Source organism: Vitis vinifera, chromosome 7 (genome assembly GCF_030704535.1).
Source record: "Vitis vinifera cultivar Pinot Noir 40024 chromosome 7, ASM3070453v1".
Classification (NCBI taxonomy): Eukaryota; Viridiplantae; Streptophyta; class Magnoliopsida; order Vitales; family Vitaceae; genus Vitis; species Vitis vinifera.
Genome location: NC_081811.1, coordinates 22,472,968 through 22,606,586, shown reverse-complemented (window position 1 = coordinate 22,606,586; position 133,619 = coordinate 22,472,968). Strand labels below are relative to the sequence as shown.

General features: G+C 34.7%; 14 protein-coding genes, 1 long non-coding RNA gene and 1 other non-coding gene across 25 annotated transcripts in view; 9 read left to right on the top strand and 7 right to left on the bottom strand.

The window, feature by feature from the left end:
* The first annotated feature begins 10,478 nt into the window (after positions 1-10,478).
* Positions 10,479-17,255, top strand: LOC100265795 (autophagy-related protein 101). Of its 2 annotated transcripts, none has more exons than XM_002270363.5 (8): positions 10,479-10,589; positions 10,936-11,016; positions 11,106-11,142; positions 11,490-11,575; positions 12,531-12,626; positions 14,869-15,034; positions 15,122-15,284; positions 16,817-17,255. In XM_002270363.5, the coding sequence occupies exons 2-8, from the start codon at positions 10,984-10,986 to the stop codon at positions 16,890-16,892; spliced, it is 657 nt and encodes a 218-aa protein (XP_002270399.3). In that variant the 5' UTR covers positions 10,479-10,589; positions 10,936-10,983; the 3' UTR covers positions 16,893-17,255. The 2 variants fall into 2 exon arrangements, with proteins under 2 accessions (XP_002270399.3, XP_059594414.1); XM_059738431.1 differs by having other exon boundaries at positions 10,488-10,589; positions 10,976-11,016.
* Positions 17,256-25,119: 7,864 nt separating this feature from the next.
* On the top strand, positions 25,120-26,530 carry LOC100255711 (methyl jasmonate esterase 1-like). The gene is made up of 3 exons (XM_002262990.5): positions 25,120-25,646; positions 25,755-25,895; positions 26,015-26,530. The coding sequence occupies exons 1-3, from the start codon at positions 25,149-25,151 to the stop codon at positions 26,291-26,293; spliced, it is 918 nt and encodes a 305-aa protein (XP_002263026.5). The 5' UTR covers positions 25,120-25,148; the 3' UTR covers positions 26,294-26,530.
* Positions 26,531-27,219: 689 nt separating this feature from the next.
* LOC100852648 (methyl jasmonate esterase 1-like) lies at positions 27,220-28,485 on the top strand. The gene is made up of 3 exons (XM_003635095.4): positions 27,220-27,686; positions 27,795-27,935; positions 28,054-28,485. The coding sequence occupies exons 1-3, from the start codon at positions 27,324-27,326 to the stop codon at positions 28,333-28,335; spliced, it is 786 nt and encodes a 261-aa protein (XP_003635143.4). The 5' UTR covers positions 27,220-27,323; the 3' UTR covers positions 28,336-28,485.
* Positions 28,474-32,451, top strand: LOC100852692 (methyl jasmonate esterase 1-like). Of its 2 annotated transcripts, none has more exons than XM_059738430.1 (3): positions 28,474-28,916; positions 29,025-29,165; positions 31,881-32,451. In XM_059738430.1, exons 1-3 carry the CDS (start codon positions 28,584-28,586, stop codon positions 32,160-32,162), a joined length of 756 nt encoding a protein of 251 aa, XP_059594413.1. In that variant the 5' UTR covers positions 28,474-28,583; the 3' UTR covers positions 32,163-32,451. The 2 variants fall into 2 exon arrangements, with proteins under 2 accessions (XP_059594413.1, XP_003635144.2); XM_003635096.4 differs by lacking the exons at positions 28,474-28,916; positions 29,025-29,165 and adding exons at positions 30,700-31,513; positions 31,622-31,762.
* A 21,078-nt stretch (positions 32,452-53,529) lies between these two features.
* Positions 53,530-55,075, top strand: LOC100267788 (salicylic acid-binding protein 2). Its single transcript, XM_002270007.5, has 3 exons — positions 53,530-53,999; positions 54,361-54,498; positions 54,612-55,075. Exons 1-3 carry the CDS (start codon positions 53,625-53,627, stop codon positions 54,894-54,896), a joined length of 798 nt encoding a protein of 265 aa, XP_002270043.2. The 5' UTR covers positions 53,530-53,624; the 3' UTR covers positions 54,897-55,075.
* Positions 55,076-61,316: 6,241 nt separating this feature from the next.
* On the bottom strand, positions 61,317-64,060 carry LOC100253882 (methyl jasmonate esterase 1-like). Its single transcript, XM_010648292.2, has 3 exons — positions 63,639-64,060; positions 62,018-62,152; positions 61,317-61,724 (listed from the first exon to the last, which is right to left on the bottom strand). The coding sequence occupies exons 1-3, from the start codon at positions 64,002-64,004 to the stop codon at positions 61,440-61,442; spliced, it is 786 nt and encodes a 261-aa protein (XP_010646594.2). The 5' UTR covers positions 64,005-64,060; the 3' UTR covers positions 61,317-61,439.
* A 2,148-nt stretch (positions 64,061-66,208) lies between these two features.
* Positions 66,209-68,981, bottom strand: LOC100240926 (methyl jasmonate esterase 1). The gene is made up of 3 exons (XM_059738429.1): positions 68,175-68,981; positions 66,853-66,948; positions 66,209-66,484 (listed from the first exon to the last, which is right to left on the bottom strand). The coding sequence occupies exons 1-3, from the start codon at positions 68,538-68,540 to the stop codon at positions 66,209-66,211; spliced, it is 738 nt and encodes a 245-aa protein (XP_059594412.1). The 5' UTR covers positions 68,541-68,981.
* A 3,430-nt stretch (positions 68,982-72,411) lies between these two features.
* Positions 72,412-74,780, bottom strand: LOC100852870 (methyl jasmonate esterase 1-like). The gene is made up of 3 exons (XM_059737726.1): positions 74,415-74,780; positions 73,066-73,200; positions 72,412-72,696 (listed from the first exon to the last, which is right to left on the bottom strand). Exons 1-3 carry the CDS (start codon positions 74,778-74,780, stop codon positions 72,412-72,414), a joined length of 786 nt encoding a protein of 261 aa, XP_059593709.1.
* A 1,363-nt stretch (positions 74,781-76,143) lies between these two features.
* On the bottom strand, positions 76,144-101,739 carry LOC104878533 (uncharacterized). 8 transcript variants are annotated; one of them, XR_009466205.1, is made up of 14 exons: positions 101,637-101,739; positions 101,492-101,554; positions 101,361-101,414; positions 101,185-101,268; positions 100,681-100,767; positions 99,993-100,589; positions 98,415-98,897; positions 97,363-97,424; positions 97,167-97,272; positions 96,958-97,037; positions 87,856-88,191; positions 82,822-83,230; positions 82,224-82,286; positions 76,144-76,776 (listed from the first exon to the last, which is right to left on the bottom strand). XR_009466205.1 is itself a non-coding variant. In XM_059738426.1 (12 exons), the coding sequence occupies exons 1-12, from the start codon at positions 101,700-101,702 to the stop codon at positions 83,185-83,187; spliced, it is 2,064 nt and encodes a 687-aa protein (XP_059594409.1). In that variant the 5' UTR covers positions 101,703-101,739; the 3' UTR covers positions 82,301-83,184. The 8 variants fall into 8 exon arrangements, 3 of the variants coding, with proteins under 3 accessions (XP_059594409.1, XP_059594411.1, XP_059594410.1); XR_009466204.1 differs by lacking the exon at positions 82,224-82,286; XR_009466207.1 differs by lacking the exons at positions 82,224-82,286; positions 87,856-88,191.
* A 261-nt stretch (positions 101,740-102,000) lies between these two features.
* LOC132254087 (uncharacterized LOC116803646) lies at positions 102,001-104,336 on the top strand. Its single transcript, XM_059738425.1, has one exon. It carries the CDS (start codon positions 102,001-102,003, stop codon positions 104,122-104,124), a length of 2,124 nt encoding a protein of 707 aa, XP_059594408.1. The 3' UTR covers positions 104,125-104,336.
* Positions 104,337-105,919: 1,583 nt separating this feature from the next.
* LOC100855059 (nuclear pore complex protein NUP58) lies at positions 105,920-111,741 on the bottom strand. The gene is made up of 6 exons (XM_059738424.1): positions 110,833-111,741; positions 110,368-110,482; positions 108,914-109,384; positions 107,625-108,204; positions 106,785-106,825; positions 105,920-106,402 (listed from the first exon to the last, which is right to left on the bottom strand). Exons 1-6 carry the CDS (start codon positions 111,126-111,128, stop codon positions 106,364-106,366), a joined length of 1,542 nt encoding a protein of 513 aa, XP_059594407.1. The 5' UTR covers positions 111,129-111,741; the 3' UTR covers positions 105,920-106,363.
* Positions 111,742-112,448: 707 nt separating this feature from the next.
* On the top strand, positions 112,449-113,619 carry LOC132254086 (uncharacterized). Its single transcript, XR_009466203.1, has 2 exons — positions 112,449-112,916; positions 112,995-113,619. It is a non-coding gene; the product is annotated as an uncharacterized LOC132254086 (long non-coding RNA).
* On the top strand, positions 112,632-112,738 carry MIR2950 (microRNA MIR2950). The gene has a single exon (NR_127869.1). It is a non-coding gene; the product is annotated as a microRNA MIR2950 (primary transcript).
* A 5,260-nt stretch (positions 113,620-118,879) lies between the features above and the next one.
* LOC100855283 (dof zinc finger protein DOF3.4) lies at positions 118,880-119,964 on the bottom strand. The gene has a single exon (XM_003632407.4). It carries the CDS (start codon positions 119,710-119,712, stop codon positions 119,050-119,052), a length of 663 nt encoding a protein of 220 aa, XP_003632455.1. The 5' UTR covers positions 119,713-119,964; the 3' UTR covers positions 118,880-119,049.
* Positions 119,965-121,792: 1,828 nt separating this feature from the next.
* Positions 121,793-123,781, bottom strand: LOC100855319 (GDSL esterase/lipase At2g23540). Its single transcript, XM_003632408.4, has 5 exons — positions 123,396-123,781; positions 123,173-123,303; positions 122,834-123,082; positions 122,490-122,745; positions 121,793-122,405 (listed from the first exon to the last, which is right to left on the bottom strand). The coding sequence occupies exons 1-5, from the start codon at positions 123,640-123,642 to the stop codon at positions 122,182-122,184; spliced, it is 1,107 nt and encodes a 368-aa protein (XP_003632456.1). The 5' UTR covers positions 123,643-123,781; the 3' UTR covers positions 121,793-122,181.
* An 800-nt stretch (positions 123,782-124,581) lies between these two features.
* The window catches only part of LOC100250982 (uncharacterized), a 9,758-nt gene continuing 720 nt past the window's right edge, over positions 124,582-133,619 (top strand). The window contains exons 1-5 of the mRNA XM_002267624.4: positions 124,582-125,020; positions 125,310-125,546; positions 127,066-127,149; positions 133,397-133,526; positions 133,614-133,619. The exon at positions 133,614-133,619 is cut by the window's right edge and continues 720 nt beyond it. Coding sequence (XP_002267660.1) covers positions 124,734-125,020; positions 125,310-125,546; positions 127,066-127,149; positions 133,397-133,526; positions 133,614-133,619 — 744 coding nt within the window. The 5' untranslated portion in view covers positions 124,582-124,733. The remainder of the gene's footprint in view (positions 125,021-125,309; positions 125,547-127,065; positions 127,150-133,396; positions 133,527-133,613) is intronic.

Sequence of the window (133,619 nt, the reverse complement as noted above, 5' to 3'; positions counted from 1 at the left end):
ACAAGATCCTTCCTGCAGGACTACCATAGATCATGTCTCTGGACAAAGGTGGCATGTGGGTTGGTTCTGATTGGGGGGGAGGAACTTACAAAAGGTTGAGTGATGATGAGCCTGGCAGAGAGAATTTCTCACTGACATCCACAGGGACCCCCCACACCCATGCCCACCCTCTAATTCTGTTACCAAGATTAGATTTGGTTCACTATAGGAGTTTGCATTTGATGCAGGCTTTAGCAATAAACTAATCTTTGTATTCCTGTTCTATAATTCCACTGAGATTCAGTTACCATGTGATTCTACCCCTCTAGTGATCTGCATTGAGGATCCCAATTAATATGTGAAGTTCGAAAATTGAAACAAATGAAGTTGTACTTTTCTAGGGTTGTTCAGTGACTATAACGTAAAACCATTCAGAAGCCCTGGTTGAATCACAAACACCAAGATAACAATTCTGAAAATCAAGAGCTTTTTCTTCATTTAAAGCTATCCATCTTAATTCCTACGAGTTAATGTCTTTTATCATATAGTTTAAAGTCTTCATTCACTTTCCAGTGCTATTCCTGTCCCAAAGAACTGGTCCAGCTTCAGGTTTGGAACCAGTTACATATCACTTTCCCATGCATGATTCATAATATGTTTAGTAAAAGAAAATGCAAATGTGAAAGATCTTCACTTTGTGAAAATTAAGGTTATGTTTGTCAGGGAAATTTGAGGAAAAAAACATATAAGTAAAAAAAAAAAAATTAAAAATAGATTTAAAGTCACAAGCTAAATGAAGTAGCACTTTCCAATATCATCTATCTATCTATCTGTTTGAAGCACATTGGGAAGACCTACCTGCCACAAATCACTTACATGGCCACATTAGTCCTACACTGTGGAATATAATTGCCCAATTGATATAAGTGAAATATATGCCTATGAATCTGCAACCAAGCACTGTTCTTAGAATTCAAGGTTTTAATTTGATGCTACAAAAAACCAATAATTTGAAGCTCATGACAATGGTATACATCAACTGCCTGATGCATGCAAATAAAACAAAGTGAAGAGCTTAGCTCTATGCTTAAAACTGTAGGTAACAATGTACCTTGTCTAGGAACTGCCACCCTATTTTGGCTCCAACCATCTTTCACATCTGTGTTTGTGACTTGGTTCTACTATCTATTTATGGAATGAAATTAGAACTACCCAATGTGAAATAAGCTCCTAGCCACATGTCCTGGTTATATAGAATGCTACCAATAACAACTGTAACCAAATTGAAGTCAAAAGAAGTCCACAAGACAGGTCAACAGTTGAAGTGGAGAAAAAAAAAGGGGGGGTCTTGTGTGCTACCCAAAAGTATGTACATGTCATATCCACTTCTTTTATACCTGCCATGATATGAACATAAGCATGTGCATGAGGACATTGATGCGATCTAAATTTACACGTGTCAACTTTATGAAAGAATACATCAATTAAGTTTTTTGGCAAACAAACCTCTAAGTCATGGTAAGCCATGACATTCCTCTCCAATAGAGTGACAGATGGAGCCCACATTTCCTTTTGATGGGACAAGATGACCGAATCCCATGAAGGACTGATTGTCCTTTACCAGAATAATACAAAATTAAAAGGGTTTTGATTGCGTGATTAACTTGGATTGCTCCAAGTTTTTCCACCCATGATTACATACACTCCAACAACTTCCACAGCTGACAAAATTGAATTTTCCAAATTCTATTTTCATCCCATAAATCATTGAAATTGTAAGCAATCAATTGTATCATCATCATCACTATCGTCATCATCATCCTGTGTAGGAATAGTACTGATATTATTGAGGCAAATGCTGTGAAAATTGATTAGAAGGCCCTAGCTCGGTCACATTCGGAGGGCGAAACATATATTCAACAAAGGATTAACAAAACTCATGCAACAAACAGTTGGTTTCAAGTCAGACAAAGGAGGGTGTTGGTATTCACCTAACCTGCCTGCCAACCATCACACCTGGATCAGAAGCACAGGCAGATTCAAAGTTGAACAGTTCTGAAAAGATCAGCCAGAAAATTTCAATTGGAAATCAGACTTTGGCCCCTACTCCTCTCCAGATCCAACCTGAATTTCAGTTATCAGAACTTTCATGATCTTTAATGGAAAGGTCCGGTGGGTGAGATGAAAAGGAGTGTTGATGCCAAATACAAGAAACCAACATAGTGTGACTACTCGTAGCAGGTACTGAATTTTACTGAGGGAATACTTCTTTCATTGACAATCAGCTACCCTTCCCTTGTCACATCACCTACTGCAACAATTGGGAGGATTTCCAAATGTGCTAATTTTGTATAAACTCATCTCCTATCATTTTATTCACCCATTTCACATCACCACCCCTCTTTCTAAGCAATCTGCAATTATAGTCCACAAAACATAACCGGCTAATCGATGCTTTATGAGTTTCTCGTTTTAGATAGAATGATACCAGCTTTCTTGGCTGATGGCGTCCACTACATGTTGTATATCATACTTGGGTTAAGTCTTAAAATCTTGAAAAGACTTTCATCTCCCTCTCTCATCATCAAAATCATAGTCGAACCACCCAATATTTCTCTCTCAATCCCTCCTAGTGAATGATGGAGACAGTGAAATAGAATAATGGAAATAACATATTATATATCCATTACAATCATGACGCCTCGCTTTGCTTGTTATTTTATTAAAGGTTTTTTTTTATATATTTTATTACGACTTGACTTATTCTAAGATTTTTATGTCTGAAGGCAATAGAAGTTCTACTATTTGTGATTTCCATTTCTCAACTAACTCCATGACAATATATACACCCAACTCAAGTTGAACAGAAGCATCTAAATCAATATATACAATAATTGAAAGAAATACAAATGGTTTAATGCCAACCCATTTCATAACCCTTCAACAAGCTTATGTTTGGCCTGTCAAGTTGTGCAGCAGTTGCTGCTACTGCTTAATTTGTTATTATTCTTAATACTGTTATTGTTGTTGATATTTCAGATTACTAATATTGTTGTTATTAATGTTATTCCTATTGTTGCTGTTTTGTTGGAGGGTCTACTTGGTACAGTGCCCTCTCTAACCATAGGGACTTTGTGTGGTTTTGAAATTTGAATTCCCCCATCCCAAAACAAGGCATTTGGCTCCATGAAGAATTGCCTTCTCATCAATTGTTTTTCTGACTGATAACCTAGCAATTCCAGTTACTTCTTGACTTGGGAAGGTAACATTGAGGCACTGCCCCACAGCTGCAGGCAGCCATAATGCATCAAGAATAGCGAGAATCTGATTCGGGCCCCTCTTGATACACCAATCTGGAGATTATCAAACAATTTACTATTATTTTTCTTCTGACATTGTCCTAATGGGAAGATTATGTAAAGAAAGTGGATTAGTGTTAAGAGGGTAGTGGTTGTTGATGGTAAAAGCTACATTCCCATTCCCCACACAAGTGAATTATTTTATTCCAACGTTATAATAGCTATGATTTTGAAAAGGTTTTGTCGTTTTATGTTTTTTTCTTGCTTGGAAGGCCTTGCTGTGGATAATGGGACGGAAGTTGCATCACTTTCATACAAACTGAAAGAAAAAAGAATTGAAGTGAGAATCTATTTTTTCATCCTCTTCTCTCCTTCTTTTGTCCCTTTCCTTTCCTTTATTCTTTAAATAATAATAATAATAATAATAATTTTGATGTTGATGTTACTTCCTATGATCTCTTATTGTCAATGGGAAAGAGATCAAGACCAACACATTGGACCATCTGCCTCTGGAAGACAGTCAAGCTAGAGCTCATAATGCCCCCTACCTCTCAAGCCTCAACCATTGGATCAGTTCTTTCGAGAAGTGCATTATTCGCATAGCCAGCTTAGCTACCTATTTCCACCCAAAAAAAAAAAGGGTCCTAACTACCTATGATTTATCTTTTCTGTATATCTTGGTGATTTCCAGTAAAGCTTTCTGGTGACCACTACCTCCATGAAAAGGATTATCAATCCTAACTTCAAGCTCAAAATAGAGTATCTACACAGCCAGGTTATCTCCAACATGGGAAACATCTGTGCCAGAATCATAGACTTCTAGGTTGAGTGATATTGCATCATGACTAGGCTTGCTCCATAACCATGCAAATTGCAGGAAAATAAAGAAATTATGTTTTATAGTAATTTGAATCTCACTATCTTTAATGCTGCCTGAGTGTTATGCCCAGGCCAAAAAGGAGTATCGTATCATGTTTGGCTACTTTTTGAATTTCGAGGTACCTGCTTGTCTATTTAAGGAGTCACACTATTCACATCTCCAGTTGGAGTTCCAACAACAGACATGCTAATATTAATTGTGTTGCCAATTTTAAAAGTAATAAATTGGGATTACATATTCCTAATCCTATGGAGAATTATTTCACTACCTGAGATTTGGTTTCTCCTAGCATCACTTGTTGACTCTTCAACCCCGACCTCATTTCTAGTTAATAACCAAACCGAATTATTTTGTGATGCTCAGGTCAAGGACAGCATTTTACCTGTTGAGAAATGTTAATTAAGTCATTACCCATAAACAAGCAAACCTTTTGTTTGGCCCCACTGATAAGAAGTAGACGATCAGACTTCTTTTCTGACTCATAAACAAGCAAATGAGCCTCTTTGATTTCATTTCATATCCTCTGCTGGAATATGCAACATTGGTTTCCTGTTTATATACCTGTCCTGATAAACTTTTCTTCACCATTGATTCCTGGAAAAAAAATTGGTATGAATCAAGAGGTGAAGTGTTTGGAAACTGAGATGTCCCAATTGTTATAAGACATGTTAGGAGGCTTATGTTGCACTTGAACTTGCTTGGTCGTTGCATTAATTATAACATATTCACCTGACAGGGTAATCCTAGCCATTAGTTCAATCCAGAAAAGCTCTTCAAATTATTAGAAAATGCTGACGAAATATGAAACCGATTCTAGTTTTTGTGCTCCTCATATCATCACAACTTCATAGGTAGACCCTATTTGTCATCTGCCCGAATAACAATCCTTTCAGGTTTTGTCCAAACATAAGTTGCTGATCAAACTCATGAGAGTATCTTACATTCTTGAATACCGGAGATCATTCTAAAGCAGTGCTCCTTAAGCATTAGAGACAGCAACCCCCATGAGTGGTGGAAAGGAGAGTATGGAAAAATTTCCTTCACAGAGTAGAACATCATCCTTCATGATAAAACCACCTATAAAAAGATTTCCTCCATGTATAAGACCTAAAGGAACTAAAATTTTCAGATGCTCCAGCAAGCCAAGGAAAACTCTGTAGCGACTGTAAAATGGTTTCCATAATTTTTTTGTCCCGTCTATTTTAAGGTCCCAAATTAGTTTCCAGGTTTTATCAGACTGCCTTCTAGCCAAAGTGAAGTTCATATTGTATGATGAGACTCTGGATCTCGCATTGAGACAGCCCATGTTCTCTAAAACTGAAGATGCAGTTGCACATCAAACAATAGGGTGACCACCCCTGCTAGATCAGACAGAAATCAGTGACTGATAGAATGAATATCACAAAACGAGTACAATGACCAAGGTTTTGAAGCCCAACTTTTTGTCATCCACATAAGTAGAAAAAGCAAGAATAAATTGATTGCCTCAAGATGAAATGTACTATATATTCCCTATCCCAGCTATTCAAATTCAGAAACACCATTCATTCCCTCCTGTTAAAATCCAGTCCTGGTCTGAAAACGTGATATCTTCTAAAGTTTTTTACTGTCCATGTCCTTGATGACCTCCCTCCCCATTTTTTTACTTCCAATATTTCTCCCATTTTCCGATGGGGCACTGTTGCAGTTCTTCTTCCACATGCCAGAATACTCAGAACCATCTCATTAATCAGGACTTCATATAACATGCATGATTCATCAATGATAGCTTATCAAAGTTTATCTTTCCAGTCATACCATGCCATCTCAGCTTCCATGTCAACTTGTCTCTGCTCCAAATTCGGTAGATCCCAAAAATAGAAGTATGGAAATGCACTGTCAACTAATGTGCTATAAGTGATTGAGGTAACGAAATTTCAATCTAACCCCTCCATGAAGGAAATTCTTGAATAAATTAGCAACCAAAAGACAACATGGTCTGTTTTTGTTTGTGAGATTTGGGTTAAGAGATCCCTTGTATTCTTTTTTCTTGATGAAAAGTGATGAATCTTAAAAATGAGAGATAGAGATAGAGAGAGTTGAGAAAGCAATGGATTGAAATAAAAAAAATTTATGCAGTCTTTTCATATGAGCAACATACTGTGTTATGGCTTTATACGCAAGAATTCAAGAGAAAAAATAAGTCAAATACAATGCTGACAAATCAATCAACTCCAAAGAATTTGTTTTGTTCATTTTACAAATAGGAAAGCCTTTAGCTATGGTACAAATTTCTATTTGTTTTCAACAGTTTGCCATGAATTGTGGGATCTCCGGACCGTTTGAAATCAAATGGTACTATGCTGTTAACTTTTTATTTTTGTTTTCTACCGTGATCTTCATCAGTAATGCCATGATCTCCATTATTTTTTGTAAGTGAATCATAGACTTTGTCAGATCCCCTCAAGCTGGGTACGGGAACATCCCAACTTGGTCTCATGGAACTCCTGGAAGGTTTGCTTGGGAAGTTGTTTAATTAAGATATTTACAATCTACAATGAGGAGGGAACATATTTGGTAACTAGATTGCCAAGAGTAGCTTTTTCTAAAAAGAAAATGGTAATATGTTTGGTGTGAGCATGAAAAATAATTTTTTACTTATTTATATTTTTTCATGTAAAGTGCATTAATCCATGTTATTTAGACGTATTGAAAGCAAGTGCATAATATCTTGATTTGACATTATATTAGGTACCATTGAGTTTGAAAAAAATTCTAAAAAATAGTTTTTGAAAATTATTTTATAATGTTTTATAAAATAAATGTTTATTTAAAAATCTAAAATGTTTTTAACTTATTTTTTATATTTTAACCTATGTTTGAAAAATAATTTTTATGTGTAATGTTTTATTTTAAATCATTTTTTATATTTGTATAAATCTTTTTTAAAACAACCCTTATAAAATAAGTGAAAATAACTAAAAATGTTATTTGAAAACATCATATTTTCTAATTTTAAGAACAAAAAAATTGTTTTTTGTTTTCTCGTTGTCAAACATATTATCCCATTATTTTTTTTAGAGAACATAAAATTGTTTTTGAAATTAAACAATTACATTACCAAACAAATCCTAAGACACATAATTGGAACCAAAGAAGATACCATAGCATGTGGTGCTACGACAAATGAGTGAGTAGCCAACCTAATTTACATTACAAAAACCATTTAAGGTTAGAGAACATTGAGACAAAATTTGAATGTCATAATTAAGAGTGCTTTGAGATATCGAAGGATACATTTAATGGCTCTAAAGTTTGCAAGGTTAGGTTGATGGAAATGTTGGTAGACTTTATTTATGACATAAATATATTAAGATGAGTAAAGATGAGGTATTGAAGGATGCCTCCAAAATTCAGTTTCAATGACGAGAATGTGATCTTCAAGTTTGTTTTGGTGGTTTAATGGCAATTAGAATCCATAGGTGAGAGGATTCAAACTTGTGGGTGTGTGAGAGAAGGTCTTTGGTATATGTGTTTGGGAGAGGAAGATTTCATTGGTCATGCTTGAATTCAATTCCAAGGAAGTAGCATATGATGCCAAGATCTTTGAGAGTGAATTCATAGCCAAGTTTATGCATAATTTGTTGAAAGAAGAAGTGACATATATTGTTTCCTTTTATAATAACATCATCAACATAGATAAGTACCAGAATTATGTCATTATTGCTTGTAAATAAACAAGGAGGAATTGACTTTCCAACAACCAAAGGCAAAGGTGAACAAACATTGAGATAAACATTAAAACCAAGCGTGAGGTGTTTGTTTTAAACCATAGAAAGAATTGCTCAATAAATAAATATAATTAGAAAGAAATGGATTGACAAAACCTAGGGCTTGTTCCATCTACGTAGTTTCTTTGAGGAAACCATGTAAAAATGCATTAATGATGGTGATACCTTAGGTGGATAGAGAAGGAATGGATCATCTAGTATAGATAGGATAAGGTCAATGTGGTCTAACGAGCATTAATCCTCTTTATGCATGACTTGCATGTTTTTCTCTTAACATCAAGTTTCCTGATAGTTCAATGAGAGACAATAACTATGGAAAGGATATTGTGAATGGTTATGGGCTTGATCATGGACCTAAAAGTTTCATCATAATCTAGCCTAAGAACTTGAGTGAAACCCCTTGCAACAAGCATGCCTTATAGTGATCTATTGAACCATCTTTCTTGTATTTGATGTGATAAGCCCATTTAGAACCTCTAATATCGATGTTGAAAGGTTGAGAAGCAAGACACTTAGTGTTGTTAAAGCAAAGGGTTATGAGCTCTTCTTGAGTGGCAACATATCAATGAGGTGTTTTAGAGTGATTTTGAAAGACTTGGGCTCTTGGTTAAGTGTGGTAATGAGAGTCATGTCTTGGTAGGAAGAAGAGCTAGTGGTTTGACATATATACTTCACATAGGTGGGTGATTGACGGGTATGAGCTGAATGAGAAATTGAAATCAATTGATCTAAATGAGGGTTTGTTAAATGAGTTACTTTGCAACCCTTAGGGATCAAAGACTTGTTAGGAACATTGATATGTTTCTTCTTGGGGAAGTTTAAGATATATATCATTGAGGTCTTGATGATCAAGATTTTGATCATCTTGATTAATTTTAGAGTTGTAATCTTGCTCTATGCGAAAATCCATTAGGCAAACCCGTGAGTTGACAGATTGTGTGTCTTATTTAACTATGTTATGAGTGGGATAATGTTGTTTAACTTGATAAACAACTCTTTTTGACAAAACAAATTGTCATATTTGATTTCATTTAGTTTGTCATGAACTGTACGATCTCTATAGTATTTGAAATCAAATGATATTAGAATACTAACAACTTCAACATTTCATAAGAATGATTTACAAAACTAAGAGACAAAATACCTTCATATTTCTTGTAAAATTGTAATGAAAAGAATGTTGAATGAAATGTATTACAAAGTCATCTATGGATAAATCTTAGAGAACAGCGAACATGAGAGAGAAGACACTACTTCTCATTCTTTGAACTCCAATTTGACATTGGAAGATCAACATACCCTTTCAATTGATATATGACGGGTTTTCTCCTCATCATCTAAACGTCGTCGTTTCCTATTGGGACTTTTAAGTGTGTTTTGGTGGATTTTATCATGGCCCAACTGAATGAAGTGAAGCCCAATAACTAGACTGCCCCACCACTACTCATTAGGGTCCAGCCCAATCTGACCCTCTACTTCGTAGGAATTAGGACTCTAGACCACGAGGGAATGAAACTTTGTTTAACTTGATCCCAACCCTCTACTACATTTTCACCTTTTAAGGCTCCATTTTCTCTACCGTTAGTGAGACCAAATACTTAAAATTTGTAATTATAAGAGGTCAACATGTCTATCTATAGAATTTAAAAGTCTTATAATTAATGAGTATTTGATAAAACTTAATACATATTTATTTATTGACTTAAGTTGACTTTAAATTAAATTATTCTTAAGTTATTAATTCAAAACTTATTATTTATTTTTTACTATAAGTATTAAGGTTGTTCAATAAAATTAACTTAAAAGTTATTTTTAGTTACTAAATTGATATATTTACTCTTATTAGTTGTAATTAATGTTTATTTTTAAAATTTTAACTAATATTTATTTTTATTAATTTTAAGAAATAAATTTGATTATTAAACAATTATACTTAAAAAAAATTATAAAAAACATTAAAAATGTAAATTATTGGAACTAAAAATAAATTTTCAAATTTATAGAATTAAGGGAAATAAATATTAGCATTCACATAATTTAATCAGTCCAGCAAAACCAAAAATGACTCAAATTCAATAACATCGTCGATAACTTCAACCCAATCATGAGTCATGGATTGAAAGATATATCGATACTTGGATTTTACGGATATATTGAAAATATCGGTGAATATTTTTCTACAAATATTGATAATATAAAAATTATTCAAAATTGATGGGAATGCTTTAAAAAATCCAAATAATGATAAAATAAACAAAAATATACATGTTAAAGTTATTTTATAATTGTAATTAACATAAATATGGTTAAATAAAAAAATATCAATAAATAGTTTATGATACTTTAATTTTAATAATATAAAATATGAATTTTGTAATTATATACTTAGAAAGTTAGAATTGAGTTAAGAAATATTTGATTTTATTGAATAAAAATAATTTATGTATAAATATAATACATATGACATTATAATAGTATTTAGTAAAATCAAATAACAATATATTTCAACAGTATTTTTTATTTTTTAATTTCTACTCAATCTAAAAATCAAAAGGCCACCCACTTCTCACTTGGGCATCAAGAAGCCCTTTTCTGAAGTTGCCTCCAGACGAGAATCCCTAAAAAGGCCCTGTTTTCCTCTGCCACTCTCAATCCTCGCAGGTACTAATCTAATCATATTATTTTTTTTTGCAACCCCCGTTTGATTCCCAAGAAAATCCATCCCCCATTCGATTTCCGGAAAATTCATCCTCGTTTGATTTCCGAGAAAATCCATGCAAAACCCCCAAGGAAAACCAAAAAAATTGCTTTTCTTTTGCACCCTGTGTTTTCTGGATCTGTTTTAGGGGTCTCTTTGCTGTTGTGCCATTGGATTTAAATTTCACGAACCCTAAATCCACCTCCTACCTCACCACTCCTAAATCTCGAGTTTTATTTTCCCTCTATTTCAAAATTCTAGGGTTTTATCTCACACGCAATCTCCATCAATCTTAATCAACCATTATAGCTTGGTGCCCCAATCCAACCTCTTTACTTCTCTCTGCCAGCCATCACCATGAACTGCGAAGCTTGCGATCTTAAAGAACTGGTACAAGTTTCTGATCCCATGTATGTCTTTTTGTATATATGTATTAGATGTTTTCTAATTGTAAAATTCCTAATCTTACATGTATGTAGGAATTGGAGCACTTCCAGATACGCGAAGTTCTACGCTGTGAGTTATTCTGCAAATTTGGCTTGTCTCACTTGTAGTTTTCAAGCTTTGGTGTTCGTAGTAGAGTTTTATCTGTGTGAGCTTCAAAAGTTTTGATCCAATTATGATGCGAAGTTTTGAAGTGGAGTTTTTCTTTCCTTGTTAGGGCTTTATTGTTTATTACTGTTATGACAATGTTAGATGTTATGTGCGTACCTATTTGGATAAACGTTCTAATGGATGTATATTGATGTCACAGTCGGGCCAATGTATTGATAGATTTGCTTATCTCATGTCTGCAGTTTGATTACTGAGATTTTATTATTATTATTGTACATTGATTGATAAAAAGAATGAAATGGGTGCAGGTATACTTCACACGATTGTGTTTCATAGAGCCTTAGGGCTGGTGCGGCCCAAAGACATTGATTTAGAACTGTTTGAAATTACATATGTAAGTGATCCTCAATTACTTAGCTTGGTAGACATTGTTGTAGGCACAACATTTTCTCATGCTGATATTTGTGATAGCTAAAAGTCATTGGAGGTTCAGGTGGGCTTTTTTAATGGAGGATGTTATTTCTGGTCACTTAATTAACTCAGAACAAGTTTATTAAGGCTGAGCATATGGGTCTGGTCCCTTTATTTCTGCATTTGAAATTGGGTGGTTATTTGCAAAATCCCTTGTGTGCATATTTATCTTGTGGATGAATATTAGTATGGGGAATATGATTCCCCTTAGTTTAATATGTGGGTGTTTGTGTCCCCCTCCAGAACCAAATCACCCTTGAATTCTCTCCAACTAATCTCTTCCAATTCTGTTGATCAACCAAACTTTGTCTTTGTATCAAATAGATGGAGCCTTTGCTCTACAAAGGTCCATATTGACACCTATCATAGTCTTGCTTTTAATATTTTTTCCAGTAATTTTTAGGTCTTTCCATATCTTCTGAAATTCTAGTTAACTTTTTCATGACTGTTTGTTAACATAATCATGATGTATTTTATGTTTTAGGTTTATTAAACTTATCTGGCCAATGCTTCTGATTCCTTAGAAATGTAATTTCACTTTTGTATCTTTATTTTCAAGTTCTTCATTTTGTTGAACATGGTGCTATGGTCACTATTCAATTTGAACCACATTTGACATTATTCAGATCAACCCTTTTTTGCCCCTTTGTTTCCCTTTAACTTAGTGCGGTTTGATTTGATTTGATTTGACCTTTTTCCTTTTTAATTGTCTTTCTATATATGAAGCTACATTGTGATCAATATCCAAAGTTGCTATGGCTAACAGTGTCATATGCTATATCATACCTCACCTATTTGGAATGATTAAGGGATATGTTCTAGTCTCTTGGCAGCTTTTGATCTTTGTCTTCATTACCACATCCTTGCTTATCGTACAGGTACAATGTGGAGATGCAGAAGTTGAAAGGAAGATCAATGAGAAGATTGACCAGTTCATCAGTTGGGTAGAGAAACACCCAAACAAGAAAAGTCAGGTTCATGATTTTCCTTTGGATTTTCATTTGCCTGGAATTGGTTTGTGGATATAATTTTAATCCATCTTAGAGCTCCTAGATGTTAATTTACATTTATATAGTATTGTTCTGTAAAGATAGTGAATATTAATTCTTGACTCAAATGTGCTAAGACTACATTGCAAAATCTATGTTGTTGACATTGTGTGTGCATGTCTAAATAATTTTTCAAAGGTGCAAGGTGTGCATAAGGTGCAACAGTCTCCTAAGGCTTAGGCAGAGGCGCGATACAAGGTGCATGCTTGAGTAAAGTGAAACGCAACCTATGATGTATATTAATTTTATTACATAGGATCCAAATCCAATCCAAGCAACAAAAAGTTCAAGATTCCAAATATTTAAAAGAAACCATTTGACAAATAGGTAATGAAATTAAATGAATTTCAACATACAGTTAGAAATCTCTAACAAGGCTTCCGCCTTAGCAAGCAAAGCTCTATAACCAGGGAGTGATTGAGCCTTGGGAAAGCTCTTCTTTAACAACTATGTGTCTAATATTCTCTTCGTTAAAATTTGTCATCTGGCAGTTATTAGTTCTTATTGATGGACCTTGTGGTCCAAACTAAGATAATGGCTAAACAACCCATTTACAATATTTCCTTATCAATCCAAGGACCTTATTTTTTCTTCCTTGGAACAATATTTTCATCATTCTTAGTCATGTTTCATTGTCCCAATAATTTGATTGAATGAACCATGCACATTATTCTATTATTACATGTATCATAGTTGATGATTTACTATCATAGCATTGATGGTGTTTCAAACAAGACTCTTGCATTACATTGCTAGTTGGTTAATTAAAATTTATGCTCGCTTTCTTTTGCATTTGTTAATGCATTATTAGGGTATCAAGAAGGATTAGAGAAGGGGAGAAAAAGAATGGAAAGTCATCTAGATTCTCTTGTTTGATTTTCCATGGAAAATAAAACATAATAAAAATCATTTAATAACTTATTCATTCTAATTCTTCAGTCTATGTTAGAGAAAAAAGAGGGAATTAAATTGTGAAAAGATTGGAGAAAAATTTATTAAACTTAATTTGTTTTTTATTTTATTCCAATTCTTCTTTCTTCTCTTCTTTCCTTTCTCTCATATTTCCCCTCATATTTTAAGTCTAAGTTTGGTTGTAGGGAAATTTGAAGGAAAATGTAAAAGAAAGAAAACAAAGAGGAAAAGTTGAGGGAAAATAAAAAACATATTTAAAGTTAATAAATTATTTTTGTGTGCTTCTTTAAACCTGTTTTACATGGGTTCAGGTTTGGGCATCTTAGTATGGGTACGTGTCTAGGTGGTTGGATCCTTTGCATTCCAAAATCTTAGGACATGTGGATTCGGCTAGAAAGGATCTCAACTATAGGTGTAAGTACTTGGATACAAGATCAATCAAAAACAAAATAAATCTAAACATTACTAAATATAAGCAAAGTAAAATGAGTATAAATTATTTGTAATATTACATGGTTAATTATAGTTGGAAAATATATTTAGTTGTATCCAATTTAGGCCTTGTTTCGATTGACTTATGAGAAGTAAAAAACTCTTTTTTTAAGCTCAATAAATTTTTTTTTGCTTGTTGACTAATTTTGTTTAAAAAGTTTAGACTTATAAAAAAAAATCTTAATATAGAAGTGAGGAGAATATTGTATCTTATAAAGGTTCTATTTTGGCTTATATAACAAGTTTTTCGTGTTTAATAAAATTTTAAAGTACCAATATTACCTTTTAAATAGAGTAACTTTGGCTTTGGTTTCAATTTCCAATTAAAGTGAAAAATAGGAAGTTATCTCAAATGGACTCATAATATAGCTATGTCTAACACGGATCTCGCACTTGTAGTCGTGTTATATTGTGTTGACATCGGTATTTTGGCTGAAATTAATGTGTTCGTGTGTTACAACTTCAAACTCATTTCACTTATTTTTCCTCTTCTATATAAAGATTAAGTGATTTGAAAATGCATAAGGTTTTAATTAACTTTAATTAAATTTGATTTTCCTTTGTATTTTTCATGATAAACATAAGAAAATAATTTTCCTTAAATTTTGTTTTTTTTTGGTTTTCTTAGTATTCTACCAGAACCAAACGTAGTATAAATGATTCAAACAAAGCCTACCTTCTCAGTTTTATTTATTTATATTTATTTTTTCCTTCCTTTGAGGAGAAAAAAAATCCCAAAATGACTTCTGCAGTGGTAATGCAGATATGCCTATCTTTCTATGAAGTGAAAAATAAACAAGCATCTTGGTTTACTAACAAAATTGAGCGCCGATCTTGGGAATACTGGTATATCAACTTGAATGTGGCACAACACCCAAAAGCGCATTCTAGCAAGTCTCACCATTCCAAAGCGGTAGTTGACCCAGGAGGTATAGTCACCACTGTGAACTGTGTTTGTGATCTAAGAATGTTTCAGCTGCTCAGATGTAACTCTTTGTTCCCTTGTATTTATTCAGAAAGTGCGTCAGAGGACAGAAGTCTTCGCAGGGCAGCACTCGAAGCATCTCTACGTGAGGTTTTATTTCAAATCATAAAATTTGTTAATGAGAAAAAGGATCATATCCCTTCTATACCAAGTGCAGAGGGTGTCTCATTTCCCTATGAGATCACTATCCCAAGGTGAGCCTATCCTTTTCTTTTCATCTCTCCCACTTGATATTTATTGTAATTTGTTTTGATTTGTTCAGTTATTTATTTTCAGTGTTTTTTAAACTGTAACATCTATTATTTGTTTTTGTTTCTAGAATTGCAGCCTTCTTGGCCTTTGTTTCCTTTATTTTGTTTACCTCGTTTTTTGTGGGCATGGACTTTGTCTTGTATGAATTATATTGTAGAATGTAGCAAATTGTGCCTTTTGAAATGCTGAATTGTGAGGCAAGTTTAGGAATTTTAGATGATGAATTGGTTTGACATCTTATTGTTTTAATTTCCTTCTGGATATCTCAGCAGAAGAGAAGTAGATGAGGGAAATTTAGGAGTTTTAGATGTTGAATTGGTTTCACATCTTATTCCCTTAATTTTCTTAGATATATCTTAGCAGAAGAGATCACATAAAATCTTTTTGGTGGAAGCAAAAAATATATAATCTGCAAGTGTGTTTCAAATGAGGCAAACAAACTCGGTTTTGAAGGAAATGTCATTCATTGGAAATTCATGTGAATTCTGTATAAAGAAAAGATCTCTTTGCTGTTTTCTGGTAGAGATGGCAAATAGGGCCCTGGCATGTGACAGTGCTATGCATATTTGAAAGCATGCTTGTAGCAAAAGTTAAGTTTGTGGTTTATGTCTTAATGAAATAACAAAATGCAGGCCATGAACTGGATAATACTGTTAAAGAGCTCATCATGCGGTCCTTTTCTATGCATGTGCTTTCTTTTCTATTGTTATGTAGCTGTGCTTTTGCATGTCAAGGGAATTAATTTGTTATCACCTGTGAGTGTCCATTTGGGACCTCTTTCTATATCCCTTGAATTGTATGACCTATTGTTTCCCTATCACATGTTATCTGAGCCATAGATTCTGCTTCAGGCAATTCTATGCTCTGATGGGAGTAAGGTATTAGGTAAGAGATTCACAGGCGTTTGCCATTCTGTGTGGTCTCTTTTGATGAATGTGTCCTCTCTTGGTTATGCCATATTTCTTCCTTTTCTATGAATCTGGCCGAAGTGAGATTTTCATCTTGACTTGTGCTCGAATTTGCAAACTACTAGTTAAGTGGCTGGGGGCAACATTTTATGTTCCTGTTTTCGAGCACCAATCATCATCAAAGTTTCACGCAAATTAGAGCAATGTATTGTATTCCAACCCATTGGAGTAGATGAGGCCAGTGTGTTGTTATATTACATCCAATGCAAATGGCATTTCACACCCCACCTACCAAAATGATGCACATTCCAGGCTAGCAAAACCAGTGTTTGACTGATGAAGTGGTCAAGTTGTTCTCTGGTATCAATACTTGATTATTCAGGCACAGCATGAATGAAGTGTCTGCTGTTTTAGTGCACCAGGTGTTGAAATTTATGTATAATTATAATATTATTGTGGTTGTTTCCCCATTTTGCTTGATTAAAAACGCTGTCTAAATGTTAAAAAATTTATTTGCAAAGTTTATGATTAGACTGCTGAGTAAATATTTGTGTTGCTTGGTTCAGTTCATCCGATTCTGCATTTGGGATGGACATGTTCAAGAGGATGCTCCAAAGTGGGCATCCAACCATGCTCAGCTAATTATCCGAGCTCAAAAGCTGAATCACTTCTTCCTAATCTCCTGCTCAGGTGAAATAATTCCCCTTCTGTTGGTGGGGTAGTCAGAATGTGCATCTGATAACTTGTTACCCCCTATACAGAAGAAAGCTGCAGAGAAGAGCCGGTTCGATTTTCTGAAAAGGAAGTGCTTGTTAGGTACATAATTAATTGTTTTTATCTTCGTAGATATTCTCTTTTTTGTTTATCTAGTTCCTTCATTTTCGTCTCTGGTATGGTGCTTATACCTCCTGTACAGACCATTTTGCTAGCAGTCCAATTACCAGGATCATAAACTATGATGTGAAATACCATGTTTAAATTATGAATGTGAATCATGTTTAAGTATCCGGGTATATCGTGGATATATCTGATATCCGTGGATCCCAATACGAAATTCAGGAAGATATCATCAACCAATATTTTTGGATACTTTACCAATATTTTACCAATTTTTCATTTTTTTGCTTTTCAACTGATATTTCACTAATATTTTACCTATATTTCATCTTTGTTTTTTCAATTATTAAATAAATTAATTTTAATTAGTTTATTTTTATATTTGATTTAATTTATTACCAAAAATATAAAAACATAATTTTCTTAAAGGGAGAATTGAGTTTTACAGGCTTGAAAATTGGCCCAGTACTCATATCCCTTGTATTTAAGCCCAAAACCTAATGGATGAGTAAAAATTGAGATGAAGGATATTACTTGTTAAAATTTCTTGAAATGTCCTTGACTATTAAAAAAAAAGAAAAACAACTAATTTCCCACTCTCTCTTTCTCTCTTTCATCAATTATTTTTCTTCCAAAAAACCATGTCTAATAAATTGAATATTAGAAATTAATGTTTAAAAATAATTATTACTTCATTTTTAAAGTAAATATTTTTTAAACACCTCATAAAATATTTTTTTTTTAAACTTACAAAATATATAACAAATATTTTTTAAACACCTTACAAAAATATTATTATTCTTTTTAATCCAACATATAAATATATAAATATCTTTAAGGTTATAGACAATTATTTGAATATTTTCTCATTTTTAAGGATAATACATAGATATTATATTAATATATTATTTTGTAACATGATCATCTTTTAACTAATACTGATAATTAATTTTTAATTGAATAATGTATTATAACTTAATAATTTGAAAAATATTCAAATACCCTTTTAAATCTAAAATAGATGTGGATTTGATATGATTTAAATTATTAAAACACGAAGTCATTAAGTCAAACCATATTAAGATATGTGTATGTAATTATATCATAATTTTGTCTTCTTTTTATTTTTATTTTTTTCCTCGTATATGATATCTTTTGTATTAAGTTTTGTAAATGAAAAATAACAAAATCTTTTGTTATGTAAAAAGGCATAACAACAGTTACAACACATTAAAATCGAAAAGAGAATATAATGGAACACAAATTAGATGAAAATCACTTTAAATAGGGATATAATAGAAAACAAGTAAATGCAAGAAAAAACAAATTTAGATAAAATTTAAAATAAAAAAATCAAAGAAAATAAATTAAAAGTAATAATATAAAAATCTTAGAATCTTCAAAACTATAATTACAACAAAAAAATTATTTTAAATTAACTTGATGATTAAATTAATGATTTTTTTTATAAAAAAAATACAAATGTTACAAAGATAATTTTTTTTTTATCATTTTTAATTCTATTTAAATATGATTTTTTTAATCTCTGCTGACATTATGTTTATAAAGGTAAAATAGTAAAAATATAAATTTTATTCGGTTTACTTGTAATAAACACTTTAAATGTGATTAATTTTAATTTTATTTCCTATGTTTTAATTTTGGTAAGGAAGATTTAAATGATATAGTTTGGTAAAAAAATATTGATAATTTTTTCTCAACAGTTATTATATGTTGTTTATATTGTCTTTAAGTCATTTGAAACAATGACACTAATGTTATCTATTTATATTAATTTGATTTCACAAAAAAATGTAATACCTAAATATTATGGTTAATTTTCCTTTATATAGGATGTAAATGTAGTAAGAAAAAAATATTGTTAAAACTACTTAAACGAAATATGCAATTACAAATTTTGGATGATGAAATTTAAAATTTCAAATTAAGACAATTTTTAGGTGAAGGAATGTGTGGGGAAAAATGTTCAATCCTTAGGAGACAAGAAAAAAAAATTTCAAAATTGATTAAAATCTTGCATAATGGGTAGCCTTGTACACTCTTATATAATTAGTACATTTGTCTCATACAGTTAGTACATTTATTTTGTACAGTGAGTGTAACACCCTTATATAGTTAGTGTAACACCCTTATACAATAGTGCAAATTTCATATACAATTTGTGGGTGACAAAGAAAATAAAAAAATGATTCAAAATCGATTAAAATATTTCACAAATGATAGCCTTGTACATTTAGTTCATTTTCCTTGGATAGTTAGTGTAACACCATTGTGCAATGGTGCAATATATCCCTCTTAAGTTGTGTGTTCACGTATATATATTAAACCTTATTTCTAATGGTTTGGCTGACAAAATGGTGGATGAATTAGGATTAATTTTTTTTTCCCCAAACATTATTACTGAGGAAAGTATCGGAATTTCCATGTGGAAGTTAAATAAATTGTATGACATGGGTATGCAATCTGTGGGTGACAAGGAAAATGAAAAAGTGATTCAAAATCGATTAAAATCTTTCATAGATGGTAGTCTTGTACACCTTTGTACACTTAATACATTCCCCTTGTACAATTAGTGTAATACGATTGTACAATGGTGCAATATATCTCTCCTAAGTAATGTGTTCACGTAAGTGTGTTAACCATATTTCTAATGGTTTAACTGAGAAAAAGGTGGATGAATTAGGGTTAATTTTTTTTCCCCAAACATCATTACTAGGAAAGTATTGGAATTTCCATATTGGAATTAAATAAAGTGCATGACATGAGTATGCAATTTGTGGGTGACAAGAAAAATAAAGGAGTGGTTCAAAATAGATTGAAATATTTTATGAATGATAATCTTATAGACTGTTTGTACACTTAGTACATTTCTCTTATACAGTTAGTAAGTATCCTTATACAATGACACAAATTTCATATCCCTATAGTGCATGTATGTCTATATATGTATTAAATATGATTCTAGTAGTTTGATTAAAAAAATGACGGAAAACTTAAATCTAATTTTTTTATGAACATATTACATTTTTGTGAAAAAAAAAAAATACAATTGACCAATTCCTTTATTTAATTGTGAATATATTATATTTTAAAAATAAAAAATAATATTCAATAAATGAAATTTAATTCTTTTTATTATTTTCATATAAAAAAAATATATAGTATTAAACAAGGTCTTCAATTTTCATTTTTAAAAATAGTTTTCATTTTTTTTAATTAAATGTATTTTCAAAAAAAGACAATATAAAAAATAAAATTATTTTTAAAAATAAAAAAATAAAAACTAGAAAAAATATTTTAAAACCAAACTCAAACATAATCTATATAATTTTTAACTACTTGTTTTTATTTAAAATGAGTAAATATATCATTTAACCATTTCTAAATATGAAAACATTTTAGTTGGATATTTAAAATAAAAACTCTTCATCTATCCTCTTTCTCTCTTTTTCTTTTTTCTTATTTCAATAAATTTTCAATTAATTCAAATCATTAAAAAAATTCCTTAATAAATAAATTTGGAACATTCATATAACTTATTACCAAAAGCCTATGTTCAAAAAAATATTAAAATATGGAAGGAAAAAGATTAATTTTTTTTTAAACTTTTTATTTTATAATAGTAAAAAAAGTAAACTTTAAAATACTTTTTAGTATAAAAGAAAAAAAATAGTAAATATATTTATTTTAAATAGTGTTTTAATCATTAAATTATTTACTTCTAAAATGTAAAAAATAATATTTATTCATTTAAATTAATATTTTTTGGAAAGTATTTTCCAAAATAATTTTTGAATCATTAATGTAATTTTTGTTTATTTATAATTTAAAAATAGAAAATAATGCTGATTTTTCAATTATTTTTAAAAGAGTTTAAAAAATAATGAAAAATAAAAAAATGATTAAATAAAGAAGAATTTTATGTAAGGGGCATATAAAGAGTGGTGGTTTAAAGACAAAAATGATGGGTTAAGTCAAAGGGGTATTTTTGTTTATTCCAACCTTATATCTTTGTAATCAATTATGCGTGTTTCAAGGACCTTTTATTATTTATCAAGCCCAAGTAGGCCCAAGTAGATGTAAAACACAATTCTCCCTTTTCTTAATAGGTTTTTTATTTTATTTTATATAATCTATATATTTATTAAATATAAAAATATAAATATTAAAAAATTTATACATATATTATTATTTAGAATACATTTAAATTAAAATAGATTATAATTTTAATATTAAAGATATTTTAAAATTAGACAGATTATCATAATATAATTATAAAATAATATATCATGTAATATTTATAAAATTTATACTTTTTTTATCAAATATGATAAGTTATATATAATTTTTTTTTAATTTTTTTTTAAAATAAAATATTTATTTTTATTTTTTATATAGTTTTTAAAATCTTTTTTTAAATATTTTTATTAATTTTTAGGTCATTGATATTTTATGTTAAAATATGTATTTATGATATATTCGTGTGATTATTAATATTTGATATTTTCATCGTTGATGTGATCACATAGTTACATGATAGAACCCGCCACGCCCAGGGTGTTGACACACTCAGGAAGTGGTGGATGCTAAGATACTATTATAAGCTTTATTTTTCTCATGCTGGATATATAGCTAATAGCCTACAGGAATATTTTGTCATGGCAAATGCATCATAATGAGCATTTATGTGAAAATGTTCAATCGGTCATCTTCCTTGTGATTTCTCTTTCACCATAAGAACACAGAGGCAACTGTTCTGATTGGAAGTGTTTTCGAAAAACAATTCTTAAAAACAAAATTTGAAAACTATTTTATAAAGTTTTATAGAATAAAAGTTTGTACAGAAATTCAAAACATTTTTAACCCCTTTTTTATATTTTTAAGTATATTTTAAAAATAATTTTTATTTATAGAACTTTATTTTTAATTATTTTATATATAATCCTTTTTTAAAACAATCCTAAAAAATAAGTAAAAATAATAAAAAATAAGTAAAAGATGTTTTATGAAAATATCTTCTTTGGTATTTGTTTTTTAAAATAATTTTCTATTTTCTAGAATAAAAAAATATGTTTGAGAATTAAAAAATTAAAAAATAGTTTTATGTTCTTAAATAGAGAAAATAAGGTATTATCAAAAAGCATTTTTTTTAGTTATTTTACTTTATTTAAAATGTAATTATATAAATATGAAGAATGATTAAAAATAAAATATTATAAATAATTTTTGTTTTTTAAAACATGTTTGAAAATATGAAAAATAAGTTATGAATATTTCAAGTTTATAAGCAAACTTTTATTTTATTAAACACTCGAGGATAATTTTTAAAAATTGTTCTTAAAAAATAATTTTGAAAATATTTTCCAAACAAAGTTTATGTTTTATGCTTTTAAAAATAGAAAATTGTTTTACAATTGCTAAATATATTTTCTTGTTTTATTTTGAAGAACAAAAACTATTTTAAAAAAATAATTATGAAACATAGCCTATATTTTCTATTTTTAAAAATAAAAAGTTATCTTTTGGTTGTTAAGTATATTTTATTGTTTTTGGTTTTGGAGGACAAAAAATTATTTTAAAAAACAATTGTAAAAGAGTTGCTTGTCAAGAAAATGAAGATATGAGTGGAGGGCATGGAAGCCGGGAAGGCGATGGAAATCTCATTGGAAATTGGTTGTATTCTATTACAGGGTTTTAGTTAAGGCATTGGAATGACATTTTTTTTTGGGTATTATAAAGGGAGAATTATCTTTTGGGGGTAGATGGACCCCTAAATTAACAAAAGATTCATATAACTCTTTAAATTGAGTTGAAGGATATGAAATAGTAACGAACAAATATACCATTTAAGAACACATATAAAATATTTTATAAAATTAAGTTAAATAATTTTTTTTTCAAAAATACTAAATTAAATAAAAGTAGTTTTCAAAAATCTTAAATTAAATATAGTTTTTTCAAAAATATTAAATTAATTTTTTTTTTCAAAAATATTAAATTAAATATTTTTTTAAAATATTAAATTAAATAAATTTATTTTTTAAAAATATTAAATTAAATAATTTTATTTTTATAAATATTAAATTAAATAAAAGTATTTTAAAAAATATTAAATTAAATAAAAGTATTTTAAAAAATATTAAATTACATAAAAGTATTTTTAAAAATATTAAATTAAATAAAAAATATTAAATTAAATAAAAGTATTTTTCAAAAATACTTTTTTTTTTCTCAAAATCAACAAAGGGCATTTTTGAAAATATTGAAGGATGATATCCTTCAACTCAATTTCCATACTTTCATTAGGTCTTGAACTCAATTTAAAGAGTTACATAGACCTTTTGTTAATTTAGGGGCCCATCTACCCCCAAAACATAATTTTCCCTATTATAAAAATCTATCATCAATCATGTCACACGACATTTAAGGTCTTATTTATTTATACCCTATTTGAGGAAAGTAATTGGAAAATTTTTCAGAGGTTAGAAGAGGAATTGGAAGGTAAACAAATTAGAAAAGAAAGACAAATTTTGTATAGAAAATAAGTGTGATGTGATGGAAGGTAAACAAATTAGAAGAGGGATTGGAAGTGCAAAGTGACATCTGACCAAGAATAAGTTGTTTTCAAATGTTTAAACAAGTATTAATCCTTTTAAAATCCGCTATCAAATAAGCTCTAATTAAATGTAGTCTAAAAATCATTTAAGTATTCCATAAAAAATACAGGAAAATGAATACACGTAATATGATAATGGATATGAAAAGAAAATATTTTTAAAAGTTTTGTTTTCACTCTTTCTTCTTTATGGATCTTTCAAAACTTTTATTGATTAAAGTTTCACGATGAGGATTTATGATATTTATTGAATTTGAAGGTACTCATAAAATGTTGAGAAATGAAGATTCAAGTTTTAGAGATGATAATTGTCTACTTAAAGAGATTTTTCAATAAATATAAAACTCTAACTTTTAATTATGAAGAGTTTCCGATTTTTATAACACTTTAAAGACAAGTTTTTTTTTTAATTAAAAAGGGAATTGGAAATGGGAAAAAAATCATGAATGTTTGAATCTTCGTGAGGGTGTTTGGATGCCTCCTTAGTGTGGTTGAACACTTCCTTTTGATTCTATCAAATTTTGTACTTTTTTTATATACCTTTTCAATTCATTTTCATGTCATCCTAGAAGTTTTATCAAATCATAAATCATATCTATGTTTTTGTTTTCCCTTTTTAGAAAATGGATTTTACTTTTCTTAAGAAAATTTTGAAAACATTAGATTGATTTTTCCATTTTTTGATCTCGAATTTTTGAAAAAGGAAAATAGAAAACCACCGTGCAAACCTGTTTTCAAATCTAATTTTTTATTTTTTAAATTTAAAAAAATAATCTAAACAAATAGGGTCTAACTTTTTTCCATTCTAAATTCAACTTTTCATAAAATGAAAATGTATCAAAAATAGAATTTAAACATATATATGAGAGAGAGAGAAATAGGGTCTAACTTTTTTTCCACTCTAAATTCAACTTTTCATAAAATGAAAATGTATCAAAAATAGAATTTAAACATATATATGAGAGAGAGAAAGAGAAATAGGGTCTAACTTTTTTCCATTCTAAATTCAACTTTTCCATAAAATAAAAATGTATTAAAAATAGAATTTAAACATATATATGAGAGAGAGAGAGAGAGAACTCTTAATTCCATTTTTGAGAAGATAAAAGTTATTTTTTAAGTTGAATAAGAGTTTTTATGTTAATTTGACTAATTTTAGCTAATTTCATTCAAATGACTTATTTCTTAAAAAAGAAGTTTAATATAAAAGTAAAAAAAAAAATAATGTTATTATAGAAACTTCATTTTAAGTTATACAATAAATTCTTTTCTATTTAATAAAACTTTTATAATACAAATATTTTTTAAAAAAAAATTATGATAATCAAGGAGGATAAGAGTGTCTTTTAAATGGCGCTTGTTAAAGATTATATATGGAAAAATCAAAACGCCATACATACGCAAGTCACTAACAAAGCACATGCATGGTATATTTGGAAACAGAGCGCCTACGGGTCTGGCTGGCGCCATCATTGCATTTTGGCTTGATTGGCATTGTGGTCTCTTTCATTTGTGGTATAAGATCCCTCCTCTCCCCCCACGAGACACACCATCAAGACATGGACAGTGTGAAACACTTCGTTCTAGTTCACGGGGCTTGCCATGGAGCTTGGTGCTGGTACAAGCTTGTCCCACTGCTCAAATCCTTTGGTCACCGCGTCACCGCTCTGGACTTGGGCGCTTCTGGGGTTAACCCCAAGCGCCTCGACGAGCTTGCTTCTGTGTACGATTATGTGCAGCCACTGATGGAGTTCGTGGCCTCCCTTCCTCAAGATGAGAAGGTGGTGTTGGTGGGTCATAGCTATGGAGGCCTCGCTATTTCTCTAGCTATGGAGAGCTTCCCTGAGAAGATCCTAGTTGGGGTCTTCGTATCAGCTTATATGCCAAATTATATATCCCCACCTGTAACTCTCGCAGAAGAAGTGAGCACAATCAATCTTTGATCAAACCCTAATCTGCTCAACATACACATCATTGAAATTCTATTTTTTATACTGATTTTGTGCTATATATGATTTTGGACAAACCAGTTCTTCATCAATAGAAGCAAGCCTGAGTCACTACTGGATACCCAGCTTTCGTTTGGCCAAGGACTGGAGAGCCCTCCAACAGCACTGACCTTTGGTCCAGATCACTTATCAGTGGCACTTTATCAAAACTGCCAACCGGAGGTGAGTGTTTAATTTAATCGAATTTGCTTGAACTAAATGGATGGAAAATGATGTCATGTAAGTTGTTTGATTCCAACCATTTGGAACAGAGGTGTGTAATGGGGTTTGTTGTGTTGCAGGATTTGGAACTGGCAAAAAGTTTGATAAGGCCTCACGGGTTGTTCCTGGAAGACTACGCCAAGGAATCTTTACTAAGCGAAGAGAAGTTTGGATCCGTGGATCGGGTGTATGTGGTGTTGGAAGAAGATGAAATAATGAAGGGCTTCCAGCAATGGGTGATCGACAACAGCCCACCAAAAGAAGTGAAGTTCATTGCCGGAGCTGATCATATGGGGATGATGTCCAAGCCCAAAGAGCTCTGCCTCTGTTTCCAGGAGATAGTTCAGCAGTATAATTGAATTTGCAGTCCTCCTTCAATAAACAACTGCAATAAGAAGAGTAGTAACCTACTAGATCGTTGCAATATCCCAGTAGTTCAAACATTTTCGTGCATTTTCTCAGATCTGGGTTTGCTTTTTCATGATGAATCTAAATTGATTTTCTCATCAGTAATTAGTAGATGATAATCAGCAGACTCAGTGATCACCATGTGTCCTCTTTGCCAAAAATAGAAGCTAAATTAATTTTCTCATCAATAATTAGTAGCTGATAACTAGCAGACTCAGTGGTCATCATTTCTTTTAAAGGATAACTTGGTAGACAATAAATTTATTGACATTAAAATTCGTTCTACACTTGGCAACAGAGCAAATCAAATATTTAAGGCCTTTCCTTCTATGACATGGTAATGGGCCAATGGCAAAAAGAAGAGAAAAAAATTAAAATTTTCACATTGATGAATCTCATTGTGAACTCCTCCAGTAAGAATTTGAAAACGCAAGGGATTAAGGGCCCCAAAACGGTGCATTTATGGCCCGGCCCACTGCCCGTTCTGGGCCATACATAAGCCCGGCCCACATGAAGCTACGCTATCCCACATAATAGGGATCAAATCATGAATTATTGATGGATCAAAGTTTCACAATGAAAATTTCAGCTTTGTTGATATATGCAATGCAATACACATTGGAACAAAGTCAAAATAATTAAATATTCATGAACGACGCAACAAGACAATAGTGAGAGCAAATGAGCATTGACAATCAAAAGGTATCTACAGTAATACAGAGAATCTGAAAGGAAGGACGTCACTGTCTTTGAAAAGGCTGTATACCAAACATTATATATGGCACTTATAAAGTCATAACGCCCATGATAATATATATATATATATGCACGCCTGTGACGAACGACATGATTAGTATTTGGAAACAAAGGCTACGTTTCTGGCCGGCACCGTCATCTCACTGTGCCTTTATTGCCGTTGTGGTCTTTTTCATTTATGGTATAAGATTCGCCCTCGCCCCACGCGATTCAAAGCATCAAGATATGGACAGAGGGAAACACTTCGTTCTAGTTCATGGAGCTGGCCATGGAGCTTGGTGCTGGTACAAGCTTGTCCCACTGCTCAAATCCTTTGGTCACAGCGTCACCGCGCTGGACTTGGGCTCTTCTGGGGTCAACCCCAAGAGCCTAGACGAGCTTGCTTCTGCATACGATTATGTGCAACCGCTGATGGAGTTCGTGGCCTCCCTTCCTCAAGATGAGAAGGTGGTTTTGGTGGGTCATAGCTATGGCGGCCTCCCTATTTCTCTGGCTATGGAGAGCTTCCCTCAGAAGATCCTAGTTGCGGTCTTCGTATCAGCTTATATGCCAAATTATATATCCCCACCTATAACTCAAGCACAAGAAGTGAGCACAATAAATCTTTGATCAAACTCTAATCTGCTATACATACATATCATTGAAATTCTATTTGTTGCACTGATTTTGTGCAAAATATGATTCTGGACAAACCAGTTCCTCATCAATAGAATCAAGCCAGAGTCGTTATTGGATTCCCAGCTTTCGTTTGGTCTAGGACTGGAAAGCCTTCCAACAGCAGTGACGTTTGGTCCAGATTACGTATCAGTGGCACTTTATCAACACTGCCAACCGGAGGTGAGTATTTAATTTAATCGAATTTGCTTGAACTAAATGGATGGAAAATGCTGTTATATAAGTTGTTTGATTCCGACCATTTGGAGCAAAGTGTGAAATGGGATTTGTTGTGTTGCAGGATCTGGAACTGGCCAAAAGTTTGGTAAGGCCTCATGGGTTGTTCCTGGAAGACTTGGCCAAGGAATCTTTACTAAGCAAAGAGAAATTTGGATCCGTAGATCGGGTGTATGTGGTGTTGGAAAAAGATGAAGTAATGAAGGAGGATTTCCAGCGATGGGTGATTGACGACAGCCCACCAAAAGAAGTGAAGTTCATTGCCGGAGCTGACCATATGGTGATGATGTCGAGGCCCAAAGAACTCTGTCTCTGTTTCCAAGAGATAGTTCAGCAGTATAATTGAAATTGCAGGCCTCCTTCAATAAACAACAATAATTGTAAACTGAAATATATAAGAAGAGTACGTTTATATACTGGATCCCTGCAATCCCATAGTAGGTTAAATTTAGTGAATTAATTGTCTCAGAGCTGGGTTTGCTTTTCTCTCGATGAATCTAAATTTTCTCATCAGTAATTAGTTGATGATAATCAGCAGACTCACTGCTCATCATTTGTCAAATTTGCCAACAATAAAAAAGCATGTGAGCAGCTATGGGATTGCAGGTACAAGCTTGGTGCTGGTACAAGCTTGTCCCACTGCTCAAATCCTTTGGTCACCGCGTCACCGCTCTGGACTTGGGCGCTTCCGGGGTTAACCCCAAGCGCCTCGACGAGCTTGCTTCTGTGTACGATAATGTGCAGCCACTGATGGAGTTCGTGGCCTCCCTTCCTCAAGATGAGAAGGTGGTGTTGGTGGGTCATAGCTATGGAGGCCTCGCTATTTCTCTGGCTATGGAGAGCTTCCCTGAGAAGATCCTAGTTGGGGTCTTCGTATCAGCTTATATGCCAAATTATATATCCCCACCTGTAACTCTCGCACAAGAAGTGAGCACAATCAATCTTTGATCAAACCCTAATCTGCTCAACATACACGTCATTGAAATTCTATTTGTTATACTGATTTTGTTTTATATATGATTTTGGACAAACCAGTTCTTCATCAATAGAAGCAAGCCTGAGTCACTACTGGATACCCAGCTTTCGTTTGGCCAAGGACTGGAGAGCCCTCCAACAGCACTGACCTTTGGTCCAGATCACTTATCAGTGGCACTTTATCAAAACTGCCAACCGGAGGTGAGTGTTTAATTTAATCGAATTTGCTTGAACTAAATGGATGGAAAATGATGTCATGTAAGTTGTTTGATTCCAACCATTTGGAACAAAGGTGTGTAATGGGGTTTGTTGTGTTGATAAGGCCTCACGGGTTGTTCCTGGAAGACTACGCCAAGGAACTGACCATATGGTGATGATATCGAGGCCCAAAGAACTGTGTCTCTGTTTCCAGGAGATAGTTCAGCAGTATAATTGAAATTGCAGTCCTCCTTCAATAAACAACAATAATTGTAAACTGAAATATATAAGAAGAGTACAAACATATATACTGGATCCCTGCAATCCCATAGTAGGCTAAATGTATTGAATTAATTGTCTCAGAGCTGGGTTTGCTTTTCTCTTGATGAATCTATATTTTCTCATCAGTAATTAGTTGGTGATAATCAGCAGACTCACTGCTCATCATTTGTCAAATTTGCCAACAATAAAAAAGCATGTGAGCAGCTATGTGGCCACTAATGTTGGTTCCTTTTTTATCTTTGTATGATCCAAAAATTTAGAGTTTCTCACACTCAAGGGAAAACTCTTTGGTGTTAAGAAAACCAGAAAGACTTATGTAAAGGTAAGGAAATTAGGAGGATTCACAATCTTGGCTATTATATAGCCTTACAGAATAATCTAAAACAAGAAATAACAACCCAAGTCTAACAATGGTACGACTAAATCAATCAAACAACCATCCCTTAACAATAGGGACTTATTGACTGAGTGGTAATAAGCCAAAACAACCTAACATCTAAAATAACAAAACTTAACAATTGGGGTACGTACTCATCGCCTTCTTCATTCCTTTAAAAATATTCTAATGCTCCTTTTGTAAAAAGATCATTAATAGGCATCCTATCATCACTATGTTGTTGGTTATATAGGATCGGTTTCAAACCTCACAAGGCAAAATTTGTAAGTCTTCCATGCAACGATCTTTGTTCATATATGGAAATCATATTTAATTGAACATCAAATTGTCATTGTACAAAGCCATTTTGTCGTCATAGTACCAAGCAACTCCAAGGGGTACGTGCACTTTGTCATTTTTGGATAATCATGCTCCATCGTCATACCCACGAAATTTTTATTTTTTATTTTTTTGAAAAAGTTTATAACTTGAAAAGAGCTTAATTCTTATAAAAACTCTATTTTAGTTTATGTAAGGAATTTTTTTTGTCTTATTTAATAAAAATTTTATAATATCATTATTACCCTTAAATTTTGTGATTTTGACTTTAATTTTATCTTTTAAATATGCTAAAAATAGAAAACTATTTTAAAGAAGGGCTTTACTTTTTTCTCTTTCCAAATATTTTTCCCTAATAGTTTCTTTCCTTTAAAATTTTCATTATCCTGCCCTCTCCTTAATCTTTTGTCCCATATGAGTCCTAAATCCATCAATCCAAGGGCCTAAAGACCCCTGCACTAATTCAGTTTGCATCAAGTTGCTTATTCAAATTTTAAATAAAAAGCCTATTTTCCATTAAAGTAAAAATAATTAAATAATTAAACATCACGCAAGACAAGAGTGAGTAAATGAGCATTGACAATCAAAAGATATCTAGGCTGAAACTGAGAATCTGAAACGAAGGATGTCACCACTGTCTTTGAAATGGCAGACATTATGTGGTAGTTTTGTAGTCATAACGCCCATGTATTAGATCTTGCCCGTCCATTTTAACTGGTTGTTCCTATAACCGGTCATCTGGTCTTCTTCTTCTTATTTTTTATTTTTATTTTAAATGGATGGGCAAGATCCAATCTTGCACATCGAACGGCCAAAATAAAATTGGGTGCGCTACAAGGGCGGAACTGGAGAATTTTCCCATAGGAAAACAGAGGCTACGTTTCTGTAAACCAAACCGCATGTTTAGCATATTTGGGAACAAAGGCTACGTTTCTGGGCAACGCCGTGTATAAGATCCGCCCTCACCCCACGCGATTCACAGCATCAAGACATGGACAGAGGGAAACACTTCGTTCTAGTTCATGGCGCTGGCAATGGAGCTTGGTGCTGGTACAAGCTTGTCCCACTGCTCAAATTATTGGGTCACCGCGTCACCGCTCTGGACTTAGGCTCTTCTGGGGTCAACCCCAAGCGCCTGGACGAGCTTGCTTCTGTATACGATTATGTGCAACCACTGATGGAGCTCGTGGCCTCCCTTCCTCAAGATGAGAAGGTGATTTTGGTGGGTCATAGCTATGGAGGCCTCCCTATTTCTCTGGCTATGGAGAGCTTCCCTGAGAAGATCCTAGTTGCGGTCTTCGTATCAGCTTATATGCCAAATTATATATCCCCACCTATAACTCAAGCACAAGAAGTGAGCACAATAAATCTTTGATCAAACTCTAATTTGCTATATATATATATCATTGAAATTCAATTTGTTGCACTGATTTTGTGCAAAATATGATTTTGGACAAACCAGTTCTTCATCAATAGAAGCAAGCCTGAGTCGTTATTGGATTCCCAGCTTTCGTTTGGTCTAGGACTGGAAAGCCTTCCAACTGCAGTGACGTTTGGTCCAGATTACTTATCAGTGGCATTTTATCAACACTGCCAACCTGAGGTGAGAGTTTAATTTAATCGAATTTGCTCCAACTAAATGGATGGAAAATGATGTTATATAAGTTGTTTGATTCCGACCATTTGGAGCAAAGTGTGAAATGGGATTTGTTGTGTTGCAGGATCTGGAACTGGCCAAAAGTTTGGTAAGGCCTCATGGGTTGTTCCTGGAAGACTTGGCCAAGGAATCTTTACTAAGCAAAGAGAAATTTGGATCCGTAGATCGGGTGTATGTGGTGTTGGAAAAAGATGAAGTAATGAAGGAGGACTTCCAGCGATGGGTGATTGACGACAGCCCACCAAAAGAAGTGAAGTTCATTGCCGGAGCTGACCATATGGTGATGATGTCGAGGCCCAAAGAACTTTGTCTCTGTTTCCAGGAGATAGTTCAGCAGTATAATTGAATTTGCAGTTCTTCGATAAACAATTGCAATAAGAAGAGTACTAACCTACTAGATCGTTGCAATATCCTAGTAGTTCAAATATTTTCGTGAATTTTCTCAGAGCTGGGCTTGCTTTCTCATGATGAATCTAAATTGATTTTCTCATCAGTAATTAGTAGATAGTCAGCAGACTCAGTGGTCATCATTGTCCCCTTTGTTAGATATTTTTCTAATGTCCACATGACACGTGTATGGCTTTTATGGCTTTAGTATTTTATTAAAATGGAGTTATCTAATCTAATCTCTAAAATATTGGTTATACAATTATAGAAGTAGTTTCCTATTTTTTACTCATTACTTTGATGGGAAGTAGAGTGACAGCTACTAAACCGTTGGCAGTTACTAAAAGGAAATAGGTCATCTCTCTACCCCTTTAAGTAGCATTGTACGGTTTTCATCATTTTTTTTTTAATGTGGAATGTAATTTTTCATTTAAGAGAAAGGGCTAAGAGAGAGAAACCTATCTTCTAGAGAATTCTACATTTTCAGATCAAGAATTGATTGAAGAAATTGCCATGGATTCCAGTATGTTATTTATGTTTGTGAAAATCATGATAGTCAAGATCTTGGAATTTGTAAAGCATTAAGTTTACGTTTAAAGTTTCTTTAGCATGTGGTATCAGAGCACTTGTTAAGACTTTCATGATTTTCCATTATGATCTATTTGCTGGAATCAATTATTTGGGGAAGATTTCATTTAGATTTGCTCGGTTATATTTGATATGATTTAGTTTTGATTTCATTTTTTTCCACTACGACTATTAAAGTTTTTCACAAAAATAAATTAAATCTTTTTTTATTTACATTATTTATTACTTATTATTCGGTGACTAACTAATTCCTAGATGAGTGGGATTCTATTTTGCTGGGTGATTCGTATACGATAATACGACGGTTTGACCATTTCCATGAGAATTTCTAGTAATGCCGTTGGCTTTTATTGAACAAATAACATATTTTCGTGCATTTTCTTTTCCGCGTGATGCTGTATGCCTATCTTTTAGTAAATTGTTTTGCGAAGTGATTATTTTAACTCAAAATCCTGTTTTATGAAATAGTTTGGTGATCACCAAAGTGAACCAACTAGAAAGTCATAGGTTTTAAGTTGTATTTTGGATCTTAATACTCATATCCCAAGTATTAAGAAAATGGCTTTGCAAATTTTTGAATAGGTATTTATATGTATCTTTGATCATGAGAATATTTTGGCTTGGCCCAAAGGTGCACCACTTTTCTTGTGATTAATATACTGAGGTAAAATAATTAATGTGTACCCTTAATTGAGAGTTGGAATCGGATACCTAAAGGTAACGGACCTATCGGATTATGGATACATTATTAATTATTTTTTATAGGTGAAAGGGAATCACCATAATAGTCAAAAGTTTAATTTGTATGCTGTAATTTTCATCCAAAGATGTGTTACAGTAGTATTATTTATTATTTATTATTTAACTCAAAGCATTAATGTGTGAGCATATATTTAATTGTAGTTTCAGTTCCTGTTTCGCTTCATTCGCACGCTTCATATGTTCCGATCCTTAATGGAACAAATTTCTTAGACTGGTCTGAGCAAGTCCAGTTTCACTTAGGTGTACTGGATCTTGATTTGGCACTTCGGATTGAGAAACCGCCTGCTATCATTGAGGAAAGTAGCGCGGAAGAAAAAACTTTAAGTCATTCTTGGGAAAGATCGAACAGATTGAGCATTATGTTTATGCGAATGAGTATAGCGAACAACATTAAGTTAACACTTCCTGAACGTGACACTGTTAAGGAATTTTTTAAGACTGTGGAAGAACGTTTTCGTTCAATTGACAAGTCTCTTGTTGGGACATTAATGGATGAACTCACTACCATGAAGTTTGATGGTACTCGTGGGATGCATGAGCACATCCTTGAGATGTCAAATTTAGCTGCTAAACTGAAAGCTCTTGGGATGAATGTGGATGAGTCTTTTCTTGTTCAATTTATTTTGAACTTCTTGCCTCTTCAGTATGGGCTATTTCAAATTCATTACAACACTATTAAGAACAAGTGGAATGTAAATGAATTGGCCAGTATGCTTGTTCAAGAAGAGACAAGACTTAAGCAACAAGGACATCATTTAATTCACCTTATAAGTAAAGGAGCTAGTAAGAAATGGAAGAAACCTAAGAAGGGTAAAATGGTAGAACCACCTAAGATCAATAAGGCCTCCTTAAGGAATAAAGACTCATGAAAGGAGACAAAACAGTATCAAGTGCTGTTTCTATAAGAAGTTTGGGCATGTTCAGAGAGATTGCCCCAAACGTAAGGCATGGTTTGAGAAGAAAGGTAAGCCTTGGGTTGACATATGTTCCGAATCAAATCTTACTGAAGTTTCTTCTAATACTTGGTGGATTGACTCAGGTTCCACTGTTCATGTTTCTAATTCGATGCAGGGCTTTCTTACAATCCAAACTTTAAACCAAAATGAAAGTTCCATAGTTGTGGGAAATGAAGTCAAAGTTCTAGTGGTTGCTACTAGGACATTTCGTTTATTTCTAGACACTGATTGTTATCTAGATTTGTTTCAGACTCTTTATGTTCCTTCTATTTCTCGTAATTTGGTTTCTATGTCTAAACTCGACCTTGAAGGTTATTCATTTTCATTTCATAATAGGCAATTCAGTTTGTTTAAAAATTCTTCTTTTGTTGGTTCCAGTAGTTATGTGATGGTTTGTATAAATTGAATCTTAATAGTCGTTTTACTGAAAGCCTTCTAACCCTGCATCATAATGTTGGAACTAAACATAACCTGATCAATGAAAGTTCTTCTTACTTGTGGCATAGACGTTAGGATCATATATCCAAAGAAAGAATGAAGAGATTAGTGAAAGATGGGATTTTGCCTAATCTAGATTTTACTGATCTCGATGTGTGTGTGGATTTTATTAAGGGAAAACAAACCAAACATACAAAGAAGGGTGCTACAAGAAGTGGATAACTTCTTGAAATCGTCCATACAGACATTTGTGGGCTGTTTGGCTCTCCACCTTTTGGTAAAGAAAAATTTCTTATCACTTTCATTGATGATTTTTCACGTTATTGTTATATTTATTTATTGCATGAAAAATCTTAAGAAGTGGATGCCTTAGAGGTGTACATTATTGAGGTTGAAAGACAATTAAATAAAATGGTGAAAATTATCAAATCAGATAGATGTGGTGAATATTATGGTAGATATGATGGATTGGGTCAACGCCCTAGCCTATTTGCTAAACTACTAGAAAAGCATGGTATATGTGCACAATACACTATGCCAGGTATGCCTCAACAGAATGGAGTGGCTGAAAGGCGTAATCGTACATCGATGGATATGGTTAGGAATATGTTAAGTAATTCCTCTTTACCCATTTCATTATGGATGGAAGCCCTTAAGACCTCTATTTATTTATTGAATAAGGTTCCTACTAAAACAGTTCCAAAGACTCCTTTTGAAATATGGATAGGAAGGAAACCAAGTTTAAGGCACTTACACATTTGAGGTTGCCCAGTGGAGGCTAGGATTTATAATCCACATGAAAAGAAATTGGATTTCAAAACCACTAGTGGTTACTTTATTGGCTATCCAATGAAATCCAAAGGGTATAGGTTTTATTGTCCTAATCATAGTACGAAAATTGTTGAAACGGGTAATGCTAGATTCATTGAGAATGGTGAAATCAGTGGGAGTGATCAATTACAAAAAACAAATATTCAAGAAGTTAGGGTGCAAGTCCCACTACCCATAACTTCTAAAGAAATTGTTGTTCCTACAATTGTAGAATCTTTTGACAATGTTGAACAACAAATTAATGATCAATCACTTTCCAATGAGATTATCACTAATGAACCAATTATGGAAGAACCACAACAATCAACATTAAGAAGGTCTCAAAGAAAATGTAAACCTGCTGTAGACCCTCAATTTTGTCCTCCTAGCACATGTCTTATTAGATACTTATTCGATACTTTACAGTAGCTCCTTGGTGGCCCATATCTACTCACATTACTTACCTTTCTTGAACCACCTCAGAGACTCTGATTGAGGGATTGCCTAACCCCTTATTATGACCTCGGCAACCCTAATTTAGACTTAGACACTTTCCTAAACGCCTTAGGCCCACTTAGATACTTCATTGGGCTTAGTTCACTTAGGTCCACTTTAGCACTTTTAAACCCACTTTTTATATGACTTGCATGATTACATGACCTACATGATTTGTGTGGCTTATATGGATTTCTTTATTATTTTTATTTTATTTTATTTTATTTTATCTTATTACAAGTTTTTTAAATCATATTTCTTGGCTTTTGGGCATGAGGAAACGGGCCGCCATCTATTTGGAAGGAGAGTCAACAAAATTTTGAAAAAAAAATAATTTTTGTTTTTTAGAAGGATAGCACATATATTATTTCTATGGGGGAATGGGTTATAAAAGGGAAGAAAATATGAAAGGAAATTAGATTTCAAAAAAGAAGAAATGAGGGGATTTTCCTCCAGCGGATTTGGAGGGTCTCTTTTGGGAAGGCTGGTATATATATGTGAGAGAAGAAAGGGAAAAAAGAGGTTTCTTAGATTGTCAAGGGCAGAAAAGCGCATGAGGGTGAAAGAAGAGCGATTGCAACCGACTTTGTCCAGGTATGCTTTTGGTCACTCTGGATGTCTTGACTCATATTTGATTTCTCCATTTTGGTCATTTAGAAGTATTCAATGTCTTGTTGTTTGGTGTGGACGAAAAGAGCCACAAGTTGTTCTGCTGGGATTGGTCATTCACTACTCCACCTTGATTCGATTTTGATTATTTTGTATGTCATTGATGTCTTTGAAAATATATAACTCCATGCTTGAATGTTATCACGCTCGGCTTTTCGTTTAAATCCTATTCTGCATAGTTCCCTCCACTCTTAACCCATGGATTAATACTTGAAGTGGGGTTATTTATGCTTATTGATTCAACATCTTCTACTCTTTCCTTCTCCGGATATCTCACGTCTGGAATTTTGTCCGCCAACGTTCCACTTTCTCCGGATATCTCATATCCGGAATTTTATCCGGCCAACGTTCCACCTTCTCCGGATATCTCACATCCGGAATTCTGTCCGGCCAAGGTTCCGTCTTCTCCGGATATCTCACATCTGGAATTTGTCCCGGCCAACATTCCACTTTCTCCGGATATCTCACATCCGAAATTCTGTCCGCTGACGTTCCACTTTCTCCGGATATTTCACATCCGGAAATTTTGTTCGCCGACGTTCCACCTTCTCCGGATATCTCACATCCGAAATTCTGTCCGCCGACGTTCCACCTTCTCCGAATATCTCACATCCGGAATTCTATCCGCCAATGTTCCACTTTCTCTGGATATCTCACATCCGGAAATTCTATCCGCCGACGTTCCACCTTCTTCAAATATCTCACATCCGGAAATTCTGTCCGCCGACGTTCCACCTTCTCCGGATATCTCATATCCGGAATTCTGTCCGTCGACGTTCCACCTTCTCCGGATATCTCACATCCGGAATCCTGTCCGGCCAAAGTTCCACCTTCTCCGGATATCTCACATCCGGAATTCTGTCCGCCGACGTTCTACCTTCTCCGGATATTTCACATCTGGCGCCTGACGCCGGATGGGAGAGAAGGGCGATTCAACTTCCCTGGTCAGACATGTTTAGATCCTCTGATAGCGCTTACCCAAAGAGCATCCGCAGCCGACAATTCAAATTCCCCGGACAGCTTGGCTCATCAGACACTCGCGATTCGCCAGATCCATTTCCGCCTGCAATCTTCTACTCCTCCTAATGCTTCATTTTCTTCTTTGCGTGATCTTATACATCTTAAATATGGATTTCAAAACCTTTTTTCCATTAAATAACTCTTCTTTTCTTCAAATTCCATCCTTGAGGATTTCTAGGCATAAAATTTAGATTTCAATAATCATTTGCTGCCATTTTCCCTTCCAGCATGCGTTTTCATCACTTTCAAGTAATTTTCATGGTTTTCTCGATTTTTTTTAACAAGCATGAACAAAATTCATGGTTCCAAATAATGGAATTCACTGAATCGATTCATGCAAAAGCAATTAGGGCTTTGGTGGGGACCCGACATTCATGATATTCTCATCAATATTGTTTGCTTGATATTTGATTGATTGTGATTCCTCTTTGTGGCATTGAGATTATTTCGCACTTGTTACTAAACAAACTTGTTTCCCATAGAGGAGTATTAGCTTGCTATCCGGGTACGCTCTTCCTGCCCTCAAACTCTAAAATTCTATGAATGTGTATGTTATCATGAGCCATATCCATGTTTGATGTCATAATTGATTGCCTTGATGCTTGTTTGATTATCTTTGATAAAAATGTATATTATGCGTCATATTTTCAAACTAATCTTTGATGTCTTGTGATAACGCTTAAGAAGCAGTCCAGGTACGTACCCTAAATCTTCTTCATGACTGTGATTGGTTTTCCTATTAAGCCATGCTATTTTTTTTTTCTTTTCGAAATCACCTAGCCTACTTAGGTACCTATAATTAACTGATTAATGACCACATTTCCCTTAACTTTTTCAATAGAGACCTTTTTAGGGCTTAGAGGGGTGCTACCTCCTAGAGGTACCTTCCCAATAAGTAACTTGATCCCCGAACTTAGACTCAGGTTTCCCAAAGACATGTTTTTTTTTCCAAAACTATGGAGTCACTTTATAGGGTTTTTCTTTCTTGTTTTATTTTCCCTTCAAAATAAAAATAAAATAGGTGGCGACTCCAATTTTTCTAAAATTAATTTTTCACAAATAAAAAGTGAGTCTCGTCGATCGAGTGGGGGCGCACGTGAAAAATGTGAGTCCACACTTGCTATTTCTGATTATTATGTGGTTTATTTACAAGAACCTGATTATGATATTGGGACAAGTAAAGACCCGATTTCATTTTCACAAGCCATTGTCTATAGTGATTATGATAAATGGATTGATGTCATGAATGATGAGTTGAAATCAGTGGATCAAAACAAAGTCTGGGGACTTGTTGAATTGCCTGAAAAATATAAAGCAGCTGGTTGTAAATGGGTATTTAAGACCAAATGTGACTCAAAAGGCAATATCGAACGACATAAAACCAGACTTGTGGCCAAAGGTTTCACTCAGAAATGGGGTATTGATTATAAGGAGACCTTCTCTCATGTATCCAAGAAAGACTCACTTAGAATCATTATGGCTTTAGTTGCTCATTTTGATTTAGAGCTACACCAAATGGATGTGAAAACTGTTTTTCTTAATGGGAGTTAAGAAGAAAAAGTTTATATGGATCAACATGAAGGTTTCTCCATAAAAAGAAAGGAACAGATGATTTGAAAATTAAATAAGTCAATATATGGACTTAAACAAGCTTCTAGACAATGGTATCTTAAATTCAATGATACTATTACTTCCTTTGGATTTAAGGAAAACATTGTTGATCGGTGTATATACCTAAAGGTTAGTGGGAGCAAGTTTATATTTCTAATTTTATATGTTGATGATATATTGCTTGTTAGTAGTGATCTTGTTTTATTGCACACAACCAAGAAATTCCTCTCTGAGAATTTTGAAATGAAAGATATGGGTGAGGCAACTTACGTGATTGGAATAGAAATATTTCGTGATTGCTCACGTTGTTTATTGGGGTTATCTCAAAACCGATATATTGAAACAAATCTTAGAGAGATTTGGTATGGAGAACTATTCAGCTAGTGTAGCCCTAATTTAGAAAGGGGATAAATTTAGTCTCATGCAATGTCCACAAAATGAATGGGAACGTAAATAGATGGAAAAAAATTCCTTATGCTTCTGTTGTAGGAAGTTTGATGTATGCACAAACTTGCACCAGGCCAGACATCAGTTTTGTAGTTGGTTTGTTGGGCAGATACCAAAGTAATCCTGGAATGGATCATTAGAAAGCTGTGAAGAAAGTGATGAGGTACTTGAGGGGAACAAAAGATTATATGCTTACTTTTAAGAGGTCTTATAATTTGGAGGTGATTGGCTACACTGATTCAGACTTTTCTAGATGTGTTGATAGTAGAAAATCAACTTTTGGTTATGTATATCTGTTGGCTGGGGCAGCAATTTCATGGAAAAATGTTAAACAAACTATTATTGTTGCATCCACAATGGAAACTGAATTTGTGGCATGCTTTGAGGCCAAGATTCATGGTTTATGGCTATGAAATTTTATCTCAAGGCTTGCTATTGTCGACACTATTGAGAATCTGTTGAGGATTTATTGTGATAATTCTACAGTCATATTTTTCTCCAAGAACAACAAATACTCTAATGGTGCTAAACACATGGAGTTAAAGTATTTTGTCGTTAAGGAGGAAGTTTAGAAACAACAGGTGTCTATTGAACATATTAATATTGAGCTCATGGTTGCAGATCCACTAACTAAAGGGTTATCACTAAAGACATTTAAAGAACATGTTAAAAATATGGGTCTTGATTGTAACCCTTGATGCCTATTATGTTTGGATTGCAAATGTTTGTTTATGTAATTAGACATTTTGTCATGTTTCTGATTTTTCCTGTTTTCCATTTTGTACGTACATCTATGAGATTGGATAAATGATAACAGGAAGTCTTTTACAAAGGCAATTTTTGTTGGACCAATTTTGGATACTTCTCATTTATGAACCATGGTTGATTGGATTGCTAGTGTTGTAGTACATGGAAGAGACTATGTCGCCTTATTGATGTACAACCGCCATGACTCATACTAGTGATTCATTTGACCATAGTATTTATGATGACCAATTTGAGTTAGAAATGAATTAGTGTTTTATGCGCATAATGTTGACTTCATTGGGGCTAAAATAAAGTTAGTCATATGGGACAAGTGGGAAAATGTTAGATATTTTTCTAATGTCCCACATGACACGTGTATGGCTTTAGTATTTTATTAAAATGGAGCTATCTAATCTAATCTCTAAAATATTGGTTATACAATTAGAGAAGTAGTTTCCTATTTTTTACTCATTACTTTGATGGGAAGTGGAGTGGCGATTACTAAACCGTTGGCAGTTACCAAAAGGAAATAGGTCATCTCTCCACCCATTTAAGTAGCATTGTATGGTTTCCATAATTTTTTTTAATGTGGAATGTAATTTTTCATTTAAGAGAAATGGCTAAGAGAGAGAAACCTATCTTCTGGAGAATTCTACATTTTCAGATCAAGAATTGATTGAAGAAATTGTTATGGATTCCGGTATGTTATTTATGTTTGTGAAAATCATGATAGTCAAGATCTTGGAATTTGTAAAACATTAAGTTTACATTTAAATTTTCTTTAACACCCTTTGCCAAAAACAAAGCATGTGAACCGTTGTATTCTTTTTATCTACGTCTGTTCCTTGCTTGGACAGATTCTTAACCCTTAAAAGCATTTTTCAAACTCAAACGCAAGAGAAGACTTTAGATGGCTCTCTTACTTTCCACATGATTTATTTACATTTTAGAAGGCTTGTAATTTTCTTCTAATGTGAACCATCTCCTTATTTAATTTCGATAATTATTTACCTTTAATACAAACATTTCCAAATAAGATTCCTAATTTAAAATTTAACCACATTAATTACGTACAATTAACTATTTCTTCTAAATATAGGTTGTGATTTGTGTATGAATTTCATAATTACTTCCTTAATTTTTCCTTCATGCAAGAATATAAATCATGGTCAAGGTTTTGCAAAATTTTTCTTTTAAAGGATATAACTTGGTAGACAATAAATTTATTGGCATTAAAATTCATTTTACACTAAAAGTTTGTGACTATACCTTATATTTCTTATAGTGAAGTCACAATGGAAAACACATCATACCTGTGTTATTATGATTTCCATCATATTAATTAAACTTCCACAGTCACTATAATTTTTATATGAAATAACATTATGATTAAGATATTTTTATAATTTTGATGAGCACTTTGGAGTATTACTCATTTGCCTTCTTCATTCTACTAAAATTTTCTAAGAAAAATTACCCAATAGGGTAGGCTTGATGGAATAATTACTAAGAAGGTTCACTTATCTCAAAGATTTTTAGAGGACAATTTTATCCTTGAATATTGTTAGCCCAAGGGTTCTCCTAATCAGGTTTTGATGATAACAAGTCATGGTTAAGTGACTAATTGGTTTGAATGGTAAAGAATCTCAGGTATAAATTCAGAAATTCATCAAATGACCAAATGGATACAAGATCGAGACTTTCGGAAGACTTTTAATCATAGGAAACAAATGTAAGATGAATGCATGGGTGTACTTAGGGTTTTCATATCTTTTCATGCATCTTTGAAAACTCGATTTATTCTTTAAAATTATGATTTCATTAAAACCCGAGTTTTATCAAATGTACCTTAGGCAAAACGTTTCAAAATTGGCATATTAATTTACCTAAAGACCTTGCCTAAGTGTTAGAAAAGAAAAGAAGTGAAAAAGATAGGTTTTCGGGGCCAAAAGGCTGAACCGGTCGAGGCTCTGGCCAACCGGCTCAACTGGTTAGGGAACCGGTCAACCGGTTGCCCTTTTCTGGTCGAGGTCCGATCGAGGAGTGTCAAAAACACTCTCTCTCATCCAGTAACCTTCCCTTCCCGGTTGGGGTTCCCTCATTCCCGGTCGACCTCCGATTAAGGTCCGGTCGAGGCAACAATAACCTACCAAAGCATTAAATGCTCCAGCGACTAGTGAACCAGTCGACCCCCAACTCGACCGATTGAGGCTGCCTTTTGCTTTTCTTGGCTCTCGAGCTTAGAAACCTATAAATTGAGAGCTCCACTTCATTTATGATATAAAGAACACTTGCAATCAATTGTCTACCTACTTGTTCTTGCCTTAAAAGCTCTCATTTCCTTCTTAGTGCATTAAACCCTCACTTGCATATCTTTTAGTGCACCTTTGTGAGTCATCCTAGCTTTGTTTTGTATTTGAGCTATCATTAAGCTAGGTTGAAGGATTCATTATTGTAAAAACTGAGTGTTAAAGCCTTCAAGAGGTTTGAATCTTGAAGAGATTGTGTAAGAGCCCATTGAGCCGGAATCCAAGTGTAAGAAGATTGGAAGCTTGGTTGAAGTTTCAAGTTAGTGAAACCCTCACTCGGTTAGAAGATTGAGGAGAGTGGACGTAGGTAAAGAAGTGTCGAACCACTATAAAATCCGAGTTTGAATTCTCTAACTCTATCTCTTTATTTTTTATTATATTGTGCTTGAATTTGTTGTGTTGAAAAAGTTTTTGAAAAACTCAATTCACCTCCCTCTTGTGTGTTTTTCTCATTTAAGCATAACCTTTATTTTTTCAAATATGTTTTCTATATTATTTATAAATAATTTTGAGATTGTCAATGATGTGGGGTGGGGCTCATACATGATGATAAGTATAGACAATCAATAGTACATTTCTTAGGCCTAAAAATATTGTTGTTTACTTTTGAACATTCAAGTGACTGTTTTAAAATTTGTTATTTTTTCTTCTTTTTTTTTTCAAAAAAAATTGAGATTTTTTAAAGAACCTTGTAAAAAAAAAAAAAAAATCAATATCTCATAAATAAAAACCATATCCTAAGGTTATTATATCGTTTTATATATGGAACATATAATTAAAAACTTTGTTACCATAATAAAATGAATAATTATTTTTTACAAGCACTCATCAATTGAATAATATATAAATATTCAATTGACTAACACACAACTATTAAATGAAATAACTCACAATTATTCATTGGGTAATATGGCACGTGAAAAAATTAAACAAAAATAAATGAAATTATGTTGTAATATATTGTAAAAATAGTGTATTTATATTGCAAGTATAATGCATTTATGTCGTACCTATATTTCACTACAAAAGTAATAATTCTAAAAATGCTTATTCATACCCTATTTGTATTAATACATTGTATCAATATATTAACAACACTCATCTAGTGCATTGAAATTACTTAATAATTTTTGTATACAAAAAATTAAAAAAAAAAAAAAAAACTACGAGTCTCGTGAATTCAAATTAGTATTTTATTTGATTTCAGAAATTATTTATGATATAAGTATGTTGTGAAATATGGTATGATCATACAAAATTATCATTTTTATAAAAAAAAAATCAAAATTTTCCTAATTAGGTTTTATTATAATATAAGTGTATTTATATTGTAATTATAACATATTTTTTTGTGTACCTATATTTTATAATAAAAGTAATAATCTTGAAGATCACTTTTTATACCTCATTAATATTCAACATATCAAATGTATTAACATCATCCACTTGATGCATTGAAAATATATATATATATATATATATATATATATATATATATATATATATATATGAAAATTAAGAAGAAGAAAAAACACTACGCAAAGGAAAAAAAATCATAAATTTTTTTTTAAATTATTTTATTATAAAAAATAAAAAATGATTAAACATTCTGTAGACCCCTTTTTGGGCTACTTGGGAACTGCCTGATTTTCATTTTTGGAGTAAGGGCCGATTTTCGAAATAGCAAGCCGCATGGGACGCATGGCAAAGGACCACCAACTTCCCATGCTGGTGGTTGACACGGGACCTTTTTCCAAACAAAAAAATAGAGAGCAGGTGAAGCTGGATGACGGGGGGTCTTCACTTTTTTGGAGAGAGAGAGCTGAGGGACAAGAGAGAGCACCGGGAGGAGAGTTGGAGAAAAAAAAAAAAAAAAAAAAACTACATAGAGGTGGTCTTGAAGCTTTTCCAGGTATGGTTGCCATGAATCCTATTTCTTTTCATTAACATTTAGTTCCGTCTCATTTTTTTTAGGTATTTTTTCGGTTTTCATTTGTTGTTTGGATGTGATTATAAGAGATTATATGTTATCTTACTGATCTTAGATTGATTGTAAACTTTAAACTAGTTTGTTCTCTTATTGCTTTCGCTTTAAATCTGATGTTGAATTCGAATATGGACTTACACTTGATGCTCGGTGCTTAGAAGTTTTTTTTTTAGTGGGACAGAAGACTTAGTGGGAGAAAGTTGAGTCTTTGATCATTTTGAAGGGGCGAATTTTTTATGGGTTTGTGCAGAGTCTTAGTGAGAGAAAGACGTGAGGTGAAACTTTAGTGAGAGAAAGTTATCTTTTTTTTAAGAATCAAAAACCAGAAATCGTTGAAGAGGAAAAAAAAATTGAAAATTGTTGATCAAAGATATAAACAGCAAGAATGAACGGAAGCAACTTGCACGAGGAAATGAAGACCGGTGCTACCCATTTTTCTCAAAGATCATAACGCGAGCTGGTGATATGCAGCATTTGTTGTATTGCAGTTCACTTATTTTGAGGATGAAAGCATAGGCTATAATAATAAATAAATAAAAATGCTCTGCTAGTTGCTAACCGATTAAAGAAAGAAAATAATGGGCTTGATAGCTTCCACCCATTTCACCATCAAACCAACTTTTTATTTATTTATTCATTCTTTCTCTCTCCCACTATTTTCTCCACTCTTCCTATCCACTTTCATTCACGTTAATTCTTCATTTTATTATTATTATTATCATTATTTTGTTATATCAAAGTTTAATTTTCCAAAACAAATTTTCATCTCCAAATAACTTTCAAAATTTAATTTTTCGAAATTCCATTCTCAATTTTTTTATTAAAGATTCCAATTTCCAAACTAAAATTTTAAAATTCCCATTTTCTAATAATTTTTCAAAATTCCAATCTTTACCTTTATTCATTTAATCATTATTATTTTATTTTATTTATGTATTTATTTTTAAAATTCCATTTTTAAATACTTCTTCAAAAATTTTGATTTCCAAATTTAATTCCAAATTTTTGAAATTCCAATTTTCACATTTATTTTTAATTATCATTATCATTATTATTATTATTATTATTTTATTTATTTAAAAAAAAATTCAATTTTCAAATAATTTTCGAGTCTCCAATTTTCAAATAATTTCAAAAAACAAATTTTTTCTCAAATAGTTTTAATTCTACTTTGGTTTTCAAATGATATTCTATTTCTCTTGATTTTACATAAGCAAGAATGAATTTTCATAATTCCAAAACAATGGAATTTATGGGATTAATTCATGCAAGATAAACCGGGCTTTGGTGGGGGCCCAACATGAAATAAAATTTTCTTTAAAATAAGAATGAATTTTGAATGAAGTGTCATACGTGCTATTGGTAATTCCTCATCTTGTTTGGTGATATGAGTGACATATTTCATGTTCATTACTATGCGTTAACCCTATTTGTTGATAGCACATTTGTGGCTTGTCGTCCAGGTACGCATCCACTCCCTTTCTGGTCTTTCTATATGCATGTTTAGATTATCACATGTGTATGATCACTCGAGTATTCATTGTTTTCCTTATTAGATGTCATGATTGCTTCATTTTATTAGTAGAGACCCATTTCTAGGGACTTAGAGGGGTGCTACGGTTTTTACCGTACCTTCCCGATAAGTAACCTAACCCCCGAACCCGTTCCGTTTTTTCACAGACCACCTTTTCCAAATAAGGAGTCATACTTAGGGTTTTCTTTCTTATTTTGTTTACCCTTTAAAAATAAAACAAAAATAAGTGGCGACTCCAAGTCTTTTCAAAAAATCAAATTTTCACAAAATGAATAAAAAGCGAGTTTCACCATCGAATGGAAACCGCATGAGCCGAAATGCGGGTTCCACACATTCTCTATCATTTTCTTATTCTTTTTAGATAATCTCAATGAAAAATTAAACATTTTATCTCCCTTGAATTTAATACAAAAACATAATTTATCAATTTAAAATTAATATATATATATATATATATATATATATATATATATATATATATATATATATATATATATATATATATATATATTTGAAAAATCATCATTTTTATTATATAATTATAAAACTTATTTTTTTCTTAATAAAATTAAAAATTAGAATAAAAATAAAAAATATAAAGAAAACAATAAATGATATTTTGAAAATATTTTTTAGAAATATTTTTGTTTTAAATAGTAAATTTAAATAACAAATTATACTATCATTATATATAATAATTGTAAAGGTTAAACCCAAAATTTTGATTTAAAATTTAAATATCAATAATTACAATAAATGTGAGGCCCATACACCATAAATGTCTTGACAAATTAAGTGAAGTGCTTTAAATGCTTTGAATTTTAAAAGTTTTAGTTGAAAAACAATTTTGGTATTTAAGACTATTAAAATTCTTCCCAAAAATTATTAGAAGAGACCACCATTTCCAGTAATTATTCCAACTCAGCCTATCCTATTGGGTAATTCTCCCAATTTTATAATGCTCCTGTAAAAATATCATTGTAGGTAGTTTAATAGGCGTCCTATCATCACTATACTTTGGGTTACATAGGGTCGGTTTCAAACCTCACGAGGCAAAATTTGTTTTTATGTGGATATGCAATTTCCGCCACAAAGCAAGTCTTCCATGCAATGGTTTTTTTTCTTATATGGAAATCATGTTTAATTGAACATAGAATTGTCACTGTACAAGCCATTGTGTCGTCATATTATACCAAACAACTCCAAGGGGTGCACTTTTGTCATTTTTGGAGAATCATGCTCCATTGAAGGTGTCGATTGTCATACCCACGGATTTTTACTTAATTTTTCTATAATGTGCCATGGTTAGAAACCCTCTAAGTCAACTTATTTTTACCCACATGAGATTGCACAAAGAACTAACAAGAAAAAACGAGTCAGGGTAACAAATTAAGATTGTATGGCAACTCTTTCCCCCCAACTTTTTTTACTTTACACTAAGAACACTTGTCTATTCTCTCGAGCAAGACTCTCACATTTATTTGGTGAGTTCAATATCTTAAATGGCTAGTGGCCCCTCCATTTATAAGCTTCAATCAACCGACCATATAGCGCATTTATAGGAACAACTTATTTTGAATTAAATGTCTTCAACCAACTCATTGCCTCATCATTTGCCATGTGTCCCATGATTGATTCAAAATCCCTTTGCTGCCACCTCTTGCAACATGCATCTTATGCTTCCTAATCAATGCCATCTACCCACAATCTTAACAGCCCATATCTCCATGCTAGGAACAAATTTCTTAACCCTTGCTTGTCACATGGTGCTTGACTTGGTTCATGCTATGTGTTTTCCCACTTCAACCCCCACTTATTGGCCCATGTCTATTGTCCAGACCATATCAACAGCCCCTTACTTAGGCTTGCCCCAATACCAAGGTGCCTTCCTTGCTTGTGTTGGGCCTAATGTCAAGGACTACTTGTGCCATCCTTGTGTCAGCCCACGCCTTGTTGAGATTACAAGTATCAGCCCACTCACGTGTTTGATCAGCCCCTTGTGAGTGTCAATCTGTTGAGTGTTTGTCTAAGTAGTCCATGTACATGTCAAGCCCTTTCATGACTCATACGCTTGCAACATGCCATAGGACTAGGCTTTCTCTTAGCTCACAACCATGTGTTGCTATGTTGGCTCACATGTGTGCCCACTTGATCAAGCCACCACAGTTCAACTATACTCATATCTGTGTCACAACCATGCCCTTTGTTGTTGTGCCCATGAGTGTATGCTAGCAAAGCTCATCTGTGTGCTTTGCTCGTATTCGAGACACCTCATAATGTGCCCTAGGTGTTGTTAAGCTCGAGCCTTATTGCTACCTTTAATTGAGTCACGGCTCTTCCTTCCCCTCCCTCGTAAAAAGCATAAGTCATTTCCAAAATGTTTGGAGGAAACATCATAAATGCTTAAGGAGTCATAATAATTTTTCGTTAATTATAAAAAATATATTTATGAAAAAACCAAAATTTCACTTGAAGACCCCATCTTAAGGCTTCCCTTTGAATGAGAAAATACCAGTATACCAAAATCCCAAACTTGAATTTTGGCTTAATCGAACTGAGTTGAACTAGGTCACATGCTGCCCATGCGTGTCCAGACACCACACATAATGCTGCAAGCCTCGAATCCACTTGTCTTGCTCATTAAGCACTCATGGGTCCAAGGTGTCATCCTATAAGGCCTTGGTGCCACATTGTCTCAGACATGGTACTAACAGAACGCTACAAACTTGGCAGCCTTGGCACCATTGTTTGAACCCTTATACGAGCTGCTTGCACGACCCTTTAACAAGCCTTCACAAAAAGGTTCATTTCGATTGCAATTGTGTGTTGTTCAAAGCATCATGTGATCTGGTCGCTATTTGGACATTGGCAACATGTTGTGCGGTTTTCTTTGAAGACTTATTTCAATTCTGAATGGCTTTACAAATGATTTACGAAAAAGGAAACTGGAATTTTGGGTACCGTTGGAACGACTGTGTGCAATATCGAACAACCATGTGAAGTGCAAATGACATGCAGTACATCCAAAATGCAAGCTGCTACCTCATTTTAAAACGCATGTGTGGAAGTCTCTCATTCTTGTGCAAGAAGACATCCATATTCCATAGCAGTAGAAAAAAGGTTTGTTTCTGTCGTGGTTTGAACCAGGGGTCGAAACCTTTGAAGAGAAAACTGAACTTTAGAGCTATTAATGTAAGTTGAATCTTGCATCCTTATTTGAGCCCCTCCATGCATATAGGAACATGTAAGCACAATTTTGGTTGTTTTTTCTATGACTTCTTCGTATCACCATGCGAGATATTGGCATGCCCACGCAAGATTTGAGACCCTGCGCGAACATGTTGAATCTTGGCCCCAATCCTCTGTATATCACATTTCTCCGACAGCCTTTGATTGTGGGTGAAGGCAGTGCATATATGATATCTAAGATGATTCCAAGCAACCAGTTCACCTTGGCCTATAAATTGGGGTTTGAGTTTTTAATAAACTTTTTGGCCACTTTTGTCGTGGACAGAGTTTTGTAATTCTTCTCTCAAGGAATACAAACATGATTCAATTTCTCTCATTTTCTCACCAGCCAAAAATGTTGTCTGGTGTTGATCTTAGGACCATGAGTGGCTAATTTTATTTTATTTTTTTAACTTGGAAGAAGAAAAATTTAGAGTTAGGATCTATGATTAAACATCTAAAGCTAAAATTGAAAAGTAATCTTGTTTGAATGGATTGATCAATGAATCCGAGAAAATATTTTCTTTCAAATATCTTGAATAAGAAATATACTTTGATCTTAATTGATTGAATAAGATCATATTGTTGCAATATAAGATCTAACGAAAGATAATTAAGAATAAATTGAGTTTAATTTTAAATGATTAATCAATGTAATTAGGATTCCTGATTTAAGAATTTAATTAATTTAAACATTAATTGAATTGAATATTGGTTTAGGTTAGATTTTTAGGTCTTCAATTGAATTTGATGAATGATAGATCTTGACTACCTATTTACCATAAAGGTTCATTTCTAATAAATTCCAAATTTGAGAGTTTTTTTTATTATCATTTTAGTCGACTTTAACTTTTTAATTAGCAATCTATTTTCCCAACTTTCATCTATGTTTTTATACTATTATGAGGTCGAGGTTCATGGGTTGGCCTTGCTTGTCACGTTTTAGTCACCCAATTGAACTAAATAACTTTCTTTTGTTCCTTACAACTTTTTTATTAAGTGGTGGTATACAAAGCGGTAGTCACCCTCATCATTTTTATTCTCATTGCTAACCAAGTTTGTGTGGTCAAGATTTATTAAGTGGTGGTATACAAAGCGGTAGTCACCCTCATCATTTTTATTCTCATTGCTAACCAAGTTTGTGTGGTCAAGATTGTTGTTAGATAAAGTAGAGACCATTCAAACATTATGGAATAAGGTTTGGTCAAACGGAAAGAGTGTAAATTGTGGAGAAAATTCTACAATCAACTTTGTTGGAAAAGTGGGGAAATTTGTATTATAGCCCGCGACCTTGACCAACTTGATTGCTTGATGCATTTGTACTTTGTTTGGAAAGTGGGAAAATTTGTATTCCGGAATATTTGACTTAGTAAGAATGAAAAAGTTGGAAAGCTACTTGAAGTTATTTAATTCCGCTGAAAATATCTCAAATGGATCTGCTAGAATATAAATAGTTGGAATTCAAATATGAGAAGGAAGGGCAATCAAATTCTTAAACATGCCAAGCAGATAAGTTGTGCTTGATTGGGAGCCATTGTCAAATCAGCAACTTGTCTCCAAATTCTCAACCAATTTTGCTTACTTGTAATGGAAAAGCTGATGATAGTTGAGAGAGATCGCGTGGAGATTGGAGAAGAGCAGACTCCATGTTACGTGAAAGATTCGACCACGGCCACGAATTCTCAATTTCCTTGTTTAATGGGCTTTGAGGTTTTCTGTCTGAAAGAAGCGATTCACACATAGTTTGAATTCATGCATGAGCCTAATCTATACGACTATAACCAGTAGGATGGTGTAGAGACACCAAGAGAGACCTGGTATGTCCTGATGAGATGAATATCTACTTAAATTATTAGTCTACCCCAAATTCTCCTTTGCACTTATTCCATCCAAATGGCATACGCCACCCAAGAAATATAGAAAGTGACATATTAAGCCTATTAGGTTGTAGAGCTTTAATTTAGTAACATTTTTACAAAGAATTAATTAAAAAAATACTTTTAAAACATTGATACACTCATAAATTATTAGGAGTCAAATGATGTACTAAATTTCAAAAGAAATTTTCATCCTCATATTGAAGGACAAAAGTTGGGTGCTTTCCTCGTCATGGTAGGGGTTGGAAATCCATAGAAGAACGTAGAGAAAACCATCACCCGGTTCCAACTTTCAACCAATAGTCTCTAAACTGCTCTTCTCATGGAATCCACAAGAAAATAGTAAAATACACGACACATCAATCACACACAGACGAACAACAGTGTTTCATATGTCCGCTCCTTCCTTTTTGTGGAGTCAATGTCGATGAAGTTGAAGAATCTTTTGACCATGCTTGCCCAGAATAGGAAACAGGTTGATCATGCACATGACACGTGTCATCATCATCTTCACTGTATATTTCCAGATATGGTTGATTAATTTTAAAATAAATGTTAAAAATATGTGTTGAAATTAGATATAATTAATGTTTTATTTGTTGAGAGGTTGAAATAAAGGATGTAAAGGTCATGGTAAATAATTGTAATTTATTATAAAAGAAAGATAAGCCAACGTGGCTCAAATCAAACTAGCATAGGATCCTTCATGTTACTTTAGTCCACAAAAATCAAGTTTTGTCCATCAAATTTTGGTATGAAATTAATTGAGTTTTAAATCATTTTTAAAAATTATTAGACTAATTTAATATATTACATCTTACTTATTTAGAGTTTATTTGTCTGGCCAAAAAAAAATATATATACCATTAAAAAGAAATTAATAAAGTTATTTAAATGAATTTTGGTATGTGACTTTTTTATATTAATTGGATTGGTTTTATGTTTGTAATTTTTTAATATCAATTGATCAGATTTTGAGTTTTAAAAATAGGAAATTCAATATATCTTGTGTGTGATTTTAAATTTCCATATAATAAGTTGTGAACAAGCGCTAATAATTTATTTGAGGAATCAAATGTTAGACAAAAGATACCGATGAGATTCGTCAAAACTGAACTTGTGGAATCCAATCAATTGTTTTGTTGGCCACGGCTTTGGAACTCAGAGGTAGACACGTGTTATGTTCAACCAAAATTTGTATATGATTTTTTTACTTGCAGGACCATAGCTAATTCAATGGTGAATTAAAATCAGATACCATGCTTGACAAGTTCATTTCCCTTACTTAAGCAAGACATTTCACACGTACCTGCCGGCATGGCCCATACATGTTGAATCCCTTTTTGAAACCAAGACAGAGGGTAGGCCAGGGGCCGAGCCGTGTCAAATGTTTCAGTCTTGGGCGTGCGTAAGTCGATTGAAAGGATTAGAATGGTTACTTCTATAAAAGGGTAAGCAACCAGTGTATAAATATAAAAGTATTTACAGTTCAAAAATAGAAAAGAACAGAGAAGACCTTCCACCATTATTGATTCTGATACTCTCAATGAGAACAATAGAAGTGTGTTAGCTAAAAAAGGATAGGACCCTCTACCTACCACCATTGCCTCTTGTGTTATCTTTTCATTAATAAAGTCTGTTAGCAGAGATTCCATGCTTTGGACACGATATTCGTTTTAAACAATGAAATCAAATCAAATCCTCATCAATTTATGAACACTTAAGTCAAATAATTGAAAGGGGCAATGGATTATGGCCGAGTGCCCCACTTAGGCAGCCTTTTGTGGAGGGAATCTTTCTAATATTCAACTTGACCACGTTTTATATCTGGGAACAGAACATGCGAGTCACACAATTATTTGGACTTTTCGACTGTTGAGAGTCTTGAGACTTGAGAGTTGATCTTTCCGCATCGTTCAGCAACAAGCGCCCACAAAAAATACATGGAGGTAGATCGGAAGCAAGGAAGGCATTTCGTGCTGGTTCACGGAGCTTGCCATGGAGCTTGGAGTTGGTACAAGGTCAAGCCACGGCTGGAGGCCGCCGGCCACCGAGTGACGGCGCTGGACATGGCCGCTTCCGGCATTAACAGGAAGCAAATCCAGGAGGTTCACTCAATGCATGAGTACAGCCAGCCGTTGCTGGAGATGATGGCGACGCTTCCTCCGAATGAGAAGGTGATACTGGTGGGTCACAGCCTTGGGGGCTTGAATTTGGCGGTTGCCATGGAAAAATTTCCTGAAAAAGTATCAGTCGCCGTCTTCCTCACCGCCTTCATGCCCGACACGCTGCACAGGCCCTCTTATGTCTTGGATCAGGTATGCTATAACCTTTAATATCAACTTAAGTCTTAAGAGTCTCATCATTCTATTCATAAATTTCTCAAAATAACATGAATCTTTATTCGATTTATTCACACTTTCTCCATCTTCTCCATAGTACATCAACGAAAAAGAAAAAAAGAAAAAAAAAAACAGTTCTTTAATATATGGTGGGTGTTGATAGCTTCTCCTAAATGAAAAACTGCTGTGTCCTTTTCCCCCTGTCCAAAGCAAAGCTTGCCTTCAATGGCGCGCACTAAGATGAAATCCCTCAAATTGCCACAGAAATATATGGACTTGGATTCTTCCCCTGTTTTTATGGTTGAATAGTAACTGTAAATTCTTCCCTTTTTTTTAGTATGTGGAAAGGACTCCAAACGACGCATGGTTGGATACTCAATTTTCACCTTATGGTAGTTCAGAAAAGCCTCAAAATTCAATGTTCTTTGGCCCCGAGTTCATCTCTACCAAACTCTATCAACTATCCCCCATTGAGGTAAATGAGTAAATCTCTCTCTTCAAATTTAATTTAATTACATTATGCATTTTTAAATAAAGGGTTTGAAAAAAAAAACTCATTTTAATCATATTGTATAATTTTTAATGAAGGATTTGGAACTAGTACTTGCTTTGGCAAGACCAGCTTCATTGTTCTTGGAAGATTTGGCGGAATTAAAGAAATTCTCGAACGAAGGATATGGTTCCGTTACTAGTGTTTTTATCAGGTGTGATAAGGATGAAGCTATAAGAAAGGAATTTCAACAGTGGATGATTGAGAACAGTGGAGGAGTGAAGGAGGTGATGAACATAAAGGATGCAGATCATATGGCAATGTTTTCCAAACCAGAAGAACTGTGTGCTTGTCTCCTTGAAGTGGCACATAAATACGGTTAAACTTCTTCTTTACTAGACATTGAGTTATCATATTAATGGTGGTCTTATGATAATTGAATTGTATCTTTTGGCTTGATTGAGTAATGGGATTGAATCGTGTTGGTCTTTATATGTATCAAAAATAAAATATGCAAATGTTGATTTTGGTAATGTTAGTAATTTTATTGAATTATCAATTATCTCTATCTCATGCTCTTTTTTTTTTATGTTTATTAATATTTAATTTGGAGAATTAAATATAATATCAGAATATTATAATTGGGAGGAGTAAGTGTGAGCCAAGAGTTGGAGTTGACATTTATGTCGCATACGGAATGAAGAAAAAAGAGGATGGGTGGATTTTGACATGAGAACTAACATCATTTTGTTTCATTTTACTTAATATTCTAAATTAAGTGTTTTATTTTAATTTGCCATTAAAGAAAAATATGGGAGGCATTTTATGTTTCCTTTTTGGGAAAGAACGAGTTTACAGGGAAAAAAACCAAACAAGACAAATGTGTTGGTATTTGGATTTAACACTTATACAAAATATATATTTTTGGACTGCCGGAGCTCTAATTTTATTGATGAAGAGTGCTGAATTTATACATGAACTTGTAACTTAAATGACATTAGAATAGCAGAAAATCAAGCTACTAGATGATGAACAACTACTTCCTATAAAATAGAAACCAAATCTTGACCAAATAAAAATAAGAAAATATCTAGATGTTGCAGATTTTGTGCAAGACTCCAGCTGCAATATTCAAAATTCAAATTCCAGCAAATACTAAGTCAAAATTCAACACTCCTCCTTGACTTCGTAGATGCAAACTCCAAGTCTTGCACGTAGACACTCAAACCAAACTTCGAAAGGGGTCTGCTTCTTTAACACTTTTGTTGGCAATATGTTCAGAAAATATACTGCTCTACTTGCAGTTTTAGCCCAAAATTGTTTGCATTCCATTTCAAGGATGGCATTTTTTGAGATCCACCAAACATTGTTTGCATTCCATTTCAAGGATGGCATTTTTTGAGATCCACCAACATCAGTATGCACCAGTTGCAGTTTTTGGGTTGCTCTCCAGGATATTTTCTTTGGAAAGGGAAGTTTAGTTTGCTTCCCATATTGACAAGTAGCACATATAGGAAGATCTTTTTCTAAGTCAGGAAGTCCTTCAGCTATTTGATTTTTCTTCATGTAGAGCACATCATCATGATGAAAGTGCTCGACCCTTCTGTCCCAAATTGTTGTGCTATCCTGTTGTAAAATAGCAGTATGCTCATCTTCCAGTAAATTCAAGGCAAAACTCTTGCCCTTCATTTTTATGTTGAACACCTCTTTGCCTTCAGCATCCTTGATAATGCAATTCCTATCTTCAAAATAAACTTTAAATTCTTTCTCAACGAGCTGTCCAACACTGAGTAAGTTTTGGTCAATGTCAGGCACAAACAAAACATCATAAATGAGTTTCAAACCTGTTTGGCTTTCGATAGCAACCGTTCCTTTGCCCTTCACTGGAATATACTCACCATTTCCAATTCTGACTTTGGAAATAGTTGTTCTATCAAGTTCTCTAAAGAGATCTTGATTATTTGTCATGTGGTTTGTACAACCACTATCCACAAGCCAGCTTTTAGAAGTGCTTTTATTAGCAAAACACGTTGCTGCAAACAATTGCTCCTCCTGGCAATAGTCAACTGCTGCACTAGTTTCTTCCTGCTGTTGATTTTTGCAAATCCTCTCCACATGTCCTTGTTTACCACACTTGTTGCATTTCACATCTGGTCTCCACCAACATTTTTGTGGAGAATGATTTGTCTTCTTGCAATGAGGACAAGGTGGAAAAACTCCATTTTTCTGGTTGTTGCCACACGACTTGTTGTTGTTCACCTTTCCATTTTTATGGCCTGCATTTTTCTGCATTCTTGCTTGAAATGCTCCTTCTGCAGTATCTTCTTGTCTCATGAGTCTTCTTTGTTCCACAGCCTCCAAGGAATGTAATAATTCTGTCAAGCTAATAGTTGACAGATCTTTTGAATTCTCCAAAGAGGAAATTGTAGCTTCATATTTCTCAGGAAGTGTAACCAATATCTTTTGAACAATCTTCTCATTGGAAAATTCTTTTCCAAGCAGCCTAACTTTGTCTGCTATTGAAAGAAGTTGTGCAGCATAGTCTTTAACAGCATCAGACTCCCTCATTTTCTTCATTTCAAATTCTCGAATCAAGTTCATCACCTGCATGTTTTTTATTCTTTCATCTCCTTTGTATTCCTCTTCGAGATACTCCCAAATTTCTGCAGCTGAATCAATTTTCATGATTTTGATGAAAATTGATGGTGAAACTGCAGCAAACAAGCAAGCTTTCGCTTTAGCCTTTCTTGTCCTTCTTTCTTTATGCAACTTCATTTGAGCCACAGTTGGATTGGCTCCCAGGGGAGGAACTTCATAATTTTCTTCCACTGCTTCCCAAACATCAAGTGCTTGTAGATGAACTGTCATTCTAACAGCCCAAGTTTCATAATTGTCTCCATCAAGAATTGATGGTGCAATTGTGAGACTTGACTCTTCCATTGCTAAATGATTTTAGAAGGTGTTTGGATTCACTCACCTCACTGGCCCCTCAAGATAACTATGGCTCTGATACCACTTTGTTGGTATTTGGATTTAACACTTATACAAAATATATATTTTTGGGCTGCCGGAGCTCTAATTTTATTGATGAAGAGTGCTGAATTTATACATGAACTTGTAACTTAAATGACATTAGAATAGCAGAAAATCAAGCTACTAGATGATGAACAACTACTTCCTATAAAATAGAAACCAAATCTTGACCAAATAAAAATAAGAAAATATCTAGATATTGCAGATTTTGTGCAAGACTCCAGCTGCAATATTCAAAATTCAAATTCCAGCAAATACTAAGTCAAAATTCAACAAAATGAAATTAGTCTTTGACTGTACATGAAACCTAATTGATTTTCTTCTTATAACATTTGAAATCAATTGACCTAATCTTGATGGGCTCAAGGTTCCTCCATTAAATCCTTTTCTAAGGAGAAAGAGTTTAATTTGAATGGGAGTAGTGGTGGTTTTCGGGGAGCAGCAGGTTGGTTAGGACAGGGGAAGATTCTATACCATGGTGACACGTAGCAGAGGGGCAGGAGGCCGTTTTTTTTTTGGTTTATTTTAGAGGGAGCGAGCTCTGGAGAGAAGGGGGCGACCTTTTTTCTGGGACGGCTGTTCTTGAGAGGGTGAATCAGGGGAGCTAGCGGTGAAAACAGAGAGAGGTGGCCGGAGATGAGAAGAGGAAAAGAAAGCTGTGGGAGAGCTGAGTATGGTGAGCGGGGTGAGAGTGCGGTTTTTTTTGAGAGAGTGAGCAAGCTGTGAGTGGGTCTTGAGAGACATCTGAAAGTGTGTCTTAGAACAAAGAGGAGAGAACAGGGGAGCTGAAAAACCTGTGGGAGAAGGGTCGGAGAAAGGCAACGAAGGAGGACGAAAACCTACTGATCTTGGGAGGACCAGAGGAGCACTTTCAGGTATGGTTTGTTTGCAGATTTCTTATTGATTCTTCCTCATTATTACTACTCTTCCTCTACTCTTCTTGTTGCTAGGGCACTATTTATTTGTTTGATTTGGGATAACAGAGAACTCATGTTGATCTTTGTTGGCTTCTTTTTTCTTTGCTTGATTATTGTTGTTAGTATATTCACTGCTTTATATGGTATTGTTTGGACTCGGCTTGACTCTGTTTTATTTTCACTCTGTAACAGAACTCATTTCCATTTTTGAATCCACCTCAAAATTATCCTCGATTGTTGAAGCCCATGGATTGGTTTTTGTTGGTTCATTTAATTTCCTTCTTCCATGCCTGTTTTTGGTTGTTTTCCTCTATTTCTGGTTCACTTCCCGTTTAGCTCCTTTTCCGGCCTTCACATTTCGCCCTCTGTTCTGGAACTGAAAACTGGGAGGAGCTCTTCAGGAAGCCATTCATTTTCCGTATATGAAGAATATATTTGGAGCTCCTATAGCAATTGTGTTGGAATCATCAGGTGACATCACCAGAAGGCTTTTTGATCAGTAAATGGGTTTCATTGTTTTTACCAATATGGTTCTTTTAATCTCTTGAGGAAAGTAAAAGATTGAAGGGGATGGCGATCATGAGATTAGTAAGAATGGGATTTTCTCTGTGCTAGAACATACCCTTCATATCAGTCAAACTAATGTTGGCAAGCTTTCGGAATGTGATTTTGGGAAGAGGGAGTGACATTCACCAAGCTTTGTAATGCAGATGTTCCAAAACTCTCTTTTCTGCCTACGACCCTAGGGTGATTCATGTATGGAACATATGCTGATCCTAGCTCTAAACTAGAGACCCTTAAGGATGCCTTTGATGTAGCCGTGCAAGCAGTCATCGGGAATCAGAAGCTGAGGTGGTCTTTCTGTAAGGAAAATAGAGACAGCTTGCATTAGAAAAAGGAACTTCAAGGCATGCAAATTCTGTTGAAAAGAGTGATTGGTAATTGGGTGATGATCTCTCTAGCAGAGCTGTACCTCGGACTCTTCGACGAATATTCGAATTTCTTCATGGTTCAACAATAGACGCACCTATGATTACTCCTGCAAACTGTGAGCAGGTCATCACAGCTTTGATTTTGAGCATGAAGGATGTTCTGAATGCCGCTGAAATGGCCAGATGGTGCTACCCAAGGGCCTCTCAGCTGAATAGAGCCTGCAAAATTATCTCAGACTGTAAATCCAGAAGTCACCTCAGTGTCTTACTTTAGTGGTAATCGGTGCTCTCACGGATGAAAGTTTTGGCTGAGGAAATCACCAAGATGATGTCTCCACGGCAACACTTTGTTCCAGATGCTTCTGGCGATCAGCATCATTCAAAGACATTTAAAAGCTTTAGGTGGCAGCTCCTTTTTTTCTTTCACATTCAGACCACTGCAGAAGCCCTTGCTCTCTCCAAATCAAGGTCTCCAGTTTGCATGCATTCCCATCAACTTCTTTCCATTACTCACCTCTCCTATCCACGTGCATGTGATCCATGCATGCATGACCACCCGAAACTTTTGAAAAACCCTGCATCAAAATCCTCCCTCCATTAAGTCCAAATCCCAAGCCAAATAACTCTGTGCCTAAAACCTTAGGACCAGTTCGCCATATCCCCAACCTTCATACCCACCAAACTTATCACCATACCCACCATCTTCAGTTTATCTCCAACACCATACCCAGCACCATCAGCTTATCCAAATCATCATGCCCACCAATAACTCTTCATACCTACACGACATCGATCATATTCGGAGATGGAAATCTCTCACTGGAAAATCTACCCAGCTCTACACTGGTGATATCGGTGACTTTGTATTCTTTTTCGAAAGCTTCGAGTCATTTGAGTCTAACGCAGGCAAATCCAATGCTATTTTTTTTATTAATTCTTTGAGTATTAAATAATAATAAAATTTAGAGTAAATAACTTAACGCAGGCAAATCTTATTAATTTCCTAAATAAATTTCTTAATGGAAGTCGAAAGAAAATTAAAAATAAATATTGTTTTGTTGATAAATTTTCTAAATAAGTTAAATTCTTTGAATTAAATAATAAAATCTTAGGAAATCCAAATTTAATCTCTTAACCCACTTATAAATAATGATAACTTTTTTTAATAGAGAGGATCCAAAAAAACAACGGTATAAGATAAAAAAGGTTTTGCAAGAAAAAAAAAAAAAGTAATATGTGAAATTCGTGCAATGTTTTAAATTAACTCTTCTTTGCATTTAGCAAATTTAGTTTATTTGTTGGTATTATTGCGATAAGGTATGGTGATTGATTGTTGAAACTGACAAGATTATAAAGGAAACATTGGTTAGCTTTGGAGTGTGATATGAGAGAATTGGAAAAAGAAAATATTGATATAACTTTGAATTATGACACGAGAGAATTCCAAAAGTGAACATTAATACAGCTTTGGATTGTGACAAAAGAATTAACCACATGAAATGAGCAAAACAATTCGACTTGGAAGTGTGTAATAAGAATTAACTTTGCTTTATTTATCTAAGATTTTAAGTTTCTATTGAAGGGCATGTGGTCCATGCCCAAGATCAACTTTCACATCATTTGATATATTATTATTTATCCTTCATAACTGAAAATCCTCTATTATTATAAGGGTATAATTTCAGCATAATGGCTCAATCCAATCCAATTTTAGAAGGTTTAGTGCAATTATTTCTAATATTTGAATTAAATTTGGATTAAGATTTTTAATCCAAATTTAATTTGGATTAGATTCAAATCATTTGCTATAGAAATAAAAATAATAAAAAAAGTATTCGTCATTCTACTAATATTGTTGTCGTTTAATTAGTGGATAATGCTTTTCTTTTTGTGAAAAAAAAATCATAAAATAAAACTCAAATTTATAAAATACAAGTTTTAAGTAGTTATTTAAAAATAATTAGCATTTTACATACTTTTTAATCAAATGTCTTACATTGTCTATTTAAATACTATTTTTTAATGATATAAGTGCTACACATGACTAAGAATAACTCTCAACTATTTCATACAAATAAGCACATAAGTCCAGTGGCTTACAAAACATGGGCATGTGATCTGAACCCATAATCACCTTCACCTCATCCGATGGATTATTCTTTATCATCCATCGTTGAAAATCCTCCTTCAGTATATTGTCCTTATCACACACGATGTAAACTCGACGAATTGTTCCATACTTTTCCTTAGTCACTGTTGTTTCCTTAAGCAAATTTTCTCCTCTAAAGAGCTTGGTGGGCCTCATCAACGTGGTTGCAAGCGTCAAATCCTATAAAAAAATATAAGAAATAAAAAAACATATTTAACAAATATTTTCTAGAAATATATTTTAATTGTTTTTATTTGTTTGGAAATGATTATTTAAAAAAAAATAAAAATAAAATATTATAGATAAAAATTATATATATTGAGTTCTCAAATAGATTTTATTTTATAAAAAATAAAAAATAAATAAATAAACAGTCCATGTGTCTTCGCAAAATTAAATTGAAGATACAACAATACTTAGTCATCATGTGATTTTGATATACAAGTGAGAAAAGACACGACTGAATCTGATACCTCAGGTGGGGAGAGCTGATAAAGCTTGGCTGCCAAGTCCTCCGGGCTAAATATGATGGAGGTTGGAGGATTGTTGGACCCTCTATCGAACGTGTACTGCGTATCCATGGAAGCACCCTGACGTCTCTGGTGAAGCTGTAATCCCATATGAATATTAAGTCATTTTTTTGAACTCAAACTGATTATCAATTACATAATCAGTTAAGGATGAAATTCTCTATACTCTGAATTTCACTGTCAACTCAGAGATAGCCTCCGGATCACTCAAGCATGGCATAGTGCCATTTAAGTCTTTTAAGTTTAATATATTTGTGCAAAAGAGATGTTTAAAAAATAATAATAACTCACTTATTATAAATTTTAAATATAATTAAAATACTTAACTCTTATATTTTTTACAACATGGGAGATGGGTATAAAAGAAATTCATAAAACATGTTTTTATTGGAAAAATAATTTTTCTTATTTTAAAGGATGAAGGTTTATTTTGAATTTAGAAATTATTTTAATCTCCTAAAACAATCCTTGAGTTTAATTGATTTGTAATTAATATTTAAATTTTTTTTTAAATGTTTGAATTCAAAGGTAAAAATGACCAAGAAAAATGTTAAAATTATCTAATCATAGGATAGAGGGATCTCATTAATATTATTCTATGTAAGAGTGTAACTTGAATGGGTTGACTTGACCCAACACAAACATTTTCAATTGTCGGGTTGAGCTTGAGTTAAGTTTTATAAACCCAAATTTAATTCGGTTTTGGCTCATACTAAAGTTCAAACAACCTAAGCCTAATCAAAACTCAATTTAATGTTTTTATAATGTTTGTTATCATATATAATAATATTCATTTTTTTATTTTTTTTAACATCAAAATTATAATTATATTATGTACTTTTTCATTTTTTTAAAAGATATATAAATTTATTTTTATTTTGATTTTTTTTTCTTGTTTACTATTTAAATTTTGGTATAAATATGTAAAAAAAATGTTTTTTTTTTAAATTATTATAGATGAATTTTGAATCATGCAATACAATTAATCCGAGTCCATCCTTATCAACTTGAGTTCAATCTAACCAATTTAAGTTTAACCCGACTAACTTGAATCAACTCAAATTCAACTTAAATTAACTTAAATTCAACTCGAATTGAGAAAAAAATGAAATTAAGTTGGCCTAGAGTTAAGATTTATCAATATTAATTTTCAATTGGTAGGAATTTGAGTGATTTCAATCCATTCCAATCCAATTTGATTTTTTTTCTTCTTTTTTTTTATGGACTTGGACAACTAAATTTGTTATTTATGTAATTTGCAAATTATTTTTTTTTTATTTCAATCCAATAAAAAAACAAGTCATTTTTTAGGTGTTTTGAGTAATAATTGAAAATATATATAAAAAAAAAATGTTTTGGAACTTTTACATTGAGTACAAGTGTTTGAGAAGAATTAAAAAAAAAAAACAATTTTTCATATTTGAGTTCTCAAATACAATTTTGAAACTTAGCAAACAGATGTAAAAATTTTCATAATTCTAGGCCCTCTTCAGCTGTCTACTCGAGAAAGGCTGAAATGGAAACATCCTTTTTGTCCATGAAAAGAGTTTAAGAGAGAGCATACCTCTTGATAAACAGTGGAAAGATTGAAATCAGGACCCGGCATATAAGCAGAAACGAAAACTGCGACAGAAATTTTCTGAGGGAACCTCTCCATAGCAACCGATACGCTGACCCCACCCAAGCTGTGAGCCACCAGGATCACCTTCTCCCCGGCTACGAGTGAGGTCATGAATTTCATTAATGGTTCATGGTAGTCTGAAATTGAATTAAGCTCGTCTAATCGCTTTCCATTGGCACCGGCAGCGGCTAGGTCCAAGGCAGTGACCTTGTGACCAGCAGATCTTAGAAAAGTTGTCACCTTATACCAACACCATGCTCCATGACAGGCTCCATGAACCAGCACAAAATGCCTCTCTCTTTTCTCCATCCTCTCCTATTGTTGCTTGTACTACTTGGTTTTTTCTTACTTTTATGGTATGGACCAGTTTCATTCAGGTCCCACAAGCCTTAGATATTATACGGTATGTGGTTTAGATTGTTTTGTTCTTGGTTCCTTGTTTAGCAAGTAGGCCTTGTGCAAGTTTGTATTGTACGGAACAGTTTTATTGTAAAATTAGATTTTTTTATAAAATATAAAAAAGTTATTGAAATACGTATATAAGTATTTTAAGTCATAAGAAACAAAAGTCATGAGATGTAGATAAGTTTGCAAATAGTATATGAGGTGGATAAAGATACAAAGAAAAACATGAGGCACCCGATGGAGTGAAAGAGCTTGTGGTATGGTATGGATACAAAGAGTTGAAAAATATGGGATGTTTCGATAATCCGATAATTGTATTTAGTTCACTCCTTTGTAATATTCTTTGTTGTATAGTGGAATAATTCTCAGTCATCTGTGTACGTAAACATGGTTGGTCGAACCACGTTAAAACCTTGTATACTATATGTGTGATTGTTTTATTTTTGTGTTTTTTATACGATTACTTTTATTAGTTATTTTCAAATAATGATAACTTGAAAATTTATCATAAATAATTATTTTCATTTAACTAAATATTGGATTATTTCTTCTTCCGTTCAATTTTTAAGTATAAACTATGTCATGTTAAGAAATTTAAAATGGATCTAATTTTGTTTACAAGTTAAGACATCTTGATTAAGGGGTAAATAATGAATTATAATATTTCAACTTTAATTAAGTTGGTTTATCAATATTTAAACAAAGTTGGAGAAAAAAAAAAGGGCGATACCTATATTTTTGTCTTTCAATAAATTAACATATAGTTTTAGTCATTACACCTAGTTATTTCTTTTTTTTCTTCTTCTTCTTTTCTTTTCCTTTTGACACGCAATGACATACCTTTCAAGACTTTAAGCTCACAAAATTTTTCAAGTCTTCTCATCATATCTTTTAAAATTCTAGTCACTCAAAGTATTTAATACTTTTAGCTATAACTTATAAGAGTTTTGACCTATTAAAAAAATGAACCAAAAATACTTTGCAAAATATTAAAAGTTCATAATTATATCTTTTAGCTTAAATGTGAGTGTTATGTGTTCGCTAGTTCACATATTTGCAATATAACCTAGGATGGTTGAGCTTCGTAACATGCTTATCACAATCAATTCATCCTTCTATAATTTTTCTTTTCCCTTTTGGTTCTACTCATTTTAATGCAAAAAAGAACCAAAGCATATTTATTAGTTGATTTTACCCATGGTAACACACCTGACTATATGGAGTCTAGACTTGAAAATTTTATGCATTTTCGGTCTAACAAGCTATGATACTTAGACCTAGCATTACATGTGAAAGAAAACAAAAAGTAATAATAAAAATATAATTTTTGTGGGAAAATTAAAATTGCTATGAAATATTTTATTTTCTTATATGTTATTTAGATATTGACATATTGACTTGTTAATTAAAGTTGAAATACTATAATATTTTTTTGTCATTTCTTTTATCAAAATGTCTTAGTTCAGAAATACTTGAAATTTAAATTCCTTTTAAGCTTCTATTTCTATAAACTCCAATTGGCTTAAGTAATATGAAAGTTTACAAATGAATTGCCTAATTTTCTTTCCCATGTAATGAAGTTAAAATATATATATATATATATATATATATATATATATATATATATAGATATATAAAATGTTGTTGATTCTGGTAATGCAAGTTGTTTTAGAAAATTTACCTCTTTTTTCTAACTTGACTCAATTTTAACCATTTGACTCAGTGATTAAAGTATATATCACTTTGATACAATCATTGGTTACCGGTTGAAACCCCATTTTTTGCCAACATGACAACAAGAACACAGATCCTTAAAAAATAAATAAGTATCAAATTTTAGTAAATCATTCTAATACATAATATTAAATGTAATGTTGAGGCAAATGCTATATTTTGATAAGAACTTGACGAGTGTATAGATGAATGAATTGGAAAAAGTAAACATTGGTACAACTTTGGATTATAAGAGAATTAGGAAAAGAAAACATTGATATAACTTTGGATTGTGACACAAGAAATGCAAAAAGCTCTAGAATGTGACAAAAGAACTAGCCAAATGAAACGGGTAAAACAATTCGACTTAGAATTATATGCTTGTGATACAATAACTAAGAATAACTTTCAACTATTTCTTGCAAATAAGCACATAGCTCCAATGGCTTACAGAACATGGGCATGTGATCTGAACCCAAAATCACTTTCACCTCATCCGTTAGATTATTTTTTATCATCCATCGTTGAAAATCCTCATCTAGCACATTATCTTTATCACACACGATATAAACTCGACGAATCGTTCCATACTTTTCCTTAGTCACCGTTATTTTCTTCAGCAAATTTTCTCCATTGATGGGCCTCATCAACATGGTTGCAAGCATCAAATCCTATGCTCAAATTCATCATGGTTACAACTTACAATAGTGTTTTTAAAAATAAAAAATAGAAAAACATATTCAATAGGTACTTTTTGAAAATATATTTTAATTGCTTTTATTTGTTTTTAAGGATTATTTTAAAAAATAATTATATAAATATACAAATTAATCAAAAATAAAATACCACTTGTAAAAATTATTCTTAAAAATATTTTAAATTCTCAAATAAACTTTGATCTTATAAAAGATTGAAAAACAGTTCATGTGTCCACAAAAAATTAAATCGAAAAATCTGTTTTGAAAGGTACAGCAATACTTAGTCATCATGTCGTTTTGATATATATACAAGTGAGAAAAGACACGACTGAATATGATACCTCAGGTGGGGAGAGCTGATAAAGCTTGGCTGCCAAGTACTCCGGGCCAAATATCACGGAGGTTGGAGGATTGTTGGGCCCTCTATCGAACGTGTACTGCGTATCCATGGAAGCACCCGGACTTCTCTGGTGAAGCTGTAATTCCATATGAATATTAAGTCGTTTTTTTGAACTCAAATTGATTATCAATTACATAATCAGTTAAGGATGAAATTCTCTATACTCTCAAATTTAAAAAAAAAAAAAACCAAATTATAATTGTATTATGTATTTTTTTATTTTAATATATATAAATTTATTGTTATTTTGAAATTTTTGTATAAATGTTTAAAAAAAAGTTTTTTCAAAATCATTATAAGTTAATTTTAAATCATGCAATCCAATCAATCTAATCAACCCAAGTCCATCTCAATCAATTCGAATTCAATCTAATCAATCTAAGTTTAAAAAAATTGAAGTTGTATCGAAATTAGTTTAAATACTTCAGGTTAAAGATTTAGTTAAGTTGAATTTGCATTAATTAATTTTTAAATTCGAATCAAGTTGAAGTAAGGATCAATCCCACCCATGTTGCACACTGAATTCCATGCCACACTGAATGCCACGCGACTGGATATGGAGAAAGAAAAGAGGATAAGCAACTTCACCTTCGGGAGAAACAACTCTAGAATCCCCCAAATTTGCGTGGGGACAGCATGTGCCCTTCTACCAACGTTATTAAAATCATTTCTTGAATGAATACGAGTCCCTAGTTTTACAATCGTGTAAACTTTGGTACAAATATCATACTACATTTTATATATTTAAAATTAAAAATAGTTATAAAATGACTTTTAAAAATGAATATAAATTTAATTTCTTTAATTATTTTTAACCTCTACCATATCAATTACAAATTAACTAAATATACGATTAATTTTATTTTCCAATAAAATTTTTACCAATATTAATTTTCAATAGGGGAGGGATTTGAGTGACTTCAATCAAATCCAATCCAATTTGAAATTTTTTTCATGGACTTGGACAACTAAATTTGTAATTTATGTAATTTACAATTTTTTTTTTTTTAGTCCAATCAACAACGGGTTGTTTCTTAGCTGTTTTGAGTAATAATTGAAAATATAAAAGATACTGTAAAACTTTTACATTGTAAGTGTTGAAAAGAATATTTTTGATATTTGAGTTTTCAAATAGAATTCTAAAACTTCACGAACAGATGTAAAAATTTTCATAATTCTAGGCCCTCTTCAGCTGTCTACTATTGAAAGACTGAAATGGAAACATCCTTTTTGTCCATGGAAAGAGTTTAAGAGAGAGTGTACCTCTTGAAGAACAGTGGGAAGATTTAAATCAGGACCCGGCATTAGAGCTGCTACGAAAACTCCCACAGAAATTTTCTGAGGGAACCTCTCCATTGCAACCGATACGCTGACCCCACCCAAGCTGTGAGCTACCAGGATCACCTTTTCCCCGGTTACGAGTGAGGTCATGAACTCAATCAATGGTTCATAGTAGTCTGAAATTGAATTAAGCTCGTCTAGTCGCTTTCTATTGGCACCGGCAGCCGCGAGGTCCAAGGCAGTGACTCTGTGACCAGCAGATCTCAGCAAAGTTGCCACCTTATACCAACACCATGCCCCATGACAGGCTCCATGAACTAATACAAAGTGCCTCTCCCTTTTCTCCATCCTCCCCTGTTGTTGCTTTTACTAGTGGGTTTTTTCTTACTTTTATAGTATGGAACAGTTTCATTCAGGTCCCATAAGCCTTGAATATTTTATGGTTTGGTGATTGAGATTGTTTTGTTCTTGGTTCCTTGTTTCGCAAGTGTGGCCTTGTGCAAGTTTGAGTCCTGTCGTTGGCTTGTGTCTTTACACTCAGATATATATGTTGAACCCTCCATCGCTTTTGTTTGTTTTCAGATAAGAGTTCTCTGTTGCCCAACCCCGCGCTCTTCATATATCTAAGCAATTTTATGGATCATTTTGTGTTTGATGAACTCCCCTCGCCTAAAAGAAGTACAAAAGAAAAACAATTTCTAATTTGTTTCCTAGACTAAACGCTGCTCAAATGTTCAATTGAAAGATGAAGACTACGTGGCCAATATGGAGTAATTCAATTTACGGCCACAAGAGAATGGATCTGTCACACCGGGAACTGACATTACAACAGAACAAAGATATAATGATATTGGTTGGAGCTGAAGGTATTGAAGGTGAGGCAAGTCCCTATCTCATAACTGAGTTTCCAAAGACGGCTTTCTTTCAACTTTGTTTTTTTCAATATCGCAGGCAAACCTGGAATCTTCCCTCCCACTTAGACACTTGATTCTAACCAATCAAGACAAGCGGACTCTACAAAGTTTATTTAAATATATTTGTCCTTCGTAGTATATAGCATATTCCTTATCATAATAATAATGCCACAACTTTCCATGAAGCAATGAATGGCGGAAGAACCCCCAAAAATTAAAATCTTGGAAATACCACTCTAGAATCCTCGAGAAATCCAGCTAACAGGTTGAGAAACATTATAGCAAGGTTTCTCCACCTCTCCTAGTAATAATTGAACTAGAAGCCACAGCTTGAGAAGGACCATTGTGGGGGGCAACCGTGAAAGATTTGGGCAGTCAAAGTGCTGATGCACAGGTTCCGACTATTGACCATTCCAAAAGTGGCAGAAGCTAGACTGTATTCAACTCACCCACCCAGAGCAGGAAGCCTTGGTTGAGTGGAGTATCCTGCTAGGATCAGTATTAGGCTGGTATTGTTTTTGATATTCTGTATTACTAGGGAATTACAAGATAGAAGTGATAAAGAAAGAAAGAAAGAAAGAAAGAAGAAAGAAGAAAAAATAAATAAAATAAAATAAAAGAGTTGAATTTTCAATCATGAGGATATGGCTTCTCTTCCATTCTCCCAAGTACCATAGTGTGAGTGTGTGACAGATAAAACATTGCATAAGCAAAATTTTGACATGGCAAAGTTTTAATAAAAATTACCCACTAAATTAAAAGGTGCACCTCATCATATAAATGACGCAATTTTGAGACTTCAAGTGTAGCTTTTCTTGATTTAGTTAACTTTAATAATTTAATTTCCATAAAATCTAATATGAGAAAGTCTCCAGAAAAATGAGTGCATAATAAGATGGTCAAACACATAATCCAGCTAATTTCTATGAGCGAAATTTACTTAATAGTACTCTCATAAAAATAAAAAATTACTTCATGGTACATAGTATAGTTCCATCAGTCACTAGGGGATACTTTGACTTTTCATTTTTTTTATTTTTATAATCGTGGATGTCCGGATCAGTTTACACGCACCTCGACTAATCCCATGGGGCCCTGAAATTAACGATCGGGTAAACCTCCAATGGCCCTAAGGGGCCTCAAACTGGTGACCCTCAGGTCCCACAAGCCTTAGATATTTTATGGTATGTGGTTTAGATTGTTTTGTTCTTGGTTCCTTGTTTCGTAAGTGGGGCCTTGTGCAAGTCTGAATTGTATGGAACAGTTTCACTGTAAAATTAGATTTTATTATAAAATATAAAAAAGTTATTGAAAATATGTCTATAAATATTCTAAGTCACGAGGGAAAAAAGCCATGAGATGTAGATGAATCTATAAATACTATATGAGGTAGATAGAGATATAAGGAAGAATATGAGGTACCCAATGGAGTGAAAAGGCTTGTGATATGGTATGGATACAAAGAGTGAAAAAATATGGGATGTTGCGATAATCCAATAGTTGTATTTGGTTCACTCCTCTGTAATATTCTCTGTTATATAGTGGAATAATTCTCAGTCATCCGTGTACGTAAGCATGGTTGGTCGAACCACGTTAAAACCTTGTGTACCATATGTGTGATTGTTTTATCTTTGTGTTTTTTATGCGATTACTTTTATTAGTTATTTTTAAATAATGATAACTTGAAAATTTATCATAAATAATTATTTTCATTTAACTAAATATTGGATTATTTCTTCTTCCGTTCAATTTTTAAGTATAAACTATGTCATGTTAAGAAATTTAAAATGGATCTAACTTTGTTTACAAGTTAAGACATTTTGATTAAGGGATAAATAATGAATTATAATATTTCAACTTTAATTAAGTTGATTTATCAATATTTAAGCAAAGTTGGAGAAAAAAAAAAGGATGATACCTATATTTTTGTCTTTCAATAAATTAACATATAGTTTTAGTCATTACACCTAGTTATTTCTTTTTTCTCTTCTTCTTCTTCTTTTTTCCTTTATTTCTTTGACACACAATGGCATACCTTTCAAGACTTTAAGCTCATAAAATTTTTCAAGTCTTCTCGTCTTATCTTTTAAAATTCTAGTCACTCAAAGTATTTAATACTTTTAGCTATAACTTATAAGAGTTTTGACCTATTAAAAAAATGAACCAAAAATACTTTGCAAAATATTAAAAGTTCGTAATTATCTCTTTTAACTTAAATGTGAGTGTTATGTGTTCACTAATTCGCATATTTGCAATATAACCTAGGATGGTTGAGCTTTGTAACATGCTTATCACAATCAATTCATCCTTCTATAATTTTTCTTTTCCCTTTTGGTTCTACTCATTTTAATGTAAAGAAGAACCAAAGCATATTTATTAGTTGATTTTACCCAAGGTTACACACCTGACTATATGGAGTCTAGACTTGAAAATTTTATGCATTTTTGGTCTAACAAGCTATGATACTTAGACCTAGCATTACATGTGAAAGAAAACAAAAAGTAAAAATAAAAATATAATTTTTGTGGGAAAATTAAAATTGCTATGAAATATTTTATTTTCTTAAATGTTGTTTAGATATTGACATATTGGCTCGTTAATTAAAGTTAAAATACTCTTAACATTTTTTTTTTCATTTCTTTTATCAAAATGTCTTGGTTGGGAAATACTTGAAATTTAAATTCCTCTTAAGCTTCTATTTCTATAAACTCCAACGGGCTTAAGTATTATGAAAGTTTATGAATGAATTGCCTAATTTTCTTTCCCATGCAATGAAGTTATAAAAAATAAAAATAAAAATAAACTTGTTGATTTTGGTAATGCAAGTTGTTTTAGAAAGTTTAACTCTTTTTTCTAACCTGACTCAGTTTTACCCATTTGTCTCAGTGATTAAAGTATCACTTTGATACAATGAGTCATTGGTTATTGAGTGAAACCCCTTATTTTGCCAACATAACAACAAGCACACAAATCCTTAAAAAATAAACAAGTATAAAATTTTAGTAAATCATTCTAATACATAATACTAAATGTAATGTTGAGGCAAATGCTATATTTTGATAACAGCATTCCTCACCAGGTCATGTCGTGTATAAGAAATTGACGAGTGTATAGATGAATGAATTGGAAAAAGTAAACATTGGTACAACTTTGGACTATAAGAGAATTAGGAAAATAAAGCATTGATATAGCTTTGGATTGTGACACAAGAGAATTGCAAAAAGCTTTGGAATTTGACAAAAGAACTAGTCAAATGACATGGGGAAAACAATTCGACTTAGAATTGTATGCCTATGATACAATAATTAAGAATAACTTTCAACCATTTCTTGCAAATAAACACATAGATCCAATGGCTTACAGAACATGGGCATGTGATCTGAACCCAAAATCACTTTCACCTCATCCGTTAGATTATTTTTTATCATCCATCGCTGAAAATCCTCTTCTAGCATCTTATCCTTATCACATATAATATAAACTCGACGAACCGTTCCATACTTTTCCTTAGTCACTGTTGTTTCCGTCAGCAAATTTTCTCCATTAAAGACATTGATGGGCCTCATCAACGTGGTTGCAAGCATCAAATCCTATGCTCAAATTCATCATGGTTACAACTTACAATAGTGTTTTTAAAAATAAAAAATAGAAAAACATATTCAATAGGTACTTTTTGAAAATATATTTTAATTGCTTTTATTTATTTTTAAGGATTATTTTTTAAAAATAATTATATAAATATACAAATTAATCAAAAATAAAATACCACATATAAAAAATATTCTTAAAAATATTTTAAATTCTCAAATAAACTTTGATCATATAAAAGATTGAAAAACAGTCCATGTGTCTTCAAAAAATTAAATCGAAAAATCTGTTTTGAAAGATACAGCAATACTTAGTCATCATGTCATTTTGATATATGTACAAGCGAGAAAAGACACGACTGAATATGATACCTCAGGTGGGGAGAGCTGATAAAGCTTGGCTGCCAAGTACTCCGGGCCAAATATCAGGGAGGTTGGAGGATTGTTGGGCCCTCTGTCGAACGTGTACTGCGTATCCAAGGAAGCACCCACACTACTCTGATGAAGCTGTAATTCCATATGAATATTAAGTCATTTTTTTGAACTCAAACTGATTATCGATTACATAATTAGTTAAGGATGAAATTCTCTATAGTCTCAAATTTATAAAAAAAAAAATATCAAATTATAATTATATTTTTTTTTAATATATATATATATGAAATTTTTGTATAAATGCTTAAAAAAAATTTTTTAAAAATTATTATAAATTGATTTTAAATCATGCAATTCAATCAATCTGATCACTCAGATTTATCCCAATCAATTCGAATTCAATCTAATCAATCTAAGTTTAAAAAAATAAAAAAATAATAAAAAAAAGATTGGATTAAACTTAATTTAAATACCGGTTAAAGATTTAGTTAAGTTGAGTTTGCATTAATTATTTTTAAAATTCGAATCAAGTTGAAGTAAGGATCAATCCTCCCACCCATGTTGCACACTGAATTCCACGCCACACTGAATGCCACGCGGCTGGATATGGAGAAAGAAAAGAGGATAAGCAACATCACCTTTGGGAGAAACAACATCCATTATCAACTTCTTGTAGTTCTCTAGAATCCCCCAAATTTGCGTGGGGGTACCAACGTTATTAAAATCATTTCTTGAATGAATACGAGTCCCTAGTTTTACAATCGAGTGAACTTTGGTACAAATATCATACTATATTTTATATATATTTAAAATTAAAAATAGTTATAAAATGACTTTTAAAAATGAATATAAATTTAATTCCTTTAATTATTTTTAACCTCTGCCATATCAATTACAAATCAACTAAATACACGATTAATTTTATTTTCCAATAAAAATTTTACCGATATTAATTTTCAATAGCGGAGGGATTTGAGTGACTTTAATCAAATCCAATCCAATTTAATTTTTTTTTCATGGACTTGGACAACTAAATTTGTAATTTATGTAATTTACAAAATTTTTTTTTTTTTCAATCCAATCAACAACGGGTCGTTTTTTAGTTGTTTTGAGTAATAATTGAAAATATAAAAGATATTGTAGAACTTTTACGTTGTATGTAAGTGTTGAAAAGAATAATCCAAAAAAATTATTTTTGATATTTGAGTTTTCAAATAGAATTCTAAAACTTCACGAACAGATGTAAAAATTTTCATAATTCTAGGCCCTCTTCAGCTGTCTACTATTGAAAGACTGAAATGGAAACATCCTTTTTGTCCATGGAAAGAGTTTAAGAGAGAGTGTACCTCTTGAAGAACAGTGGGAAGATTTAAATCAGGACCCGGCATTAGAGCTGCTACGAAAACTCCCACAGAAATTTTCTGAGGGAACCTCTCCATTGCAACCGATACGCTGACCCCACCCAAGCTGTGAGCTACCAGGATCACCTTTTCCCCGGTTACGAGTGAGGTCATGAACTCAATCAATGGTTCATAGTAGTCTGAAATTGAATTAAGCTCGTCTAATCGCTTTCCATTGGCACCGGCAGCCGCGAGGTCCAAGGCAGTGACTCTGTGACCAGCAGATCTCAGCAAAGTTGCCACCTTATACCAACACCATGCCCCATGACAGGCTCCATGAACTAATACAAAGTGCCTCTCCCTTTTCTCCATCCTCCCCTGTTGTTGCTTTTACTAGTGGGTTTTTTCTTACTTTTATAGTATGGAACAGTTTCATTCAGGTCCCATAAGCCTTGAATATTTTATGGTTTGGTGATTGAGATTGTTTTGTTCTTGGTTCCTTGTTTCGCAAGTGTGGCCTTGTGCAAGTTTGAGTCCTGTCGTTGGCTTGTGTCTTTACACTCAGATATGTTGAACCCTCCATCGCTTTTGTTTGTTTTCAGATAAAAGTTCTCTGTTGCCCAACCCCGCGCTCTTCATATATCTAAGCAATTTTATGGATCATTTTGTGTTTGATGAACTCCCCTCGCCTAAAAGAAGTACAAAAGAAAAACAATTTCTAATTTGTTTCCTAGACTAAACGCTGCTCAAATGTTCAATTGAAAGATGAAGACTACGTGGCCAATATGGAGTAATTCAATTAACGGCCACAAGAGAATGGATCTGTCACACCGGGTACTGACATTACAACAGAACAAAGATATAATGATATTGGTTGGAGCTGAAGCTATTGAAGGTGAGGCAAGTCCCTATCTCATAACTGAGTTTCCAAAGACGGATTTCTTTCAACTTTGTTTTTTTCAATATCGCAGGCAAACCTGGAATCTTCCCTCCCACTTAGACACTTGATTCTAACCAATCAAGACAAGCGGACTCTACAAAGTTTATTTAAATATATTTTCTCTTCGTAGTATATAGCATATTCCTTATCATAATAATAATGCTACAACTTTCCATGAAGCAATAAATGGCAAAAGAACCCCCAAAAATTAAAATCTTGGAAATACCACTCTAGAATCCTCGAGAAATCCAGCTAACAGGTTGAGAAACATTATAGCAAGGTTTCTCCACCTCTCCTAGTAATAATTGAACTAGAAGCCACAGCTTGAGAGGGACCATTGTGGGGGGCAACCGTGAAAGATTTGGGCAGTCAAAGTGCTGATGCACAGGTTCCGACTATTGCCCATTCCAAAAGTGGCAGAAGCTAGACTGTATTCAACTCACCCACCCAGAGCAGGAAGCCTTGGTTGAGTGGAGTATCCTGCTAGGATCAGTATTAGGCTAGTATTGTTTTCGATATTCTGTATTACTAGGGAATTACAAGATAGAAGTGATAAAGAAAGAAAGAAAGAAGAAAAAAGAAATAAAATAAAAGAGTTGAATTTTCAATTATATGAGGATATGGCTTCTCTTCCATTCTCCCAAGTACCATAGTGTGAGTGTGTGACAGATAAAACATTGCATAAGCAAAATTTTGACATGGCAAAGTTTTAATAAAAATTACCCACTAAATTAAAAGGTGCACCTCATCATATAAATGACACAATTTTGAGACTTCAAGTGTAGCTTATCTTGATTTAGTTAACTTTAATGATTTAATTTCCATAAAATCTAATATGAGAAAGTCTCCAGAAAAATGAGTGCATAATAAGATGGTCAAACACATAATCCAGCTAATTTCTGTGAGCTAAATTTACTTAATAGTACTCTCATAAAAATAAAAAATTACTTCCTGGTACATGGTATAGTTCTATCAGTCACTTGGGGATACTTTTGACTTTTCATGGAGATGAGATGACTCCAAATTATATGAAAAGACGGACACTGCCACAAGATTTGTGCAATGAACGGTAACTTTGACTTCTTAATCTCTTTGGCTAAGATGCCTTGGTCCAATATATATATATAATCTGTATCTTATCATGTCTCATCAGTTATAGATTTTGAATCCATGAACATAGCAACCAAGAATAACTTAAACATTAACATTGCAAGCCAGTAGGATAATATAATGGCATCTAGAGAGAGAGAAAGACCTGGTCTATCAGTCCAAGTACCCAGACTCTCTTGGCATGTTATTCCAACCAATTGCTAAAGACAATGGAAGAAATGCAAGTACCACATAAAGTGTGTGCTTTCCTCCTACTGATCCGTAGGAAATACATTCATTTTCCAACTGCCTCAAAAAACCAGGGGCAAGTTGCATAGCCTGAAAAAAGGAAACAGAACAATCACGACCAAGTTCCCAATAAGTAGAAAAGTGGGATAACACGAGTAGTTTTGTGTGTCTAGTTTTCCAAATAGCGCATTGCATAGGTTGCTCCTAAACTGCTCATCTTATGAAATCCTTGAAGATAAATACATCAGGTATCAATCAAAAATACACCCAAAAGAGTCTGGTATTCATTTCTTTGTTTTAGGATGAAAGTAATAATAAGGAAATTGGTGAATCTTTTAACAATACTCCCCCAGAAATACGCTCATCATGCATATCCCATCATCTTTAATGAATATTTCATTATATAGCAGGCAAACATTACAACCACAATGATAATGGCATTTTCATGTTTTCCAACAAACGGGAGGAGCTCAATGAAGGGAATAAAGGGAAGATTATGAAGTCTCTCATTCTTTCTCATAGGATGGACCTGGTTTATCTTCATGAAACAAAAGTGGAACCTACATCAGTGGATCTTACCAGAAGCTGAGGGGTAGGGAGGTTTCGGGGATGGGGAGCTATTGATTCTGGAGGGGCTGCTGGTGGGTTAGTGGTGTTTTGGTACTGCAGGATTTTGGAGTCGTTGGACATGGAAATTGGAGCTTTCTCTCTTTCCAGTAAATTTGGAAATTGTGAAGATGGGTTTCTGCTGGACCTTTTCAGGGGTATAAGGTCCCATCTTGGGTTTATAAAGAAGGGATTTTTGGGAGGAGTTAGGAGCTATCACAGGCCTTTAGAAGGATCGATGGTGCACTAGTGGTGATTTTAATGTGGTATGGTTCCCTGGTTAGCATTAAAAGTTCACGCATTTCTCATCAACTATGAGAGGCTTCTCTGAATTTATCCTTGCTAATCTTCCTTTTGGCAAGTGGTGCATTCACTTGGTGTGGGACGCATGGGGGTTGTTCTCTGTCTAGGCTGGACCATTTTTTAGTTTTGGCAAATTGGGAAGATCACTTTACCAATGTCAGATCACATTACCAATATCACTTGGAGCATTCTTCCTAGACCAGTTCCAACAGTGGAGGCTTAAGAAGTGGGAAATGCCCTTTCAGATTTGAAAATATGTGGCTTAAGGAGGGTGGGTTTAAAGACCTTGTTTCAAGGTGATGGGGTAACTATGGATTCAGGGGTTCGTCTAGTCATAGGCTTGGTTTTAATATTAAGGCCTTTAAAGAGGACCTAAAAAGATGGAACAGAGAAGCTCTATGGAAATATAACTGCTTAAAAAGCTAATGCACTTGAGCAAATTAAAAGGTGTGACACAAAAAAGAAAGGGATTGAGGTCTATCCACTGAGGAGAAAGCAGACTGAACACCACTCAATAGTATGGCAGGCTGGCTGCTATGGAGGAAACATCTTGGAGACACAAATCCCATGTTTTATGGCTCAAGGGGATAGGATGGCCAAGAGAGCCAATTTTATCAGCAGTTTACAGGTAGAGGGATCTTGGCTGCATGAGGAAGCAACTCTAAGAAGGGGAATGTCTTTTCTTTTCTTTTTTTGTCAGCAGCCTTATTCTGATCCTTTGGTTCATTGTCGTGGGATTGAGAGTGAGATCTCCAAACAAATCTGTTATAGTGATAAAGAGAGTTTAGACAAGTTTTCTATTGAGGAGAGTTTAGACAGATCATACTCTTCTATTTTGTGAGGCTGACAAGGAGTAACTGCTATACATAAGTTGGGTGGTGTTGTGGTAAGCAAATTTCTAGTAGGGAATGTGGGGGAAGTGGAGTTTTTGGCCTGTCTCTAGAATGAAAAGTCAGTAGTTGCCTTCTAAATATCCAGGATTGCCTCTTGGAACAAAATTCAAGTCTTCCTCAGTTCAGACCCAGTTGAGGAAAGGTAAGAAATGTGTGACAACTTGGAAATGACAAGTTCCATCTAAAGGTGATAGGGACCTTATGGAAGAGCACCCTCTCTAGCTTCCCAACATACAACTAGCAACATTAGCCATCCCAAGAAAGGTGAAATACCAGTTCGAAAATATTCAGGGAGATGTTCTTTGGGGAGGAAGCAACTTGAACGGATCAACTTAGTAAGGTGGGAGATCATTTGCTCTGAGAAAAGTTCTAGAGATTTGGCCATAAAAAATTTTGGGTCCTTAACAAAGCGTTGCCAAGATAGTGGCTTTGGAGATTCATGGTTGATTAAGATAGTTCGAGGAGAAAGATCACATTAGGGAAGTATGGAGTATTGGAAGGAAAGTAGTGTTCTTGAGAGGGTAGAGAAGCAATTGCACAAACTTATAGAAAGTGATTAGGAAGGGATGGGATGATTTCTATTCAAGGACAAACATTTTGGTGGGGCATGTTGGGATTGATTTTTGTGTGGAGGGGCCCTCTTAAAGATCATTTTCTGGTGTTGTTTCGCTTAATGGTATACAAGGATGCTTGGGTGGCAGATTGTTCAAAGGGGATGACAACAAGGTTTCATGGAAGTTAGAGCCACAACTTTAAGAGGCAGTATAGTAATTGAGAGCTGGTTTGGGTGGAGCATTGCATTATTTTGTCTGACTCTTGTTTCCATGAATGTCTAAGTGACAGATAAGCTAGTATGGAAGCTTCCAAAGAACAGGACAATCTCAGCTAAGGCTAATTACAAGTCCTTGTCACATCATGTGATGACTTCCTTCCTGACTTAGGAGATTTGGATTCCAAGAGCACCTTTCAAGGTCAATTTTTTTGTGTTAAGCAACTTGGGAGAGAATTCTTATCATAGATAACTCATGAACAGAGGTTGAATTATGGTTAAGAATCAGTAAAGCACATCCTCATCTAGGATAGCAATCTTGTTTAGAGTTTAGTACTGTTATATTTATTTTGGACCATTTAGAAAGAGCTTAATAGGAGAATTTTTGAAGGAATGAAGTGGTCGATCTTGGTTGCAAAGATCTTTTTTCCCTAAATCTTTGTTTTTTTGGTGCAAAAGGGCAGATGGAAGTCACTAACCACAATGCTCTTGAATTTGAAAAATAAAGTGTTCAGTTTGGTCTATACATGCATTGCATGTTCGTTGTGTACATGGATTGCATCCCCCTTCTGTTAGGTGCAATCAATCTTTTTTTTTTCCTTGTTTTCCTAAAACTAAAAAAAAATGGTAGCTAGATTTTGTTTTTTGCAGGGGGCAGATATATTTTCCCAGAGTAATTATTTTGTCTCTTCTGTAGTACTACTGTTAAGAAGCTATTTTGAAAGATTCTTAGGGAAAAAAAAGGTGGGGGGGTGAACAAACCAGAAAATGTACAAAAAACCACTGTGTCTTATGGCAATGTAAGCATAGAATAGCACCAAATAATGTTCATCATGATTTGTTTAAACCCATAATAGTATCCATTTAAAGGAAAAGGTTATTCTCTCTCAACCACTAGAATAGTAATGGAACAATTAAAGTAACATGAAAATGTAGTGATCTTAATTACAGTTAATGCCCAAATTCACCATTTGGAATAGATACATTTTTTTCTGATACCTACCATTTAGAATGGCTAAATTATATACTCAACTCAATATAGACTATGGGAAGACATTAGAAAAGATCAGAAGGAATTCGATCACCGAAAAGCTATCTAGGTTAAAAATGGTAGACATACAAAATTGTGATGGGACAGGTGAGGGAGGAGATAACTGTCTGAAAGAAGCATCTCCTCTATTGTTCATACTAGTTTCTCATGAGAATGCTACTATTGCAGACATGTGAGAAGCAAAAGGAAGCGGAGGCCAGTTGCTGGAGCAATTCAGAAGACCCTTCCAAGATTGGGAAATGAAGGGGGCATCACAATTTTGTTGGATCTTATTTAAACTGGGAAGATATCTCAGTTTGGAAGGAGGATAGGAAAGGAAACTTCAGTGTAAAATGGGACTACAGCTCATTGTGTGCTGAATCGAGAGTGGACTTCCCAACCAAAGACATCTGGGGCTCCCAAGCTCCTATGAGATTAGATTTCTTCACTTGGGAAGCACCTTGAGGGAAGATCTTAACTATAGAGTTGTTAGTGAAGACGTGGGAGGGGGGTGGATGTTGGTTAATACATGCAGTAGATGTCAAGAGAGTGAAGAATCTGCTGACCTTATTTTGATTCACTGTGAGAGCACGAAAGTGTTATGGATGTTACTTCTATAATTTTTTGGTCAGAAATGGGTGTTTCTAGCTACAGTGAAGAATCTGCTCCTCGAGTGGAAGTTTAAGGGATTGGATAAGAAGAGTCGCCATGTTAAGGAATGGTGCCCCTATGGTTGTTCTGGTGCATATGGAAAGAGTGAAACACAGAATCTTCAATGGAGAAGAGCTTGCAAATCAGAGGTAAAAGGAGAGCTTCATTAAATCCTTCTTTGATTTATCCAAAGTTCAGTTAGAAATGGGAAATTTCTCAATCATGACCTTCATACATAGCCTTAGTTGCAGATAGTTTGGATTTTGAGGTTGTTTTTTGTAGATACCTACTGGTGTTCTTTGTTTTGTTTTTTTGTGTATACTTCTGGTATACATAAGGTGCACCCCCTTTCATAGATTCTCTGTTTGCATATCAACATATATATATATATATATATATATATATATATATAGAGAGAGAGAGAGAGAGAGAGAGAGAGAGAGAGTGCCTCTTCCCCTATTACAATTACTTAAATCTACAAAAATTCTTTTCCCCATAGAGCTCCATGACCACACACCTCCTTATATCATAGGTTATCAATTGATATCTAGTACTAGATAATGTATTGTAAATTATACTTTGAGTGTCATTTAAACTAAAATAACAATGGTACTAATATCCAATTGGTTCACAACCCCTTAATAGGCTTAGAAGCCAATAAATTTTTATTTTGGCATACAACTTTGGCAGCAAAACAAGTCAAATTCATACATACTTCTAGTGCTTAAGAAACAATATTTGGCAAGAAAAAAATGAAAATCAGCCTACCGACTAAAATACAGATCTGATGCTATAAAGCTGAGCCTTACACAATCTTCATCAAACACAAAACAGAAAAATTAAAAAGTTTATTAAGCCACTTTTGTCTCCTATTCACCTATTGGTCTTAATTTGCAAGTTGAATGATATCTGGGTCCACCAAAACCATACCTAGTTTCTTTTGACCTTTTTCTTTACCTCTTTTGCTTCATTTTGTTTTAGTAAAGAGAGAAGAAAGGAAAAAAAAATCCTCAAGCTCCAGCATTCTGATATTTGATATCACTGGGTGTAGTAAAGAGGATCAACATCAAATTTCATTGCTTCTTGATATAAACTTCAGACTCCACTCTACTCAGAACTAGAAAGGAATATTGAAACTCCAGAAGAAAAAAGACAGTAGAAGAGTGCTATTGTTTAGCCATGTCAAGTGCTTTTCCACTTAAGCAAAGGAATAAGCTTAGGTAGATAAGATACTTAGATCAATGGATCACAGAAAATAGGAAAAGAGTTGTCAAACATTGAATACCAGAGCTATAAAGCACAATTGCCTCCAACTCTGAACCATCCTCAAGAACACAAACTGTTGGGACTGGAAAAATGATGGAAAAAAAAAACATACAAGAAAGGTTTATAAGCATAATGCATTCATACAGAAGGCTTTATATCAAAGGCACAACAATAGCTAGTCCACAAATAACAAACTAGAGAAATTCCATATGCAAGAATATTGCACTCTTTTTTAAAACAATAGAAAACATAAATGCAAAATGACTAAAAGAAAAAACTCAACCCCATCCCTATACAAATAAGCACACAACATATGTGGCTTAACATCAAGCCTCATTGAAGCAAAACCCTTAAATTATAGAGCCTCCTCTTTTCCAAGGAGAAATCTTTCTATTATTTCACTTCCAGTAACCACTTGCATTATTTCACACAATCAGCATTACTTTGATGCACACAGCATGCACCTAGGCACATACACTAGTCCACCTGGACATGCAAGTAAAAATTTCTATATATTTTACAACACATTTTCCTCTGTTCTCCTTCTTGAGAAAAATATCAGCTATGGTGTATAAGAACCAGAAGTTGAAATAAAAACAGAATCAGAAATAAATTACCTAAATTACATGTGGTAGGCAGGTTGCTGCTTTTTGTATCGATCAGCTCTTCAACAATCAAATAGATGATCAATCAATCCGAATAACTTGCATAAGAAAATTGCTTCAGAGACTGTAAAGGAACACTCCTTCTGTGTCCTGTCTCTCCCCATTGAACCTATACCCATTTCTATGTACTTGTAGCCAATCAAATATGGTTTCTGGAATTGTCATCCTCTCCGCACATTCAAATCTCATTTACTTCGCCGATCTTCCACTGGGAAAAAGGTTTAAGGCATCCAGAGGTCCAATCGTGAAAATAAACAGATGACAGTCTGTGAGATGGGTCTCAACATCCTCAATAGTTCTGTCATTATTTGGAAGTTAACATTCCTCATGTTCAATGCAAAGCTGATGAAATCTCGTTAAACTACAAGAAAGATTAAGAAATTCAGCAAAATAAAATTGAAGAACATTTGCAACATCTTAAAGAATTGAAGAACATGATAAAATTGAAAGCTAATAGTAAAGATGTAGAATATAACATTCTTATAGTTTGTATAATTTGAAATGTTTCATCAGTATGACTTCAGTATTGTTGCTAAATGAAAATAAGAAAATGTCAGGTAACTACACCTTAGTTGGCTGGTGATTCCTTCATTTTATAAGAAAATTTTAGTTATCAGATTACATCAAGAAAACTTCCTTTCTATTCGGATAACTAAGAGAACAAAGGTAAACGTGTAAGTATAACCTTATTTATATAATACCAAGAACATGCTATCTGTATCTTTAACACTCTTCTCAAGCTAGTGTATAAATATCAATCAATGTCAACTGGAACAAAGTAATACATGTAAGGAAGTTTTGGAAAGAGATTTTGTAAAGACATCAAAAAAGTGAGCTGAAGAGCAAACAAAAGGAGTAAAAATCTCTTGGACTAGGACTTTAACACAAACAAAATGGCAGTTAATTGTATATGCTTGTTCAATTATGAAAAACAGGAATACATGCAATATGAATGGTTGACTGATTGTCACAATGCAAGGGTAGGAGATAAAACTGGAAAATCTAACTCAACTACCAATCTTCAAAGCAAAATCAATTTGCTAAATGTTTGAGCCACAGCTCTATGGCCATGAGCAAATACGCATTGCTCCTGGATACACCATGATACCTAGTTACCTCCAAAAAATGTACAAAACCCTGCAGTAGACCTTTGGCTATTTGGTGAACTAGATCAATCTGCATCTGAATAGCAAACAATATTCAGGTGGCATTCATTTTGAAACAGAAGTTCCTTTCCCTAGAGAATTTCTTATATAATAAAGAATCCAGTAATTCCTAACGTTCAATAAATGATGTATGCTTTAACTGGCTGTGAGATAAATAAGTTAATCCACCAAACTCCAATATAAATGTTAGATAGTGTATAGTTATTTCAGTTATTTACTTTTCCTTTTCTTTCCTTATTGTATTGTGGGTCCCACTAACATGTATATATATACTCAAGTCCAATGTGTATTATTAACAGTTTTTCAATAACAAAAATTAGGGATTCTCCCTTTTCTCTCTTCACATGGTATCAGAGCCTAGGGAGAAAAAAAAACCTAATTATTTCCAGTTTACCCGTGAATCAATTCTGGGAAACCTTTCAGTGACCGTGTTTCATTCCGATCACCTTTCCCATCTCCTAAAGCTTTCCGATCAACCGTATCGCCGTCAGAAAACTCTCACCGCCGTCAGAAAACCCTCACCCCCAGCGACTTTTCCCGCGAAGTCCTTTTCCGACACCGACCATACCATCAGGTGCGCAAGGAGGAGATCTTCAAGTTTTGTCAAAGCACCGGAGGGAGATTCTCATCCAGGCGCCGGCGCGTGAGGGCACGTAGAGCACTTTCCGGCCACGCACTTCCACCTCCAACCTCCCCTGACGCCGTCTAACCACCCTCCATCTGTGCATGTGCCATCCGAGCCCTGCAAGTGCTTTTTTGGGTTTTTTTTTGTCTCCGCCAGCCCTCTAAACAGCCTTTCCGGTGACTTCCTCTCCACCCCGAGCCCTGCATGTGTCTTAGGAAGTGTTCTTCTACCCTTCCAGGAGTGCCACATTTGTTTTTCTTTACTATTTGGTCTCTCACAGCCGCGGATCCTCGGTTTTTCTTCTTTCAGTCGCAATCTGAAGCCGTATTAGGGTTCTCTTCAATCCAAACATATTTCGTTATAAAATTTCTGGAAAATAGAGAATAACTCAACTCGATTTTTTATTAAAAATAACCAAGTACATCGAGAATAGTCATCAATGAAAGTGGCAAAATACTGAAATCCTAAAGTAGACGCGGTCCGACAAGGACCCCAAACATCAGTGTGGACAAGTTCAAAAGGAGACTTTGCCCGATTATTCAAACGCTTTGGGAACGAGACACGAATATGTTTCCCAAGCTAACAGGACTCACACGCAAGCGACAACAAAAATGAAAAACAAGGGACCATTTTCTGGAACTTAGATAGACTAGAATGGCCCAGGCGACTGTAAATGAGGAGGGGAGCATCAGTGGAAATGCAAACTACAGGAATTGAAGGCGAGGTGAGGTGACAGAGGCCTTGAGACTCACGTCCTATGCCAATCGGCTTCTCCTGCCCCGGTTCTGCCTCCTTCTACTGACTTACCCATTGCTCTTCGGAAAGGTAATCGATCTACTCGTAATCCTCATCCCATTCACAATTTTTTTAGTTACCATCGATTATCTTCACCCTATTCTGCATTTGTTTCTGCTATATCTTCTGTTTCTCTTCCCAAAAGCACCCTTGAGGCTCTTTCCCATCCAGGCTAGCGACAGGCAATGGTAGATGAAATGGCTGCTTTGCACTCCAATGGCACTTGGGATCTTGTTGTTTTACCCTCTGGTAAATCTACAGTTGGTTGTCGTTGGGTCTACACAGTTAAGGTTGGCCCTGATGGTCAGGTTGGTCGCCTTAAGGCCCGCTTAGTTGCTAAAGGCTATACTCAGGTTTATGGTTCTGATTATGGTGACACTTTATCTCCTGTTGCCAAGATAGCTTTTGTTCGTCTATTGCTCTCCATGGCTGCTATGCGTTCTTGGCCTCTTTATCAGTTAGATATTAAAAATGTTTTCCTTCATGGGGATCTTACTGAGGAAGTTTATATGGAGCAACCACCTGGTTTTGTTGCTCAGGGGGAGTCTGGTTTAGTGTGCAAGTTACGCCATTCTCTATATGACTTGAAACAATCTCCTCGAGTATGGTTTAGCCGTTTTAGTTCTGTTGTTCAGGAGTTTGGCATGTTCCGCAGTACAGCAGACCATTCCGTTTTCTATCATCATAACTCTTCAGAGCAGTGTATTTATCTGGTAGTTTATGTGGACGACATTGTCATTACAGGCAATGATCAGAATGGTATTCAGAAACTAAAGCAACACTTTTTCACCCACTTTCAGACTAAAGACTTGGGGAAACTCAAGTATTTCTTAGGTATTGAGATAGCTCAATCCAGTTCCGATGTGGTTCTTTCCCAAAGGAAGTATGCTTTAGACATCTCGGAAGAAACCGATATGTTAGACTGTAAACCGGTAGACACTCCTATGGATCCAAATGTCAAACTTATATCAAGACAGGGGGAGCCTTTAGGAGATCCTGGGAGATATCGGCGACTTGTAGGTAAACTGAACTACCTCACCATTACTCGTCCAGACATTTCTTTTCCTGTAAGTGTTGTTAGTCAATTCCTACAGTCACCATGTAATAACCATTGGGATGCTGTAATCCGCATTCTTCGATATATCAAAAGCACACCAGGCCAAGGTGTGTTGTACGAGAATAGAGGTCATACCCAGGTTGTTGGTTACACAGATGCAGATTGGGCTAGCTCACCCACAGATAGACGTTCCACTTCCGGGTATTGTGTTTTTATTGGAGGTAACCTAATATCCTGGAAGAGTAAGAAACAAAATGTAGTGGCCAGATCTAGTGCTGAAGCCGAGTATCGAGCTATGGCTCTGGTAACATGTGAACTCATATGGCTGAAACATCTTCTTTGGGAGTTGAGATTTGGAAAGGATGAACAGATGGAGCTCGTCTATGACAACCAAGCCGCTTTGCATATTGCATCCAATCCAGTCTTCCATGAAAGGACCAAACGCATTGAAGTTGACTGTCACTTCATTAGAGAGAAGATCGCATCAAGATATGTGGCGACTAGTTTTGTCAATTCAAATGATCAACTAGCAGATATTTTAACTAAATCTCTCAGAGGTCCTAGAATTAAATACATTTGTAACAAACTTGGTGCATATAACATATATGCTCCAGCTTGAGGGGGAGTGTTAGATAGTGTACAGTTATTTCAGTTATTTACTTTTCCTTTTCTTTCTTTATTGTATTGTGAGTCCCACTAACATGTATATATATACTCAAGTCTAATGTGTATTATTAACAGTTTTTCAATAACAAAAATTAGGGATTCTCCTTTTTCTCTCTTCATAATAAACAATATAAAGGAGCATCACTACATGCTGAAAAATTTTTGTTCATATCAATAGGAGTATCACAAGGCTTGCATTTAAGAAAACCTATAGTTTTTAACAGATCTAAGATATACTTCCTTTAACAAAGGAAAATTTCTTTGTTAGAGTAAGAAATCTCCATCCTCAAGAAGGTTAAGTAGATCTTCGCCTAAAAAGTACTCTTTCAAGGAATTTTCAAGGGCAAGAATGCCATGAGAATGCCTCAAAAGATGATCCTGTTGATGTTAGTAAAAGTGTCATCAATAAAGGAATAATTATGTTTTCTCTGTAAGACCATATACTAGTTAACACCTTTTCTGGAACCACCATCAATTTCCTGGAAAGGATGTCAAGGCAATACAGGGACAGATTTTATGGAATGAAAAGATCTTAGTTACAGAACACTTCCATCCTTTCAAGAATAAGATAAGAGAATTACCTAAGAAGTAAAATTAAACCCCATTACAGTAAGAATAAAAAACAGTTACAGGGAACAAAATGGAATTTGGAATAGTAATGGAAAATAGAAACAGACCGTCTCAGAAGCACTTGTGGATTATATGGAAACAAGCTCTTTTGATGAAGATTTTCCACAGAATTTTTCAAGGAAAGTAAACATTCCTTTGCTTCCTTAAATGGTTGTTCTCTAGATCCACGTTCCTTGTGGCCATAGTTGTGTTTTCTCATACATTCCTTCTCAAGTGACATAGGAATGCCAACATCTATAATTGGTGAAGATGATGGTTCTACCTGAGAATCTGGGCCATTCTGAAAGACTTTTCTTTTCTTGCGAAATGATTGACTCATAAATTTCCCAGTCACTGAAAATTCCACGAATAAGTCCCACGATTCACATATTTTACGCAAACACCTAATATTAAAACAAGTCCAAGAGAGAAGCACATCAAATCACCATAGGGATAGGATAGACGTTATAAGAAACAAAGCTTTCTTCAAGTGCCACTCTCATAATGCTTAAGTATGATAAAATGCATCATTATATCATGTAATGAATAAAATCAGCAAAGTGCAAGGACATAGTCGAACAAATACATGGCCCATTTGTAGAGCATAGTAAATGAACATGGAAACCTACTATGATACCTGGATCCTTCAATTTCACCCAATGTACCCATGTCAACACAACATGACATGGGTGTGGCTATGGAATCCTGGTTGAACACTCCTATTTTACAAGTCTAGTTGTTTGATTTTTTTCATCAATATCCTCTTATTCTTTCAACATTTTTAGTAACAATTACATTCGAAAAAAATAAGAGTTAGTTGAAAAATTATTTTTTGTAAGAATATTTAGGGATAAGAGGGAAAAAAAATTAGAGTGAAAAGATTGGAACTTTTAAAAAGGATATCTTCACTTTCAATTTATTTTAATTAATTTTTCTTTTATTATGTCATATCCTAGTACTCATATTCATTTTTTGAATGTTTTTTAGTCTAGTCCCCGTATCCTGAAATTTGAGTTGTAAAGGACCAAACACCTAGACACATAACCACATCCGATACTCATACCTAAACCCATGCAACATAGGAAACTTGTAAAACTATATTAGGAAACAAGTTTCTTGTAAATAAATATGTGAGTCTTTGTGCGTTTCAAATTGAACATTCTTAGTTGTTCGAAATTCCAACCCAAATTAGTGGGTTAAATAATAGGCTAGCTTCTAAGCTGGACCACTTTCTTGTGTCTGAAGACTAGGAGAATCATTTCAGCCTATTTCAAAGCATTCTTCTAAGACTAGTCTCAAATCATGCCCCTATCCTGCTTGATGGTGGTGGGATAAGGACAGGAAAAACTCCTTTCCATTTTGAAAACATGTGACTGAAAACATGTGATTGAAAGTGGAAGGTTTCAAAGATTTGATTAGGAGCTAGTAAGAAGTTTATAGCACACAAGGGTCCTTTTGCCACCTTCTAGCAATTGAACTTAAAGCTTTGAAGTAGGATCTTAAAATCTAGAATAGGGAGGTTTTCAATAACGTCTATACCAAGAAGTTTTTTGTCTTATCTCAATTAGGTTTTTAAGGTGCAAAGAAAAAGAAAAGGTCTCCCATTTTGGATGAAAATGACATTATGAGGGAAGTGGTGGAGGACTTTAAAAAATGGTTGGCTTTGGAGGAAATCTCTTGAGACAAAAGTCGAGAGAACTTTGGCCAAAAGAAGGGGATAAGAACACTAATTTATTTTTTTCACAAAGTGGCCTATGCTCGAAGAAGAAGAAATTTTATGGCAAGTTAAAGGTGAATGGTGAATTGTTAACTAAGGAAGTTGAGATTAAAGAAGGTACGACAAATGTTTTTAGCTTGATCCTTTGTAAGTCCGGGGAATGGAGGTCGAGCATTAGTGGATTTTGACCCCTTACCTAACATTGATTCAAAAGCTCTAGAGATCCCCTTCTCTAAGGAGAAGGTCCTTGTTGCTTCATCAAGCTTAAGCAGGAATAAAGCTCCCAATCCAGATGGCTTCTCCATAGCCTTTTGGCAATTCTATTGGAATGTTGTGAAAAGGGAGGTGATGGGGGTTTTTTTGCAGAATTCCATGAGTTTGGGACCTTTTAGGGAAGTTTAAATGTCACTTTTATTGTCCTGGTTCCAAAGAAAGGGGGGGAAAAGACCTAAAGGATTTTTGGCCAATTAGCTTGGTAGGAAGCTTATACAAGCTTCTAGCAAAGGTCTTAGCCAACTGGCTCAAGAAAGTGGTGGGTAACTTAGTCTCGGATTTTCAGCATGCTTTTGTGGCAGGAAGACAAATTTTGGATGTTGTTTTGATAGAAAATTAGGCTAGTGATTCTAGAGTTAAAGGCAACTTAAGAGGAATCATTTGTATGCTACATATTGAAAAGGCTTTCAACCATGTAAATTGGAGTTTTGTTCTCACAATGTTGGGAAAAATGGGTTTTGGCTCCAAGAGGATTAGTTGGATTAGATGGCACATCTCTACAATTTGTTTCTATTTCAAAGAGATCCTTTAGGTTTCTTTCAAAGCTTTACGTGTGTTAAATATAATGTATTTATAGTATATTATCTTTCCTTGTTAATATAGGTCACATGTATGGTAGTTAGGACTCCTAGCCTTGTATATATATATCTCTCAATTGTAAGTAGATATTACATGAATGAGAAATAAGGTTTTTCTCCTTTCTCTCTCTCTCAACATGGTATCAGAGCCAAGGAAGAAAACCTAATTCTTTCCTATTTCCCGTGTCATCAACTCCGGGAAACCTTCCGGTGACCGTGTTTCATTCCGGTCACCTTCCCCATCTCCCAATACTTTCGGATCGTCGTCAGAAACCACTCACCGCCGGCGAAATTTTCCGGCGAACTTTCCGGCGACGTCTTTTTCCAACACCGACCACACCAAGAGGAGCGCCTGGAGGAGATCTCCAACTTTCTCAAAAGCATCGGAGCCAGAAAACCCTCCACGCGCCGGCCACGCGCACTTCTACGGCCGGCGACTGAATCTCACGCGCCAGCGCGTGAGGGCGCGTGAGGCCTTTTCCGGGCACGCGCCTCCTCCTCCAGCCTCGCCTGCCGCCGACCAGCATCCCTACCTACCTGGTTCTCCCATCCGAGCCCTGCACGTACCTCTTTTGGGGATTTTTGTCTCCGTCAGCCCTCCAAATAGCCTTCGGCGAAGTTCCGGCTACTTTCTCTCCATTCGTTTATGTCTCATCATGGGATTCTTCATCAGTCTTCTTGTGCTCATACTCCTCAACAAAATGGGGTAGCTGAACGCAAGAATCGACATCTTGTTGAGACAGCTCGTACTCTCCTCCTCCATAGTCACGTTCCTTTTCGCTTTTGGGGGGACGCTGTTCTTACCGCTTGTTATTTGATTAATCGTATGCCCTCCTCTGTCTTACACGATCAGATTCCTCACTCCCTTCTTTTCCCTGACCAACCACTTTATTTCCTTCCTCCTCGTGTCTTTGGTTGTACTTGCTTTGTTCATATTCTCACTCATGGACAGGACAAGCTTTCCGCCAAAGCCATGAAGTGCCTCTTCTTGGGCTATTCCAGGCTTCAGAAGGGTTATCGTTGTTATTCCCTTGAGACTCATCGATACTTTATCTCCGCTGATGTCACCTTCTTTGAGGATTCACCGTTCTTTTCCACCACTTCTGAGTCTCTTCCTGTTTCTGAAGTCTTGCCCATTCCCATTGTCTCCCCACCTGATGCTATGCCCCCTCGACCACTTCAGGTTTATCATCGTCGCCCTCGTGTCGTTGCTCCTCTCCCTTTTCCTGAGGCTCCTGCTGACTCACTTCCTATCCCTTCGGCTTCACCTGCCCCGACTCTGCCTTCTCCTAATGACTTACCCATTGCTGTTCGGAAAGGTACTCGCTCTACTCGTAATCCTCATCCTATTTATAATTTTTTGAGTTATCATCGATTATCTTCACCCTATTCTGCTTTTGTTTCTGCTATATCCTCTGTTTCTCTTCCAAAGAGCACCCATGAAGGGATGAAATGACTGCTCTGCACTCTAATGGCACTTGGGATCTTGTTGTTTTACCCTCTGGTAAATCTACAGTTGGTTGTCGTTGGGTCTATGCAGTTAAGGTTGGTCCTGATGGTCAGGTTGATCGCCTTAAGGCCCGCTTAGTTGCTAAAGGCTATACTCAAGTTTATGGTTCTGATTATGGTGACACATTCTCCCCTGTTGCCAAGATTGCTTCTGTCCGCTTGCTTCTCTCCATGGCTGCTATGTGTTCTTGGCCTCTTTATCAGTTGGATATTAAAAATGCCTTCCTCCATGGTGATCTTGCCGAGGAAGTTTATATAGAGCAACCTCCTGGTTTTGTTGCTCAGGGGGAGTCTGGTTTAGTGTGCAGGTTACGCCGTTCTCTATATGGCTTGAAACAATCTCCTCGAGCATGGTTTAGCCGTTTTAGTTCTGTTGTTCAAGAGTTTGGCATGCTTCGCAGTACAGCAGACCATTCAGTTTTTTATCATCATAACTCCTTGGAGCAGTGTATTTATCTGGTTGTTTATGTGGACGACATCGTCATTACAGGCAGTGATCAGGATGGTATTCAGAAACTAAAGCAACATCTTTTTACCCACTTTCAGACCAAAGACTTGGGGAAACTTAAGTATTTCTTGGGAATTGAGATAGCTCAATCCAGTTCTGGTGTGGTCCTTTCCCAAAGGAAGTATGCTTTAGACATCCTGGAAGAAACCGGTATGTTAGACTGTAAACCGGTAGACACACCTATGGACCCGAATGTCAAACTTGTACCAGGACAGGGGGAGCCTTTAGGAGACCCCGGGAGATATCGACGGCTCGTAGGTAAATTGAACTATCTCACCATTACTCATCCAGACATTTCTTTTCCTGTGAGTGTTGTTAGTCAATTCCTACAGTCACCATGTGATAGCCATTGGGATGCCGTGATCCGTATTCTTCAATATATCAAAAGTACACCAGGCCAAGGTGTATTGTACGAGAACAGAGGTCATACTCAAGTTGTTGGTTACACAGATGCAGATTGGGCTGGCTCACCCACAGATAGACGTTCCACTTCAGGGTACTGTGTTTTTATTGGAGGTAATCTAATATCTTGGAAGAGTAAGAAACAAGATGTAGTGGCCAGATCTAGTGCTGAAGCCGAGTATCGAGCTATGGCTTTGGCAACATGTGAACTCATATGGTTGAGACATCTTCTTCAGAAGTTGAGATTTGGAAAGGATGAACAGATGAAACTCATCTGTGATAACCAGGCCGCATTACATATTGCATCCAATCCAGTCTTTCGTGAAAGGACCAAGCATATTGAAGTTGACTGTCATTTCATTAGAGAGAAGATCGCATCAGGATGTGTTGCTACAAGTTTTGTCAATTCAAATGATCAACTAGCAGACATCTTCACTAAATCTCTCAGAGGTCCTAGGATTAAATATATTTGTAACAAGCTTGGTGCATATGACGTATATGCTCCAGCTTGAGGGGGAGTGTTAAATATAATGTATTTATAGTATATTATCTTTCCTTGTTAATATAAGTCACATGTATGGTAGTTAGGACTCCTAGCCTTGTATATATATATATCTCTCAATTGTAAGTAGATATTACATGAATGAGAAATAAGGTTTTTCTCCTTTCTCTCTCTCTCAACAACGTGTTTGAGACAAAAAGATCCTTTGTCCCCTTATTTGTTCACCTTAGCAATGGAGACTTTCTCCCACATTCTTATAAGGGCAAAGAAAGGGGGCCTTATTAATAGCTCTCTAGTAAAGTAAAGAGTTGGAGAAGGGGTGGAGGTTTCCCATTTGTTATTTCTAGACGATACTCTCATTTTTTGTAATGTTGGTAAGGAGAACATTGAGTACCTGAGTTGGGTTTTTATGTGGTTTGAGGCTTTGTCAGGACTAAAGATCAATCTAGACAAATGTAAGCCTATCCCTATTAAGGATGTCTCAAATTTGGAGGATCTTGTTTGGGTTTTAGGCTGCAAGGTGGATGCCTTCCCAACCACCTATTTAAGGCTTCTGTTAGAAGCCCCTTATAAGCCCTCTAAAGTTTAGGAAAGGATGAAAGAAAGATTCCAAAAAAGGCTAGCTTTGTAGAAAAAATGGTATATTTCAAAAGGTGCAAGGCTTACTTTGGTGAAGAGTACTATGTCCATTTTCCTGATTTACTTCATGTCTCTATTTGTCATCCCAAATAGGGTAGTTGATAAATAGGAAAAAATTAAAAGGGGTTTTTTGTGAGGAGATGGGTTGTGGAAGAAAAGTCGCATTTGGTGAACTAGGCTATTGTATGCTTGGAGAAACAGAAAAGGAGCTTGGGTATAAAAAATTTATCCATTTTTAGTAAGGCTCTTTTGGATAAATGGTCTTGAAGATTTGTAAGTAAAAGGATTCCTCTTTGGAAACGGGTTATTGTAGGTAAGTATGGGTAAGTTGAGGAAGGGGTGGTGCACTAAAGAAGTAAGAAAAGGACATGGCGTGAGGTTATGGAAAGCAATCAGAGGCAATTGGGAGATTTTCAAAAATAAAATGGATTTTTTAAGGTTAGGTCTAGGAACAAAGTGAAGTTTTAAAGGGCAAGTGGTGTGGGGACACAACCTTGAGGAACTCATTTTCAAAGCTATATTCTATAGCTATTTCAAAATATGGTTAGGTGAGTGACCTTTCGGTCATGGTAGCTAGTAGGTTTACAAAGCAGTAGCATGATTGGGAACTAGAAGAGGTACAAACCTTTTTTGAGAGGTTGTTTGCACACCCCATTTCTTTAGAGACTAACGATGCTACTGTATGGTTGCCAACAAAGAATGGTATTTTTTCAGTCAAGTCTTTCTACTCCTTGGAAATAGGAGAGTGGAGTCTTCTCCTTTTAGCATAGTATGAAATTCTTGGGTGTCATGGAGAATTAGCATTTTTGCTTAAGAAGCAACTTAGGCCAGGATTTTGTGTAATAGATGTTGGAGGATTCCTAATAGATGTTACTTGTGTAAGGAAGAGGAAGAAACAAGCGATCGTGTTCTCATTCATTGTTAGAAAGCTCGCTTATTGTGGAAGTTGATTTTTACACTTTTTGTTGTCCAATAGGTTATGCATTCTTCAATTCAAGAGGTCCTCCTAAGCTAGCATGGATCTTTTGTTGGTAAAAAGAGAAAAAAGGCTTAGAAGGTTGCTCTATTATGTTTGCTTTGGACCTTATGAAGAAAAATGGATAGGAAAACTTTTGATAATTGTGAAAGCTTGGACCAAACAATTAAAAATTCTTCTTGTATCTTTTTTAGGACTGTATTAGATTGTATATTCATGATCGTTTTTTGTTGTTGTTAGACTTTGTGGATTGGTTAGGCTCTTTGTAGGACATGGTTGCTAGTTTTTCTGTCTTCGCGCCTCTTTCCTAGTCTTTTGTTTACTTTGTACACATCATGTATACCTCATTTCTTATTAATAAAATCCTTATTTACCTACCAAAAAAATATATTAGATCAATCAAGTTTCAATCCTAACATATATAATAATTTGACTGTTCTCTAAAATGATTTGAGTTCTTAGATTGAGGTTGAATCCCTACTATCTACACTCAATTTCTAAATTAGGGATTTATAGGTGAAAAGAGTTAAATGTGCCTCCTTGAGCTTTAAATCTTTGACAAAATTAGGAAATGTTTGTTTCTAAGGAACGTTCAAGGGTATTTGAGCTGAAATCTCATTCCAGTGAAAGCTTTTCATCAAAATGGATTGATTGGATTTGTTCTCCATTCTCATTTTCTTCATCTTTTTGGGTAAAACTCAAATATTTCCTTATATGAATATCAAGAAGAGGTCAAGATGGTGTTCAAAAGTGATTCCAAAGGTATTCCACGTGCATATGATGGGAAGCTAAATTTCCTAAGATACTAAAGTTTAAACAAGCAATTCGGGAGAGGATTGGAGGTCTTAGGCAAAATAAAACCTAGTGCTCTGTATTTTCTTCATAATAGATTTTGCAAGTGTGATTGATCATGGATTTAACTTTTTCAGACATGTTTTATGTTATATCCTTGTGTTACTACTTCTAATTTCTCTCAAATCTCTTTCAAACATCTATTTTGATTCATTTTATAACTTGAATCCCATACTAGTGGATAAGATTTCATTTGCTATAATGGAAAGTGTGGATATCATTGGCTTATGACTTACATATATTCAATTGTTTGGGAGAATGGCATTCTTAGTAGTGCTAAACTATCACCATCATCCCCGGACGCGAGAGCTTGGTCTTTTTTTCACCTTCTGGCTTATTTTTAATTAAATCTTTTTTCCTAACCTTATCTAATCAATCAACTTCAGTTCTCTTCTCTCCCACTAAATCATTTGAAAATTAAAAGTTTTATCAAAGGTCAAGGCCTTGCTTGGTTAGTGGCGAACAAGAAGGTTAATACCAATGATGTGCTTCAAGTGAAAAGACTTTTCAAAGCCTTTTCACTCGATGTATGAGCAGGGATCAACAAATCACCTTCTTTCACATTGTCCGATGACTATGGAATTCTGCCATAAGCTTTTTAGATTGGTCAACTTGGCTTGGATTCTTCCTAGAAGTGTTTGTGACATGTTGACCATTTTTTTAGGGGGTTGGGGAGCACTAATAGGGGCAAAGTTCTATGGCAAATTGCTTGTCTTACTTTGATTTGGATAGCATGATGAAAAAGAAATGCAAGGATCTTTGAGGACAAGTGAAGGACATCCAAAACATTATGAGATCTTGTCTATTTATATTCGTCATTTTGGGCATTTACTACAATTTCCAAGGGCATTCCTCTCAACTTTATTCAAATCAACTGGATTTCAATTTGTAGTTTAAAAGGGTCAAAATAATAATGTTGAGACGTTTTTTTATGTCTTTTGATTCTTTTTTCTTTTCCTTTGTTTTGATCAAGGTTGTAATTAAGCATAGGATTTCTCATCCTCCTTAGTTTTACTCTGTTAATGACAATGTTTTTGTTTTTGATCAATAAATAAATAAATAACTAAAAAAAAAAAAATTGTTTCGGAGAGTGGTGCTAATCCATAAATGAGATTCACTTACATAAATGCCAAATGAGTTATCCATGGAAAAATTTGGCAAGCACAAGCTATGGCAAAAGATCAGGGTTTAACTAAAGCAATGAGAACACATACCGCAAAATATATTCTGCACAACTAATTCCTGTATCTTTTGAAATAAGGTAATCAAGAAGCACTTGATGATCATAGTGTAACTGCAAAATGAACAGCACATAATGCAAAAGAAATAAGAAAAGAAGTTGAGCATCCAATTCAAATAAATGAAAGACAAAAATGTCACTGCTTGTCAAAATGTTTGTATCATCCGAATGTGATACACTTGCCTCTGCAAGGAAAAGATGGAACAGGTTTAAAGGGTTAAAAATGTGTGACACATGTAAGAGTACATCTTCCTTCATCTCCTGAAAAGCCCCCCTTTCTTGGCAAACCCTACACACATGACACAATCCAATTTGATTAAGAGGAATCCTAACCAATCCATCTAACAATCAAAAGAAATAAACTAGGTCTGTTGCTTACTGTTGCTCAGGACAAGAAGGTAAGCTAAACATTAGCAAGAGCACCTCAAACAAGATATCATCCTACAGTTCAAAAGCAAGATAGTAGATCAACAAGTGCCCTAGCTGATCACCATTCTCCATAGGAAAAAAAAAAAGCTAGACTCCAGAGAACAGTGATAATAACACCAGATTGGGATGGGATAAAAGCAAATATTCCAAACCTGTTAGACTTAAAAAAACAGTGATAAACATTTCTCATCTAGATTAACTCAATCCGTGAATCTCATCTAGGAAATTTCTAGATCAAAATTGACATGATATCAGAATCCTAAGAATTTTTCTAATTTACCATCATTCATCAATATCTTTCATACGATCCAGATGAATGTGACAGGCAGGGTATGGAACCATCCAAGGCTTCTCGAGTAGGCAAGTTCAATGGCTAACACACAAACATCATTTTTCTGCCAGTACAAAATATTCATCTAATCTCTTATCTAGTCCATGTCTTCCCCCCCCCCCCCCCCCCCCCCCCCCCCAAAAAAAAAAAAAAACAAAAACAAAAAAAAAAAAAAGGAAGAAAACTTTTAATGGAAATTGTTGAAGCATGATATACATTATACACTCAAATCCTAACACCTAAAGCTTTTAAGAAAATTGTTATTCAACATGGTATAGCTCCCATTTACTGGAGGTCCTGGGGTTCAAGTCCTTCATCAATTTATCTATCTAATCATTATGATCACAAAAATGCCATTTGTTTGTCACTAGGTATGTGCCTACCACAGTGAGTATGAGACCACATGTGAGGTTCCTAAGCTTCAACCAAAATATCATTCTAAATGAATAAACTGGCAAATGAGCAGAAGAACAAAGTTTCCACAAAGCACAAAATACAATGCAATTCTTAACCACATTAAATAAAAGCTGAAGCAAAAGCAAAAATAAATAAATAAATATGATAATACCACAATTTTCTAGAGAGAAATGAATTTTCAAAAGAAAGATAAATATCCTTAAAAAGTTATACAACATTGCAAAAATAGCTTCCAAGAGAGCAAGAAAACATACTTCATGCATAAACAGTTGAAGGAAGGACAAGGCGAAGTCTATGCATTTTTCCCAATACATTTCATGGTCCACAACCAAATACTTAAGAATATGTCCTTGAAGCCACTCATAAAGCTCTGATAGACCTTTCTTTTGACTACAACATTCCAAATTTGAATTCAGGTCAAATGTCACGCATGAATTTGTAGTTGCATATGCACATTGCTCTCTTATTTCTTCTCTCAGACTGATCAAACTGAAGGAACACCTTAGGAAAAGGAAAACAGCCTGTCTCTGTAAATGGCGTAAAGACATGCTATATACTTCTCCATCAAGAATACTAAATAAAAATGGAGAGCCTTCAAGACAACCATTCTCATCAGGCTTGACTTGACATATTGGTTGGAGCAAAAGATCTTGAAAGTATTCATGGAGAACTTGCAGCCAAGAAGCAAGAATTGAATATTGCAGATGGATATGGAAACTGAGCCTAATCATTAGCATCTGCAGAAAACAATTAATCAGAGTAAATAGAATGAATTCAATAAAACAGTGTTACATGGTTTACAAGCTAATATACTTGAACAAACAAGGATTCATTCACATGTGAAAAAATTAGCAAAACAAAGTAAAAGCATTGAAATACATCATAATTAGCATGAAAGTGCAGAGGCCAGAAAGAGAATTGAAATCTTTCTCAGCATCTGTATGTCCATGCAAGTAAGAAAAATTTGGAGGTCACACTTTTGGAAAAATAAACTGATGGCGGTCTAAAAAATAAGTAAACAATTTTCAACAAAGCATTTAACTTAAAATAAATTTAAAAAAACTAAAAAATCTGGAAGCATATCATGTAAATTAGAGCTAACCAAACCCTCTCCCTCCCAAAAATAAAAAGTCCTTTTGCAAAGTTTGTTTGGATACTTGGCTTACAATGAACAAAATGACAATAATGCTTCCCATAGATTTTTTCTTTAAAAAAAATCGAAAAAAGAAAAGGAAAGAAACAAATCAATAGTAAGTGCATTTTACATACAAGAGCATCCCTATTCTTTATTTACCACAAAAATCCCCACAATCCAAACAAAAGAACAATAATAATAACATTAATGATAATGATGACAATGATCATTCACAAAGTATACAAATACCTACAACACAATAGACATAAAGGCTAAAGCAATTCGCCCATGCCTCCGGTTAAAAAATTTCCACATCGTTTTAGGGGATCTATATGGATAATATGACGGCACCTGCTGTATTATGCACATGGACCATTTTAAGGCAAAAGAAAGCAAAGTGATCAGCATTTAAGAGCTCTCCTACCTATGAATTATCATGTTTAGATGTGAAATGTCCATCAGAATTGCACAAAAGTAACATCTGAGTCCAATCAAGAAGAATGGAAAAAGTAGAATACATATTGTTCATTAAGTAAGATTGATTTCGATATCCCACCTCATGTATAAATACTAAAAACCAGCAAGTTATCTGCTCTATTCTATGTCCTAATAAAAATGGCTGAAGAGCATCCGTCCAAATTTCAAATTTATAAAAAAAAAAAAAAAAAAAAAAGAAGCAACTGAAGTAAATCCATACCAACAACTTGTGTTTAAAGTACTGAGAGATGCACAAGTTGTTACAATTCCCTTGCTTGCCGAGGCACCAATATAAAAGCTTAGGAACAAGGTTGTTGATGTTACAAAGAACAGGATGCTTATCTAGAGAACCACCTGGGACTCCCAGAGAACCACTTTGCTCAACCAATGAACAGAAGAACTGAACAAGATTTCCTAGAAATACAACCCTTGACTCTGGTAGCTGAACATTCCTCAGACTAAAAGCGTCCGAACATCTCTGAGTGTCACCATTCTGACCAACACAAACATCATTCAATGAATCCCAAGGCACATTTGACAAACAAGAACTGATAGAATCCAAGTATATTTTCCCAAGTTGATCATCATATTCTTGCTTCAAATATTTCAATATATTGCGCAAAACTCGAATAATACCAGCCACTGCAGACCAATTTGCATTTTTCAGTCTGGGTTTTACAAAAACAACAAAACTTGACTTCTCAGTAGAAATTTCATTCCCAGCAGTTTGGAGTGCTAAAGATGATGAAAGAAAGTTGCCAATCGCTACTTCAAAGCAAACACACAAAAAATGCACAAATCCCTCCCAATTGCTTCCCTGGAAAGCCATTTAGAGATAAGAAAATGAAGCACACAAAATTGGTTGCAACATACACAATTGACTTTCAAGGCAGAAAATCAGAACATACAGAATCGGCAACAAACTCAGAAATGACCACAAGAACCTTGCTTGCCAAATATTGAACATATTGACTGTCAGCTGTCAGAAAAACTATCTGTCAGGAAAGTAAAATTAAACTGTCAGATGCAGAAGGCGACAGCATAGAAGAAACTAACTATAAAGCATGCTGCACGACTGTTCAGCCCTACTAATTTCAGAACAGGAAAACAAAAAAAAAAATAAAACCAAAAACAAAGAAGAAAACAAAAGTCAACTTGAAAAGGAACAAAGAATACAGTGATTTCAAGGCATTTGAGTTGCTCCATAACCGGGACAGAATGGAAGAAATTAGCAATTGAAAATGCATTTCAATATTATTTCATGAGGAAAGATTGGATCCTTCAGTAGGTTCTTTAAGAACATGTATGCGAGTTCTATTGTTTTTCTTTTTACACCCCATCCTTTTTTCTCGTGAAAAGAACACCACATGACTCTGAATAATGAAAAAATTCATTTGCATGAGCAGACTTACCAAGTTGGCTATGATTCCAGTCAAACAACAATGTTCTTCATAATTTTCTAATTTCTCAGTACAAGTAGGTTGGGCCGCCATGTCCTGTTTAATAATTAAGCTTACAATAGATTTATGATAATCTCACAATAGCAACACTTCAAAATCAAGAGAACGAGAGACACGATGGGACTAACGTCATAGGAATCGGAATCAAGCTCATATATCCAGAGTTGAATCTTTCTTGAAACCTAAAAGGGAAAGTATTCGAATCACTAAAGTTGGAATTACATGTACAACCACATAAGAGGAGGCGGGCAAGAGTAACCTGGGAAAGAGCAAGCAGAAGATCTTTCTCCTTTTGTTTGGTCACCGAAATTAGCTCTGATTCCTGCAAGATCAATACGAAAACTCAACACAAGAAGATGAAGACTATCAAGAACCTTAAAAAACTATAACAATGAAGAACTAACGGTGTAAGGAGGAAGAGAATCGTTGATCAGACGGCAGAGACGCGAATATTCAGAACTAGATGACATTGTCCTGCGATTCTTTCGCTGGAGAAAGCTTTTCCCTCGCCTTCAATGGCTTCAAACAGAAAGCGCGAGTGGAAGGGATCTGTTCTCCCGTTTTTAGCGTTTCCTTGATCTGACCCACGCAAAACACAGCTTTGCCTCTCTGCGCCAAAACGCAGCGTTTTTGTCTGGGTCCGCCAAAACGCACGTTTAGTGTCTCTCCAAGTCCAAGCAGCTTAATAGTTCAAAATCCAAACGGCCGAATTTGGCGGGTAAACAAGCAGGTTGAGACTTGGGAAACAAACCCACCAATCTTTTTTCCATGCCATCAGCATATGAAGCATCTTCCTTGACAGCCCTTCTCATTCAAAAATGCACCACTACAACTTCACTGAAAAAAGCGCGTCAGCTGCACGCTCTCATCCTCACTTCCACAACCCTCTCCGCTCAGTCCCCATATGTACACAACAACCTCCTCTCTATGTATGGACGATGCAGGTCCCTTGGCGATTCACAGCTTGTGTTCGACAAAATGGCTCAAAGAAATATTGTTTCTTTCAATGCACTTATTGCAGCCTATTCTAGAACTCCTTGTCATGCAATTTTCTCCTTCAAATTACTTGCCCAAATGGAAATTGAAGACCTCAGACCGAATGGTTCGACATTCACGAGCCTGCTACAAGGGTCTTCTTCATTGGAAGATCAGTTTATAGGGTCTGAGCTTCATGCCCGGGTTGTAAAGTCAGGTTTCTTGAATGATGTACGCGTTCAAACCTCTGTGCTTGGAATGTATTCAAACTGTGGGGACCAGGAATCCGCTGAGAAAGTGTTTAGAGATATCATTGATAAAGATGTCGTTGCTTGGAATTCTATAATCTTTGGGAATTTGAAAAATGAGAGGATAAGGAAAGGCCTTCATGTTTTTGGCAGCATGGTAAGGAATGGTGTGATTCCTACCCAATACACATACTCAATGGTCTTGAACGCCTGCAGTAGATTGGGAAATGATGATTGTGGGCAAGCCATACATGCCCGCATGATCATATTCAGTACTGTAGCTGATCTACCTTTGCAGAATGCGCTGCTCGACATGTATTGCAGTTGTGGTGACGTGCAAACGGCATTTACAATTTTTTGTAGAATTGAGAACCCAGATTTAGTTTCTTGGAACTCAATGATGGCAGGGTATTCAAAGAAGGGAGATGGAGAGAAGGCTATTGATATGTTTGTCCAATTGCTTAGAATATCTTTTGCTGAACCAGATGAACATACTTTTGCTGCCATCATTTCTGCAACTGGAGGATTACTAGCTTCTGATTATGGGAAACCTCTCCATGCCCAAGTTATGAAAGCAGGATTTGAGAGGAGTGTCTACATTGGAAGTACCCTGGTTTCCATGTATTTCAAAAATGATGAAACTGACTCTGCTCAAAAGGTTTTCAGTTTGATTCCAGAGAAGGATGTAGTTCTCTGGACAGAAATGATCACAGCTCATTCTAGAATGGGTGATGGAGAGACTGCTGTTAAGTTCTTCTATGCAATGCGTCAAGAAGGCCATAAGATTGATAGTTTTGTACTCAGTGGGGTTTTGAGTGTGTGTGCCGATCTTGCAACTCTCAAACAGGGTGAGATGATTCATTCTCTCACTTTAAGAACCGGGTATGATGTTGAAATGTCAGTTTGCGGGAGTCTGGTAGATATGTATGCGAAAAATGGTAATCTTCAAGCTGCTCAGTCGATATTTTCCCTAGTCAAAAACCCTGATTTGAAGTGCTGGAATTCAATGCTCGGAGGTTATAGCCACCATGGAAGGGCAGAAGAAGCTTTGAAGCTGTTTGATGAGATTCTAAATCACAACATAAGACCTGATCATGTGACATTTGTATCTCTGCTTGCAGCATGTAGTCATTGTGGCTTAGTCGAACAAGGAAAGTTTCTATGGAACTATATGAAGGAGATGAGCTTATTGCCAGGGCCAAAGCACTATTCTTGCATGGTAAGTTTGTTAAGTCGAGCAGGATTGTTAGAGGAGGCTGAGGAAACTATCATCGAATCACCGTTTAGAGAAGATTATTTAGAACTATGGAGAACTTTGCTAAGTTCGTGTATCAGTAATAAAAATTTAAGAATAGGAGTTCATGCTGCAGAGCAAGTTCTAAGCTTAGATGCAGAAGACAGTGCCACCCACACATTGCTTTCAAATCTTTATGCGGCTGCAGGGAGGTGGGATTCTGTAGCTAAAATAAGGAGAAATATAAGAGGATTGATGTTGGAAAAGGACCCTGGGCTAAGCTGGATTGAGGTGATGAACGACATTCAAGTATTCTCTTCAGGCGATCAATCACACCCAAGAGTTGATGAAGCCCAACATGAACTACGCAGACTACAAGGAAACATGATAAGATCAGAAATAGATGAATTTGATACAAGGGTTTGTGATATATAAGGTAACCTATAGAGACTGGAAAACAGGAAAGAAAGTTGAAGGTTCAACACTGGCCATGAGGACTGGAGATGGCGGAGGGCACCAAGGCTATATTACAGCAGGCTTGTGTCGGTCAAGCCCAACCAAGCAATTATTTTCGAAATTTGAAAATTGTTATGTGATATTTTGTAGAACAAAATTTTGTTTGAGAACTTAAAATATTTTTAACCAAATTTTTATATTTTTAAATGTATTTTAAAAATAATTTTTATATATTATACTTTATTTTTAAGTATTTTTCATATTTATATAATTATTGTTTAAAACGTTTCTAAGAAAAACAAGTAAAGACAATTGAACTGATAAATTTTGATAACTTCTAAATGGAGTATTACAATGAAAAAATCCATTAAACAATAAACTATTGGTTTTAAGTCACTTCTGGTAATGAATCAACAATTAACATTTATATATAAATGTAGAAGGATATGTTTGGCAAGTAAGAAAGAATTCTTAATTTGAAAACACATGGGTAAAAGGCTAATCTTTGAAAAGGAAAAAAATGGATCAATAAATGAATTGGCTTATTTGAAAAAAAAGTCTTACTATTTAGAATATTTGTCTTGTGTATTACATGATTTTTTTAAAAACATCTTATTCTATATTTTTAAGAATAGAAAATTAGGATTTGTTTTATAACCTTTTTGAAAGCGATTTTCTATTTTACAGGAAAAAAAAAATGAGAAAATGCGTTTGACAATTAAAAAATCAAAAATTATTTTATATTTTTCAAAACAAAAAATAGAGTATTTTTAAAAAACATATTTAATTATTTTCACTTGTTTTCTAAAAAATGGATTTGAAAAATAATTATACCAATATAGACAAAAATTAAAAATTAAACATTACATATAAAGATATTTTTAAAACATCAAAAATAAATTAAAAACATTTCAAATTAAACATTTATTCTACAAAACATAATAAAATAATTTTCAAAAATTATTTTTTAAAATTATTTTCGAAAATAATTATTAAACAGGGTCTTAATTTCCATTTTTTTACTTATCCATAGCATCTTCCTGCTTTTTGTTTCAGAATAACAAAAAATTATTTTTAAAAACAATTACCAATCATAGCCTTGTAGTTTCTACCCCCGTAGCAACTTAAGTTTGAGATTAATTCAAGTCTTTCGACCATGCATTTTTCTATTTCATAGGTAAATAGAGAGGATATATTAAAAGGCAACGCGACACAACAAAGTACACACGTATGCAATAAAAGCAAAGCAAACAGGCAAGCAAGAGAAAAAAGAAGCGCAAAAAAAACCTCACTACAAACAGATCCCTACACCCTATAAACCATCAAGGAAGCAAAAGCACCACTGAGCACTTCACTAAAACTCAAAAGCACAACTGTAAAAAGAAACAACATCCTCACAACAGGATAGATTAAACCCCACTACTCCTACCATCTCCCCTGATAAAGAGAGGAGAGCTACTTAAATTAACCGAGCATTCCAATTTACGAAATTCCCTCTCAACACGAGATGACAAGAACGTTTTCCTTTTTCCTCTCTGAGATCTTTACTCCACACCCTTTTCTAGCATCCATTTTCCTGAGAAGGGAGGTAATTTCCTTCTCGAATCCCATCACTGGCATCCATTGTTGAAACAAGGATGTAGACATAGCAAACACACATTTGAAACCAAGGTACATCTCAAGCAGCCCATTACTCAATCAATCATGTATCATCTACATTATTACTCAAAACAATAAAAATCTGAAAAAAGAAAAAAATGAAGTGAGGGAGATATTGACCGAAAAAGTACTTGATTAGCAGGACTTCTCAACAAACAAAATCTAAGTTACTATCAAACACATTCCACTTAAGGCCACTAAAGAGAGCTCATTCTGTTGTCATGATGCCTAGACAACAGGAATACAATTTTCTCATGGGGGTCATGGGGGTCTAATACTAGAACATTCAACTCAATTGTATTCTACAAGGTTACAGTAAAATGGACCTCAGAACATATATGAAGCATTCAAGTCAGAAGGGAATATGGCAGATCCATGACAGATTGAAGCAGCAGCATTTGAAATATGAGCATGACTTTTCTTCAATCTGTATTATCCACAAACGCCAGAGCAGAATAAACTGCATTAATCGATTAAGGAGAGCAAAAAATGATGGCAATTGTAACTTTCAAGCAAGTCAGAGGTTGCTCCAGGAATCCATGGCTGACGGACATTGTAACTAACGCCGGGCAGTTCTAGTTTTGGGCTTTGATGATTTCTGGAAAAGAAAAACAGGAAATGCAGAAGCTGTAATTCAGTAGTTGCAGAGTGTCATAGGATATGAAATAAAGTTGGAGACCATCAAAGCCAACTTTCACATATAAAATAAAGTTGGTAACTGTCAATCCAACTCTGACAAAGCAAGAATCCAATACAATGATGGGTAATATGTTAAAACTAGTTCTTGGTTGAGTGGGTCCAGCGTTTCTTTCAAGTCAACATAGGTTGCTATCTGAACCACCCAATATGCTCAATTTGTTACCAAGGAACATAATATCAGAGTTCTTTTTTGGGAATTTTTTACATGAATTAATTAAACTTCTTCAAATAATTAAAATTTTTCAAACAATAAGCAGAAAGCTAAGAGAAAATATACTCACACTTGCAGCCCCAAAGCTTGCCCCTGAACCTGTTGCAGCACCTGGGGAAAAAATGAAATTTTTTACTCACAACCAAGAAAGTTTGGAATGAGGAAATCAGTAAATGCCAAAGCAGAATCTTGAAGTCTGCAATTAATTTGGAAACCAATTGCTAATCAAGATATCATTGTGTTTTTCTCGTCCTTTTTCACTTTCTTTTATTTTTCTGGCCTAGGGAGAGGTACTTGATTCATATGCCCCCAACATCATGCAAACCCTGACTGCTTCATCAATCATTATAATCCAGAATGCAAATCATGTTCATAAAACTAAGACAACACATTCACAATAATAAAACCAGCCAAGACAGTCCACTGGGAAACCACAAATCACCCAAGGCACCCATGAATTTCTATTCATACAGTGTAACAAAGTTTGACACAGTATGTCATGGTTGCTTAAATAAGTTTTGTACTAATAAATAAAATAGCTCCTAGAAGAACTGAAGCTGTCATGGACACCTTTAGAAAATATGATTTTAAATATCACATCCAAAACTAACCCGGCTGGTTGAATTTTCCCAAATTTTCCATGCTTAAGAGTTTTTAATTTAGAAAAGAACATTAAGATTTTTATATTTTTAAGATCAGACGCTTGGAGGATAGCCCACCAGATATCCAGCACATCCATTGACGTCAATTTTCTGGAATGGGATACTACAACAACGGGATAGTACAATAAAGGCAGTGTTGTAGATGAACAAACAACTTCTGAATCCAAAATTGAGAAAAACAGAAAAACAGAAGTTTTGCCAATTAATAGTTATGATGCTGCTATAGAATAAAAAGGATAAAAAGGCACCTGAGGCAAATGGAGTCGTAAAAAGTGAACTTCCTGCAGGAGTATTACCAAAAGAAGGGGCAGCACCACCAAACAAAGAGGGTGTTGCCGCAGAACCAAACAAAGATGGTGTTGAGGTGGAACCAAACAAGGAGGGTGTTGAGGAAGACCCGAACAAAGATGATGATGAATTAAAAAGTGATGTCTGTGGAGAAGCACCAGAAGTTCCAAAAAGGGAGGGTACTGGAGCAGAGGTTGTTGGTGTTGTGAACAAAGATGATGTGGTGGTGGCAGATGGAGCAGAAGATGGAGTACCAAAAAGTGAGAACCCACTACCAGATGAAGCTGATGCAAATGTCTGTTGTGGTGCAGTCAATGCACCAGTTGTAGATGAGCTCGCAAACAACCCAGCAACTTGAGTTGATGGCGGTGAAACAGCAGGCAAATGCAATGTTGGATGTACCCACTTAGAGGCAGCTTCTTGTTTGGCTGTTTCTCGCCGGTCGGCCTCAAGAAATGGATCATTCCCATCCCCTCGACGGCGCTGGTCAGCAAGATAAGCCATTTTCATGGATTCAATATACTGGTGAATGCTCTCCACCTTCAGCAAAGGAAAACACATCCATTACAAACTATAGACAAGAAAGAAAAAAGGAAAAAAAAAAAACATTAAGGCAAAAAAAAATACATTCTGGCACAGAAAAATCCAAAATTACCATAATCTAATGCCACACCTTACCCACAACACAAGCAACTGCAATCATAAGAATCAGCAAGTATAGGAATCACATAAACCATATTCAGGCAAGTGGTCTGTTTATATACACCATAGTCTCTCCTTAGACCACAAAATGTTACAGGACAGATTCATAGGAGTCACAGTTCAGGTTTTAGTGTAGATCAGGAAACTGCTTCCAGAAAACTCTTCACTGCTTTCATGTTGTCATCACCATTAACGAAAAATAAAAGATGAATGAAGGATGGCACAAACAGCCTATATCACAGAAATAAACTCTTGCAAAAAGAATTTATTATTATAAACCTGGGACACAAAAACAAGGGAAAAAAACCTCATTTTTACAGCAGTTTGGGCAATAAAATAATTTGTTCAGAGCAATTTATTAATTTTCAGTCCCAAATGAGAGAGCAATTAAGAATCCTAGGTTCAATTGCATCCCTTTGTTTCCCAAAACACAATCTAAGAAAGTATATGGTTTGGATGGATAATCACCACAGCATAAAAAATAAATCTTAAGGCCAGATCTTAACTATATAATTGAGGTTTTAAAAAACAAAAATGTTTTCTTTACCTTAGCAGCTACATGAACAAAAAAGTCATGCACATTTGACATGACTTTTGGAAGAGACTGCAGTAACGAGGAACTGCCATTGGAAGAGTTCCTGTCAAAATCTATGAGTAGCTGCTCTAACTCTTCAATCCACTGCCGGCATTCACCAAGATACTTCTCAAATCTAGCAACTGTTTGCAGCAAAAATGGAGATGGTTTCCTCGGGAGCCCACTGTAGAAATCAAAAACTGGTGCCATGGAGGTAACAGTCAGTTGACTGCTTGCACTAGGAACCACAGTTGCCCCCGGGGCCTGTGATGGTGCAGGGGCACTTGAAACAGCTCCAGAACCTGGATGAAGGAACCTTGGACGTAACATCATAAAAGAACGAACAGCAACCTCTGTGTTTCTTAACATATCCTTCACAACAGCCATCAATTCTTGCAACACAGCCTTCTGTCGCTCCATGGCAGTACTGACTCCCCCAAGTTCCTAGCAGAAAAATTTGCAAATATTCATTGCCATGCCATAAATTCTAACTCAACAAGAACATGAAGCAATAGGAATGACAATGGTAGGGCTTGCAACTGAAATTGTTTAGTTAGAATAAGCTCTGTCATCATGATCCATTGGTTTATTTTACATTATCATCTTTAGATATTTGTATTAGAAAGAAGAAAAATAACACATATAGGTACTATTTTGCTGAAGTAGCCATATGTATTCAGCTTGCCTTGTATCAAGTTCAGGGAAGACTAAGGTCTTAAAATTTTACAGACTATAGTCAGGGTGCTATCCAAGAAGGCAAGACCAATTACTCAGTTCCATCAACCACAAATGAAATCCTGAATTAAGGACAATGTTGGAAGAAAGATACACCTGAAAATATTTTAAGCTCCCTAAGTTATAATCTGGAAAATATTTAACTTCAAACACAATCATCCTAGTTAGTATGACCGACAAAGTACAAAAATACCAAAGTTTGAATCCTTGCCTCCACCTCAGAGGAACTGAAAGAAAACCAAACAAGTTCCCACTTTAGCAAGCCATCCCAATCCTAATCCTAGTTATAATCCATACTTCACTTTCACCACTGCTTGAGAATAGTAGGTCTATTATCATGAGTGGTGAAGGTCACATCACAGATGCCACCATTCGCAGAAACAAAACTCACAAGAATCATACAGGAATAAAAATATCCAACAAAATGTGGCCCAAGTATTATCATAAAAGGTTTACCACGGTCACAGAGAGAAAAGCAGATTGCACGAATAAAAAAGTTTCTTAAGATCAAAATTTAGTCAAAAACCAAGAAAATGTGGACGATTTAGACCATTAATTTTAATGTGGGCACAATAGCTTCTACTGGAAATTTAACAAACATTTGAAAAGGTTCATCCACTTCTCACATTGCATTCTAAACAGTAATGAACAAATAGAAAGAGGAAAAGAAGTTTGATTAAATAAGAGGAAACCTGAACAATGCGACTTGCATCAAGCTCAAATGCATCGTTGGATACAGAAGAATCATAAAGACGACCACACTGATCCAACCTCTGGCTTTCATCTCTATACTCCAGTATCCGCTCCCTACATGTAAAACACTACTTTTATCACCACAGACGCCAGTACTCCATATCTAAACTCAACCCACAAATTGGATCAAAAAGACAGAACTAATATTGCATTTGGCTGCACATGTAAATATTCAAATATTGCATTTAATCTGAAATTAGTTCAGTGGACTTGGAGTTTTAAGGAATTTAAATTCAACTAAAAGTGCCTCGGCTCCAATTCCATGAATTAAAAGACATCAAAGTTGATGAGCTGGTAAACCCTAAAAATGTACTAAACTCAACTATAATGAGTTAATACTTCAATTTGGTCGCCATGAAACAGTGTGAAACGAGAAGAAAAAGAAAGAAAACTCGGAAAAGTACTCGATCTGGAGGAGAAATTTCTGGGAGTCGGGGTGGAGATCGGCCCACTTGGTGCTGTAAGTCGCAGGAGCCTTGTCGTTAGTGAAGAGATAGAGTGGTTGCTGTTGTTGCTGCTGGAACTGCGGCTGCTGAAATTGCTGTTGCTGTTGCTGTTGTAATTGCTGCTGCTGCTGCTGCTGCTGCTGTTGTTGTAAAAATGGGTTGGGTTGTTGAAAGGGTTGCTGTGGCTGTGGCTGAGGCTGAAAGAGCTGTTGGGGTTGCTGTGGCTGAGGCGATGAGAACAAAGAGAACGCCATTGCCTTCGTGTTTCTTCTTCCTTCTTGCTAATGGGGTTTAGGGTTTGGATTTGGCATCTGAAACATGATCGACATCTGGAGACTTGCCAAATTTGGCGGTGAAATTGGCGAAAAAACTTTGAAACCCCTCCCTAAAACCCTAGAGAGGGAAAAGGGAGAAAAGATGGAAAAAAGGGGAATTCTTCTTTTGTGTTCTATTTTTCTTTTCTTGTGAAAAGCCCAGCCCCGTGACTACAGATGAAAGGTAGGTAGACTGAAGGTGAGCCCAGCCCAATATAATCTTTACTCTTGAACATTTGGTTGGGCCCTGTGTTGGACTTGGGCTCAGAATATATGATATTCTAAACAGCCCGATATATGATGTTCTTGTTGTCGATCAAAAACAAAATGTAAGACAGTGGAACACCCTTAGACTTCCATGCTTAATTTGCATTTGCTATAATAGAAGAAAAGCATACCTGAAATCGACACCAAATATAATGTGACCCATTACCAGACCTTCAATTCATCATCCTGATTACAGAAAGACAAGCATATACTTCTGATTTTTCTGAGCAATTGTAGCCTTGGAGGAGAATTATAATAGAATGGGGAGAGGCAAGAGCTTAAGTTTGGTAGTTGTTGACACCTGATATCAATTGATTAAGGCTTGACTATGGAGGAGGGCCACATGTTTCCATTAACCAGAGATTCGAAAATGAGAGAAACTGTTCTGTAGTGACTAGTGAGGCCTCTCTCTCCTCATTGAAAACGTGGGATGCAAGGACACACAACACAGACCACAAGAATAATTCCAGCACATTTCATCAGAAATGATACCAGCTTTTACTTTATAGAAAGATAAAGAGATTCAGATATGGCAATGGAGATTGGAGATTGAAGTTTAGACATGTTCATGGCATCCTTAGTGGAAAATTGTCCCTTTTTGGTAGTAGCCCACCGAATCCGTTTTTATGCAACACCAGTTCAAAGTAAGCTTAAAATCACAAACACAATGTTGAAGATCCGATAGAATGTCCCTCCCTTGATATCAAAAGATTCTGATCTTCAAAAAGAGAATGGGAAGTACATAAAGAGATGATATCAGAGAACAGCTTAAAATATGAGTTGAAAAGGACTCACCATCACATCTACCTCGCTGGATGTCAGGTTGCCGGTTCCTGGGTGCTTTCCATCTCATGGAGCATTCTCAACTCTACCCTCTCCCACTCATTTCCAAGCTTTAATTTCTGATTTCCAAACAAGACTAAAAAGAATAGCATGATTAAGACCTTACTTAAGCCCAGCCCAAACCATTACAGATTAGTAGAACTTTCCTATACAGAAAGAAGTCGACAAACCAATAATCCGATTTGTAGATTTCCCACTTCTGAGGGGCTCCAGATCTCTCGAGTCAATCCCACCACACCAGTATAAATTGCCCTCTCCTTGCATTTCTATCTCCGCGGAAGCAGAGTAATGGAGGAGAAGGGAGAGCTGTCTTGAGAACTCTTTCTTTAACGGTGGCTTACATGGGCTTGTGATGTATTCCATCTCTTGCACACTGGACCAGCGCTCCAGCTGCAGTTTGGTGTGCACGGGATGGAATACATCATGGATTCATGATGTGGAATAGCATGATGATGCTTGTTTTTCAGGCTTGCCTACTGAGATGAGATGGTACAATCTGCATAACGTAAGTAACTCTCCTTCTACCAAAATTTCTTGGCGAGCCATCATCCGGATCCATTCAGGAGATTTTGAGATCACCCTCTGGTAGCCCACATGTGGTCAAGTACATCCCACCAGGTTCGCCGTTCAACTTTCTTTTATTATATAGATTGAAGGACATATCTTATAGATTTCTCTGTTTTCAATGAGAAACAGCCAAGCGATCGTAGGCGCCTGCGGTATGGCTTTCGCCGTTTACCCATCATTTCGTACAAATACGATACGGATTTTTTTTGTCTGCATTAAAGACCACGAAAGGATTGAATGATCAATGATCTCCACGATATTTTTATCTTACCCTCGTATCAATAGCAGAGTATGAGGGGGGTTAGAACAGCGAAACTCAGACGATGCGTTTTCACATAGAAGCCATAGCCGTGAAAATTAGAAGCAACGGGTTTCCACCAGTGAGATTCCACACCTTAAGTTTGTGAACCCGAAATCATGATGGGGAAAGTGAAAACAAAGAAAAATTTTCTGGGAATTGTTTTCCATCGAAACTAACAGAGACTTGCATCGCCTTTTTCCTCCGATTCCAAAAGTGCCCCAAAGCAAATACACCAGAGTGTTCCTCAAAAAAAAAAAAAAAAAAAAAAAAAAGCAAAAAAAGAATATTCAAGCTTGTAGATTTCAACTTTTGATATTCAACAAATGTTATATTCGGCCTTTGTCATCATCATGTGCAGAGAATAATATTAAAGGTCAAAATTTTAAATATTTTTTATTTATTTTCAATTGAAAAAACAAAAGAAATGGGGAAAGGAAAAAAGTGAATTTTTTTTTCTTCTTTTTCTCTTGGATACTTAAAAGGAAAAAAAAGAAGTCAAAAAAATATATTGGATACCTTTCTATACAAGAAAAAAATATTAAAAAAAATTGTAATGAGAATCAACACCCACTTTTTATAAAGTAGAGTTATGTTAAAATTTATGGTAAAAAAACCATTTCATATTTACTAAAATCAATTCATGTACAATTCCTCTACTTTTTATAAAGTAGGGGAATTTTTTTCTAAATTAAAATTTCATTTACAATATTTTTATAAATAAAATATTTCAAAAATAAATGAGTTTTTTTTGTTTTTTTTTCTTCTTCTGAAGAGAACAACATAATTGAAAAATATTTTCAATTATTGAAAAATATTTCTCACAAATTCTAATAGTCTTTATAATCTTCTTTCTTCCATTTCCCAAGTAAAAAATAGAACTTGCAACAAGGATCAGATCAAATCTAATTGATTCTCAACTAAATTTGATTCAAAAACACATTGTTACAACCTTGAATCAAGATCAAATAAGAGGGTTATATATTATTTAATTTTAAAATATTACCTAAAATTGTTTTTTTATTAATATAAATTTGATCTTGTTTTCAATTTTCTTGTTATTTTTATTAATATTAATGAAGTGATCCCATTTATACAAATTGGCTCCATCACTTTGTATTCAAATGGGATCCCATTGTTTTATATTTTGACTTTATTTTTCATACTTTTCATCTTATCATCTTATATATTTTATCTCATTTATTTGTACCAATTATGCCATTTTTTTAGGGAGAATTATCTTTTGAGGGTAGATGGGCCCCCAAATTAACAAAAGGTCCATATAACTCTTCAAATTGAGTTGAAGGATATGAAATAGTAACGGACAAATATACCCTTTAAGAACACATATAAAATATTTTATAAAATTAAGTTAAATATTTTTTTTTTCAATCATTTTTTTTTTCAAAAATACTAAATTAAATAAAAGTAGTTTTCAAAAATATTAAATTAAATTTATTTTTCAAAAATATTAAATTAAATTAAAGTATTTAAAAAAATATTAAATTAAATATTTTTTTTAAATATTAAATTAAATAAATTTATTTTTAAAAAATATTAAATTAAATAAATTTATTTAAAAAAATATTAAATTAAATAAATTTATTTTTAAAAAATATTAAATTAAATAAAAGTATTTTAAAAAATATTAAATTTCATAAAAGTATTTTTTTAAAATATTAAATTAAATCAAAAATATTAAATTAAATAAAAGTATTTTTCAAAAATATTAATTTTTTTTTCTCAAAATCAACTAAGGGCATTTTTTGAAATACTGAAAGATGATATCCTTCAACTCAATTTCCATACTTTCATTGGGTCTTGGGCTCAATTTGAAGAGTTACATGGATCTTTTGTTAATTTGGGGGTCCATCTACCCCCAAAACATAATTCTCCCATTTTTTTAAACATCCAAATTTTACAATACACTTTCAATCACTTAATGGTTTGATTTGTTTATATTTTGATTCCATATATTTATACTCTTATTTAATGATGCATATTTCACAATACCTTTTCAACAATTCACATTGGAAGTTTGGTAAATACTGAATCAATAACTTACATTTCTTTATTTCTTTTATTCTATTTGGAGTTCTCGTTATTAATTTTTTTATCATAAATATCATAAAAAGTATTTTTTATAAATTAGTTATACTTAGAATATTAATTTATTTTTATTTTTATTTTATAAAATTTTACTTAAAAAATGTGATATATTAGGTGCAGGGAACCCTCCTCCTGAGAACACGTGCCACACACTTCATAGTGACACGTAGCACGCATACCATTCGGATACACATGACGCACCCTCATATTCGGTCTGCCTCAAGAAAGGTCAAACGACACTTATAAGCATAAAACATCCGAACGGCTTCCACAATACATCCGGATGACCAACATAGTCCATTCGGATATAATGGTCCGGATCATTGACTGAAGTAAGCAAATCTCACACGTTATCACCAAGGATTGAAATATCGGTTTTTACGGATATATCGGTACTTCAATTTTACGGATATATCGGAAATATCGGAGAAATATCGGTGGATATTTTTTCATAAATATCGGTGGAGTGAAAATTATTTAAAATTAATAGGAATGCTTGAAAAAACTTCAAAAAATGATAACATAAGTAAGAATACACATTTTAAAGTTATCTTGTAAGTGTAATTGATATATATATAATTAAGAAGAAAAATATCGTAAATAGAGATATATTGGTAGATTCGATATTTGAATTTTAAAAATAATATATATGAATTTTGAAAGTGTATAAAGTTAAAATTGAGTTAAGAAATATGAGATTGCAATAGTCCTTATACTAAGAAAGATATCGATGTAGTTTCAATATATTATTAGATGAAGGGAGTTCATCTTGTTGAAGACAGTATTTATTTTAAAAATTTTAAAATATTTTTATTAAAACATATTTTATTATATTTTAAATGAAAAATTAAATTAATTTATATAAAATATCTTATTTGAGATTTAATTTTTAAAATTTTATTAAAAATATGTGATAATAACTTTTTCTATTAATATTAATTTATTTAATAATAAAAATAAAGGTTGATAATTAATAATTATTTATATAGAGAGTGGAAAATTGTTCTCATGATTTTTTTACATATTTTATTATATTTTAAATGATAAATTAAATTAATTTATATAAAATATCTTATTTGAGATTTAATTTTTAAAATTTATTAAAAAATGTGATAACAACTTTTTTTATTAATATAAATTTATTTAATAATCCAAATAAAAGTTGAAAATTAATAATTATTTATAGAAAATTGTTCTCATGTTTTTTTTATTTTTTATTTTTTATTTTTTTATCTCCCCTAAATCTAAAAATAAAAAAAAATAAAAAAGGCACCCACTTCTCTCTCGGGCATCAAGAACCCTTTTCTGAAGGTGTCTTCCAGCGAGAGAATCCCTAAAAAGCCCTATTTTCCTCTGCTACTCTCAAATCTCAATCCTCGCAGGTACTAATCTAATCATGTTATTATTATTATTTTTTTTGCAACCCCCGTTTGATTCCCAAGAAAATCCATCCCCATTCGATTTCCGGGAAAATTCATCCTCGTTTGATTTCCAAGAAAATCCATTCAAAACTCCCAAAGAAAACCAAAAAAATTGCTTTTCTTTTGCTCCCTATGTTTTCTGGATCTGTTTTAGGGGTCTCTTTGCTGTTGTGCCATTGAATTTAAATTTCACGAACCCTAAATCCACGATTTTTGAGCCAGGCTGAAAAACACAACTGCGCGGGCTGGACTGGTAGGAAATATCGCGATTTTTCTCCGATTTTTCGGTGCTTCACCGATATTTCGCCGATATATCGGCGATTTTGTCGATTTTTGGCCGATTTTTCCGTCGATCGATAATCGGTGTCGTTTATCGTTTCCATGCCGCCCGATAACCGATATTTCGACGAAATATCGGCGACATTTTCCGATTTTTCAATCCATGGTTATCACAACAGCCTGTCATGGCCCACGTTCCACTACCTGCAGAGAGAAGGGACAAGATGAAGTGACAACAAGTCACTTCCCATGATCACTTCACATGATCACCTACCACGATCTCTGTCAGCCGCCCGTAGGGTGATGATAACCCTGCCACCACCTAGTGTCATCATGACAACACAAAATATCTCCCCACCATTAAAGAAGGAATCAAAACTTCTGATACTATATATATCAACCTTCACACAAAGAGGAAAGTAAGCTTACTATACCTAGTAAAAGGCCAACTGATTTATCTCTCTCTCTGACCATGGTTGACAAAACCATCGGAGGGAGCGTCCGGACGCCTTTTGCAGGTGGAACGACTGAATCAAGAACCTATATTGGTTGAGATTGTGCGTCCATCCATTTTGGCAACTACGTGGATCACCAGGGACGCGATGCCTCAACATTAGAGAGGTATTAAAGATGACTTCCAAACCACCCTTTTACTGTGTAATAAGGATGTAGAAATGATTTATATGAGGGTATTTGATAAATCAATTTAATGACTTATTGTGATTTACAAACTTAATTTAAATCATTAAGTAAATAAAGAATGTTTAGTAAAATTGTTTAATATTATAATTTAAAGTTTTTTTTAAATTTTAAGTATTAAATCAAAATAATTAATTTATTCTGAATTTTAAATCCTATCCGGCTCATTTAATCATACTAGTGAAAGCATATTTTAAAATAATGATTCAATATTTTGACTTATTTTTTATAATAAATATTTTAGGATTATCCTATGTATTTATAATACTTTAAATATAGATGTTTTATAAATAAATTTAATACTTAAAATAAAAAATAAATACTAAATTTTAAGTTAATAACTTAAAAGTTAAGTATTAAGTTTTATCCAAAACACTAAATATGGTTAAAAGGAATGTAGAAGTGGGAAAATAGTTATTTTTAAGGGAGTGTTGCAAACTTGCAATAGTGGCGTGGCTTTTCCTTTTTAATGTTCTTTTTCACATTAAAAAAAAAAAAAAACAAACAGGAGAAAAGGGAAAAGATATTCCACCACCAACCACTTACTAGGAATATTTCGATCCCATCTCAAGCGATATAATTCTTTGTTTCATTTGGAACATCCAGATCTGCCCAAGAAACTATTTTGGACTTCAACCAGAGCATCATGGAAGTGAAGTGAATGGAGCCAACCTTGTCGTGAATGATTACGCTTAGGCATGCCAAAGCCCAATGAGCCGGGGCCCATGCAAAATTGAGTAAGAACAAAAGCAATGACCAAAATCACGGGCGCTCGGCTTCTTGTGTATCAGATTTTGGGTTCGATCACCAGCTATTTTAGGAAGGTCTAGGTTTTGATCAAAGGTTGTGGAATTACATACGGACTAATTAATTATAGAAGTATAGGACTCCACATCAACCCCACCCATCAGGGCCATCACCATCCAAGGCTGGCTCCGGCACTGTCATCCATCAGCCTTGGCCCTTGGTCTTATGTTGTGGGGCCAATCAAAGCATGACTTTTTAAGCGTGCTGCATGCTGTCTTCCAAGTTGCGATTGTGGTGGGGTTATTTACTTATGAGCCTTATCTTTTTGATACACACGTAATGTGAATGCATGGTGCGCTTAACTTACTAAGCTGGGCCACCTGGGATAGGGCCGCCATGCACGGAGAATCGCCGGAAGGCCCCCCACTGTTGTCAAGAAGCCGCATCATGAACACACGCCAAAACGATAAAGAAGGTCAAAACTTATAGAGTCAAAAAGTTACAACTTTTCTAATTTCATAGCTAATCAACTCTGAACACGTACTAGATCTTGGTTCCTATTCAAATTTGAAATAAAAGGGTAAAAAAGAAAAAAGGCAGTGAGATTCAAAGGGGAATACAGAAGAAGAGATCATTTGAGACCATTCCCGGGTGTGGAAATAGCAAGATCCGGCCAAGAAAAGCAATCTCCAGCAACAAACCCACCTTCGCCACTCTCAAACTGCCACGTGTTTCCCACTAGAGCAGTGCCACCGCCGGTGCCGCCACTAGCACCACCGTCTCCGGCTCCAGGGAATGGCCAGACCCCTCTTCCAAGCCCAAATCCCATGTCCTCGAAACCAGGTCCTAGCCCCAGGCCGAATCCTCCCAGAGCCAAAAACCCAGGCCCCTGCGTATTAAGCAGAGAAGTGAAGCTCCCGCACACGTTCACTGTAGGCTTAACATCACCCACAAACGGCATAGATGTGGCATGATTGGTGGAGAGAGAGACCAAAACAGGAGTAGCCGGTAAGGGTTCCTGAGAAGAGGCGGAAGAGGTGGTGGTGCGAGAGCGCTTGGCGTTCTTGCGGCTTCCACCTCCGACGGGAATGTCCCGAAGAGTGCCGCCGTGAGTCCAGTAGCGGCGGCAGGACTTGCAGAAGTGGCGAGGCTGAGAGAAGTTGTAGTTGTTGTAGTAGCAGAACTTAGTGTTGGTGGAATCGCAACGTGGGCAGGGAAGGTGTTCTTGTTCTGGTGGTGGAGCTCCCGTTTGATGGGGTTTTGATGGTCGTTTGTCGCCGGAGTCAGACGGCATTTTTCTTTCAAGTAACAAAGTAGTTTCGTCTAGTCGTGCTGATCGGTAGGGGGGTGTTAGACGGGAGAGAGTGGTGGAAGAAATGTGTAGAGATGAGGATTGAGAATGAGAATGAGAGTGAGAGAGATGGTTTCGGTGAGTTTGGGTGCATAGAGAGGGGGGTTTTTATGGAGTGAGAGAGACAGAGAGGGGGAGAGGGACTGTTGCAGTGAAACATCTTCTGAGGGTTATATGAGCAGAGTGAACAGCTTTACTGTGTTCTGTTATGCACGACATTTCAGTCGGCTCCAAAAAGGCTCTTTGCTTGGGTTGGCTATTCGGCTCAAATATTAAACGCCCACTTCCTTTTTGTTTTTGTTTTAATCTCACTTTCCTCGTTACGCCCATGTTCTTAACATGCCTCCCTTCTATCATTATCAAATATTAAAATATAGTTTTTCTAATATGGTGCATGCCCTTTTGGATAAGATGTCATTAATTTTCAAAGTCCATCAAGGGCCTGCTTAAAGTTTAAGCCTGTCACAGTATAAGTAGATCTCTTCTATAAATGTTCTCGGGAGTCGGGACTACTTTTCCTAAACCCCAATTATAAGTAGATCTCTTGCATGGCTGTGCAGTATAATTTCATGACCAATACGTAATATTTTTACTCTTAACTTCAAATATTTTTCCTTCTTATATTTGTTACAGAATTGACGTGGGGACTACTCATCATGGGATGGGAGTGAAGTTAAAAAAAAATTGAATCAAAAAGTGGGCATTGCATTAAATGCTTGGGTATGGCAAATTGGGAAAGGAAATAGCACGCCATTTATGATTATGATTAGCATTAAGGGGGAGGACCCAGAGGGCATTGAGAGTAGAAGAGATTGAGAGAGATTTATGGAAGATGAAGATGGGTATTGTACCGACATAATCATAATGTCGGACAGCGTGGGGTGCAATTATTGGGTCTCTCCTCTGATTGCGGACGCGTCATGTCCGCATCAGATTCCTTCTTCGTACGCTATTTCTTGCCGGATTTCTCGCTCACTGTTCCTTCTACTACGACTACGGCTACCAGCCATAAATTGCCTTCTCCATGCACACATCCTTTTCCCAAGTTCCAATCTCCCAACCCTTGGATTAGGATTACCCCCAAAGATCACCTTCCACAATATCCAAAGCTGCCCTTTTTAATAAACTAAATTTAAGAGAAAAACACTGGGGTCAGCGATTCATTTTGCCATCAATGTTCAAGAAATGAGTTGAGATTAAGATAATATTTAGTGGTGTAAAATGAATTACAGGGATGAATGATCCGTATGTAGTTTGAATAGTGAGTGAGGGAGTGAGTGGGGGTAGATGAGACTTAGGCAGTGGGGTGGGGCCAAGGTTGCATCAGAGAAGCGTGACATCTGTCACTATTGAAGAGGTGTGGTCGGAGATATGAGAGTGGATATGCCTGGCACGCGCGGCTGCTGTGTCTCCGGCGCACTCTCATACGTCGCTTTCATTTCTCAGATTACAGGCCTCAGACCCCTCTCCGCCACTCTCTCTCTCTATCTCTCAGAGTCTCCACTGTTCATTTGGTTGCCCATAATTAACTGACATTATGTCGATTCCCTTCCCTCTTCCCAGTTTTTAACCTCTTTTTTTTGGCCTTTTCTTTCCGAATACGATTCCAGATTCTTCCCTCCCCCCATGTTTCACCTAATTTTAAGTCTCCAGGACTAAACATTTGTCCTCTTTCACTCAATTTTAACCTTTTTTTTTCCTTCCGAAAAATTCCATCTCATTAACTACTTCAGTATTGCAGTGTTATTGCAGTGCTTGCCGTTCACTTGCGGGTTCTCAAGAAAAAGAAAAACTAACGGCAGAAAATTGCTAAATATTGTTAGCATTTTTCAACGGTTTTAATTTCTTCTTCCCAGTTGTTTTCAAGATTCGTAGACAGTTCCGCAGACCATTTATTTTGATTTTTGAAAAAGTTGTAAGGTTAAACTCATGTTCATGTCTACATAATTAGTAACCGATTACTATTATGGACAGTCAAAACAATTCCTCGGATTTTTCTATAAAGAGATAGATGCTTGAATTCACAAAGTAAGCAATCAAATTGTTGTAGCTAGCAATAGCATTGTTCCTGATCAGTACAGGTCGATGATGAAATTGCAGGATCCCTCCCTTAATTAGGTTTCGCATAGATTTTTCATTTTTGTCATATAGATGAAAACAATCCCTATATATATGTAGAGGGGCCATATCAGGCCGAACCTTTGGTGAAGAGAGTATAGTACTGGTCATTGATTGTTTTAGAGACTAGCAGCTACTTCTCTGAAACAGTACCCAAGCTCAACGAAATAAAGTTTTGTGATGGCTTTCCTGAAAAATATTACTAAACACGCAACAAAGTAAAAAAGGGGAGACGAAAATTCTTCAAGAGAGAAAAGTTGGGGGGCAAACAGACATACAAACAAAGTAGGGAAGCTAAAGATCTCGAAGCTGTCGAAGATTCATAGGAGATATGTATTTGGTGCCTCCATCCAGCAGTCGCTTGGCAATTATAAGGTTGGCAGCCTCGCTTGGATGGTAAGGATCCCAGAACACATACTTGGACCGATCCGAACACATGCTCGATGTAGGTCCACATGGAATTATCCCTTGGAACTGCCCCCCGTTCCCACAACAAGCTTTACTTGCCGACACAAATCCTAAAGTGAAAAATCCAAAAAAATGCCACTAAGTCATCAGTTCATAAAAGCAGCATTTTTCCAGGCAATGTTCATTTCACTCACCATATTTGGCATAGTTTGTGATGACTTCCATCACCAGATCATACACATTTGCGTGGACGAACGTGGCTTCAGGAAGGTTATCATTAAGTTCTGCGAGTAGATCCTTTAGTCGACCATTATACTGAAGCGCCAGCTTATTAGCCAACTCCACACACTGATTTTGGGTCAGCTGGTTTATGGTCTTCTGATAAGGAATGCACCCTATTGGCCCTACATTGCCGATCACAAACTTCCGAGCATCCAGTTTATAAAGTCTCTGCCATTGAACAAACAATAATTATAATTAATAACCATTTTCAAAACTTAATAATAATATGTCAATAGGAGTGGTTTAGCGTCCGTGCCGTGAGTTGGCTCCTCAAAGTGCTGATGAGAAGGTCAACGAATGAATCTGGGCTTTGTGAAATCCTTGTTCCAATGGAGAGCACTGGAAGCAGATAGTTATTGAGAAAATCATTTGCTCCAACCGTGATGGAGAAGATGGACTTCTTCGTTATGTAGTCTCTGGCCTTGGATGGCCCCAACAATTTATCAAATTGCTTTCTTGTAATGTTGTAGTAGTCAATCTGTATGTCCATGGAAAGCCTGTTCACCTGCAAAAAACACCTCTCTCCCCTTAGATTACTTATTAATTAAGAGCCCTTGTCAACCGAAAATAGATGATTAGTAATATGAGTGCTAACAAATATTCTTCCAGTTTGGTTCAAAATTCCCCCTCCTCCTGACGCATAGTTCACTCCATACAGTATAGCTTTTCCTGTGGCGTTCGGGGCCAAAAACGGGACAGCATAGTTTGGTATTCCCAGCTCTTCTCCTGAAAATTTTGCAAGAAAAATCATACATGTCCTAATTCTTCTGAAATAGGTAAATGAAAATTCATGAGGATGGGAGGGATGGAGGACTGACCTACAATGTCACCAATGGTCCTCCCATTGGTATACCGGCCGGTGGGATTTCCACTATTAGCAGCAAAATCAATTCCATTGGGTGGGATATTTGCTTTAGACAAAGTAGAAAGATAGTTATTATTTCCAGCATCCACTAGAGAATCACCAAAGATAAAAGAGGCTCCTAAACCTTCATCAGCTCCCCAAGAAAGGCTCAAATTGATGAAGAAAACAAGCAAAGCCACAGTGTAAGAGTTCATGGCCATGGCTTCTGAACTTCACAGAGTTGAAGAGAAAGAACTATAGCACCATGTCTAACACCGGTAGGTTTATAGGTCACCTCTTATCGGCCAGAGGGGAAAATAAAAGCCATTGGTGAAACTTGTAAGCTTGTTTTAATGGAGTTGTATTTGGTTTGACCTTTCTTTTTATAGAAGAAAGGGCACAAGACGATCAGTTTCAGATGGTAGTTGATCAGCATTAGTGCACTGTCTCAACGTGCCAAGGAATTTTGGATGTTGCTTTTGGTATGGGCAATCTTCAAATGAAGGTCAAGGTGGGGGTGCCTTATTTTACAATATATTGGAAAACAAAGAGCTCAATTCAGAGCATTCTGGTAAGAATTTAGGTATTGTTTGGTGGCGGAGCCTATATGCCTGACGAAACGACAATTCTAGAAATTTTGAACAATGGATGAACTTGATATTATATTTCATGCAAGGAAAAAAAACATAGACCAACTTGTGGATCAAAACAATAAAGAAGTCGAATTAAAATTTCCAGTCACCACGTGACACATGGCTTGTCACGGATATGAAAATTTTGGTCACCAACTTTAAGTGGAGAGGATCCAAAGAGTGAACATATATTATGATCACTTTTCTGGGTGTTGCCCACAAGATAAAGAGAAATAGAGGAAATGGACTTGCAAGGGAATTGCAGAGTTGGGCTGCCGACAGTGTGGATGAAGCTGAGAGAGGGAGCTCAGGCCCATTAAGAAACCGGAACCTAGTCAAACTTTACGGCAAGGGACCCTGTTATCCAAATAAACATCGAATTTATTATTTTTCAAAAAATAATTGATTTCAATGCCAATCCGTACTAATCTTTTTAGGCTGGGAGAGCCCAGTTTCAGCTCTATATTCGGCCCAGCCCAAATCTATTCATCATTTATGGTGGGAAAGATAGCCGTTAGAAATGAACCATTTTTTAGGGGTAGGGGTATTACCGTCGTTTTGTCTCTCCCTGCCCTGTTCAAATTCCCAAAACCCTATTGGTGGAGAGAGAGCAAAGGTGGATATGGAAGAGGAAGGAAAAGCACTATTGGTGTCGTGAGGGATAGAGCGCAATAGTGGATATGGAAACGGAAGGAAAAACCCTAGAAACCTCAGCAAGTCCTTGCCACCAAATCACCAATGGAGAAGGCCAAACCGACCAGACTCAGAAGATTTCTGACTACGAGCAATCCAGAGAAGAAAGAATAAAAGAGAACCTTCAACGAATGCAAAAGCTGGGAATTGTTGACCTCTCTCTCCAAGTGAAGTCCTTTCTCACTCCCAAACGGCCCCCAAAAAATTCATCTAACCGGAAACCTCTACGTCCATCTCCGCTGCCTCCTTCCGAGCCCCCTCGCCGATCTTCCAGGTACTTTTCCCTGTTTGGTTGCTAATATGAAATGGTTCCATAATTGAAAAATGAGATTATTGAGCAATACCCCATTGTTCCAGAACAAATGAAAGAAAGACAACATTAAACTTGAGTTTTCTCTGCCTCCAAAACTGAGGATATTGTATATTGGTAGTTTTAAGGTGTTTCTGACTCTAAATGATATGTGGGTTTCTTGCTTTTTGGACTAAGAATTAGGTTTTAAAGCTATATTTGATTTGGATGATTGTTGATTGGGTCCTGAATGGTAATTTTCATGAGGGTTTAGATTACAGAATGTGACACCAGTTAGCTACTCGGAAGAGCCTATATTGAAGAGAAAAAGATCTTCAGAAGATGAGGGTATTTTCCTAAAAGAAGGTCCTAAACCAGAGTTTTACACAGAAGAGCACGAGGAGTTGTTGGGTAGCACTGAAAGGAGCTGGGAACTTTTTGTGGATGGGTGTGGGAATGATGGAAAACGAATATACGATTCAATAAAAGGAAAAACTTGCCATCAGTGCAGGTCTGGATCTTTTCCTTTGTTCTATTTCTTTCTGTTTGTGTTTTCTTTGGTGGGGCCATCGTCAGATTTGGAATTGCTATCATTTGTAGGCATTGGGTCAATGAGGAAAATAGGAAACATAATATAATTTGAAATTATGAGTTGCACAACAACCCAGAATTTGTGGACACATTGAGGATGCTATTCTTTGTTTTCCTTTATAATGTATAGCCAAATTTGGACATGTATAGTATTACCTTGAACTATTTCCTTCTTTTTTGAAATATGAATTCAGTAAGGACGCTGCAATCTTAGATTTAAATCCAGAGCCTATATAAAACTTGATGAAGAGGTTCTTTTTATTTATAGGCAGGGCTTTTGTTTCAAAGATTGGTCAGAGAAAATATTTGATCCGTTATTCTAAAGTGTCCAATCCTTGAAGTTGTTGCATGTTTCATTTTCTGCCAAGCCTATCCACTTCTTTCATTTGAGTTTCCTACAACATTTACCTTTTCTCTAGAAAAATGAATCATGTACCCTTAGATTTACAAGATGATTTGCATCCATTGATCTCACTCTCATGACAAAGAGAATATGTTTCCTATGTCTCTTCCAAAAGAAGCAGCATTTGTTGGATTATCCATATTCCTTTTTCTTGTTGAATTGTGAAGCTTGAATCAGTTTTGTTGTGTTTTGCTTAGGATGTTGGGGATTGAGCTCTCCGTTGAACTTGCAAGGATCGAACTGCATGGTTAACTTACAGGGTTGAAGGGGCAATGCCTCTAGAGAAATTTTTTTATATGATGAATGACGAGATTGCCCCTATTATTTATTTGACTTTGTTATGCTTTTAGGGTTTTTATAGAGAGTGTGACCATAATTGAGAAGATTTTTTTAAGAGCTTCATTATTGTAATTTTTTTTTTTCCTTTGATTAGTGGATTATTGAGTGTTGGTACATTTTGTGGACATGGGGATCACATTAATAGCCAAACCACATTAAAAATCTTGTATTTTTCTTTATTTTCTACTCGTATGTGTATGGTTTTGATTAACATTTCTTTATTGGTTCTTATGTTTTAAATTCTTGCTACATAATCTTCGTTTTTTGTGGTCTCCTTGATTCAAACTTTGGTCACACCATGTTCATTTTATAGATGATAATTCATCTAGGATGTTTCATTCCCTTTTTACTTGAATCATCTCATTTATTTACATAGTCCTAGTGACAATATTTTGAAGTAGAAACTTAACAGAGAAACAACAATGTTGTTTCTATTTCAAGTATAAACAAGAAGAGGTATGTTTCATAATTAATTTAATTTAATATATATGTATGTGTATGTGTGTGTGTGACGTGTGTTTTAAAAAAATTTCTTTTCCTTTTTCTTCTTTACTCTTTTCCTTTTTCTTTTCTTGTTTCTATTTGTTGGTTATTAAATTGGAACATTTACTCATGCATGTTAGGTTCACAACTCATGTTTATTATGGTCAATAATATTTAACTTTTAGAAATTTACAAGATAGGGTTTTTATTGTAGGCAGAAAACTCTTGGTCTTCGTACTCATTGCTCCCAGTGCAACATGGTCCAAGGACAGTTTTGTGGAGATTGTTTGTATATGAGGTATGCATTATTAAAACACTCTTAACATCCAAACTTCAACCCTTGTTTTGATCTTGTTTTTTCAATGCCAGCTAAAATCTTAGTCATTCCCATATCTGGCGTATTTATTATTGTGGAAGAATGTCATTAGAAAAGATAATAGTTGTATATTTTTGTAATTAAGAAGAGGATTAAGACAATCCCGTAATCAAGGGGATTTAATAGAATTAGGTCAAGAAAGTTTCTATTTTTTGTGCTTTGGAATATTTGTATAAATATGTGGGTATGTATAGATTGAAATTAAGGAAGAAATTTATTCTCTTACCTTCAAATTCTTCTTCAAATTCTACATAGTATCAAAGTTTAAGCTTGTAAATTTGGGAAGAGAAATAATTTTTTTTTTTGGTCATCATTGCCGAGTTGAAGTAATTTCCCTCTTGTCTGAGTTGAATCGTTGCATCAAACCCAGATTGCGAACACAATAAAGCAATCATAGTCATAGTGTGTCACGCTACTATTGCAAAAGAAATCGCATTATGACCTTCATCCCCACCCTCGCATTGAGATCACATTGCCACTGAGATCGTGTTGCCATCGTCTTCAGGCCATCTTCAGGACAACTTGCACAACCTATAAAGATCGCTAAAAAGATCCCTTGTCGTTGCACCGTCACTACCATCCTCACACCTCGTCGTTGCCATCCTCACACCTCGTCATTGCCATCCTCGCACCTTGTCGTTGCCATCGTCACCTCCTTGTCTCAACCTCATTATCCTCTACTGTGCCCTTTTGTTTCGCACTACTAGAGACGTTTTGCTTTTTCCAATTGTGTCAAAGCTCTTAACCTCTAGGGTTATTGTTTTTTCGAAGATCATGTCGTCACTTTCATATATCTCCTAGTGACTACAACCCTCATCCCAACTATCTTTCATTGAGGGCAAGATCATGATGTCATCAAGATCATGAGCTAACGTAGCTACAACCAACTGTCGCCACCTCAGATCGTCAGCTAAGGTTCCCAAACCTGTGCACTATTAAGTCTGGGTATTTAAGACTTCAGTTAAAGACTCTCAACCTATTTCATAAGTTTGTTTTTTTAAAAAAGAAAAAAAAGTGTATGTCAATAGTATCCGAAAATACTATTGAATCTGAAGGAATGACAATGAGTTACAATGGAAGGCAACAAAATGATATTGAACAATTGTCTTTTGTTCAACCAATTGAAAGATCCCTAAAACTAGGCAGATTCAATCGAGAAAAGATTGAAAAACTTAAAATTTTGTTAAGAAATCTTTAGAAACCTTCAGGCACCCACTCACTAGCACTTTCAAATAAGTTTCATATTCCCATTGGATTAAAAATCTCGGATGAAACCTTTTCCAACCCATAGGTTATAGATTTAGGTGCCATAAATTACATGACTCATTCATCAATACCAATTTAATAATTATAACCTTTGTCCAAGCAGTAGGAAAATAATTATAGTCAATGGTTTATTAACCAGTGTAGAAGATATCCAAATTAGTCCTACACTCATACTTAGAATTGTGCTTCATGTTCCAAAATTGTCTACTAATCTTGTCTCTATACAAAAACTTACACAAGATTTGTGTTGCAATGTGATTTTTTACCCTACTCATTGTGTAGGATATCATTTGTGGAAGATGATTGGATTTTTTAAGGAATGGAATGGGCTATATTACCTTGAGACACTAAGCAAATCCTTCGTATCTTTTCATTGTGAGACATATGAACTAGCTAAACATAAGTGTTCAATCTATGTAATTCACAGTGATATTTGGGGTCCTTCACTTGTCCCAAATATATGTAGGGCACGTTGGTTTGTTTCTTTCATCGATGATTTTACTAGGGTTTGTGGATCTTTTTACTTAAACACAAATCTAATATCAGTTTTGTTTTCCTAAATTTTCATAACATGATAAAAAATGGTTTGGTGTCACTATTAAGAGGTTCCAGTCAGACAATACTAGGGATTATTTCAATCAAGTCCTAACTTCATACTTTCATCATCAAGGTATAATCCATGAGTCATCATGTGTGAACACCCCACAATAAAATGGAGTTGTTGAGAGGACAAATGGTCACCTCCTTGATATATCACAAGTTTTTTTGTTCCAAAAACATGTGCTTAAATCTTATTGGAAGGAAGTCGTCCTAATTGCCACACATCTCATAAACTGATTACATTCCATAGTCTTAGGTTTCAAAAGTCCCAAGGAAATATTCTCATCATTTCATCCTACTATGAGAACCACAAGCCATATCATTCTTAAGATATTTAGGTGCGTGTCCTTTGTGCATATTCACATTCCAAACAAGGGAAAATTAGACCCAAAAGCAGCTAAATGTATTTTTGTGAGATATTCGTCAACTCAAAAGGGATATAAGTGTTACCATCCATCATCCAATTTATTTTATTTTATTTGTCTCAATTGATGTTACTTTTCAATGAAAAATAGTCTTATTTTCCCCTTCCTAGTATTTGTTCCCTCCTTTGAACTCAATTCATCCATTGAGCCTACTCCTGAGAATCAAGGAAAAAAACTGCAATTCCCCGACTTTCAAATCCAAGAATTTGAATCAACTTTTGGAAATGAGGTAATAGTCTTTCATCCTCCCTTACAAACTGAGTCAGAACTTTAGTCTGAAAAACTCATAGACCAAAACCTTTCTATTGCCATCAAGAAGGGAAAGAGGAAATGCACTAAACATTCTTTGTATCCATTTTCCCATTTTGTGTCATTTGAAAAGTTGTTTCCATCCCATAAGAGTTTTCTTACAAGTTTGAATAATATTCATATTCCTATCACTTTATTCGAGGCTTTATCTAATGAAAATTGGAGACAAGCCATGAATCCAAAAATGGAGGTCTTGGAGAAAAATAAAACTTAGGAGTTGGTAGATTTGCCTATAAGAAAAGGCCAATGGGATGTAAATGGATCTATATTGTTAAGTATAGAGTAGATAAGACATTAGAGAGGTACAACACAAGATTGATGGCTAAAGGATATACTTAAACATATGACATGGATTATTTAGAGATATTTGCTTCGGTTGCCAAGATGAACACAGTCATAATTTTGTTATCATTAACAACAAATTATAATTGGGATTTACAACAGTTTCATGTTAAAAATGCATTTCTGAATGGAGATCTGAAAGAAGAGATTTATATGGAAGTCCCTCCTGGATTTGGAAGTGATTTAACCACTAAAAAAGCGTGTTAATTGAATAAAACTCTTTACGAGCTAAAACAATCTCCAAGGATATGGTTTGGAAGGTTTGCTAAAATGTTGAAAAACATGGAACACAAACAAAGTTAGGGAGATCATATGTTGTTCATCAAAGCATTCAGATTTAAGGAGAGTTACAACTCTTTTGGCATATGTAGACGATATCATTATAATGGGAAATAATGCAAAAAAGAGATAGACTTTAAAACAATGCTTAACTAAGGAGTTTGAGATTAAAGAGTTAGAAGAGTTGAAATACTTCTTAGAAATTGAAGTTATACATTCTCAACGGAAATATATAACAGACCTTCTCAAGGAAACAAGGAAGTTGGCGTGTAAACCAGAAGGCACATCAGTAGATCCTAATCATGAGCTTGAAGAGGTTGAGAAAGATACTATGGTAGATAGAAAGATGTACCAACATTTGGTAGGAAGACTCATTTATCTCTTTCACACAAGATTGGATATAGCATATGTTGTAAATATGATTAGCCAATTCATGCATAGTCTAAAAGAGATTCATTTGCAAGCTACTAATCGAGTACTACAGTTTCGTAAGGAGTCTCTAGGAAATGACATCTTATTTAAATGAAACTTAGGGCTAGTATTTAAAGCATACACAGGTGTAGATTATGTTGGATCTATGGTTGACAGAAGATCAATCACTAGGTATTGCACTTTTCTTGGTAGGAATCTGATAATATGGAGAACTACGAAACATAGTTTGGTAGCGAGGTCTAGTGCTGAAGGTATAATTTTGTGCAATGACCTAAGGAGTTTGTGAATTACTATGATTGAAGATTATTTTGGAAGATTTGAAGATTAAATGGAATGACCCAAGGAGACTTTAGTTTTGCAATCAGCATTGCACATAATTCAGTGCAACATGATCGAATGAAGCACATAGAGATAGGCAAACATTTTATTAAGGAGAAACTAGATAGTAGGTTGATTTATACTCTTTTCTTGGTAGGAATCTGATAATATGGAGAACTACGAAACATAGTTTGGTAGCGAGGTCTAGTGCTGAAGGTATAATTTTGTGCAATGACCTAAGGAGTTTGTGAATTACTATGATTGAAGATTATTTTGGAAGATTTGAAGATTAAATGGAATGACCCAAGGAGACTTTAGTTTTGCAATCAGCATTGCACATAATTCAGTGCAACATGATCGAATGAAGCACATAGAGATAGGCAAACATTTTATTAAGGAGAAACTAGATAGTAGGTTGATTTATACTCTTTATGTATCTATTGACCGTCATCTTATAAATATACTCATCAAAGGTTTAAGCAATACAACGTTTCAAGTAAGTGTATCCAAGTTAGGAATAGAAAACATTTATTCACCAGCTCGAGGAGGAGTGTGGAAGAATGTAATTAGAAAAGATTATAGTTATAGATTTTTGTAATTGAGGATTAGGACAATCCTCGTAATCAAGGCAATTTCATAGAATTAGGTTAGGAAAGTTTCCATTTTTTATGCTAGGAATATTTGTATAAACATGTGGGTATGTACAGATTGAAATCAAGAAGGGAATTTATTCTCTTGCCTTTGAATTCTTCTTCAGATTCTACAATTATATTATCCATTGTGCCTTATCTCAATATTCAAAATCAGCAATACAAAAAATAATTGGTTTTATTGGTCGATCAAAGGCCATGCATTAAGTTAAAGCAGGGATACTTTCTAGTCTTTTCTTTATTTAGCACCTTTAACCTGCAGTCATTACATTTTCTCATTAGTATGTTTACTCATTGTCCTTGAACTCCAAAGCCATTTCAATCTCGCCCCTAAATTTATTACCTCCTATATCTGCTTACAGGATTTTGAATGTATCCTGATGGTTTTTCAAATATCCATCAGTTCCTTGGAATCTCAGCTACACTAACTGTATGAAGCTAACTGAGCCAACCTGTGACTGGATTGTTCATGTTTGACTTAGACTGAATTATTTTAGCCCTTTCCTAGCTCATCTGCAGTGGGGTGAAGGAAATGAAATTACATTTTTCAAAACTAAAAGTGATGCATCCGACGTCTAGGTTTGGTGAAATTTAATGGGACAATACCCTTTTAAAGTTTTTTCAAACCCCAACAGGTTCTGTAATCAATTCAAGATAATTATGAATACCACTTTTAATAAATTTGCACGTAAGGATATGTAAATTTTAGCCTCTATTTGCATGCCTTTCGAAGCCTAGTCTACTAAAGCTTAGTTCCTTTAGCAATCAACTTAGAGCTAGCCTAGTATGTCTTAATGATCATTTATCCTGTAAACATGACCTGGTAAACAAGCCAAATATGTTCTGTTTATGAGCATATCCCATTTGCCAGTGTTGGAAAAAACTGTAATATTATAATATGTAGAAGGTATTAAGGAAAGCAGCCCAGATTGCTTCAAGGCACGTTAGAATTAATTCTTTCTTTGAGATGTTATTCACCCCCATCAATTTGTCAAATCTGGTGTGCACTGTGGGGGATTAGCTAGTTACTGTAAGATACAATGAAACCCAGCTATGCCCCTACCTTATCTGCAGCGAACATAATGCTTGCAAGAGTTGGAAGGAGATGAGAAAAGAAGACTTTTCATATGTTTATCCCAAAACTAAGCAATTGTACAGAAACCAATTTGGAATTATCCAAGTCAATTAACCATGAGATATGAACACATCAGAATCATGATATATACATATTTCCTGAAAACTTCCTATCATGTAGAAACTTTGAAACAGCACCTTCAATCATATGCTTAGGATAATTGTTTTCAGGAAGCTTTTTGTCTTGGTCTCTGTAGTTATGATCCAAAATTTGGTTTCTATTCAGCTTATAGAGACTTTATTCCTGACATTTGAACATCACAAAAACAAGATGGTAAATATTGGAATCATGTTGGCTGCATTTTATGCTTAATGTTAAATCCTTCTGACCTTCTGAGTTGGTGGAGGTTGGGTAACACACATGGTGAAGTTGAGGCCTTGGAGTCAGCTAGCTTATCACTTGAATTTATGCAGATATGGGGAGCATGTACTAGAATCCAATGAAAATCCAAATTGGATTTGCCCTGTCTGTCGTGGGATTTGTAACTGCAGCTTGTGTCGAACTGCAAAAGGTTGGCCTCCAACTGGCCCTCTCTATAAGAAGGTATTTCTCTCAACCATGACTGCAATGCCTGACAAATTTTTGCAAAATGGGGTTTGATGTAATCTTAATTTTTTTCCCCCTTTCTAGATTACA

What these genes read in the sequence shown, in the direction of transcription:
- LOC100265795 (XM_002270363.5), top strand. Translation starts at nt 10,984, where the DNA reads ATGAACTGCGAAGCTTGCGATCTTAAAGAACTG. An exon ending in GATACGCGAAGTTCTACGCT is followed by an intron (nt 11,143 to 11,489) that starts GTGAGTTATTCT and finishes AAATGGGTGCAG; the next exon opens with GTATACTTCACACGATTGTG. An exon ending in AGCGGTAGTTGACCCAGGAG is followed by an intron (nt 15,035 to 15,121) that starts GTATAGTCACCA and finishes GTATTTATTCAG; the next exon opens with AAAGTGCGTCAGAGGACAGA.
- LOC100255711 (XM_002262990.5), top strand. Translation starts at nt 25,149, where the DNA reads ATGGTATATTTGGAAACAGAGCGCCTACGGGTCTGGCTGGCGCCATCA. An exon ending in CTGTAACTCTCGCAGAAGAA is followed by an intron (nt 25,647 to 25,754) that starts GTGAGCACAATC and finishes TGGACAAACCAG; the next exon opens with TTCTTCATCAATAGAAGCAA. An exon ending in ATCAAAACTGCCAACCGGAG is followed by an intron (nt 25,896 to 26,014) that starts GTGAGTGTTTAA and finishes GTTGTGTTGCAG; the next exon opens with GATTTGGAACTGGCAAAAAG.
- LOC100852648 (XM_003635095.4), top strand. Translation starts at nt 27,324, where the DNA reads ATGGACAGAGGGAAACACTTCGTTCTAGTTCATGGAGCTGGCCATGGA. An exon ending in CTATAACTCAAGCACAAGAA is followed by an intron (nt 27,687 to 27,794) that starts GTGAGCACAATA and finishes TGGACAAACCAG; the next exon opens with TTCCTCATCAATAGAATCAA. An exon ending in ATCAACACTGCCAACCGGAG is followed by an intron (nt 27,936 to 28,053) that starts GTGAGTATTTAA and finishes GTTGTGTTGCAG; the next exon opens with GATCTGGAACTGGCCAAAAG.
- LOC100852692 (XM_003635096.4), top strand. Translation starts at nt 31,151, where the DNA reads ATGGACAGAGGGAAACACTTCGTTCTAGTTCATGGCGCTGGCAATGGA. An exon ending in CTATAACTCAAGCACAAGAA is followed by an intron (nt 31,514 to 31,621) that starts GTGAGCACAATA and finishes TGGACAAACCAG; the next exon opens with TTCTTCATCAATAGAAGCAA. An exon ending in ATCAACACTGCCAACCTGAG is followed by an intron (nt 31,763 to 31,880) that starts GTGAGAGTTTAA and finishes GTTGTGTTGCAG; the next exon opens with GATCTGGAACTGGCCAAAAG.
- LOC100267788 (XM_002270007.5), top strand. Translation starts at nt 53,625, where the DNA reads ATGGAGGTAGATCGGAAGCAAGGAAGGCATTTCGTGCTGGTTCACGGA. An exon ending in CCTCTTATGTCTTGGATCAG is followed by an intron (nt 54,000 to 54,360) that starts GTATGCTATAAC and finishes CCTTTTTTTTAG; the next exon opens with TATGTGGAAAGGACTCCAAA. An exon ending in ATCAACTATCCCCCATTGAG is followed by an intron (nt 54,499 to 54,611) that starts GTAAATGAGTAA and finishes TTTTTAATGAAG; the next exon opens with GATTTGGAACTAGTACTTGC.
- LOC100253882 (XM_010648292.2), bottom strand. Translation starts at nt 64,004, where the DNA reads ATGGAGAAAAGAGAGAGGCATTTTGTGCTGGTTCATGGAGCCTGTCAT. An exon ending in TTTCCACTGTTTATCAAGAG is followed by an intron (nt 62,153 to 63,638) that starts GTATGCTCTCTC and finishes ATGGGATTACAG; the next exon opens with CTTCACCAGAGACGTCAGGG. An exon ending in ATCAGCTCTCCCCACCTGAG is followed by an intron (nt 61,725 to 62,017) that starts GTATCAGATTCA and finishes ATTTTTTTATAG; the next exon opens with GATTTGACGCTTGCAACCAC.
- LOC100240926 (XM_059738429.1), bottom strand. Translation starts at nt 68,540, where the DNA reads ATGGAGAAAAGGGAGAGGCACTTTGTATTAGTTCATGGAGCCTGTCAT. An exon ending in TTCCCACTGTTCTTCAAGAG is followed by an intron (nt 66,949 to 68,174) that starts GTACACTCTCTC and finishes ATGGATACGCAG; the next exon opens with TACACGTTCGATAGAGGGCC. An exon ending in ATCAGCTCTCCCCACCTGAG is followed by an intron (nt 66,485 to 66,852) that starts GTATCATATTCA and finishes ATTTGAGCATAG; the next exon opens with GATTTGATGCTTGCAACCAT.
- LOC100852870 (XM_059737726.1), bottom strand. Translation starts at nt 74,780, where the DNA reads ATGGAGAAAAGGGAGAGGCACTTTGTATTAGTTCATGGAGCCTGTCAT. An exon ending in TTCCCACTGTTCTTCAAGAG is followed by an intron (nt 73,201 to 74,414) that starts GTACACTCTCTC and finishes ATGGAATTACAG; the next exon opens with CTTCATCAGAGTAGTGTGGG. An exon ending in ATCAGCTCTCCCCACCTGAG is followed by an intron (nt 72,697 to 73,065) that starts GTATCATATTCA and finishes ATTTGAGCATAG; the next exon opens with GATTTGATGCTTGCAACCAC.
- LOC104878533 (XM_059738426.1), bottom strand. Translation starts at nt 101,702, where the DNA reads ATGTCATCTAGTTCTGAATATTCGCGTCTCTGCCGTCTGATCAACGAT. An exon ending in TGTGCAGAATATATTTTGCG is followed by an intron (nt 88,192 to 96,957) that starts GTATGTGTTCTC and finishes TTTTAATATTAG; the next exon opens with GTGTTTGCGTAAAATATGTG. An exon ending in CCACAAGTGCTTCTGAGACG is followed by an intron (nt 83,231 to 87,855) that starts GTCTGTTTCTAT and finishes TCTTTCTTGTAG; the next exon opens with TTTAACGAGATTTCATCAGC.
- LOC132254087 (XM_059738425.1), top strand. Translation starts at nt 102,001, where the DNA reads ATGCCATCAGCATATGAAGCATCTTCCTTGACAGCCCTTCTCATTCAA.
- LOC100855059 (XM_059738424.1), bottom strand. Translation starts at nt 111,128, where the DNA reads ATGGCGTTCTCTTTGTTCTCATCGCCTCAGCCACAGCAACCCCAACAG. An exon ending in AAATTTCTCCTCCAGATCGA is followed by an intron (nt 110,483 to 110,832) that starts GTACTTTTCCGA and finishes TTTTACATGTAG; the next exon opens with GGAGCGGATACTGGAGTATA. An exon ending in TTGTTCATGTAGCTGCTAAG is followed by an intron (nt 108,205 to 108,913) that starts GTAAAGAAAACA and finishes CCTTTGCTGAAG; the next exon opens with GTGGAGAGCATTCACCAGTA.
- LOC100855283 (XM_003632407.4), bottom strand. Translation starts at nt 119,712, where the DNA reads ATGCCGTCTGACTCCGGCGACAAACGACCATCAAAACCCCATCAAACG.
- LOC100855319 (XM_003632408.4), bottom strand. Translation starts at nt 123,642, where the DNA reads ATGGCCATGAACTCTTACACTGTGGCTTTGCTTGTTTTCTTCATCAAT. An exon ending in GACCATTGGTGACATTGTAG is followed by an intron (nt 123,304 to 123,395) that starts GTCAGTCCTCCA and finishes CAAAATTTTCAG; the next exon opens with GAGAAGAGCTGGGAATACCA. An exon ending in ACCAAACTGGAAGAATATTT is followed by an intron (nt 123,083 to 123,172) that starts GTTAGCACTCAT and finishes TGTTTTTTGCAG; the next exon opens with GTGAACAGGCTTTCCATGGA.